This window comes from Primulina eburnea, chromosome 11 (genome assembly GCF_022965805.1).
Source record: "Primulina eburnea isolate SZY01 chromosome 11, ASM2296580v1, whole genome shotgun sequence".
NCBI classification, from domain to species: domain Eukaryota; kingdom Viridiplantae; phylum Streptophyta; class Magnoliopsida; order Lamiales; family Gesneriaceae; genus Primulina; species Primulina eburnea.
In genome coordinates, this window is record NC_133111.1 from 38,027,208 (window position 1) to 38,142,851 (window position 115,644).

Below are 115,644 nucleotides of genomic sequence, written 5' to 3' on the forward strand. Positions count from 1 at the left end.
TTACATAACATACATAATCTACAATTATTGTAGGATCTACCATAATTCAACTAGGTTCAACTACATATCAGTACTGAATCCTAAGTTGCTTCTGAAGCCCGGATCTCCACGCTATCTAGTCCAGCCTCATTCTCTTCACGACCCTGATTCTAGCCCACCTGTTGCCATGCACACATACAAACAAGACAACAGCCGGATAACTCCGGTGAGATATAAATATCCCAGTATAAATCATGTATACATGCAATCATATAAATCATATAAGAGCATATAACAAAAATCATATCCTATATCAACATCATGATATAAATCAATAACAAGAATAAATCATATTCTAAACATGTACCCTAATCAGGAACATAATTCAATATCTAGAATAAATCCTATTCTCGGCATGTACCAATATCAGGAACATAAATCAATATCAAGAATAATTCCTATTCTAAACATGTACCAATATCAGGAACATAATCAATCTCAAGAATAACTTCTATTCTAAACATGGACCAACATCTGGAACATGATCAGTATCAAGAATAATTTCTATTCTAAATATGTACCAATATCAGGAACATAAAAGGACATGAACCATATTCAGGAACATAATCAACATCAATCAATATCAATCAATATAACTGTCACTCAAGCTCGTGACTCTACGTTTTAGACTAGACTCAATCCTAGTCTAGGGATCCCGGTTTCCAGATGTGGTATTCCTATATCGAATTCCGTAAAGGATGGAACCATAATCTCTATTACTCGATATAACCAGTGCCCTGGTATTCCTATATCGAATTCCGTAATAGAAGAATTCCAATACCCTTTACTCGATATAACCAAATATGGTGTTCCTATATCGAATTCCGTAATAGATTCCATTACTCGATATAACCAAACATCCAGAGTCCTAACCTAACCGTCAAGGACTGTAGCTTTATCGCCAATATCCTATCTTGAGACATCGTGCAATGTGCCGTGGCGATACCACCACTATCCGGCACTTCTGTCACAAGATAACTCGTCTAATACATGTCATCTAATATCAAGAGAACAAGTACATCAATCAACTTAATGCAAATATCAATGCAATAAGGTAAAGTATGTGATTTAGGGAAACTCGAGTCAAACCTCCCTCGAGTTGTGCAATCCCAACTCAACATTAATTTATACCTTTATCTTCTCGCTCAGAAGAAGAAGAAGTCCCGACTCTATCTCGGTCCATTCCCAATCTGGTAATAACAGTTGAATATGTATAATATCAATACACAATTCAATTCAATACTTGTTCTGATTAATACTCAAATCAAAACACATAATCTGATTAATGTCAATCAAAATACGGTATCACAATCCAATCTAAATCAATACGGAATCTGATCAATATCAACCAACTGATGTTTCGACGGAATAACAACACTGTCTCGATAACCCCGTCAGTCCAAACATCACAGATATAATACCAGAACTCCTAATCAATATCGATACTAGTCATAATCTCAATAACCATACATATCTGATATGAATTCTCAGTCAAATCGACTCCGAAAATCATAATAATTACTTAACCAGTCTGTTCTTTAATCTGACTTCGATTCTATGATGTCTAACATGACAAGAACATCATATATGAATCCTATTCAATTCTGACAATAGTTTAATTTCAAAACATGTCAAAACGTAGCAAAACTTACGTCCAGTCGTAGCCTACGTTGATAGGAACTCAGTACTGAAGTCGGATTTAAAATCTGATGGACGGATTTCTCGCAAATTGAATTCTAAAATCTCGAACTCCAATTCCTTAAAATCTCTCGGTTCTTCCCTTTGAATTCTGAGGCAATTTTGCATGTGTGTGTATATATATATATATATATATATATATATATATATATATATATATATATATATATATATATATATATATATATATATACCTCCGTGACATGCAAGACGGCAAGTGGCAATCCAGCAATTCGCATGCCGCGCGCATATGCGCGCTTCATCTCGCGCATATGCGCGAGACCTACTGTAGTGCTCGCGCATATGCGCGCCCTTTCTCGCGCATATGCGCCGGTCGTCTCTTTTGAGATGTTCGGCCGAACATCTCTAGAGGCCGAACATCTCTAGATGTTCGGTTGAACATCTTGGATTAGAATGTAACGATGCCCAACTTCTTAATTCAAGTTTGTATAACCTCAATCATGTCAATTGATCAATAAATCATTCCAGATTAATCTTAAATTACGGTCATTATACCCAAAATCATTTCAGATTACGGTAATCAAATTCTCGGGCCTTACAGTATTTAATTTATTAAGCTCAAAAGTTGAGTTTATTAAATATTAAATTAAATATAATGGGAAGTATGTTTAATGGGCTTGTAGGAGTACAAATCCAACATACTAAATAATTAAAGTTCTTAATGTACTTTGATTAATTAATTAAACTAGTTGGACTAGATCAATTAATTAATCAAGCTCATTAATGTTAATTATGATAATTAGGTCATGTAATTTATTTTTTTTAAATGTTTGACCTAAAATCATATCCTCCAAATATTATCAGGGATTCGAGATTGGATAATATATTGCATGTATTTTAGAATCTTCAATTAACTTAATTAATGAGATTAATTAAGTAAATTAAGAATTATAAATATAATAATAAGATTTTGAATCTTATCTTTACAAAAAGGCATGCATCGAGAATGGCCAAGATATGGGATGCAATTTTGGAATATTTAATTAACTTAATTAATGAGATTAATTAAGTAAATTAAATATTAGAAAAAGATAAGAAGGATTTGATCCTTATTAACGTAAGGTGCATCCGAAAGATTTGAAGAATTTTTTTTTGGGTTTTGGCTCTTCCCAATTCAAAAACTCTCGAAAATCTCTTCTCAAAATCAAGGAAAAATTCGGCTTATGATGTTGAGTCAATTTCTTTTTCGTGCTCCATCTCTATGTTAAAAGTTCTTCTAAATTTCTAGTGCAATTTAGAAGAGGAACAAATAATCTAGGCGTGGACCTGATTAGAAGAAAGGAGTCCTTGAAGAAAGTTCGTAGGGATTCATCAAGAGCTAATCTGTTTATACCGGATTAGTTGGAGCCACGTGATTAATTCACTAAGGTATAATTTTCTAAACATCCTATGTATGTTTTTGTTAAAATCATACGAGCGCTCAAACATATATATTTTGATTGTCAAAATAAAATAAATTTTTAAAACTTCCGCTGCGTTTGGGCGTGTAGAAAACCGGATCCAACAAATATTAGCCAAGAAATATCTCTACCTAATAAGAGGTATTAGAAATCAACAAGAATAATATCTCTCAACATATACAATTATTATACTCTAACAATATCTCTCCGAATAACTGCACTATTTGCAATCAATGAGAATTGAACACGTGATGTTGGCATGCCGATTCAAATCCAGTTTAAATAAATGAAAAGGCCTAAAATTTATAAAAATAATATCTATCGTCATTTTTCCATTCGGTTTTATTTAGAAATATATATATATATATATATATATATATATATATATATATATATATATATATTATATATATATATATATATATATATATATATATATATATATATATAAAATTAAATTCGTCGGTTCTATTCGGTTTTATTTAGAATTTTTATCCAAACTTTAAACCTAACTAATTTTTTCGGTTTGGTTAATTTTAAAACCAATCCAAACTCTGGTCAATTAAAAACAATTCTAAATAGATGTAAAATTGTCTTAGTAATTGTCGTTGCAACGGATTTTTTCCAAGAGATTTCTTCCCGAGTGGAAAAAGAGAAGACCAGAAAGATTACATCACTTTAAATCTCTATAAATTCTCGTGACATTTATTTTGCGTCTTTTTCATATTTGAACTACAATTTGTGAATGTAATCAAGTATCACATAATTGGTTGACAATGAATCATTTTTCAAAAAATTTAATCACCCTCAATCTTACATGATTAATAAAGTTTCAATAACAAATGACGCCCAAAAACTAATTTTTTTTTGTATTTAAATCAACCCAAAATTGGTGGACTAATTGCTAAGTTATTTTTCATTAAAAAAAATGAATTTTATAAATAAGTAGCTTCTCTATAAATTCAAGATGCTCTTTTAGTTAATTCTTGCACATTGCACTCGTGAAGATCATAAGGTTGTATTTAGATTGATATATTTGATCGAAGTTAATAATTTCAAATTCATAATAACAAATTCGTTTGTGTAAATCAACTTGACAATGGATTTAAAATTCCTACATTATTTTTCAGGTCATTGTGATAGATTTCAAATTCATCTCAATACAGAGTCATTTCAAATATTTTTTTCAAACACTCTCTCGAATCCAAATCTTTCCATCTAAACACAACAAGAACCAATGCAACCTAAATATCATACAAAGGAAAGCTCTAATGTAACGTGTAGCAATGATGTCTTGTAAAGTTTATCCTAGAAAGCCAAATAGATGAATATTAAAATTAAGAACAGGAAAGATGGGCACTGATAGAATTAGAATTGTTTCAAAAAAAATAAATAAATAAATAAATAGAATTAGAATTAATATATTTATATTAAAGTAAGAACAATTGGGAGGTATGATTGCTAAAGATATTCATCCTCATCTTCTTCTGCATGTGTGTGATCAGAATTCAGAATCCAGCTTCCATCATGTCTCCATTCTTTCATCACAATATACAAATATGGACTACCTTTATTTTATGTCCCTAACCTTAATTAATATATTAAATTTTTTCTATTTGTCGTTTTTTTTAATCACGTGAAAACGTATAACCACTACATTTCGGTACAAACTGAATAAATCTTCGAAATAACGTAATAATCTCTGAACCACATTAATCAAATAAACCACACTGAACAAATTCTGTGTGACAAGTTCCCCCAATATTTCTATTTATCTTTATTATCATTATCAGATGACATTTATCTGGTGCTTTTAACATCTTTGAATCATGGTGATTTATACTATAAAATATCGGGATCCAATTGTGGAGATCTATAATTTCTAAAAAAGAAATATACACAAATCGTGATTACATACTTTTACATGTTCGTGTAGATGATGATTCTAGATCCCGTAGAAAATAGAATGACACTGTTATATTCATTGAAATATATCTTATAAAGTAAATTTATATTTGTCAGTCGAACAACAAAACATGGCAAGCTAGCCTACGTTGGATAAAGATCGTTCGGCCCATTCCAAAATCATTTACTGAAACTAACCACAGAATTGCATTATGTGAACGAATTCAGGCACCATCTCGTGCAAAGTATTACAATAAATTTAGTTAAAAAAATATATATTATCATTATCTTTCAATTCATGGCATATGACTTCTCTGAACAAGTCAGCTCGACTACATATGAAAATTTAAAAAACTCACTCTGATATAAAAAAAAAAAATAGCAGCTACAAATACTTCGAAATCTCGAATGTAGATTAATCGGAACTCAAAATTCAAAACAATATAATTGAAAAAAATCTAGAGAAGTGGTTAGTTGTTGAAGAATTAACTTTGGCACGAGTGCAAAGTTGATTTTTTTTTTTTTTTAAACGAGAATTTTTTGAAAAAACATAAACATTGAGCAGGAACTATTAGTTTTCAATGAGCAAAAGGATGGTACAAAATTATAAAGAGGAAACAAATCACATAGCAGAATAAAAGAGTCTACATTAATTGCCATTCAGTTATATAGATAGCTGAAGTCAGTCCAACATGACATCATCACTAACATTATATAGAATTCAAAACACCCCGTCATTATATACAGATCACTCGGAGAGAGAACACACCATCACTTATTGGTCAACGAAATTTCCATTGGAATGTTCACATTCCCAGACAGAGAACACAAGGCCTAATTTGCAACAAAATGGTACCTCATATCGACGTAGCTCTCGACATCCCACAGGAAGGAACCGAAGGTCACGGCCTCAAGAACGAGTCTTTTCAGACCACCGAGGCTAATCTTGATTTGTTCATCTTTGGAAGAATCAATGGTTCCTTCAGGAGTGATAACTATCTCAGGTCTACCGAACAATGCTTCAGTGTGTTTTTCTATGATGTTAATAGCTTCCTTAGATCTAATGGTTGCGTATCTCTGAAGTGTCTCCCCATCAAACGACATGACATAAGTTCTTAATCTTGATGGCTTTACTCCAGTGAAGTTTCCTGCGCCAATGCTACCGGCCCATGATGAAACTTCCGGGTGAGGTTGAACATTTCCGGAAGACTTTTCACTGCTTTCAGTACCAGGTCTCGGCTCGTCAGCTATGACCTGTTGGATATTGGTCCCTTCATCTTCAATACCCTGCGGTAGGATTTTCATCGTTTTCTCCAGCTGAAATCTCTGGTCTAGCCGTTTTAGAAAATATCCATACATGACTGATGCAGCATAAACCTGGCCAACTCTTAGTTTGCTTATTTCAGCCATTGAGTTGGAACCACTGAGTCGATTTCCAAGAATTAGAGCTAAATGATTTTGAATCATCTCATAAGCTTCAGGGGAGTGGAGATGCTGCACCTTCTCCTCTTGACTGGTCAAGGGGTTTGGTGGGGATGGTGTTATACCAGGAACCAAAGGTACGTTAGCATCCATAAATTTCTGTACCACCAACGCATATAATATCTCCTCCAAGGCCTTTTTCCTTTCATTGGATTTGACCTCTGCAATTCTCCTGAAATTAGGGATTCCATCACATGGTTTAAAATTATTGACCCATCATAAGCGTTCAACCAGAATTGATTATCAATTAGCATTGATCTGCTCCCATGACCGACAATTTGGAAGCTTAAAATTCCAAAAGGCAAGTTTAAGTAGTTTAATTACTTCAAAAGCATTCTTCGCGTCATTTCAATGCCGCAAATACTAACCTGTACAAAACTAGTTCAGTACCAGATGCAGATGACCCTTCCTTCTCTTTCTCAGCATCACGGTCAGACTGAAGCTGTTCAAGCTGTTGTTCCACTGCAGCAGGGACAAGGTGTGGATGACTTATTAAAATCTGAGACAGAAACTGACCAATTGGTGACTCAAGTTGAAGTGGAGCGATCGGAGCAGCAGAACTATCATAATTCGATTGCATAGACGCTCTGACAGCATTGCGCTTCCTGCTAAAACCCAATTTTCTTATTCCAAAGTTTGAAATAGAAATTGATAGCCCTTGCTGCAACACACCAAGAAAATATGCTTTTAATTGTAATGGACAACAATAAGATGAAAAACAACAAAAAAGATGATGTTAAAGCTTGAAAATATTTCAGATTGTATATCTTAAAGACAGAGGGTATGTTTGCCTGCATTGCCCTCCAGGCTTCCTTCTTCATCCATGAAATAAAACCAAACATTACACCATCATTTTCATCTATTTCACCCACGGCAAATTTTGGTATTACTTTCTACATCTCCCAAACATTATTTTGTCAATATCAATTTGATTCTAACCACCATTTTTATATTATGACATAACATTTATCAGGAAAAAAAAAATTTTGCTCAGAAAACAAAGTCAAATATACATCATTGCCTTCATAAAAATTTTCAAAAAATAGTTTTTAGAGACATCAATTACAAACCAAGCTAGCCTTGCCTTTTTGGCCCAGAAAACGAGAAAAAGAGATATCCGAGTAAAATCCAGTCTTCCACAAGTCAACCTTCGACTTCGTAGACGATATAATAATTAAAAAAATCCAAACATGACGCATCATGAGCGATTAAGGAATCCTAAACATCACTGTGTGGCACTCCTTTTGTAAAAAAAAAAGTACTTTTTAACATTAGATTTCAAAATAAAACTATACTCTTGACAGAATAAAAATCTGCAAAATTCCCACAAAACAGGTATTTCAACAATCCAAGCGATCAATGATAGCTAGCTAAACAATCAAAACACCAAATTAAGAAGACAAATTAATCCCAAAACACGAGCTTTAAAAAAATGCTATTTGATTCAACATATTTCATCGATCATAAACACCATTTACTTCCTTGATAGAGCCCAACCCACACAAACAAAAAATCGTTACCTGGATCGAAGCGTTGGAAAATGGAGATTTGAACCCAACCCGCGTAATACCCGTGCGAGTAGACCCAGATCGAGCAGCCCAGTCGGGCGGCAAATGGGAAACATTAGTGAAAGAAGACTGAAAAGCCGCCACGGTTTCCATCGTCAATCAACACCGCTTCCCTTCACTGCGGCGAAAAAAGGATACTAATAAAAACCCTCCAAAAGATCAACAAAGATCCGCATAAAATAAACGAAAATGCAAAAAATTAAAAACAGAATCAAATATTATCTGTGTCACCTTACCGAATTAATGACGAATCGGGGAAGTTAGGGTTTGGATTCGCACAGTTAATTCGAGAATTGATTGGAAAATCAATAACGCTTCTTTATAATTTTGTTGAGCTGAAACAGAGTCGGCAATTGTATTCGGATATTATTATGAATTATATTTATAGACGTCTCAATTGCAAAAAAACCCCGTTTTTCACTTAATTTACGGATATCGGTCTCACGGATCGTATTTTACGAGATATATTTTTTATTTAGGTCATCCATTAAAAATATTAATTTTTATGCTAAGAGTATTACTTTTTTTTATTGATTTGAAAACGAGTACGTTTTTTGTAGGAATTAAAAGTTATAGTTTAATAAAAAAGTATCATAATTTTTGTGTTAAAATATACTCAATATAATTTATTTTTAAAATATTTATAAATATATAATTATAGATTATAATTTTTCTATCAATAAATATCTCATATACACAGTTAAAATATTTTTATTTTGTAGATAAAAATAAAATATTTTAATGATATTTAAATTAAAGTACCAATCAATCGAAAAAATCACAAGAATGATTATAAACGTCTAAATTAAATAAAAGTAGGTGTCTTGTGATACGGTCTCACGAATCTTTATCTGTGAGACGGTTCAACCTTACCGATATTCACAATAAAAAGTAATACTCTTAGCATAAAAAGTAATACTTTTTCATTGATAATCCAAATAAAATATCTGTCAAAAAATATGACCCGTGAGACCGTCTCACACGAGTTTTTACCATTAAATAGAACAACTTCTGGCCATCAGAATCACACAAATCGGAGTATCAATTAAGCTTTTTCATGAGCTGATATTATATCAGTGCTCTGATGTTCACGCTCGACCGACTATTTTTCTTCTCTTTTTCAGTAGAATTTTGATCTTGTTATTTCTACGTCTTCTTATTTGAATATTTTTCCAAATTCACAACGGATAAATATCAGATTTCCGAAAGTATAAAATGATAATCATGCATGTTTTGGTAATCCAGAAACAACTCCTCCGAAATCTCCGATTACAAATATTTATTTTATTATTATTTTCAATATATTAAATATTTTTAGATTTATATATGATTGATTTTTTGAATCTTTAAAAATGTAAGTGAATTAATAGTAGAGTCTTATAATTATATTTTGCTGATTCATTTTACTTATCTCGTCAAAGTCATTTAATTAATCTAAAATTTTTTAAACATATTTATTCTATTTTATTAAAGTTAAGGACATGATAGTAATCACTTAGGAATATACTAACTTTTTCTTTCAACTTTACTCTTATATTATATTAATATTATTTTTTTGTTTTGTTTTTTTTTTTAAATTTCAACACACATTTTTTTTTTATTTTTTTATTTCAACAATTCAAATATAAATTTAGTCTCTCCATAATTTGTCAAATTTAACTTTAGTTCATCAATAATGATAAAAAAAAATGTACACACGCATCGCGTATGCCGAATAACTAGTTAAAATAAGATATCTCTCTGACATAAAAAAAAATTAACCTTTTGTCTTTTCGAAATAAAGTAAAAATAATTTTTAAAATTAGAAATAATATATTTTGTTCAAATCACAGAAATTATAGAATTTTGTTTTCAGAATAAATGAATTATTATTTATTAAATTAAAAGCATTGAGATCTCCATGTGGTGGAGATTGTCGACCTTTCCTAGTTAGAGAGTGGCGAACAATGAGGCTGCGTGGCTATTTTTAATTGGTCATTGACTTTGTGGCCTAGAAAATCTTGACCAAGTCACCACCTTGTTTTTTATCCACCAAAATACCATTTTTTCGATTAATTTTATAATAATAATAATAACCGACTTTAAGCAATCATCCACAACATTTAAATATAGAGTAGATCTCTTGCGAGACGATCTTACGAATATTTATTTGTGAGACATGTCAACCATATTGATATCCTCAATAAAAAATAATATTTTTAATGGAAAACCTAAATAAGAGATTTGTCTCACAAAATACGACCCGTGAGTCTGTCTTATACAAGTTTTTGCCGTAAATCTACACCTTGTGTTGGATTTGAATAGAAGGATTTGATTTGAAAGAAACGATTTCAAGTATATTTGAATATTAACTGATCACGACTTTGTTTGATACAAAATCGTATTATATTTAGCATAAATAAAAGAACAAAAGAATATGTGTAAGCAATTGTTACCACCCAAGAAAACAACAAAGTATGATTATCTTACTTTAAAAAAGAATCTGTTTGGAATTTGAAATGATTGCTTTTAAATTCTTTGGGTTGTTCGGATAAAAAAAAATAAATGAATTTTTAAGTATTTTCAATAGTAATTTTGATTGATTTTAAATATAATAAAGATAGATATCGATCGAGATCCATTTTTAACCCATTTAATCAAAAATATTCTTCCAAATCAGATTATTTCATCGAAATACGTATTTGGACGAAGGTATTTGGATTTTAGAGAAGATTTCGAATCTCAAATTTCAAACGATTAAGTTGCAGCGTACTAGTATTTTGAAATTCAGGTAAAAATGAATTGAATCGAAAAAAAGATTTCGAAGAGTCAAATAAATGAATATATGAATTTGAAGTCAAAATCCCCAAAATTCTTTAACCTAAACGGCTAAACGCAACATCGTAAGCCCTTGATGCAATATTAGGCTCCAAGATATCTGTAATCTTTCGATAGAATTAGCTTTAATTAAATAACAAAGGTGTCTTAGACGAATATATTATCTAACACCATTCAATAATTCATCATGAGTATTAAATTCATCGCTTCTATAATATCGTGGACGAAATAATAGATATGTCTAAACATCATATATTGAGTTGCAATATTTGTCATTGTTTGTCAGAGCAATCGAAATGTAACAATTGATCTGCTGTATTATTTAAAATATTTGAGTTGAATCATTATCATTAGTTGTAGTTTTTGGTAAAACGACATATGCTCGGTCTTACAATTGGATTAAAGTTAGAGTAGGCCAATTATGAGATGATCTCATGAATCTTTATATGTGAGATGGGTCAACCATACCGATATTCACAATAAAAAGTAATACTCTTATCATAAAAAATAATACTTTTTCATGTGAGACCCAAATAAAAGATATGTCTCACAAAATACGACATCTGAGACTGTCTCACACAAGTTTTTGTCTTAAAGTCAAGGTCATGAGTTTGATTATCATTGATTGCAATGAGTGTAATTATTTGAAGAGGGGTTGTTGGTGTGCGATAATTGTCCTTTCTTCTTAGAGCAATCGAAACGTGATGTTTGAACTATTGTACATGTAATTATAATGAAGAATTGCAATAAACGTAATATAAAATAATAAAAAAAAATACGAACTATTAATTTTGCTTACTTAGATTAGATTAATGATAAAATGATAAAATTCCACATTTCTTCTATGTGCATGGTATTAGACTTAGGGTGTCTCGTGGGCAAATGACCAAAGGCTGATTCCACGTCAAACCACTCATTTACGTTGAAGATGAAGTTGGACTTTTTTCCTTCACCATTTCATTATATCATTATTATGAATGAATTTAATAATTTAATCTAACAGTTTTCTAATTCTAAAAGAGTTGAATGATACTGTTGTTTAAATATATAGTTTATGATAGGCGACAAACAACCAATCACTCCGGTTATAATTTTTCTGGCTGACGCAAAATGCCATGGGGATCTTTCTTGAAAGTTGGCATTAATTTAAAATCTTTTTCTTGATAGCAGATCCTAGCTAGTTCCGAGAGCAGGAACACATTGCTTTCGACCTTGAGCATATACGTTCCGAGGGACGAATGGTTCGGTCACTTGAAGACGTCTGATTTTCTTGCTCATGGGCTGAAATCCATTTGCTGAAAGTAGGCAGCTAAGTGTGCTTTCATCTCATCCACAAGCTGCTGCATCCACACTTCCGTGACACCATGAATATACATCGACGCTTTCTTCTGTGCTTTACAAGGATTGGGTTTTCCCCCATCAGCCAGAGCTTCATGCCAGGTTTTTGAATTTTGACATGACACGATCACTTAATTGCATTTTACCAGCAGAGGAATGGCAGTGGAGGCTATTACTTCGTTTATTACTCGAACACTATCCATATGCGGTCGATGAACTGGAAACCTGGTCAGCCATAGAAACATTGGGTTGAGAATTACTGCAACTTGTACTACGAATCAGACGAGGCTACTGAAAAAGACACCGAGTTACAATCATGGTGGAAGGCGGTGAGGGAAGAGGGACACTGAGACAAGAAGAACGTTCCCCGGTGGCCTAAAATGGCAACTCGAAAGGAGCTTATAGACTCACGCACCATCATCATATGGTTGGCATCTGCCCTTCACGCGGCAACGAATTTCGGGCAAGACCAGGGACGGATCCAGGAATAAAAGTTGGGGGGCTTGAACTCAATATGATAAGTTATATATTATTAAAAAAAATTTACATTATATCGTTCAACGAAGTGGTGCTCTACGAGATTTTAAAACATAAAATTCATCAATAATAGATTTTACATCAATATGTTTAGCTAAATCTCGTTAAATATAAAGTGTCAAACAATCGGCAAGAAAGTCATCCTCCATTTTATTGCGAAGTGCCGTCTTCACATGTTTCATCGCTGAAAAAGCCCGCTCAGTAGTGGCAGTAAACACAAGTAATGTCAAAACAAGATGAATCAATCTAATCAACATAACATAAACACTTGACCGTCCACTCTCGGTCAATTGCTGACACAACTCAACAAGTGTAGAAACCTTTAAATTCGACATCACATCAAGTTTATAATGTATCAATTCATACTCCAAAGCAACAATTTCTTGAGTTGTGAAATCTCCAGGATAAAACTTCTTCGCAAGCTTGCAAATATCTTCACTGTTAAATGAGTCAAATGAATTTTTAGGATCTAAAGTTGTACTAAGAGAAAGAAGTTCCACCGATGACTCATTGAACCGAGTATTTAACTCCATCAAAATGAAATCTATTGCTGCATTAAAAACATCAAAGTGGTAATGATGTTCTATTGATGTTCCATTTTGAAATAGTTCAAGTTATAATCCTAAACAAGAATAAAATAATTATTAAACAAATAAACAAGTAATAGTCATCAACAACTCAACAACAAACAATCAAGAAACCACAAATCACGCACAGAGAAGATATAAAAAACAAAATAAAAAATTTATAGCCGATTCTTACCTGGATTGTTGTCTTGCCGATGAGCAATTCGATTTCTTCGGGAGTCTGCAATTCTATTCTGTCGCTAAAGGGCTTGGGACTTGGGAGAGAAATTTTGTAGAATTGAGGTGGGGCGGATCAGAGGATATGGGATGAATTTGGTCTCATCCTTGTAAATGGACGGGACTTGATTGGACTAAGACACTGATGTACGACGGTTTTTGAAACAACCGTCGCTATTAGCAACGGTTTTTCATAAAACAGTCGCTAATAGCGACTGTTTGAATTAAAATCGTCGCCGATCCACATCGGCGACGGTTTTACTAAAACCGTCGCAAATATTAGCAACGGTTGTTGAAAAACCGTCGCTAAAAAAAAGGTGGGCTGTGCACAGCCCAGTACAGTCCTAGAATAAATCCGTCTCTGGCCAAGACCTTATGCCAGCTACTGTGGGGGTAAGTGCCCTTAAATAATTGTAATAAGCTATTTTTTTTTAATTAAAACGATGTTCATTATTGAACATGTTTTGCAAGAAAATGTTACTGTCATGAATATCTTAGCAAAATCCCTAGTTTATTCGATGTAACCATAATTTTAGTATATATAAGAGTTATATACAAGAACATTAAAATTATGGATAATAAACTTAAATTAAGTCTCTGATGAATTAATTAAAGTATGGATCTTTAATTAAAGTGTCACTAATGCGGGCCATTAACATTATGAATGTGAGCATCTTATCCGGATCATCGATGTTAGGACATATAGATGAAGACATTTATATATAATGTGATCATATACGACTTGGACCGATTTAATTATTCATTTCATAATAAACTCCGTTGTTATATTAAATCCTAAAGATATCATAAATGGAAAATCTTAATCCTGAAGTGATTATAAACTCATGTTCATTTCAATATGATTCTTAATTTACCTGTTTAAAGTTTGCGAGTGTGCATTCTTAATACTTGCATTGTAGATTTATATTTGAAATAAATAGCTGTGAATATGAATTCACAGACATGGAATTCATTGATTCTTGCGAGAAGTAGAAAGACGATTCCTTCATTTGTTAATTCTGGAACTGAGTGTTGGGCCCAACTAATTTATAATTAAGTTATAAATTGAACCAGTCACTAGTGAATTAATGGTAAATGAGGATAATAAGTAATTGAAAAGGAAAAAGAAAAATTCCTACCTTGAGTTACGAATTGTTTATGGAAGATTAATCCATATGTAATGATTATATCAATGGACTACTCAATTTTGTAAAGTAAGATATTTCACAATGAAGAAGAGTACAATTCTATATTTTCAGTAGAGTAATTATGGAACTAATAAATTAGATAAATTAATTAAATAATTTAATTATTTATCCAATTTATTGGAGTGTCTAATTATGTGTTCATGATCCTCGATACGTCTTTCCAAGTTAATGACGAGCTAAAAGTGCAATTTAGAAATCATATGTGAATATGAAGAAAAAATTGTTTACATAACTTCAAATGATTGGAGATAAATATAATTAATTATAAGATATTAATTATATTAAATCATAATTATGAGATAATCATAGATTTGGATTAGTATGGTAATACTCAAAATTTGTTGATAATATTTTTAATTTATTGTGAATAAAATTTAGATATTATTTAATATATAAAAATAATTTAGAATGAGATTCTAATTTATTTTGATAAGATCCTAAAAAATCTTATGATTTTTAAAAGGAGTTTTAAAAGATTTAAGATAATACAGTTCTAACAAAATCAAATCTTTTGGTCTTATTCTAGATATAGTGGCCGATTTTTTGGAATCCCAATTAGATTATGATTCGGAATATTGGTTTGAATAATTATAAATAGGATCTTAGACGGTCTTTTGAAGATGCAACTTTTTCTCTAGTTTTTAATGATTTGAAAATATATTAGAAAATAAAAATAAAAATTTTGATTTCTAGTATTTGCATTTTTGAGTGTCTACACAATGTCGTCGATAGAAAGCATCGTATGAAAGGCTGTAGTGTCTACGCATCTCAGATTCACAAAAAAGAAAGAGCAGAAAGAGAGGATTAACTACAAGAGGTTAGTTTTCTGGTAAATAATTTTGTTTAAATTATCATTAGTTTATATTCATATGATCGAGTATAATTTATGAAATTATGTAATCGTTTTCACAGTGTTTCGGTTTGATCGAAAATGAATTTTTATAGTAAAAAATAAAGTCCCGCGTACTATGAGCTGTGCTCCAATCCTGACAAGGCATTCCTGAGAACAGTTACTGTTATGCTGCGTTTGGTTGCTGTGATAAGGTGGGCTTAATTTTTTTAAGCCACCTTATCTCTCGTATGGTATGCGTGATTATTTAACCAAGTCAATACCTCTTATGAATGATTAGGTTATATTAGATGGGTTAAAATAATACCTTCTCACCCACTAAGATTATTTATCCAACTCTTAATCCTTCCTATTTTTTCAATTTTACCCTTCTCTTATATCCAAACTCACCACCACTTCCCGTCACGACCGCCGCCGGCCGACAACCGCCGACGCCGCCGCCGGCAGCCGCCCAGAACCAGCCGACGCCGCCGACCGATAACTTCCGGCCGGCCGGCAGCCGTCGACGCTGCTGACTGCCGGCGGCACCGACGTTGCCGGAAAGTCGTCGTCGTAGGAACGCCGCCGGAGTGGAAGAAGAAAAGAAAAGAAGAAAGGGCAATTTTGTCATTTCATCAAAAAATTCAAAATTATCCTACACTTAAAAATCTTACCAAACATAACACCATATATTACATTTCTACGACAATCATTTTTTATCATTTACTTACTAATCACGGCGGCACCACCATCTTCTTCACCGATCAAACACTTCAGCGGTCAGCCAGCCCACGACCTCCATCCAATCCCATATCCCATCCAACTACCTATAAAATCTTGCCGGTCTTTGTTCAGCATGTAAACTCCAATCCAGCGGGACGATGTGCACATGCCCGATCTTCAAATTTCTTCTCCACCGATCATGTTGTTAAATGTTATTTTTGATTGTCTCAATTTTTAGTTACCTTGATAAACAAATTTAAATAATTGAAAATTTAGGTGATAACGTGATAACTGAATGAAAACTTTGTTTGATATATCTTTTGATTGCTGAACATGTTATATTATGAAAATATACAAAAGATATTATTTGATTAACATATTCATGATGTAAAATTTGAAAAAATAATGTCTATCATGTATATGAAAAGTGTTTCTAGAAAAGAGTGTTCATTCAATTTGCAGATTGTCGAGTATGATTGTTGGGTCAATCATGAATGAGTCGGAGCAGTATTTGATAGATGATCTCAAGAAAAATTCTCGTGCATCAAACCACTGACATTGTGTTGATTGATCTGGTTGACTATGTAGGCTGTAAAAAAAGAACGACAGATCTTAAAAGATAATACTGTATTCGCTAGGAATAGAGCCGGTGGAAGGAAAAAAGTGAATATGATCTCTAACGATATTAGATTCTCGGACTCATGAGCATAACAGTTCGACCTATTAGCACTCAAATAATTGTATTATGCGTTGCCACGAATATAAAAGATAAAATTGTGTTTTGATTAACAACTATATCTTTTTGCTTAGTAATAAGTGATTGATCCTAAAAATTGATATCAGAGTTCCATTAGTTCAAGTGTCCCATGGGTTTGAGTAAGAATTTATCGTTCTTATAATATTAAAAAAAATATAATTTTATTTTATTTTTCAAATATAAATTAAATATTTTTATGGTAAAGCTATGAAACAATTTTAGATGAATTAGTTAGTTTGGCAATTCGGAGAAATTTATGAAGACTCGTAAGCATAAATTTCAGTTAAAATCATTTCATACCATGGGTTTGAGTAAGAATTTAGTAACAAAACAATTGTAGCTTAGTTAGTTTGCTGAAATTGGGAGCAGCGTTGCTATTATTTTCTTGAATACTAAAGGGGTGTATTCAACGTGGGAAATTTATTGATTTTTAATGACTTTTGTAGATTTTAAAAATCTAGAGGTATTCAATCAAGACTTTTGCATACTCTATAGAAGTCTCGTGGTCTTCAAAATAGACTTTCATGGAGTTTTAAAAAGTCAAGTGGTATTCAACATTGACTTTTATAAACTCTATAAAAGTCTACATGTATTCAAATTTTCCATGGACTTTTAATAACTCCAGGGAATTCATTGACATACAAACATTAAAGCCTAAGGTACAACTACAAATTGTAAAAATTGTATTTGGTTCACCCCAAAGATTTGAATGGATTTTTAAAACTTCTAACTCTCTCTCTCTGTCGCTTCACATCACATATCTTCATATCTTCTCTCCTCTCATCTATTTCTATTACTCTCTCAAATTTTCGAAGTGTGTCTCTATATATATTTTCATCTTTCTTTTTCAAATTTTTCATTTTTTGGCTGATTGTTCATTTAATAATTTTTTATTTTAATAACACGGGGAAATTTTGAATTATAGAATTGATTTTGTGATTTTTAATTTATGATTTATACAAATTAATGTAATATTCAATAATAATAAAAGATGATAAAAAAAAATGTTGTTTAATTTTTAATAATTGAATAGTTGCGTAACAACAATGATTTTTTAAATTCATTTTCGTATTTTTAATTAATATGTAAGCTCTGATATTTTTATACAAAATTATATTCACACAATAATAAATAATATTATTTTTACATTTATATTATCAATTTAAAAATAAGATTACATGTTAATCAATTGATGTATTTTAAAAAATTTACAAACATGCATATAAACTCACATATATATACATGTAAGGATTAAACGATTTAACTTTTAAATAAGTAAATTTATTTATTAATATAAATATTAAAAATAATTTCAAATTGAATATATTATATATGTCAATTAATTATTGGTTCAAAGAAATTAATAAAAAACCACATGTTATAGTTAATTACAAAATTTATAAAATTTTATAAAAAAAAATCTATAAAAATCTATAAAAATCTTGCAAAAAAGTCTACATAAATCCACATAAATCTGTTTATAAATATATAAGATTCCATAAAAGTCAATAAAAATTTATCAAATCCATAAAAGTCTATCATTTAAAAAAATCATTAAAAATCATCAAAACTCTGAATTGAATACACCCCACTAAATGTTATTATATCAAATTTCGATTAAAATCACTTCAAGCGCGAAGTTTTAAGAAAGAATTTGTCGTATTCATGAAGATAAATAAAGAATTTGTCGTATTCATGAAGATAAATAAATCCAATTAATCAAGCCAAATACAATCAATCAATCATAAAAAAAAGTAATATCTTGAGTGTATTTTCTAATACAATTTAATGATTGATAAATGTGAGGTATTGACAAACAATTTGGAATAGAATGATTTTAATCATATTTGTATATTCAAATTTAAATTGTCCGATAGACGATTCATAAATAGGGGATAAAATTTCATTTTCATAGAAAAGCCAAGCCAGAACAAGGTAGGCTGAGCTAGAGTCCGAGAAATTATACCTAAAAACCATATCCAACCCCCCTTCAAAGAAAAGGAATTGCAAAACAAAATACAGCGGAAGAAGCCACTCAATGGCCGCATGTCCTCCCAAGCATCCACACTCAAATCAAAATATAACACCAATACTCCTAATCAAAATTTGTATTTGTTGGCTTTTTTCATCATTCACATGCTTTCTCCCAATCGTCCACCACATCGCCAGATTGGTCGTCGCTCACCCCTTCTTGCAGTGTTGGAGGGTTCATACAAATAACCTCTGGTTTAGATTCAGTAGCTGAAGGGCTTTCTGGCTGTTTCGACATATGCTCAAGCTTAACTGAATCATTAGATGATTTCGAGGTGCTTCCCGAATCTAGAACACTCCATCTGTTGCTAGAAACCATGCCGGGAGCTTCTTTCCCTTTCGATGAAGGCAACATGGAATCAGCAATATTTGCAGACCACTCCTCAGCACCCCAAGAACTCTCCTTCCAGTCAGGTTCCTGCAGTACTGCCTTCTTCCATGGGTTCCCTTTCAGCACAGTGACGGTACCATCCTTGGCTGCTGCGGCAGATCCCCATGCGTTCGTGGTGGAAGTGATTGGAGTAGCACTGCCGTTTTGAGGAACAACAATAGCACCATAATACACAGACCCCTGATCCAGTCTCCTCATAGCAGTCGCAGCTCGGGCAGGATCACCAAATACGGCCAAGGCATTCTTATCATTCAGCCAGACTAATTCACATTCCCCTCCGAACCTTAGAACCAGGGCACTAATATCTGCTTCCCTGGGCAAATCAAATAAAGCAACAACAAGCCTGGGATCCATGTCCACCAGAGAGTCAAAAACGGGGGGTTGAATTAGGTTGCTAAGATTGGAACCTTTAACACCGAGTATGCGAGCTGGGGCTTTAGACCTGGGCGTTACATGAACGACAACAAATCTTTTTGGCTCCCAACCAGCAGCATTCACAGATAGCTTCCACCTTTCTGCAATCAGTCTCACAGCATCTCTCTTCTCCTTTGACATTATGCAGAACACATGAACTTTAAGTGCATTGAGCCCCCCTCTACCCCTTCCAAGGACAAGATATTTGCACCTCTCTTCCACAGATAAGACCCATTTAGAGTCACGCCTGAGAAGGTCTGAAAGCACTTCAGACACTGATGCGTTCTCGCCAAAGTGAAGTGCAGTCAAGTTGGAAGAATTAGCATCAAAAGCATCAGCGAGAACCTTTTTGCGCTCCATTTTTGCACATTCATCATCACACATAAGCTTCCTCTGACCAAGTGGAATTCTCTCGCCATTGCCTGCGGCAGGTTGGAGAGGAGCTGTCAACTTCTGGATTGTAGAAGCTTCAAGAACAGTATCAACATTGTATCCAGAACTGCTGCCCCCAGTATCACATGGAACTGCTGCGGTGATTCGGCCACAAGAACAAGTAATTGTAATAGAAAACTCGCATGTCACGTCAGGACATGCAGTTGAAGGGTGACAAAGGGCAGTACAAGTATGCCTGCAATCTCTCCTTGGCGCACCACATGTCTGCCCACAAGATACTCGCAAACCAGTAGTTGATCCAGTGGAAGAATCACATGGCGATGGATGACAAGTCCTAGAGCACGCATGTAAGCCACATTGTCTGGTCTTTCCACATAACTTGTTGCACCTAATATCCTTTGATCCACAAGGAATGTTCCGGAGAACCACATGCCCGCCAACACACTCCTTTGCGACAGGAACTGAGCAAGGTGGGCAATCCCCAAAATGGCAGCTATGTGAAGAAGGATGACCACAGGGCTGAGGAACTGAGCAAGGGTACTGACATGAAGGGAGAGGCGTACCACATGGGAGAGGAGGAGGAATTGAAGTTCTGCCGCAAGCACAAGACAAGTCAGTAAAAATAGTCTCCAGGCAGGGAGGGCAATGACCACTGTGACAGAGTGACATGCACGAATGCTGCCCACACCTTAGCTTCTTCTCACATGGCATGGAGCACAAATGAGGATCCCAATCAACCATGGGAGTGCTGTTAGAATTAGAAAGAGGACAACACCGCTCGCTGCACCGGTGCCTTCCACAGTTTTTCTTCAGGCCACAAGGTTTATCGCATGTATAACTGTCAATCCCTGAAACAGTCTTGTAGCACTCCACAGTCCGAGAAGTTGAACCACAACGACACTTTTGGGTAACAAGTACAGGACATGGCGGACAAGCCCCACGATGGCATGTATCCTGACAGTGATGTAATCCACAGGGGAGAATCTTTCCACAAATCTGGGAACAAGTAGGGATAGGATCCAGACAACTCTCCCTATCCTCTTTTAAGCCTGTCTTACCACAGCAGCATGCCTTTATTCTATCAGGCAGCAACTCACATTCCCCACATAATCCTGGATGGCAAGTTTCGATGCAACCATGATTGCCACAATTAAGTGTCTTCTCACAAGTAAAACCACAAGAGAATACACCATCTTCAACCTTGACTTCTCCCTTAACAATCATATCTCCACAGCGAACAGTCTCAATGTTTTTCTTACAAAAACAAGATGCATTAACAAGAACCTGGCAAGGATCACAAGGACCCACATGACATACCCCTTCACAATAATGCCGCCCGCAATCAAGAAGCTTGCCACATGTTTGTCCACAGGTGAGAACAGACTTCCGATCAGAGCATCTTGTTGTAATCACTTTCTTCCCACAAGGACACCTACGTGGTGGAGCAAAGGCCTTGCAAGGGGGACAAGGACCAGGATGGCATTGTAAAACACAAACATGAGGACAAAGATCCTCTTTACTCACGCCAATATCAGGACCATCCTTTTCCAATAATTTTCCACATTGCTCGCCACAAGAATGCGGGGTCAAATATAAATCTGAAGGGGGGTCTGGTCTCTTCCCGCAAAAGCAGACATACCGAATGTCCTTAGACGACACGAGCTGAACAGATTGACATCCAGGACAACGCCAATTCAAACCCTGATTCTTTTCAGCCAGTAAATCTACAGAAGTAGGTGCTCTAGCCCATTTTTTAATACAATTCAGGTGAAAAATTGAGTAGCAGCTGGAGCAGGACCATATTGCGGCAGACCTTCTAACCATGTCATAACAAATCATGCATTCGACAGATCCCTTCAAAAGCTTCTCCTGAATTTCCTGCAAGAGTTGAGGAATGTTCATGTCCTTCACCACCTTAGCCTTCTCTTTGCCACTATCCATCCCCCGATCCTTCTCCTTCTCTTTGTGTTGATTAATAAACCGATCACCGTTTCCTCTTGGCCCGAAATGGTTCCTATTCCGGTTGGGGACAACAGGTCGAACCAACCTATGGACTGAACCCACACCGTTCCCATTTCCATCATCGGTCTGGGTTGAAGTCTCAACTGTAGCTAATGGACTTACTGTTGTGGTGGTGGCTGCGGAACCTCGCAGGACCCACTCACGACGGTTATTCTGGAAATGATTGTTTCTAGGTCGTCGATAACTGTTTTCCCTCCCGCTCGTTTGATCAGAAAAGCTCATAACTCGATCCAGAGATCCGAAATCGTGATCTGCTGTCTCCGTACTAGTGTCTGAGAGAAACAAATTAACACGAGGTTCAGCAAACAAAAAACAAAAATCAGCATGGAAATCATCAATCCCAACCAAACATAGTACAGAATGAAAACAGAAACCCTAAATTTTCTAATATACGGACACCACGCCGAATAATTCTCAGAAATCGTCCAAAAATCAGCAATAGCAGTAAAAAAAAGGGGAAAAAAAAGACAAACAAGATAGAAATGGTAGAGACCTGAAGAGCGCCCAAGAAACTGAAATCGATCCTGAATCTCCAGAAATTATACACCGATTTATGAAAATCTGAATTTGTGGGTAGAGGGTTGTGAGAGGATCAGGGGATGAGATATTTAAACAACAGGGGAAACGTGCCGCCCAAACAATGGCAGCAAAGAGGGAAAGAGAGAGGAAGACGGTGTGCGACCTGAGGCCCTAACAGAATTCAACACACTTTTACATATTTTATATATACAAGTTATTCTAACACGTAAAATAAAATTTAAAAAATAATAAAAAGATTAAATTGATATTTGTATTATTGAAATAAAAAAAATAATAAATAAAATATGTTAAATTTTTTTTAAAAAAATCATAATTATAATATAAATATCATAAAAGTGTAAAATTGAAAAAAAAAATTGATGTCTTTTTCTTAAGTGTTATTGTCTTATCTTTAATTTTAATAAAATAGAATAAATATTTTTTACAATATCTTGAATTCTAAAAATGATAAAAAATAATAATATAATCTCTTTTATTTTTTCTAAAACATACACCTTTCATATTTTTCACTTTTGATAATGTTTTAAAACTAGAACTGATTATTGAAATGATTGAAAATTATCAGCTATACTAAATATATATACTGAATTATAAATTATATAAAACAAATGAATAACATCTATTGAAACGATATTTCAGCCATTTATGAACAATGTGTTTGGCAATTAGGATTTGAGAGGATTTCGTGGGATTTGGAATTAGATTTGAAAATTCAAATATTTGAAATTCCATTTGGTGTTTGGTTTAAAATTTAAAAATGGTATTTACAAATCCATTTTTTGTTTGGAGAAAAAAAGATTCGAATTTGAAATTTTAAAATTTTACTAAACTACCCTTAGAAATCATATAACATAAATAACTAAAAAAAGTTTAAAAATTAATAATTCTTCTCTATTATTTGTATTTGTAAATTCAAAAATTAATTATTATTTATTAATCACAGTGCACATAAAATAATAATTAAAAAATCATCAAACAACTTCAAACTTTAACATGAAATTATTTATTAAACATAAAAAGAGGCTTTGGTAATTACTATAATTTTTATTATATTAATCACTAAATAACACAAGAAACTTGTAAAACTTAAACAAAATCTTTCAACTTCTAAATAAAGTTAAAAGGAAAAAAAAGTTTAACCATTTAGAAACTTTGGATGGAGAATGATGTGTTGGATAAAAAAATAATTTTATGTTTTTATAATCCAAATCCCACCAAATCTTATCAAATTTGATGGGATTTGGATATACTTGTAGAAATCCCATGAAATCCTAAGCAAATCCGAATCTTTTTTTGTTTTTTTAACATCTTGCCAAACAGTAAAAATAGGATTTTGAAATCCAAATCACATGAAATCCTCCCAAATCCTGATTGCCAAACACACTCGAATTGATGATGGTGATTGGAATTTCCCCATACAGCAATAGCTCTGTGAACATAAGAAGAACATTCATCATTCTCCGTCTCCAAGATTTTTATTGTTGCTCTTGGTACGAAGAAAGAATCCTTATTTTTTTGATTGGGGAGCGATTAATTGTAATCGAGTCTCGAACCCGATACCTCATCTTTGGTAGGGGAATAAAGAAGCCTTTTTTGTTTCAAAACAGATGAATAAACCTAACTGCATTTACATAGATGCACGTGTATTCCACATGTAGGATGAATATTTAACAGAGAACCAAACCAAAATCAATAAAGTCCAGATATAAACAATCACCGCAGCAAATCATACCGGTCGGTATCAACGACATACAATAGTCTACAGCAAGAGAAAAAGTCAGCTTTGCCATCAGAAATAAAAAAATAAAAATTATTTGTAATCAGATAGAACTTCCTATAACAAAATCAAATTTAGTTCTTAAACATATATGAACTTCTACTTCGATTGAAAACTATACCTCAAAATCGTGGCGACAGACCAACTACTCTGAATCTGATTGATACAACATATGATTGATCCTTAATAATACATTGCAAAACAAATGATAAAAGGTGATGGAAAATAAATATTAAACATCAAATATTTGTCAGTTTACTTTGAACTTGTCGATGGATGTGTATTAGGTATTCAACGTAAGAAAGCGAGCCCAGATTCTTGTCTTCCACCATGTATGAGAAAAACATCATTCCTGCACATCAATAAAAAATATGCACTTTTTAACTTGTAAGATCCGGAACAGGTTTTAGTTCATACACTTGTCTTATGGGAGTTAGAGATCATGAGAAAGGGAAGTAGTGGCAGTTAGTATGCAATTAGCCAGTGGTACAGTAAGAATTTGACTCAAACTCTATCTATTGACGAAGTCCGATAGCTAATTGAGTCTAGTTCATGCACATATAAGTTAAAGCTCGAGCACTTATCGAGCTTATTCAAAGTTGGAGTTCAAGTAATTTTTGTGATATTTTTAGACTGCTATCATAACCTTAGTTATTTAATCAACTACATATTTGACAGCTAAGTTTACAAAAATCTGACAGCACTTTAGCCATTTTTGTCTATTTCTCAAGTATCTAAAAAAGTGTATGACTACCGATCTAGTTCGATCGCTCAATTTGCAAATCGAACTCTTCTACAACAAACGCTACTCTTGCTTGACTTGTGTTTAGACTGGGACTTGGACCTAACTCAACCCCACAACTTCCAAGGACTTAATCCAGATAATGTCATTGTCACGCCCCGGGACCGGGGTTAGTCGACACCGGCGTTATCTCGCAATCACATAATTGCAAAATAACAAGCCTCGTAGTAGATCAAAATAACCAGTCTTTTTCATAGCCAATGATCGTCTTTACAATGCGATAGAAATAAAATGCGGAAGCGTAAATACATAATACTGAAATCGTAAATACATAATACTGAAATCATAAGACTGAATAATCAACCGATCACGAAATAGACTGCTCTTCACCATCCCCAAAAGTATTCTTGCTCCTCATCCTCAATTTGCTTCTCATTCTTATCTGGGAGGGGAGGTAAGGGGTGAGTATTTTGGGGGGAATACTCAGTAAATGGGGGCCAATCGTGCACGAAACATATCGAGGTTATACATATAAACGAATTATCACAATGTCAATATTTAGCATGTCGAAATAAAAGAAAACGGATACAGCACTGAAATCATCTCATTTTCTATGGTTTTTTAACTGATCAGTCCCCTATATGTTACTCCTCTAAGGGGCGAGGCCAAAGGAACGGTTATTATAACCCACCGCATCAGGGCCTAAACAAAGATTTCAAAGTTCGGAATTTCCTTTACCATTTCTAAGTCGAATCATTACAGTGCTTAACAAATACTCAACATGCTTTCAATAAACGAAAAATTCCAAGAAGCAGAACGAATATATATGTTGATATAATTTTCAGAATCATAGCTATTTTCGAAATATAATATGCCAATCGAAATAGTAGCAAAAACCCACTTACTGTATTTCGGTTGCTCAAAGAAACGTAAACACGAACGGCGAGATTGCGGCAGAGCTTCTAGAGGGCGAAGAGCTTCGAGACTACAGCGTTGCTAGAGAGGATTTCGAGAGTGGATGCCAATTCGAATGAGGAGCCCTCCTTTATATAGGCACAAGAAAACCTTCTACAAGGTAGACTCCAGTCGCTCCCTGAATGACGCCGCGTTGATGGCTCCCTGAATGACGCCGCGTTGATGGCTCCATGAATGACGCCGATGGCTTGATTTCGGCTGGAGTGATTTCGGCTGGTGCATGGAGTGATTTCAGCTGGTGCATGGTCTTCACATTCTCCCCTCCTTAATGTAAGTTTCGTCCTCGAAACTTGGATCCTCTTGTCCTTCGAAAAGGTAAGGGTAATGGTTTCTCATTTTCTCTTCGAGTTCCCAAGTGGCTTCTCTTTCGGTGTGATTGGACCATTGTACTTTGACGTATGGGATCGTTCGTCGTCTTAGCACTTGGTCCTTGGCATCCACAATTCTGATCGGGACTTCCTTATAAGTAAGGCCTTCATTCAAGTCTCCCTCGATTAAGAGTGGTTCAGCTTCGAGGATGTGGCTTGGATCCGAAACATATCTTCTTAGTTGTGATACATGGAAAACATTATGGATTCTAGACATACTCGGTGGGAGTGCCAATTTGTATGCAAGTGTCCCCACTTCCCTAGAATTTCAAAAGGTCCAACATATCTAGGGTTCAGTTTCCCGGGTTTGTTGAATCGAACCACACCTTTCATTGGTGATACTTTCAAGTATGCTTTGTCTCCCGCTATGAATTCCACTGGTCTTCTTTTCAAGTCAGCCCAACTTTTCTGTCGATCTTGGGCAACTTTGAGTCTCTCCTTGATTATAGCGATTTTATCCACTGTTTCTTGGATCAATTCGGGTCCAGTGATGGCCTTTTCTCCTACTTCATCCCAATATAGTGGTGACCGACATTTTCGCCCATACAGAGCTTCATACGGCGCCATTCCGATGCTGCTGTGAAAACTGTTATTGTAAGCAAACTCAATCAAAGGCAAATGTTCACTCCAATTACTGCTAAAGTCTAGGGCACATGCTCTCAGCATGTCTTCCAAAGTTTGAATTGTCCTCTCTGTTTGACCATCGGTCTGAGGGTGATAGGCCGTACTGAGAGTGACCTTAGTTCCCATGGCTTGCTGAAAGCTCTTCCAAAAACGAGATACAAACCTCGGGTCTCTGTCTGACAATATGCTGACTGGGACTCCATGTAATCGTACGATATTATTCATGTACAACGTGGCTAGCTTGTCCAAATTATAGTTCATGCGGACTGGTAAGAAGTGCGCAGATTTGGTGAGTCTGTCTACGATTACCCAGATGCCATCATGGCTTTGTCTAGACTTTGGTAGCCCAACCACAAAGTCCATGGAGATGTGTTCCCATTTCCATTCTGGAATTTCTAGAGGTTGAAGAAGTCCCCCAGGCCTTTGGTGCTCAGCTTTGACCTGTTGGCACACAAGACATTTGGAAACAAATATCGCAACATCCTTTTTCATTCCACTCCACCAGAAATTCTTCTTTAAGTCTCGGTACATCTTGGTACTGCCAGGATGAACTGAGAAATTCGACTTATGTGCTTCTGACATTACTTCTTTTCGAAGGTTATCCACGTCTGGTACGCACAATCGTCCTTTCATCCAAAGGACTCCTTTGTCGTCGATCTGAGTATCTTGAGACTTTGCTTCCTTAGCTTGTTCCTTAAGTTTTACTAGAACTGGGTCTCGATCCTGGTTCAACTTGACGATTTCTCGCAGACATGGTTGAGCGGAGAGTGCAGCTAAGGTAACCTTACCCATATTCCTCCGACTCAAAGCATCAGCTACTTTGTTTGCCTTGCCTGGATGGTAGCTTATAGTCAAGTCATAATCCTTCAACAGCTCAATCCATCGTCTTTGCCTCATATTCAATTCCTTTTGGGTGAACAAGTATTTGAGGCTCTGGTGGTCTGTGAAGATTTCGCACTTGGAGCCATAGAGATAATGTCTCCATATCTTCAAAGTAAAGACGACTGCTGCCAGTTCGAGGTCATGAGTGGGATAATTTCGTTCATGCGGCTTCAACTGCCTTGATGCATAGGCAATCACTCTTCCTTCTTGCATGAGTACACATCCCAACCCTTCCTTCGATGCGTCACTGTAGATGGTGAAATCCTTATCTTCCGTGGGCAAGACTAACACTGGTGTAGACGCGAGCTTTTCTTTCAATGTCTGAAAACTTTTCTCGCAGTTGTCATCCCAAATGAATTTAGAATTCTTTTGAGTAAGCCTTGTTAATGGTATGGCTATGGAAGAGAATCCTTCAACGAATTTCCTGTAATAGCCTGCCAATCCAAGAAAACTCCTAATGTCTGTGGCGTTTCTCGGTTTCGGCCAATCTAGAATTGACTCCACTTTCTTTGGATCTACTGATACTCCTGCTTCCGATATCACATGCCCTAAAAAGGACACACTGTTTAGCCAGAATTCGCATTTCTTGAACTTGGCATAGAGTTCTTTCTCCCTTAAAGTTTGTAGGGTGAGGCGGAGATGCTCTTCGTGATCTTCTTTGCTAGGAGAGTAGACAAGGATGTCGTCGATGAATACCACTATGAACCGGTCCAGGAACGGCTTGAATACTCTGTTCATTAGGTCCATAAAGGCTGCTGGTGCGTTCGTCAGACCAAAAGGCATCACTGTGAATTCGTAGTGTCCATACCTTGTCCGAAAGGCCGTCTTTGGGATGTCTTCAGCTCTGACCTTCAATTGGTGGTAGCCCGTTCTCAAATCCAATTTGGAAAACACTGTGGCTCCCTTAAGCTGATCAAACAGGTCATCTATCCTTGGAAGAGGGTACTTGTTCTTGATAGTGATCTTATTCAATTCCCTATAGTCAATGCACAGTCTCATGCTCCCATCTTTCTTCTTGACAAAAAGTACTGGAGCTCCCCATGGAGACGCACTTGGTCGAATCTGCTTTTTGTCTAGCAATTCTTGAAGTTGCTCTTTTAGCTCCTTAAGTTCAGCTGGTGCCATTCGGTATGGTGCCTTGGAGATGGGTGCTGCTTCGGGCACTAAGTTGATTTCAAACTCAATTTCACGATCCGGGATTGTCCCTGGTAGTTCTTCCGGAAAGACGTCTGGGAATTCTCGTACGATAGGGATATCCACTGGTTTAAGTTCAATCTCTTCCTCCACTACGTTAATCATTGCTAGATAGATCTCTGCTCCGGATTTCACGGCTTTCCATGCTTGGGATGCGGAAAGGAGTGACTTCCGTTCCTTGGATTTGCCATGATACACGACCTCTCTTTGGTCCGGGGTTCGGAGTCTGACACTCTTTCCCTTGCAATCGACCATCGCGTTATTTCTTGCTAACCAATCCATTCCTAAGATGACGTCAAACTCCACCATGTTTAGTTGTATCAATTCTGCCTGGAATAGTTGCTCATTGATACAAATTTTACACTTTCGGTGCACTCTATGTGTTTCGACTGTCTTACTAGTAGGAGTCGCTACTCTAAATGGTTCAACTAGTAATTCAGGTGTAAGCCCTAGTTTCTTAGTGAATCTTTTAGATATGAATGAATGAGTAGCACCACTGTCAAACAACACATAAGCTGGCATTTCATTGACAAAAATAGTACCTGCCACGACATCATTTGCATCATCTGCTTCTTCTTGGGTTATTGCAAACACACGAGCGTTGGGCTTATTTTCCCTTGGCTTGTTGGGGTTAGCGTCAGCATTAGGCTTGGTGCCTCTCTTCAATGGCTCGGGACAATTAGCGATTCGATGCCCTAATTTCCCACAATTGAAACATGCTCCTGTCTGTCTATGGCATTCTCTAGAATGACGGTTATTACATTTGGGACACATCTTTGGTTCTTGGTAAGTTGAGTGGGACGAGGTACCCTTGAATGACCCGTTGGACTGATTTGGTCTCTTGCATGGTGGCTTCCCTTGAGATGGCTGTCCAGTAAGAGGCCGTTTATTCCTGTTCTCGTCCTCACGACGCTTGATGTCTGTCTCAGCTCTTATTGCTGCTCCCATTAAATCAGCAAAGCTTGTAGGTTGATAAACTGCTAAGGATGACTGAATACGGCTGCTCAATCCCTTTCTGTATCTGTGCATTTTCAGAACTCCATCTGCCATGATTGTCGGGGCATAAGTTCCAAGGTCATTGAATCGGGAGGTGTAATCTACCACTGACATGTCTGGAGTTTGCGAGAAGTTCTCAAACTCGCTCAATTTCTGTAGTCTGACTTCTGTTGGGAAATACTGTTTGAGAAAGACATCTCTGAATTGTTGCCAAGTGATTGCTCCGGCGGCTGTCAGGGTAGGTGAGACTGTTTCCCACCACTTGCTCGCCTTATCTTCCAGGAATGGTGTTATTACATCTACTTTGAGTGCCTCGGGTATCTCTAATAATCGCAGCTGGGTTTCCACACTTTTCAACCAGTTCTGGCTACTTTCAGGGTCGGCGTCTCCCTTGAACACTGGGCAACGGTTCTTACGAAGGGACTCGTAATGGTACTTGATTCCATTCTGTGCCGGTGGTGGTTGAGGCTGCTGATTACCGTTACTATTGGGGTTTCCCAAGCCCTGGATAGTTGTTGCCACTATGGTGGCTATAGCCATCAAATCTACTTGGCTCAGGCCCATTCTGGGAGGTGGTGGCGGTGGATTTCCGTCAGGATTCGGATTCTCATTATTGTCATTGTGGTTGTTGGCGTATCGTGGGTTGCGATTGGCTCGTGGAGGTCTTCCGGCCATTTCCTACAAGCGTACAAGTTTCTAAGATATTTATTGCACAATTTGATAGAATGCATTGAATAATTTGTGCGAAAATAAATTGATGCCAACAAGTAATCGAAATAACAACTTTTATTGATTTCTCAAATAAACATAAACAACTGAATGAGAATTTATTGGAATGGAAAATGGCGACAACGGAAATAAACTAAAAAAGGTTTCACTAAAATATCCTAATCTGATATCTCTCCATTCTCCACAGCTACGTCAGGTGGGGCTTCTTCCTCCTCAGAATCCTCCTCCGGCATCTCCGGGTCTAAAAACTCTGCCAGCTGCATCTGTAGACTTTGATTCTCCGATTCTAATTCAGCAATCTGTTCCTTATGAGTCAGAATCTTCCCTATTGCGTTGTCCAACTCATTATTTGCACGCGCGCAGTTGGCTTGATCCTTCTGGATGAGTGCCTTCTCCCTTGCCTTCCTTTCGTCTATCTCCCTTGATAGCCTTTGGTTATTTTCTGATAATTGCATGACCACCTTCCACGACTCTTCCATTCTCTCCTTATCTCTTACCCGTGCGTGACGAGCTTCAGCCAATTCTACGGTACGTCGGTCTAATTCGTCCATAGTTCGTTTGGTTTGGCCCCTCGTCAGTTGTAAGGACTCTCGCAGTTCGCCGTTATCTTCATTAACGAGTTGGAACATCTCATATACCTGATCGATCCTCTTTTCTGCTGCCAATAGCTTGGCAGTCAGATCCTCCACTTGCTTCCTCCTCTGCAGATTGCTAGCTCTCAGCCTCCTAACCGTCCTATCGTGGTGTGCTGGAGCCAACTCATCTAAACGTAGAAGGGACTGGGCGCGCGGGCGAGGTCGGGGACTGTCTAGTTGGAACGTCTCTCTATGAGTAATCGAAGCTACACTCTTACGGGCAGTCAAACGTGTGCGAGCCATTTCCTGGAAAAAGAAGAGAAATGCTCAGAATATCAACAATAGGCCAGAATAAAAATGTCAGAGTCGTATAGAGTCAAGTAACGGAAAATAAAGAAAACTTTTCGAAAATTTCCAAAAATGGAAAGTTTCGAGATAGACATATGGATTCGAAGCATATGTCGAGAGGATTCCAGAACAGTTGACGGAATCGAATTCGGAGTTTCCTACGAAAAGTTATAGGAGTTACGAAACTTTCCTAAAACGGCAAAATCGAGGTTTCGGAGGCCTAAACGAAGGAATTTCGCGATTTTTCACTGGGGCTCCCGATAGGGTGGGGAGTCTTGATCGTTGGGCCGTTTCGGAGGGGATAGCATTGGCCGATTTATAAAATTCCACCGAAAATTTTTTTGAACATTTTCTTTCCCCAACCGGATTATGAACCTGGCGGCTCTGATACCACTTAAATGTCACGCCCCGGGACCGGGGTTAGTCGACACCGGCGTTATCTCGCAATCACATAATTGCAAAATAACAAGCCTCGTAGTAGATCAAAATAACCAGTCTTTTTCATAGCCAATGATCGTCTTTACAATGCGATAGAAATAAAATGCGGAAGCGTAAATACATAATACTGAAATCGTAAATACATAATACTGAAATCATAAGACTGAATAATCAACCGATCACGAAATAGACTGCTCTTCACCATCCCCAAAAGTATTCTTGCTCCTCATCCTCAATTTGCTTCTCATTCTTATCTGGGAGGGGAGGTAAGGGGTGAGTATTTTGGGGGGAATACTCAGTAAATGGGGGCCAATCGTGCACGAAACATATCGAGGTTATACATATAAACGAATTATCACAATGTCAATATTTAGCATGTCGAAATAAAAGAAAACGGATACAGCACTGAAATCATCTCATTTTCTATGGTTTTTTAACTGATCAGTCCCCTATATGTTACTCCTCTAAGGGGCGAGGCCAAAGGAACGGTTATTATAACCCACCGCATCAGGGCCTAAACAAAGATTTCAAAGTTCGGAATTTCCTTTACCATTTCTAAGTCGAATCATTACAGTGCTTAACAAATACTCAACATGCTTTCAATAAACGAAAAATTCCAAGAAGCAGAACGAATATATATGTTGATATAATTTTCAGAATCATAGCTATTTTCGAAATATAATATGCCAATCGAAATAGTAGCAAAAACCCACTTACTGTATTTCGGTTGCTCAAAGAAACGTAAACACGAACGGCGAGATTGCGGCAGAGCTTCTAGAGGGCGAAGAGCTTCGAGACTACAGCGTTGCTAGAGAGGATTTCGAGAGTGGATGCCAATTCGAATGAGGAGCCCTCCTTTATATAGGCACAAGAAAACCTTCTACAAGGTAGACTCCAGTCGCTCCCTGAATGACGCCGCGTTGATGGCTCCCTGAATGACGCCGCGTTGATGGCTCCATGAATGACGCCGATGGCTTGATTTCGGCTGGAGTGATTTCGGCTGGTGCATGGAGTGATTTCAGCTGGTGCATGGTCTTCACAGTCATACATCTAACACACCCCTCATGTCTAAGAAAAAAAACTCGTGTAAAGTTTACATTAACGGGTTGAGATGGGCTTGAGCTCTAATAATATGTTAATATTGAGATTTAAACCTATCACAACCCCAAAAGCTATCTTAAGAGAAAAATATTGTTCAAGTCCACATATACAACTTTCAAAGACTTAATCCAGCACATGTGAGACATCTAACTACTTGGGGTCATGTGTACCCTTAGGTGTAGGGAGTGGGGTATGGCAAGTAAGAAGTCTGATTTGTTGACGGTGGAAAATGACAAGTCACTAACCCGATGGATCACCTTTTCTGCACAACTTCAAGCTGCAAGAAAGTAAAATTGTGAATGAGAAGCAAACCAAATAATATTATTTCCTATAAGCAACAGTAAAGACTTATTCTAACCGCAAGTATGAACATCGCTGACGCCTTATTTCGTTTAATATAGCATTAACCTTCTTTGACAGTGGATTGTCAAGCTGCTGCAACACAAACTAGAAGAAAGGAAGATCTAATCAGCCAAATTTAGGATATGGAAGAATACTGATGCATCATTTTGCTCCGTATTCAACACAGATGGACAATAATCTACCGTTCTACGGGTGTAAGAATGAAACAAGTGGATGATCTCCATCACCATGGAAGTTGATAAATGGAAGAATTATGTTCAGGTCATACTATTGTGACAAAATTTTACTCGAGGGGAAATCCTGAAATTAGACATCTTGATCGGCAAAGTAACCAAAATGCATGTTTCCAAAGTGCAAATATCAAAAAGATTAGTTTAACATCTTGTGTGCACCAACATTGGTGCTCATTCCAAATGTTCTGTACCTCTTCTACACCAATTCAATGTTCTCCACGTGTCTGAAACACTGATTGGGTGTTCAAACATCTAGCCAATGCAGCAAAAAATGGACTAATGCAAAACACTAGGAAAATAGCCAGTGTACAAGTCAACAATACCTGATTAGAAATGTCTTCAATAGATGAGATGCCAAACAACTTTTGCAAAACATTTGGCTGAACGGAGTTGCCAACATATATTAAACACACTTCACCGTTCTCCAGAAGATATACTCCCTCATCACAGATATGCTCGCTGGAGAGTGGAACAGAGGTGGGAATAACGACATTATCTGGCTCCTGACCATTTGGAAATAATAGGTAAAGGGATCAGGGGCACACCTTGAAACCAATAATGACACCGTAAAATCTTGAACTTCCTACCTTCTCATCAAGGTCATGAAGGACTATCATCCTGGGGTACACCAACGGGACTACCAAAGGAGCAGCTAAAGGAGAAACATAACTAATCCAAAAGGACCTGTCATCAATTCTTCCATCAGGGCGTAATCCGCTGCTTTTGAGTAAAGCTGAAAAACAGAAAGCAACCAAATCATCAAAGCATTCTGCATATGATAAGAGAAAGAATCCAATGACTTGAAGATTACAGCATCATAAAAATCAAATGAGATCATACTGATTAGGTGGAAAGAGTCCAAGTAATTTTATTTTTCACCCAATGTATAGAGTTGTCAGCAAATAATCGATAAACTTAGGATAAGTGCAGATATGCACAGAGGTTCACTATCACTAACCAAGGCAGCATTCACTTTATGCACACTTACTAGCATAGTCCCATGATAAATTTAAAAGGTATTTATTTAAAACAAAAATAAGTTACATTCAAAGAATAACATGTTGGAATGTTTAAGATTTAATTAATGGAAATTAAACAAAAGAAAATAAAGGAAAAATTCAATCGGTTGTTCCATGAGCTAGGGGAGGCGCCTAGAAAGGACACTGAGAATGCAATATCCAGGACGGTGGGGAGGCGCATAGGGTTGTGGAAGATGTGCCTCTCTGTGCCTGGAAATTTTCCAGGGCCGTGAAGCTGCCTAGGCCACCGTAAAGTGGGGCCTAGGCGCCTAGCGGTGCTGGTTGACAAAAAGTTACGAGTTTTTATGATGTTTTGCATCCAAATGGTATCCCTTAATTATTTTCATCTGACTTTTGAATGAAATGACACTTCATTGATGAAGCATGTCCCTACATATTGATATCTATGTATACACGATCAAGGATCAACATTTAACACTTTTTTGCATCAGATTTTTCTGAACATCATTGCCCTGTCTACCTTCTCTTTCTTTCTACTAAAAAGATAGTATACTTCATTCTCTGGTTATTATTCTTGCAAATTACTGTATTGTATTTGCAAGAGGAGTTGTCGTATCTTGGGGAATGATTGTCATAAACCGAAGCACCAAGGCAGGGTAAATTATTCTTAAAGAGATAGTGTTCAATATTTGCCTCAACTCTCAATGGCTGCATATTTATTCGCCATTTTTGAGAGTTTACGTACCACACAAATAACATAACAAAGGTAGTAGACACACATTGTTCATCCATTTCAAAAACCTGGGATTTATTGTATTCCCATGTTCTTCTATTAGCAGGAAACTTACCCAGAACAAATAGAGGCAACAGTTTGAATGCTTCGGGTAAAACGAGTTGTCCATAAGAAAATACTGTTGCACAGAACTTGCGATAAGAGTATAAAATGTTGATGCAAACATTTGTAGCTTGATCTCTGACTTGTGCAAGAGGTGCCGAAGGAATTTCATTAGCCGCTGTCAGATGAAAAAAATCAGGGCAGCAGCATCAGTGCGATATAGAAGAAAGGGCAAAAATTTATGCTATGTAATGTCTATGCACCAGAAAATGAATGAAACGAGCTAATGAGGGATAATTTACAATGGAAAAACTCATGCCAAATCATCATGTTCCAGATGCATTCAAGTAACGGAGACCACACTACCTGAAACACTCATAATCCTCAACAGAACACAAATTCACTGAAGTCCAAAAAATCTTACTAGCAAGCTACCTTGCTTCAACATGCAAGTGAAACATGTGTCGAAGTCAGCAGAGCGAAACAGGTTACTCAGCATATTGGTGCAAGGCAGAGACAAAGTCGAAACTCGGATTCTTCTTTGGCCATACACAGTGGAGTAAAGAAGAGCACACTAGGCAACACAAACATACAAAGTGATCAGATGATACACTTCTCTCTCTCTCTCTCTCTCTCTCACACACACACACACACACAAAGAGAGAGAATCAGCATAACAAATCTCGTTATCCATATGATAATAGATTCATCACAAATCAGGAAAATTAGGTGAGCAGTCCAAACCGAAATAATTAGGGCAGGGCAGAAAATTGAAGTTAAACCCGAAAAACACACTCTGAGCCTTCCTGCAACTTATCGTCGTGCTTTAGCGATACCATTATCGTTTTGTCACAGTCAATCTGCTAAAAATGAAGCTTGGTGAGGAAACCATTCTGTTCCAAGCAACAAAATACAGAAAAAGCGAATGTCCAACAGTAACAAAGTATTCTTTTTCTGTAATAGAGCAAATGTACCAAGAAAGGAACTTGAGAATAAAGAACGGATAAGAACATCATGCAAATGATGTGTTTAAAAGATTAAAAGCGGAGAACAAATGTAGAAAACAGTGCGCATTTGCAAATATTGTACACTTAAAAGGTTGTAAACAATTTTTTTGAAGCAATATGACAGAGAGCATTCATCAAATGACTAATACTATAAATGACATAAACAATAGAAAGAAGTAGAAAGACGAAACCCACATGATCTCACTCATTTATTTCTATCATTTCAAGATCAATGGATCCACATGCTTAGTAAAGTGGAATTCAAAGAACTGGACCCAATAAGTGAAGGTCATTTTCCTCAAGATTGTTCTAAAAACCTTCTTTTGCAGCTTCAAACAGAACCTATATATCCCATGCTTTAATAAATTTCCAGACATAAATGTGTCAACAACCTATATTACTAAACAAGTTCAGCCTTCAGGATGCTGTACTACTTTTAAATCTAAACTAAAGGACTTCTTCACCGACTATAGAAGAAAAATATTTATGATTACTTTGATTTTGAAGAAAATTAATTCTTCAATTAAACAAATAAAATAATGCAAGAAACTTACAGTAGACCTGGGAATATATGAATGTTTCTTAATAGCAAGAATCAAGGAAAAGCCAAATGTAAACTTGAAAGGATAAATGAATTTTATTGTTGAGATACTGGACTTCTATAATGTTATTCAAAAAAACAATTAGTGATATATAATCAATGCAGCAACTATTTGAGTTAATCTCTAGAAGGACTAGCTATTTTCAGTCAAAAGTTAGCGGTGAGAATAAAAATGTGCTATTGCTAAAACCCTGGCACATAATGTTAATCAACATCAGGATCAGAATTTATTAGAACATTTCAGCAACAGAGAAAGAGAGACATACAGCAGGTAAATCGATGTCTGTTGGTAGGCGCTTGCAGTAATTTCCATAATATTCTTGAACTTGAATACCCTATGTAGAAAATAGAACTTTCAGTCATCTGCTAAAGATTAGCCATTCTCCAAAGAAATTAAGTTATATCCTCATAATTGACAACCTCACCCGGCTGCATCTGACACGCATTACTGCCTCAAAGCCTTGGGGCCTTTTGACATTCCACAGAAGGTCATTATACAGCTTTGCCAGATCAGAAAGAGCAGAGAAAGGATAATAATAGTACACCTGGAGACAAAATTGAGTCAGTAAAATTTACAAACCAGAAATTATGCAACTCAGACATCCAAGCAACATATCTAAATGACTTAGAGAGGAATAAACTTCAAACCTGTCAATGATGATACAGGTATAAGACCCTCAAATAAATAATGGTTGCTCATGAAAATATATAGTATAAAAAGTCTTTGTTTCCTTACCTGACCTCCGGTAGTCCTTGAAACCACAGAAAGGGAGGCGATATCTACATAGGTTTGTGATGTAATGAACAAGTCAACACAGACCTGAAAGTATTTCGAAATTGAAGATAGCAAGAAACGAATTTCAATTGAACCTAATGTTAAATTTCAAAATGCTTAAACAAAGCAAACATCATTGATTATTGGGACAAAATATTAAAATGCACCTGATGCTCAGCAAATTCAATTGCCATAGTTTTCATGATTTTATCCATTGGTTGGAGTAATTTGTGAGCTTCCTGGAATTAAAAAACGAATGCAATTAGTAGAAGTAGAACAATTGATATTAGGAGTACCGAAATGTCAATTATTATCCTCCGTTAAAGAGATGGAGAAACAATGTCGAACAACAAACCAAGGCTTGAGGAATTGACAATGAAGTTACTCTCAACTCTAAACACAAGAAGCTGAAATTCACACAATGGATGATCAAAACCATTTATGCATCAATTACAATATGCATTTGAAGAAAAATAATGACATCTATCTACAGTATCAAAGAGTTATGGAGCACTGCAGTCTATGGTTCAGATCCTTACAAAATATTTTTAGACAGTGTTGAATTAAGAGGTCCAACCTTTGCTTTGTCTTTCTGTCAGAAGCAAGAAATTAATTTAAGGGGTCCTTCTCAAAGAACAAAAAAGCTAAAATCCTTTTCTAACACGAGATGCATGATTCCAAAGTTAGCGGACAGAAACTTGAAATCGAATCAAATAACTATACGCCATTAGGATAAAATGAAATTAAAACTTATTAGCATTGAATCAGAATTTTATTATTCATTGTTTTAAAGAATGGACCATTGAATTTGTTATGATGTTTTTTTACATGGGATATAGAGAAAATGGGCTTCTTTCATTAGTACCCAAAAAGAAGGTGAACCGAAAATAGCACTACAATAATACATTCAGACTCAATGGCTGTGATAAAATAACTACTGCCATGAAGGGGAAATGAAAGGCGGTGGAAAAAAAGGCCAACAAACAGAGATCATCAAGACTGTTAAAGCTTCCGCAAGAAATTCTAAAGTCATGTTTTCATCCGTCGGTAGAAAAAGGTCACCACAAATGCAGCAAAGTATACACACACCAACAAACGAATAAATAAATCGAACACGAGACACAAGCATGTGGTGTCATAGACATCTTATTTTTGGAAAGCATACCTTCTCCCCAGTTGCTACATTAGTTCTGCCTTCAGCTTCTCTAGACGAAAGGGAACCAATGCCAATTGACGGCAAGACTGTAACATCAATATTATCAACACAATAGCAATATAATTAGTATTCGGGGTAGTCATACTTAAATGTCAAACGGTAAAACCTGAAAATTTACATCAAATTATGGGTCCGATGTATCAAATTATGAAGCATGTCAAAATGCAAAAACCGAACCAAGGACTGTAAAATTTAAAATTCCCAAGAAAATAAAAACATGACAAATTGCTAAAATTTCATGCTTGAGAAAAATAGATGAAGTACAATAAATGCACAAAAAAGAAAATTTCTCAAGTAGAAGACTCATATTCTAGCATCATATGGCATGGAAATAGGAGGAGAATTACTAAGTTCTTGTGTATACATGTATATAATTATTACCAGTGTTCTAAAAAGTGCGAAAAAACAAGGATTAAGCTCAAAGTATGAAAAAAAGCTTCGCTTTGGGAAAAATCGTGAAAGTACCGTCAACCAAACCACCAGAAAAGGCGCAAAAAAGCATGAAAAAGAGTGAAAAAACAAAAAATTGCAATTTTTTAAATAAAAGTTTAATCTAATTTTTGTTCTTCTATAAAATTTAACTTTTAAATAATAAATATTTGGTAGTATACAATTTAAAGAAACTCCTAAAGGCATCGAAATAAAACCTGCCCCTAACCCTTACTTTCTTAGTCATTGAGAGACAACACTTGACTCAACGGCAAACGACCGAAGTTTTCCTCTTCAAATTTATGATTTTGAGAATTTTACATTGTTGAGAACTTGAAATTTTATGCATTTACTTTTAAGTTGTATATTTATGTGTTATTTAATCTACTGATTGACTTAATTTAATTAAAATTAGTAAAAACTAAAAACCTAGCTTCATGCTTAATCACGTACTAAACCTGCTTGTTTGTAAAGTTTGAAGCTTGATTGTGACGCTTCATGCCTTTTAGAACCTAGCTTATTAAGAAACAATATTAGGCTTGCCTGATTGGAAAACAAGAAGTTTGCCGCCAGTAGTTTTCACAGCCAGGAAAGCAGCCTGTATGCAAGAACAGTACAATGCATAAATATTCTATACTGTTAAATATCATGCACAAGGTCATCAACCAATAAAAACAATCATGAGCTATTTCTTCACATTAAGTAAAAAATATCTCCTATAGATTTATTAAAAACGAAACATGACCAAACAACTACAACTCATAAGTGTTCAATGTCTTATTTCGATTCTTCCATCTAGTGGACTTCAATCACAAATATGCTCCACCAGGAATAAGTTCCAATTTGTCTTGCCATATCTTCCCCAGAAATCCTTTGGTATAAATAAAATTTTACGGTAGCCCACTTTGTTGGATTTTGTACAAGTATGTCCGCTACAAGGTGAAGTATATGCTTCAAGCTCGGATAAAAAACTAAAACTTGAATAATAATCTTATCTTGGATGCAATCACTCGTCATTAAATGCATATTTATTCAAACTCCCATGCGGACCAATTTCACTGCTGCTCCACCCACTTCCGATAGTTTCATGAGCTTCTTCACTTTTGTTCACCCAAAAAATTCAACACAAACAACAGTGTAACTCAACATAGGCTTGAAAGGCTGAACAACACTCCATGTTTTTCTTGGTCATGAGAAGGTCACTCTCTACCACCGACTGACACTACATTTTGCTCATCTCATTATATAACAATTCTTCCGCACTACAGATTGTTGCTTCATGCTATATGCGTTGAATAGTAAGGTGAATTGGAGGGCTCAAAAAACAGGGTGATGAGAATAATGAGCTAGTGAGAAAATTAAAATGGGATTTATAATGGTGCAAATGGGCAAGTTGCTTCAGCTCGCCAACAACGCTACTTGAGTTTTCAATTTATGAATTGGTATATTATTGAAGGGTCAAACTGAAATTTAACTACTTCATTTATGAATTTCATAATAATAGAAATACATGTCCTACCAAGACAGAATTTGTAACTTGCTATCGTCTTGCTTAAAGGGTGTTGACTTGAAAACTGACTAGACTCACACTAGTGTTAAGTTGGCTGCTTTTTTGTTAACCCTCGACTCCCCTTTTGTTGCAACCAAAATATTTAAAGGCCTAAATGTCTTCAGGAAAAAGGAACCAAGTCTAAAAGAAAAACCGAAAAAGACAAAACCAGAGAAGCCAAAAACTCAAATCTAATGATATCAAAGGGAAATAAATAAGTTCTACATGACAAACAAGAGACAAAGCTGGACCACAAACTCCCAACTTAACTATATCACCAGTCATGGGGCCAACAAAGGATCTAGACTTGTTTAGTGATGCGTAGCTATGTCGAGCAAAGGCCAAAGAACTTATAATTGCCCGCATCCAACAGAAAGGCTGGAGGCGGGATTGCACACAGAGGTGGTAAATACTAGTTACTCGATTTACAAGTGAAAGCAATGTGGAACTGACACAAAAAGGCAATAAATAAGGCAGGTGCTAGGCTGAAAATCCCCCAGAACTGTTGGCCTCATTTTATTGCTCGACTCACACATGTTCCGATTTTCATTTTTTTGTCGAGGTAAACTTAATTCATATTTAGGATGAAAGAAGTAAAGAAATGAAAAAATTTGAAAAATAAGAGGTTGCTTTTCTTTGGCTAGAGGCCCAGTGATTCAAAGCTGCTGCCATGGTTAAGGTGTTAGATCACATGGATGAAGAAAATGTTTTCTAGATTTCACAATGAACCAAAATAAGGCATATTTGGCACTAAAAAAAAGTACATAATTTATGAACTTTCACAATCAACTAAATAGTACAAATTATCGCGATTGACCAAATGTGCACCCTACTAGTTCTTGGATTTATTCACTTTCCAACATTACAAGTCCACGCAGATAAACAGACGCCATTACATACCTTTACTGCAGCACCAAAAGCTGAATCAGCAGTTCTAGTATTCTGAAACATTGTAGGAATGTTATCCAGCAATATCTCTAAATGTTGACGGCACTGCATATAAAAAAAATTTATTTAAATCATTTCAAAAAATTTAAACAGAACCAAAAGCATTAATATCTAGGTCCTAGTTGCTAACAGCCACTAGCATTCAAAAGACATGATCACACAGCAGATGAATATGGAAAAGAAAAAAGGAAAGCGATCAAGGAAAATAGGAATTTAATATCAATAAAACTGCATTCAACACATATAAATGAAGTGAGAAATGATAGCCAACCTCAGCAAGTTGAACAACGACGTCGCTCCCAAGAGGAGTATAGACATCTTGTATGTCAGGGACTATAAGCATTAATGGCTGCAGTTGAATAGGACAAAAATTAGCAAGTGTACAGCATTCATGGTAGCAGCTTATAATGAAGCAAACAAAAGCCATTTTAGCCCCATGTATAAAGTGATAAGACACAACAAGCCTATGGGCCTGGCAATCAGAAGCATTAAAAGTAATTACAAGCATGAAAGGACAAAGTTAAAATATTATAACCACAGTAAAAAGGCATATGATGAATTTGAGAAAAACCAGCATATTCAATCTATGAAAGAAATACTAATTAACTCTGCATCCACCTGCTGCAGAGCACGCTTTAGATTGTAAAAATGGATGGTGGAGTCAAACGTAGCAATGCCCACAAGAGTTCGAGGACCATCCTGAAAGGAAAATAACCAGCAAAGCTTCCTATATGAAAATCAAATAATGACTGAGCACGGGATCCATGGTCATCAGATTAGAATCCTAAACAATGCATTTATGGTGCTATATCTCTGATTCACATAATTCTTACAGAGTTTTCCTAAAAAAATTTAAGGCAAAATTGGTAAATATTATTTACTGAAAGAAAGGAATTTCTATGATACGTTCAGAGGAAACATTATGAGAAGTGCACAAGAGGCAGTTTAACACGTCATTAATCCTGAGATACGAAATCAGATATTTTCCTGAAATTGCAACCATGGTTAAGTTTATATAAGCTTTACCGTGCTATTCGCCTTTAATGAAAAGATTAATGCAGGGAACATAGAACAAGATTGATGTGCAGTGCTCAAGGAAAGTTTACTGCATAAAATATCCAAACTTGAACTCACGGGAAGATCAATTAGAACTTGGGTGATTGCACTGCAAGCTGCTGCAGTTGCACCAGTTTGTATGGCGTTCATGGAGACATCAATAAGGAAGAAAAATACTGCGGGCATAGGATCTCGCACCTGAAATCAGATACATATACATGGAATGATCACATTACAAGGAACAATATAATATTTTATGCATCTAATACATTGATTCCCAAAGTTAGGTGGAGCATTTGGCATATATATTCACAATACGAAATTCTAAAGCATCTTTTCTAAGAACAATATTTTATCATGGAAGCACTTATGATATTTTAATAACCTTCTAAGGTTTCCTACTAAATGGATTTTCCCCATCATGACACTATTAAATCCAACGGCTCCAATCTCCGACAACTCTAGAAATTAGAGCCACTTGATGAGCCTAGTTTCAGGAAGCTCCTGAAGAGCTTAGTCTCAATATCAGATTGGCTTCTTGATCCCAGTGTCCGATGATAAGTTCATAATTTTTATATTTTTTTTATTTAACTCATAGTAATTTGGCGAATTTTAATAGTTAATGGATATTTATACCACCTAATCTGTTATTTTAGTTGAATATAGGTGAAATCGAAGAAGTGGAGTCGAGAGGTCGGAAAAAAGAGAAGTATCTGTATGGATTTGGTACTACGGCGTCACTAGTCGGTGTCTCGCGTCATTTAAAGGAGTAAAAACGTGCAGATTTCTTTCTTTTCCTCAAGATGAATCATATATAGGTGTTGTGTGAGGGGTTATGGAAAGGCTAGAGAAGCAAGTGAATTGGAGAGAGGAGCAGCTGAGACAAGTTTCATATTTTTTATATGCTTCCAGCCCAAGAATTTAGGACCATAAAAATGCACGGCAGCCCAAGAATGTAAAACAATAGAAGCAGCCCATTTTCAAGGAGTGAAAAAGAGAATTTAAAACAACCAGCCGATTCTGATATGGGGTGTGGAGCGAAAACCTCAGATATAAAGGAACGAAGCAGCAGCTGTGGGGCCAATGCTCCTGATTAACGTTTAATGATCAAACAAACAAGATTCGTTAATGTAACCAGCGAAAACGATTAAAAAATTTCCTTTTGTGCCAATAGAAATTTCGTCATTACCTCCCCATAAGTAGGACATCTCAAAAATTTCCAAACAATACAAACAACATTTATATACTCGAAATAAAGTCATAACTTCAAATCACAAACCTGTAGCCGCACTGGCTAGGACTAACACACACAGCGCCGACAAGGCTCAATCACACAACTATCAAAGCAAAACATAGTAAAAATAACATGACAACTACACAGGGGATTTCCTGGCAAAAGTATGACTCAATGATATAATATCTTGGAACTCTCAATCAACAAACCAACTATTGGGCACCGCTACTTGACGCTTCACCAGACACGTCAAAGCCTCCTGGATAAGCTGCTATGGCATCAAAACAACCACAGTATAAAAGAAAAGAAGGGTCAGACCCCATTACGACGAACCAGTAAAATTATGACAAATATAACTGACATGAAATAAAATCGAGTAAAATGCAATGCAATGCGTGCCGGTAACAACAAAATAACGGATACCAAAACGAAGTCCAAATGAAACGCATCAGCAAAAGGAACAGTGGTCACCCGTGCCAGGAATGCAGCAACAAAACATCAAGCCACTCATCCATGCACGTAACATCGAGGGTCCGGTAGCGACCCGGTCGGTCCTCGTGCAGTCATCAGGAGTGTGCTAATCCTATTACTCGTTTCATCGATTAGATGTCAAGAGTGATCTAATCATATCACTCGCTTCATAGATGACTCAACAGCTCAACAGATCAGTAATGATAGCAATCGACGGAGTCAAGGCTCGAAATGTTATGCACTAATAGTATCAACTCAAATAAATGCATGAATGCAATCATGCTATTCACAGAAGCATCTAAAACACGCCACAACTCATTACAAAATACTTAACGTCATTCCACGTCATTATAGACGTCATAATAATACAGTTCATGCGTACCTCAACTGATATTTAATTAACCACCGAAATATCTTAAGGATTTCTCGAAAAATCCGATCTTATGGCAAATAAAGTATTTCATATCAAGTTCCATTTATTTTTTTTCCAATATTTGACACTCTAGCCTAAAATTCCAAAAATCATAATTTAGACTTTAATATTTCTAAAATTAAAAGGCGAAAATTCTATAGCATCTAAACATCTAATTATTGAACACTAAAATTCGAAAACTCATTTATAAAATTCTGAATTTTCGAAATTATGTCCAAATAAACTCTGAAATTTTGTTAATACCTCTAATTAGCTCCGATATAGCACATACAATCAATAATACACTATATATTAATTGTTGAAACTCAAATAAATAAATATACCCAAAATTCGAAACCCTGAAATCTGAATTATACCTCTGAAAGTTTCGAATCTTGTTCTAAGCTTCGAATTCAAGCTTCAAACACCCTAAATCAAGGTTTCCTCCTGATTTTCCAGCGAAAATAGGCGACAGTCTCCGACACATTTACGCGAGGCGCGAGTTTTCCTAGCAAAAGTGGTATCATGGACAGCTCTCGTCACGGGCTTTCCGAATATGTATTTACTTTAATTTTTGGGCAAGCGGAGCGGCCACAATCGATGGAAGAAGTTTCGAAATTGAAGAAGGAAGAAATATGCAGTTTTCGGTTTCGGTTCGGGAAGATGAAGAGATTCACGATTCTTTTTTTTTTTTACTTAATTATAAAATTTGGACCGGGCTTGGTAAATTTGTTTGGGCTTGGGGGAATGGGCTCTCACATGTTGGTATCAGAGCATAACTGAGAAATGCTCGAATTAGAGTATACGCACTTGAGTCTAGACAAATAAAATGATTGCGTATGTGTTTGACTATTTGCTTTTGTTTGAACTATATGCTATGATTATTTGAATTTTTCTGAACTAGCATTACTAGTCGATTGGATTTTAAACTTAGTTTAATAACTACCTACTAGACTAAGTTTCAGCTTTCCTTTAGTTATTTTGTGCTAATCACATTATTTTGTCTTGGTATGAAATCATTGTGTCTTATAGAATGCACCTGGAGGAAAAAGCAAAAACGGGCTTGATATGTGGAAGAAGAGGTGAACCAAGAAGTAGAACAGTTGACTCAGAAAGTTGGTGGGATGCAGATGATCATATCTCAATTCCAAGAATTATGTCCTCCTATATTCTTTGGCAATGAAAATGGCGAAAAAGCAGCGGGATGGTTGAAAAGTATAAACCATCTTTTCAATTTGCTCGAATATTCTCAAAATGTCAGACTGAAGCAGAGTCAGAATTGAGTCTAGGGCAGATCAGCCTAGCTAGGGCAGAACCGCGAAGACTCTAGACTTACGGTGTATCGATGAGCTTAGATGTAGATCGACGTCTATTGTAGACATTCGATACAGCATACCAAAGTCTAAATTAGATTGGGATCCCTAGGTTAGAAATAAGATAAGATAAGATCAGATCCAGAGTCATTGATTCATGTAGTCAGATTAGATACATGTTTAGATGTTTGTTTATGCTTTTATATATGTTTTATATGATTGCATGTATACATTGTTTATACTGGGATATTTATATCTCACCGGAGTTATCCGGCTGTTGTCTTGTCTGTATGTGTGCGTGGCAACAGGTGGGACGGGTTTAGGGTCACAGAGGTGAAGAAAGATCGAGTTAGAGTGGAGACTACTGACTTGGACTAGAGATAGGGTTTAAACACTTGATAGTTAGTTGTTGAACCTGAGATGTGTATGATTGTATATTTTATCAGATTTATACTTTTATACTGATATGTACAGGAGTTTGATTCCATTACCTTCCGCATTTTAAAAAAAAATTTAGACACTGTTTATTATAATTGATTAATTAGTCCCAATCATGATTAAGAAGATGATTAGCGTCCGGGTCCCCACAACATGTGGTATCAGAGCGATAGATCCTTTAGATTGAGATAGAAGAGGCTAGTGAGCGGGGTAGAATGTGTTTTCTTTCCTGCTTTTGAATGCTAGCATGTCTTACTGCTTTAATACATGTTACTTGCTTATCTGATTTGATATAGTATGTTTTAATAAGACTGGATCAGCACCGATTCTAGATCAGCAGTAAGATGATCAGAGGAGGATTGAAACAGAATTGTGGTATTTGTTACTAACTTATTTGGTTATCAGATATGCCTCCGAGACGAGTACCAGAACAGGGAAGTACATCAAATCCTCCAATGGATGTCACCCCGACTCCAATGGAAACATTACTGAAATGATTTCAGTCATTTTATCCGCCAACCTTGAAAGGAACAGAGAACGCTGTGGAATGCGAGAGTTGGCTTGATGATATAGAAATGTTGTTTGAATCCTTGGAGTATACCGATGAGAGGAGAGTGAAATTGATTGGACACCAGTTACACGATGTTGCAAAGGACTGGTGGATTACGAGAAAGAGAGCCATGAAGCATAGAGGTACGACTATTACCTGGAATATATTCAGAACCGAATTTTATCAACGATTCTTTCCAGTGTCAAACCGAAAGGACAAGGGGGCGGAATTTGCCAATCTAAAGCAAGGACAGATGAACATAGAAGAATACGTGTCCAAATTCTTCACCTTGTTGAAATTTGCTCCACATGTGGCTGACAGCGAGGAAGCTACTGCCGACCAGTTCATCAATGACCTGAACCCCGATATTTTCACATTGGTGAACACAGGGCGACCGAATAATTTTACTGACGCCCTGAATAGAGCTAAGGGAGCAGAAGCCGGTCTGATGAGACAGAAAGGGGCTTCATTTGTGCCTCCAGCACCAAGACCACAGCAACCACCTCCCCGATTTGAGGGTGGTAGCAGCAGTGGAGGGAAGAAAGAATTTTTGAAAGCCAAGGGAAAGCAATTCAAGAAATCTGGCAGCAGTTCTTCCAGCTCCAGTGGTTCCAGACAGAGCTAGAGTTACACTGGAGTTTATTGCAAGACTTGCGGAGGAAGACATGCAACTGAGCAATGCCAGGGAATGACTGGTAGTTGCAACATCTGTAAACAGCCGGGACACTTTGCTAAAGTGTGTCCACAGAGAGGTTCTCAAAGATCTCAAGGAGCCGAGTCATCGGGATCAGCAGCACAGACTGAGAGACGATCAGCTGCTGTTCACACATTTCAGCCAGCGCCAGCTCAGTAACAGCAGAGGCCAGGAGGTAGCCAGACTGTTAGCCAGCCTCCTAGACAGCAGGTCAGGGTATTCGCTTTGACAGAGGAGCAGGCCCAGGAAGCACCAGATGACGTTGTGGCAGGTAACTGTTCTTTATGTGGTTACCCTGCTTATGTATTCATTTATACCGGTGCTTCACATACATTTATTTCTGAACGATTTGCATTAAGTCATGCATTGCCTGGAGAGTCTTTAGCTACTGTAGTGTCTGTCTCTTCGCCTTTGGGGACAGATTTGATATCCGTAAACTCTGTTAAGCATTGTGTATTACAGTATGACGGGCATGAGATTGAATTAGATTGCATCATACTTGGGTTGTCCGATTTCGATTGTATTATTGGTATTGATATGCTAACCAAGTACAGAGCGACAGTTGATTGTTTCCACAAGATAGTGAGATTCAGACCAGATATGGCTGAAGAGTGGAAATTTTACGGTAAGGGTTCTAGATCGAGAATTCCTTTAATATCCGTATTATCTATGACTCGATTGTTACAGAAAGGAGCAGAAAGATTCCTTGTATATTCAGTAGATTTACTGAAGTCGAGTCCAGCATTGGCAGACCTGCCAGTGGTACGTGAGTTTGCTGACGTCTTCCCAGATAAGATCCCGGGATTACCTCCAGTTAGAGAGATAGACTTCAGCATTGAATTGATGCCGGGTACAGTGCCGATTTCCAGAGCACCGTACAGAATGGCACCAGTTGAATTGAAAGAATTAAAGGATCAGCTGGAAGACTTACTGGCCAAGGGGTACATCAGACCGAGTGTTTCTCCTTGGGGTGCTCCAGTACTGTTTGTAAGGAAGAAAGACGGTTCGATGAGACTCTGCATCGACTATCGGCAACTGAACAAGGCAACGATAAAGAATAAATATCCTTTGCCTCGTATTGATGATTTATTCGATCAGTTGCAGGGTTCTTCAGTATATTCCAAGATCGATTTGAGATCTGGATATCATCAGCTGAGAGTCAGAGATTCTGATATCTCAAAGACAGCATTCAGAACCAGGTATGGACACTATGAATTTATTGTCATGCCATTTGGTTTGACGAATGCTCCAGCTGTATTTATGGGATTGATGAACCGTATTTTCCAGAAATATCTCGATGATTTTGTGATTATTTTCATCGACGATATTTTGATTTATTCAAAGAATATGAGTGAGCATGCTGAGCATTTAAGAACTGTGTTGCGAATTTTAAGGGCTGAGAAGTTATATGCTAAACTGTCAAAATGTGAGTTTTGGTTAAGACAAGTAGTATTTCTGGGTCATATTATATCCGGAGATGGGATATCAGTGGAACCCAGTAAAGTGGAAGCCGTTATTTCTTGGCCAAGACCGACGTCCGTGCCCGAAATTCGCAGTTTCATGGGTTTAGCAGGATATTACCGTCGTTTTATTAAAGATTTCTCAAGTATTGCTAAACCAATTACTCAGCTGACTCAGAAGAATGCTTCATTTGTTTGGTCTGAAGAATGTGAGACCAGTTTTCTGGAGTTAAAAGAAGAGGTTGACCAGTGCCCCATTGTTGACTATTCCATCCGGTACTGGTGATTTTGTGGTTTATTGCGACGCTTCTCACAGAGGGTTGGGATGTGTGTTGATGCAACGATGGCATGTTATCGCTTATGCCTCAAGACAGCTTAAACCACATGAGACCCGTTACCCAATTCATGACCTAGAATTGGCAGCCATTGTCTTTGCATTAAAGATATGGCGACATTATCTTTACGGGGAGAAGTTTGAGATATATTCTGATCATAAGAGTTTAAAATATATGTTTTCACAATCTGAATTGAATATGAGACAACGAAGATGGCTTGATTTGCTTAAAGATTTTAATTGCGAAATCAAATACTATCCAGGAAAGTCTAATGCAGCAGTTGATGCACTAAGTCGAAAGGTATGTTCCTTATCCTTGTCGACGATTGGTGTTTCAAATTTGATAGAAGACTGTTGTTTGTCTGGATTAGCATTTGAAACAGATTATAGACCGTTGAGACTCTATACAGTGCAAGTAGAACCTGAATTGATTATGAAGATTAAGGCAGCCCAGAAGGTTTATCAGAATGTACAGAAATCAGTAGCGATGGTCAGAACAGGGCATCGATCGGAGTACCAGGTACGGGATAACGTCTTGTATGTGAATAATCGTCTGGTTGTGCCGAATGTTTCAGATTTGAGATGACAGATATTGTCAGAAGCGCACAACAGTCGATTCAGTATTCATCCTGGTGGCAGAAAGATGTATAATGATTTGAAAAGACAGTTCTGGTGGAAACAAATGAAGACTGACATTGCCGAATTTGTCTCCAAATGTCTGAATTGCCAGCATGTGAAAGCAGAAAGAAAGAAACCAGGAGGTTTATTACATAGTTTGTCCATTCCTGAATGGAAATAGGATCACATTTCCATGGATTTTGTGACGCAGTTACCGCGTTCCTCCCGAGGTTGTGATGCGATTTGGGTCGTGATTGACAGATTAACCAAATCCGCATGTTTTATTCCGTACAAGATGACGTACAGATTTGACCAAATGGCAGAGATCTATGTCAAGGAAGTGGTCAGATTGCATGGAGTGCCGAAGTCAATTGTATCAGATCGTGATCCTCGATTTACTTCGCACTTCTGGCAGAGTTTACAGCAGGCTCTCGGTACGAAGTTACACCTGAGTACCGCATATCATCCACAGACCGACGGACAGTCAGAGCGGACTATCCAGACATTGGAAGATATGCTGAGAGCAGTAGTGCTTGATTTCAACACTAATTGGCAAGATGCATTGCCGCTTTGTGAATTTTCGTACAACAATAGCTATCAGACGAGTATTGAGATGGCACCATTTGAAGCGTTGTACGGAAAAAATGTCGATCCCCTCTCTATTGGGATGATATCTCTGAAGTTCCTGAAATTGGACCAGATATGATCAGAGATATGATAGAAAAAATGAAGCTAATTCGAAAGAAAATGAAGGCAGCACAAGACAGACAGGCCAAATATGCCAATGTTCGACGTAGACCGTTGGTATTTGAAGCAGGAGACCGAGTATTTTTGAAAATTTCACCTTTCAAAGGAGTTGTCAGATTTGGCAAGAAAGGGAAATTGTCTCCACGATACATTGGGCCTTATGAGATTCTCGAGAAGATAGGAGATTGTGCCTATCGACTCGTTTTACCGCCTTCATTATCCGGGATACATGATGTTTTTCATGTATCGTTATTAAGGAAATACCTTCCGGATGCTTCACATGCTATTCAACCAGACGAGGCCGAACTGGATGAGACATTGAGCTATGTTGAAAAACCGATTCAGATTATTGATCGTAAAGAAAAACAGCTCAGAACGAAGTCTATTCCACTTGTAAAAGTTCAATGGACTCGTCATGGCACTGAAGAAGCAACCTGGGAAACTGAATCAGATATGAGACAAGAGTTCCCAGAGATATTTTGCTAATGTAAATTTCTTATACAGTTTTTGTATATATACTCCTTTGGAATACGAGTGATTACCTGTGATTTCGGGGACGAAATCGTATCTTAGGGGGGGAGAAATGTAATGCCCAAGATTTTGACATTATTAATCTAAGATTATTGAGTTTAAACTGATGTGATAATAGTCGGGCCATTCCGAGATCAGATTGAACAAATCATATAAATTACACAACTTGTGGACAGAGAGTCTGGCGCCCGAGCGGTAGTTTTTGACCGCCCGAGCGCCAGTGTTCAATAGAAGTATGCTACGGGCAGAAGATGTGGCGCCCGGGCGGTAGTTTTTGACCGCCCGAGCGCCAATGATTAAGGGTGAGGACAGAACCTCCCGCGCCCGGGCGGTAAGTTTTAACCGCCCGAGCGCCGAGCAAGCGCCCGGGCGGTAAAGATCAACCGCCCGAGCGCCGCCTGAAAGTGGTGGAAATGATGACACGTATCTTTACATGCAATCGATATATATATAACGTCTTGCCTTCAGAAATAGGGGAAAACAAAGAAAAGGAACGAGGAATTCTCCAGAAAATCCTTACGCCGTTATATTTCAATCCGTCCGTCCAAATTTAAATCCGAGTACGGCACCGTGTTCCTAGCAACGACAGCTACAACAGGACGTAAGTTTTGTTGCGTTTTGTTAAGATTTGAAATTATGTTATGTCCAGAATCAGATACGATTCATATATAGTGTTTTTGACATAGTAGACATCATAGAATCGAAGTCAGATTAAGAAACAGATTGAGTATGGAATTGTTATGAATTTCAGAGTTAAATTGACTGAGATGTGATGTCAGATTTGCACTGTAGTTGATTATAAGTTATTGGAATTAGTATATACTGGTATGGTATCACCGGTATCGCAAGATTGTACTGTTGTACCGTCAGAATTTGATAAGACAGAGATGTCTTGATTTGAATAGAATATTGATACAGTATATTGATATTGTCATTGCCAGATTGAGTATTGACAGGCATTGAATCCGAGACTTCGATAGAGTCAGACTGATATAAAGACACGTATAAATAAATGTTGATTCGGGATTGCACAACTCGAGTTAGGTCTGACTTGAGTTTCCCTAAATCACATACTTTATTTTATTGCATTGATATTTGCAGATTATCAGATTGATATGTTAATCTATTGACTTAGAGCAGAGTCAGAATTGAGTCTAGGGCAGATCAGCCTAGCTAGGGCAGAACCGCGAAGACTCTAGACTTACGGTGTATCGATGAGCTTAGATGTAGATCGACGTCTATTGTAGACATTCGATACAGCATACCAAAGTCTAAATTAGATTGGGATCCCTAGGTTAGAAATAAGATAATATAAGATCAGATCACGAGTCATTGATTCATGTAGTCAGATTAGATACATGTTTTGATGTTTGTTTATGCTTTTATATATGTTTTATATGATTGCATGTATACATTGTTTATACTGGGATATTTATATCTCACCGGAGTTATCCGGCTGTTGTCTTGTCTGTATGTGTGCATGGCAACAGGTGGGACAGGTTCAGGATCACAGAGGTGAAGAAAGATCGAGTTAGAGTGGAGACTACGGACTTGGACTAGAGATAGGGTTTAAACACTTGATAGTTAGTTGTTGAACCTGAGATGTGTATGATTGTATATTTTATCAGATTTATACTTTTATACTGATATGTATAGGAGTTTGATTCCATTACCTTCCGCATTTTAAAAAAAAAATTTAGACCATGTTTATTATAATTGATTAATTAGTCTCAATCATGATTAAGAAGATGATTAGCGTCCGGGTCCCCAGTTATGAGGCATGTGAACGTTTCAAAGATTTGTTGAGGAGATGTCCACACCATGGCTTACCTATCTCGATTCAGGCACAAACTTTCTATAATGGTTTATCTTATGCTAGTCGTTCAACAATTGATTCAGCTGCAGAAGGACTATCATGATAAAAACACCGGAAGAGACGTATGAATTGTTGGAAGATTTAGCATCGCACATTTACCAATAGCAATCAGATAGAAATGTGTCGAATAAACCAGCTGGAGTCCATCAAATCGATAATTTCACTGATATTGCTGCACAGTTGGAAGCTCTGAACAATAAAAAAGACAGCATGAGTGTGACAGCAATGCAGTTTCAGACTATCACTTGTGATCTGTGTGAGGGAAATCATATTAGCACTGAATGTCAAGTTGGGATTCCTTTTCAGCCAGCTGAGAAAGCAAATTATGTTGAAAATAGGCCACAGAACAATATCTACTCGAACACCTATAATCTGGGATAAAAGAATCACCCAAACTTTTCATGGTCTACCAAGAATCAGAATCAGCAGAATGTTATGAGATCACCACCTGGATTTGCACAGCAAGACAAGAAGCCGAGTTTGGAGGAGTCGGTGACTAATTTCATATCAGCAAAACTAGATTCAAAATCAAGATGCTTTGATTAGAAATTTAGAGACTCAGTTGGGACAATTGGCTGGCTTGTATGATGGTTGCAAGAACTCAATGAACTTTGCCAAGTGATACTGAAAAGAATTCGAAGGAGCAAGTGAAGGCTGTGATACTCAGGAATGGAAAAGACATTGGTTTGGAGATGGAAAGCAACGAGGACACTGAAAACGACAAAGGTAAGTCTACTATCATTACACCTAGCACACCACCCAAGCAAGTAATTATCCCTCTCCCATTTCCTGCAGGTTTGAAAAAGTAAAGATAGATGCTAATTTTGCCAAGTTTCTTGAAATTTTTTCAGAAATTACATATTAATATTCCATTTGCTGATTTCAAAGTGAAGAACAAGTTTTAGTTCAATCACAATTACAAGCTTACATCTTTCAAATCTACATTCATTCAAGATTTCTGAGCACACTTAAGATATCAAACTTCAAAATGCTCGTGGCACACGCATATCAAAACATATCAGATCTTTCAAGGATCACTTTGTGTTATCCCGACCTACTCAAGCCATTCAAGCTAACCGTTGGATTATATTGTCTTTTCTGGTGAACCATCTTAATCATCCAGAATTTGTTTAAGTGAATACTAAGAGTTTAAACTTAACTATTGATAAGTCCTAGTTGAAGTGGGTGGTTACAAAGAGTTGTATGAATATTTATTAAGTGGAAGATGGGGTGACGAAGGTGTATTTATCTCCGAACATCCATAAAATAATTATCTTTTTACATTATGCAAAATTCACTACTTTTTCATATCTAGACGTTTCTTGTTAACTGCAAATTGTATTATATATACTTTGTCATTAGTCAAGCCGCACCGTTTCCGCAATTATCATTTTTCAGTGGTCCAACTAAGCTAACCATTCTAGAATATCTCTTAACAGATTTAAAACTATCAAGGATAGCATAAAGTTTAGGAATTTTTTAAAAAGGTTTGTTCACGACCCCCTCTAATCCAATCCCAACAATTTATCTGGAGAATCTTTGAATTATTCTAGAACCTGTTTGATGGCACTTTGAGACGAAATTTTGGTTACGAACTTAAGAAATGATCTGGGCGATCTTTGGGTCGTTAGAGCATTTCGATCCAACCATGTTATATATTATCTCTAGTGTCTTATTCTAAGCATAATTTAAAAAGAACGGTTTATGCATTGCATATTTTTAGGTCTCATTCGACTTTTTTTTTAAACTCATTATACCTACCCACATGAGCTTTATTTATTTATTTATTTTTCTCATCTTAAAAGGAGTGTAATTTGATGAATGTATATTGCTATATCTTGTTGAGCTTATTAAAAAAATATATTGAAGAATGAAATGAAAAAAATATGAGGAAATGTTTTATGGTAAAAAATCCAAATTGGCCAAGGCTTTAATAAAAGAAAGAAATAGCCTTGTGGAAAAAAGATTTGAAGAACAAAGGCTAGAGGAAAGAAAAAGAGCTCATATGTTTGCAAGTATTCATTATGCTATCTTCTTTGTGACACCCAAGCAATTACAACTGAAAAAGACCTTGATCTAAATTTTGTGAAATCATAGTTTCTGATCAAAAAAATGTTAGAAGAGAAGTGCTTGAAAAATAAATAGACTTATGGGGTGCTTAGGGATGATCTTGATGTTTATTGGCTTGCGCTGTTTTTTTTTTTTTTTGATAATTAAATTGATAATATTATTAAAAAGATAGATTGTTTCTTTTACATGAAGTGGACTAGTGGTCCACTGTTTGATGCTTGAGATTGACAACAGCACACACACATGTTCCGATTTTGTCATATGTTGCCCGATTTAGGAGAAAACATGTATCTCCAACTTTGACAATAATTCTTGTTTGCGTGTGAGCCATATTTCTGAGCAATAATTAGTTTATAAACTAACTCATTCCATATTAAAAAAATGAACTTATCTATTTTTTTTTAAACTTGTTCGAGGACGATCAAGTACTAAGTTGAGAGGTAAGAGTTGTTCCTTTTCCCTAATTTAAGCCTAGATTCCAAATTAGAAGTTTTCCCTTCTTCATACCCCCCCCCCCCCCCTCCTATTATATCTCTTGAAAATACTAATCAAGGTCGTGTGTCACAAACCATGTATTCTCTAGAAGCAACAAACTCAACGGTCCCTCTGCAAAGCTCAGGCCTTTCATCAGCATCTCTGCGCCTTCCATCTGGACCTAAGTTGCACAAATAGTCACAAGGAGTTTCATCCGTAAAGCCTGCAATAGGAAGGTAAGAAGTGCTCCCCAATAAATACGGTGTTGATGTGTCCACAGAAGTTGAAATAGAGATTCACATTTATGAAACCTAGGACAAAAATACAATATTAAACCACCACATAGAATCCCACAAAAGAGAGCTGAGTCTGTCACCCAACGTCTAAAAATCAGAGTATATGAATTGTACAAACTACAAATCACATGACTAGCTTGTTACAACAGGACTTTAAACAAAAGGGTGGTTCTTACCACAGAAGTTGCAAATGAAATGTCTGCCTTGATCAACAAACTTCATGAAAGGATTAATGTAACCTTTGCAACGAGAACATCGAATAGGACCAGTTTCACCAAAATCGACAATCTAGCACACATGATGGAGTTCACATGAAATTGTTCAGCTTATAGGTCAAGTAAATGGGACCAACAAACTAAGAGGGATAGTTTTTTCTTATATACATGAAATCAAATGACTAAGTAATAACCATCAGCCAATTTAGTGCAAGAAGGCTAACAAGCGGACAAAATAAACCCGTTACAGTTGCTTCCTCCTTACTCAGTTGAATGACCATATCCTTTCAGTAAGTTCACAAAATCGTGTTCCATTTCATAAAATAACATTATTTTTTCAAGAGTACCTATACTCCCTCCTTACTCATTTGAATGACCATATCCTTTCAGGAAGTCCACAAAATCGTGTTCTGTTCATAAAATAACAGTTTTTTTCCAAGAGTACTGTCACGACCAGCGCACCACCAGCAAATGCCGAGCCCAACCCAACTTCTTCAAAAGATATTGTTTATCAAAGACACACTCATGGGAAGTACAAGGTGGTAGATTTCTAGATTTATCTTGTTTTTAAATTCCTTACATAAGAGCTTATCTCAATTAGTTAGGAAGATATCATTTGGATTAGATAGGGTTTTTTTATCTTAATTAGTTAGGAAGATATCATGTACGAAGATATCATTGAATTAGATAGGGATTCTTATCTTTTAGTTTGGATTGTCAAAACCTTGTAAACATATCTATCAGAAGTGAGGAAATAAAGGATCGAATTGTGTTGCTTCTACCAAAGTCGGAGATCGTCAGGTTCTCTCTTGAGCCTCAATCCCCAATTATCAAAATAGCGAGACATGGGCGAAAATCTCAGAAACATGCTCACAATCTTGCGAGTGGTGAATTCTCCATAAATCGCCCCATAACTAGATCCATTACCCGAGAACATAACAAGTACCCTCACCTAAAGATACTTGGTGGAACTCACACTAACAGCTAACCATTACTTTGTAGGTTAAAATTAGCATGCACATAAATGTTGCTTTTCAACCCTCGTCTAAACTTAACAATTCAAATAAAGGTATCAACTGTGAACAATGACTCATCTTCCTATAAAAATACTTTTCTAATTAATTTGTGAAGACCTTCTACAAATTCCCGCTGTTCACTCACATGCCCTAAATAGATTAATCATTCATATTCCATATGGTTTTCAGTTTCAAATTGTCTTCAAAACGACCACAAGGTGAAACCAAAATGTCAATTCAAGCGTGTACATTGTAAAATAGACTAAATTGCTACTTTACCTCAATAAAACATTCAACTATGAGTTTGACTAATGATGTTCTTTGAATAATAAACAAAAACAAGGCAGGGGCAGGTAAAAATTGAATAGCCGAGCCCATACATCGAGTATGTCTTGCTTTATACTTCCACACACGAATTGGAGTTGTGTAATCCACCTTTACTGAATGGAAAATTCACTTGTTCGAATTTGAGGTACTCACCCATCTGCTGCATTTTGGATGGGTTCTTGTTCATCTGTTATAGACAAACGGTTTTTCCAAGAATCACCTCGGATCAGGTTCCAGTTATTTTGGATTCGGAAAAGATTAAGTGGGGACCATCGCGTTTTAGATTTGAGAACGTGTGTTTGAGGCACAAGAGCTTTAAACCATCAGTCTTGTCATGGTGGAATAATGCAGAATTTCAAGGATGAGAGGGTTATAAATTTATGAGAAAACTCAAGGCTCTGAAATGAGACATTCGAAAATGGAATGAAGAGATTTTTGGGCTAGTGGAAGTAAAATTAAAAGAGTCTAGAGAGAAAATCAGAAGGCTGGATGAATTAGAGAGTGAAGGGCGGCGATCTGAAGAAGTATCAAATGAAAGAAAGGAAGCAAAATAGTTATAAGAAATGGTGTGTCAAAAGAATCAGATTAATAACCAAAAAAGTAAGGTTAAATGGATTAAAAAAAGAATCATAATACAAAGTTTTTTCACTCGCTTTTGAACCAACGGGGGAGTAAGGCCACCATTAACATATTGGAAAGAGATTATGGATCGGTTCTTTAAGGAGTTATATAGCAAATCAGACACGAGGGGCTGGAGTACTGAAGGAGTGGAGGGGTGCCCCATTGATAGATAATTGAGTCGAGACATAGAAAAACCTTTCTCAGAAGAGGAGGTCAAGAAGGCATTGTTTGATTGTGGTGGATGTAAGACTCCGGGATCGGACGATTTTACCTTGGCGTTTCGTCAAGAATGTCGGGATATTGTTAAAGGAGATTTAATGAAGCTTCTCAATGAGTTTTTTGAAAGCGGAATCATAAATGGTGTTACCAATGAAATGTACCTATTATTTATCCGAAAGAAAAAATGATTCGATCAAGGTTAAGGACTTCAAACCGATCAGCCTTACGACAGCTTTAAGATAATAGCTAAAGTTTTAACTGCAAGGATTAAGAACATGTTGTCAGACACAATATCATAATCTCAGAATGTTTTTGTTGAGGGAAGACAGATGCTCGAGTGTTGTCTTATTATGAATGAAATATTGGAAGAGGGAAGGAGGAACAAAAAAATGGTGGGTATTGAAGGTTGACTTCGAAAAAGCATAGGACAATGTAGATTGGGATTTTTTGGATTTTGTATTAAGGAAGAAGGGATTTGGAGAGAGATGGAAAAGGTAAATCAAAGGATGTGTATCGAATGTATCTTTTTCTATTATGATTAATGGGAGGCCAGAGGGTAAATTTAATGCACATAAAAGGCTTAGGCAAGGTACTCCTTTGACTCCTTTTTTGGTTGGTTGATAAAGCTAAGGACATGGATTTAATCAGAGGGATCTAGTTTAGTAAAGACAGGATAGAGATATCTCATATTCAGTTTGCGGACGATACAAAGAGGATCATATCAGATTTTTGGTGGAAGTTGTAAGATCTTTTGCAACATGTGTGGGTTAAAAATCAATTGGGGAAAAAGTGCTTTGTTGGGCATCCAATGTGAGAAGAAGAAGTTGAACAGTTAGCTCAGCAAATTGGATGTGGTAAGGAGAAGTGGCCGATTAAGTATTTGAGAGTGCTTTTAAGAAGAAATCCATTACAAGTCTGGTTCTGGGAACCCATTCTGACTAGGATGTCGAAAACGTTGGCAAGTTGAAAGAGAGCATTTCTGTCAAGACGGGAAGGTTAACGTTGATTGCATCGGTTTTAAACGCACTCCCGATTTATACATGTCTTCTTTTAGGGTACCTAAGGGAATAACGGATGCGATGGAGAAAATTTGAAAGAAAGTCCTTTGGGATGGAGCTGATGGTGATCCACAGTCATTTGGTTGCCTGAGAACATGTGTGCAAACCTAAAGATAGGGAGGATTGGGTATTGGGAATATTGTTTTGAGAAACAAGGCTATGTTGAGGAAATGGTGGTGGAGGTTTTATGTCGAAGATGGGACGTTGTGGAAGAAAATTATAGTGAGTAAATATAGGTTACAAGAGAAGGTTTAGATGCGGGTTTAGCAAGAAATGTGACATTCAGATGCCCATAGAAGTTTATTTCCGATCTTACCCGACTTTTCAACAACTAATGAGGATAAAGGTTATAGAAAGTAACAACGCTAGGTTTTGAGAAGACAAATGATGAGGGGATTCTTCCTTTAAAGATCTTTAGTTACCCGTCTTTATTTCAGCATTCTGTTATTTTGCTTACTTTGACAATTCGTCGTTTTTCCCAATCATGGGATTTGCATTTTTGAAGGGTTCTGAGGAATGAGGAGTTATTAGAGTTGACTGAGTTATAGGTGAGATAGATAGGATAAGGTTGATTGAAGGGGTAGATGATATACGAGTGTGGATGGGGATTCTTCTGGTCTTTTCTCAGTTAAATACTTCTTTACTTCATTCTTTCCCGAAAGTAGCTTTCCCGCTTTTCTTATTTCTATGTTATTTAGAAGGTTCCAGTTCCAACAAAGATCTAGGTATTCTCGTGGATAGCGATTCTAGGTAAGTTCTCAACCTTGGAGATGATGCAAAAAAAGTGGCCCTCATGTCCTATGTGCCCAAATTGGTATGTGTTGTGTCGGAAGCACAGGGAAACAAAGGTTCATATGCTCATTCATTGTGCATTCATGAACGGTTTGTGGATTAGAGCTTTGAAAGAATTGGACTTGGTTTGGGTGGTGCCGAAGTCAACGAAAGATTTATTCGCTATGGATTTGACGGCTACTTGGCAACAAGGGAAGAATTTTTTGGCAAGTAGTGGTTCATGGCATATGTTGGTCGATGTCATTAGAGAGAAATCGAAGAATTTTTGAAAATACGGAATAAAACAGTGTCGAGTGCTGGGATAAAATCAAGATCAAAAATTGCTACGTGGATTGGTGCTAATGAAGAATTTCAGAATGTGTCAATCTCATATTTATTGAGATATTATGCTTTTGTATATTATTTATAGGACAACAATCTTATGTAGTTTTTGGTGACAGTGAATCACTAGTTCACTTATTGTAATTAACATCTTTTAACTTATTAATAAAATATAGTTTTTTATTTTTAAAAAAAACCTGGAATCCATGTAAAATTTAACTAAGGATCTGGTGCTGTTATGATAGCTAACTTCTTTGTATGACGGAGAAGCTAAGGAATCCTAAAATTTATGATAACAGAAGTACAGAACCTGATGAAACAAAACAAAAAAAATAACAATAATTTTTGCATTACTTGGATGGGCTCCTCAGATGGATGTAGAAGAGCTAAAGGCTGAACCAACAAAGCCAACTGCATACCAGAAGTTGACAATAGGTCTGCGGTACATGGAATCTAATAAAACAAACAAAAGCTCCATCAGTGGACAAAGTTGTAACTAAATGGCCAAACTAAAGGCATAAAAACAGAAAATTATAATACAAAGAAGACACTAGTAAAAGGGGTTCAGAATTTTTAAAAAAATTATACGATACACTTCACCTGATTTATAGTGCACCTAATGTAGCGAGGACTGCAATTCCCAGCATCTTTGACAACATAATCACTAGTTGCAGGCTTGACAAAACATAGAGAATCAGGTGAAAAGCATATGATAAAAATGTGATGACATAAATGAATATTTTACTCATTTGATGGTTTGAGCATAATGTCTACCTGAAACACAAATTGCAAGAAGTTTCTATAAACAAAACTAAGAATTTCAAACGAAATAAATAAAACTAGTACTTCAATTTTCTGATAGATGACTAGCATAATTACCGGAGGAGGATTTGCCTGATTATTCTGACGGGTCTCATGCAGAATCACAGCAGTTGGAGTAAGGTGAGGAATTTGGTTGGGGTCAATTCTTGATTGTGGTGTTTGACTCAAAGCCATGGTTTGATTTGAAAGTGGAGGTGGGCCAGGTGCCATTCCAAACATCAGCTGTTGTTGCATAACGCCAGGAATGGGAGGAGGTCGAACCACCTACTACATGAACTCTACAATTAGTAACTAGAGTGTAATCAAAATTGTGTTATCTAACAGCTCACTTCAAAAAAATAAAGTGACCTTGTAAAGTTGCATCCCTAGACAGCTTTAAAAACAAGGAGAAATGCTTCATTTAATGTGTATGTATTATTAGTTCCATTTGGCTTAGGATCAATTGGTCGCCAAAAATTCATCCAAAAGGATCAAAAATCTGTCAAAAGCGTAGTCATTTATATGCAACACTAATTGTAAGCTCTGACCACAAATCCGATGTTCTTTCGACTGTGAATCTGATAACCGAAACCAGAAAATCCTAAACCAATATATAAGTAATTTCACAGGAAAAGTGAAACAATTTACTGGAATTGTATCTTTTAGCAAGTATGTTAACACTTGAAGCTTGTAATGAAGAAGAGATACATGAACCTTTACTCTACCCACGAGAACTATACCAAAACACAGAAGTGTGTTGTGAACAATATCTATAAATACTGCTGAATCAAGAAAATGATACAATGCAATAATATATGCAAGCACGCCACAAACAAATTAAGGATCCTCAAACATGTTGAGTTGTTCAGCAGGTCCACCTACCTGAGAAATTGAAATCAGAAGAAAATTTTTCAAAGGTTCATAAAATTAAACTTGAATGAGAACTGTTTAATTTCTTCTACATTCAATACAAGAGAGACGTCAAATTTGATATTCAGAAGAAAATCTAGAAAGCTCTGCCACTTCCCTGATCATGTATACAGTATAATCCTTACTGTTTCACTTCTTTTAACCCCTTGGACACAAAAACTCTAATGTCACCTCCTCAATTCACTTTTTCCATTCCCTTCATTTCAGTTATCTAGTTCTCTTCCGTTTCTTGTTTAATCCCGAGTTTGACATCCACCGTCCATCCAAAACCAATTAAGATCCATAAAAATTGCACTAATGATAAGGATAAGGGTGTTGTAAATTGATATGGCATGGAAAGGGTATCACACTGTGGTAAGGAAAATCTGCCATATGGATAAAATGGTTGCAATGTGCAAAAACATGAGCAGAATCACAACATGGTAGTGAGAAAAGAAACAGGGATATTCAAGTATTTCCGAAAAAAAGGTGGTGCATACGTCGAATTGAACCGACTTAAACTCAGCCTAGAGCTCAATTTTACTTGTTAACAAGATTTAGACTAAAGAGCTCATAATCTTTGTTGTTTATCATTATGTGGTTTTTATGTACTACAAAAAATTATTCGAAGCATCAACAAATTAAGGTTACATTTGAACAAGTGCTTTATCAAATCTCTTCCTTTGTTTGTTTAGCAGAGGCTGGTGAGTCATTAAAGCTCCCACCGGCGTGGTTGTTCGGGAGCAGCTAGGTTTTTCAGGTTTCTCTCCTGGCGTGCTTAAAAATTGCATAGTCCATTAGCACAAGCCACCAATCCACGCCTTCAAATTGAATGTGGATGGAGTGCTTAAGGGAATTCAGATGACCTTGCTATTGGAGGGATGGTTCATGATTCATCAGGAAAATTCCTTGTGACATTTAGCGAATTTATTGGAGAGGGTACTAATTTAAAAGAGGAACTCACAGCTTTGTGGAAGGGAATTTTTTGTCGAGACTTTAATTCTATCCTCTTTGGATTGAGACTGACTCCCAAGTTGCTATCAACGTCATTAAATCTTCGAAGACTAACTGGGAATTGTTACCTCCATTTGATCGTTTTTTATTCTCACCCCTGCTTTATCACATACATCTATCGAAAAGGAAACCAAGTTGCTGATGAACTTGCTCAGGAAGCGCATCTGCACATAGTGCTAAATTTTTTTATGTACAAAATATTCCTAGGCACCTTTTGTGTTGTATAAAGTTAGATAGGACTAGTTTCTCATGTTTAAGAGCTCCTTATGGATTTGGCTAGTTTTATTTTGGAGGAGGTTATTGGTCTAGCCCCCTTCTCCCCTCTCTTTTTGATATGTAAACCAGTAGGAGTCTATCAAACCACCCCTGCCATGACCACGGCGGTGTTTTCTTACAAAAAACTAAATTTTAAAATAAATTTATTTTCAAATTTTTATTTTATATTTTAAATAACATGTACAAATATTGTCATGAATATAATTATTAAACTGAACTTCCAAGCCAAAGTCCTAGTTAGAGCTCACAAACATGATCATTAACTAAGACTCGCCAGTAGAGCTCATGAATCCAAACTAAGCTCAAGCTCAAACTTTTTTATCTTGAGCTTTAACTCCTTTACATTTCTAGACAAGGCAACATGATAAAGACCTGTTTCAACTAGAGATTTTTTCTTATCTAGAACTAAATAGGTTCTGCTTCCATCATGTTTAAAGATCTCATCAACAAATCAAAGTCAACCTACGTTTCCAACCCCAAAAATATATCATCCAAATTACATCCCATGGGTTGTAATTAACATTTGAAAACGTCTACAAGAAAGAAAGATATCACCCACTGGACTAACATCATATGAACAAAAAAAAATATATACCTATAAAAGTGTGGATGATGGGCAAAGTTTTTTGATTGTGATTTTACTACATTGCCCAAAAACATTGCATTGTTTGTATTAATTGCATGGGCATTGGTGGAAAAAATATATAAAATTTAGGGACAAATTTGGGATAATGGATTTGTAATGTATTGATTATGTATTTAATTGAGGTATTTATTTTTTTGAACTCATTAAATACATGATGATCATAGTGTTTTTATTTTTTTAATAGAAATTGTAAAATAAGAAATTTTGAAAATAATATTACATAAAATTGAATCGATATTCGATAATAAAAAATACATTAGAAAAATAATATTTTTTCATACATAATTCTTACAAAAAATATTAAAAAGAATATATATTTAACTATTATACTTATAAAAGTATAAAATGAATAACAAAATTTTCCTTGTAAATTTTCTACTATTCTCATAAATTTTTTGTTAGATTAATTACATGAAAATTTTCTACACAATCATTAAATACATAAGGATTATAATAGTGTTTTTTATTTTTTAATAAAAAATTACAATATAAGAAACTTTGAAAATAATGTTACATAAAAATTGAATAGATATTTGATAATAAAAATACATTAGAGAAATAACATTTTCTTGATACATAATTCTTAGAAAAAATATTAAAATAATAGATTTTTTTTAATTTAAAAAAATCATTAAAAATATTAAAAGAATATATATTTAACTATTATACTTATAAAAGTGTAAAAATAATAACAAAGTTTTTCATTGTAAATTTTCTACCATTCCCTTAAATTGTGTGTTGTTAGATTAATTGCATGTAAATTTTCTACATAATTTATGGGAAATCTATGCATAAAAAATGAATACATGTTTGATAATAAAAATTTATTTTTTTTATCTATAAACCTATGTTAGTGTAGATAATTGGCAATTTTTTCAATTATCAAAAGATAAAAATGACATCCTCATCAATACAAATCCAAAAATTCAATAAAGATATATTTGTAAATTTCTAATTGTTGCAAGTGTAAAAAGGAAATATCAAATTTTTTTATTTATTCCACCTAATATATAATTAATTAGTAGCCTAATTATTCCACATCATATATAATTAATAGTCTAATAATTGCTAATGAATTATCACTACAATATACATTGATTGTAATAATTTATATCACTTCAAGAATAAAATGTAATTCTTAAATTAATTTTCTCAAATAATCCATCTTTATACTAAGTTTAAATATTTTATCCTTTTAATTTTCTTTCTACATGTTATTTTATTATTTTAATGCAATTTTGTAATTATATTTTAGTGTAGTTTCTAATTAAGTAATAAATTATAGTATCACATGAAGATATAAGAAAAAAATAATTATATATGCAATAGTACAATAACATGATAACTATATAATAATATGAAATTTAATACTAATATATTTTATTATTTTTTAACTAAGAATTGAAAGTAAAGAATTTAATAAATTATTTAGTAGAATTTATATCAATAATTATGAATTTTAATATACTAATAATATCATAAAATACGAATCTGATAGAAAAATTAAGATAGTTAGCTATGATAAGAAATTTAAATATTTTAGTCGCACTTAAAATATATATATATATATATATATATATATATAAATATATAAAAGACAAAGTCTTTTAGTGGAATCCTTCTTACAGAGAAAGAAGGAGTGACGTATGAGTGTTTAAATCCATAAAATTCCCGTGTCTTTACATTCACAAGTTTTTACATTTCAAACTATATTTTGTTGTTTAGATTGTCAACTGGTTGAAAATATCATTAGAAATATTGAACCGTCTTCCACACTTTTCACGTGGTTCATATTTATAACCGTTTGAGAAAATCGTTCAATCTTGTAAAAATGATTGAAAACAAATTTTAAAAGCAAATATTTTATAAAGAGTTTATTCACCCCATCTGAATTCTTTCCTGATCCCAAAAATATACAATCACTAAACACATATAAATACATACATACATACATATATATATATATATATATATATATATATATATAATTCGTAATTGATGGCTTAATGAAAAATATAAATTATATACTTTTAAAAAAATTATTCATTAACTAATGTATATTAGAATTAATTTATCTATGATATATAATTCTAAAGCAAAATGTAAAAAGTTACGTAGGAGGTTAAATAATATTTAAATTGAGTATTATAGGTTATATTTTATTATCAATATTATTATTTCATTAGTTTTGATAATATTTTGATGAGTTAGTCATAAATATTTTTAATTGATAATTATTTGTCCTTAGTGTGCTTCACTTATATAAATTATGATTTATGCATTTATAAAATCCATAATCTGGTTGATTTTTAGGTTATCATACCTTATACGTGGTGCTTAGATATATATATTTTCAAAATTTGTTTCAGTTCAATTCATTCTATATATTATGCTAATTATAATTTATTATATAACATAAAATTAACGACTTGAATTTCAATTTGAGAAACAATTTTGTAAAGTATATAAGTTCTTAATTAATTTATTCGTCTAATATGACAAAAGACTAAATCAATATAAATAAAAAATGATTCAAATTGTTTTTAAAAAAAATCAAATTTTCATTTTTCTTAAATAATTAATATTTACGTGCATCGCACGTGCTTCTTGCTAGTATCTAAAAATATATACAATCAACAAAACTAAATGATGAGGAAATAAATTCACACTGTCACACATAATACATCTATTGGCGCCTAGCAGGTTTCCCTGACAAGCAATTATTTAGTTATCATTTGCTCTATATGACCTCTACAATCGACTAGCCGGAACCATAGCAAAAGTAAGAACTTTGAACCAGTAACAAACAACGCATTCTATAGATTCAATTAAAGGGGAATATAATGAACTGTGGAATTCAAAGTTCACCTGCTGTGTTTGCGATGGCAAAGTTTGCATCACATAAGGAGATCCCGAAGCTTGGAGCATTCCTTGAACAGGTGCTGAAAATGGTGACGAACCCGGTGATGTTCGCACGTTTAGTGGAGCTGAAAAAGGTGGTGGTGGTCGGCCCATAGCAGATGTTGCACCAGCAGGTGGAATGCCATAGCTGGGACGCATTTGTGGAGGTTGAGGAGATGGTCCAGAGGGCAGTATTGTCGGTGACTGCGGAAATACAACTTCTGGCCTTGGCATACTGCTACTCGTGACAGGAGGGAATCGGGGTCCACCTGTAATCTGTGACCTGGTGATGTGAATCTGGCCGGGCATGGCGTTCAACGGATTGGAAGAGTGTTCACGGAAACATTGCATGGACTCATGAACAATCGAGGAGAGCTTGCAAGCAAGATTTCATGTCTTGAAGAGTTCGTGATACATGGAAATGAGATTGGAGGAAGGCAGAACGCTTCGCGCCCGAGCGGTAAAACATTACCGCCCGAGCGCCAAAGCGTCGGTGCAAGAAGTGAACTCCAGAACCATCCGCGCCCGAGCAGTAAAACATTACCGCCCGAGCGCGAACAGTCCAGAAGACCCCGCGCCCGAGCGGTAGAATCTCGCGCCCGAGCGCGCCCTGTTCCGAGAAAAATATTTGTTTCCTATTTTAGAGTTCTATTTGTTTAGGTAACTAGATTTATTATATCTTTTTGATTTGTAGTCAATAGATGGACGAATTATTGATTGATTAAAACAATTGATTATTATTCATCTTTTATGATATTTTATCATTGAGAATTCTCTCAACACAAGCTTAAGTTTCGTTATAACGTTTGCGTTGTATCAAATCAAACTTATCAAAAGATTTATCTTTTGTGGCGTTTGTCAATCGAATATCACGAGGGTTGCCAAGGACGGGTTCTTTGGAGGTTCTCTTGAACGCGATTGCTTCTACCGTTGATTAGTTGTTGCTAGACCGCGTGATCTAGAGGCGATTATCACACCTATCAATTACTTGTTTCAAAGATCGGGAAAAATCAAAGATCTCGTGGGCGGGATCGCGTCATTTGGTATCAGAGCTCAAGGTTTTTGATTCAAGTAAGCGTATCCATTCAATTCTTCGTAGAATTTTCAATACCGATTTTCGTGTAGCGATTTCTACGGATTTGTTGAATCAAAAAAAAAAAAAAAAATTTCGCGGTTACTATTCATTGCCGACACTATTCATCGCCGGAAGTACTATTCATAGCGGCGTGTTCATCGCGGCGGAAATACTGTTCACAAAAAATTTGTGATTACTGTTCATTCGCCGGATTTACTATTCACGCCGTATTTACTGTTCATCGGAAATTACTTTTCATCCCCGGATTCGCGAATACTGTTCATCGCGAGTACTGTTCATCCGAAATTACTGTTCATGTCGAGAGTACTGTTCACGGTACTGTTCACCGAAAAAAAATAAAAATATTTGGGTGTTTGTTGGAATTTTAGCGCTTTTATTTCAGCGTTAAGTTTGTCCTTGTCATTTAGTCGCATTTTAGTCAATTTCCAAAATTGCTTATTCTTGTGTGGTCTAAGTGAGTCGAATTTCAATCGTCTCAGGATTGATCTCATAAGTTTGATACGTGGAAGCCACGATACTTAAGCGTCCCTTGAGAATTCTCACTTGAGTGAAAATATTTGAGTGGAGTGAATTTTCATTGGAGTGATTTGTGGGGTTTTGTGGTGAGGGAAAAAGACGAGTGCGAGTGAATTTTCATTAGAGTGACTAGTGAGGATTTGTGGTGAGGAAACTTTATTTTTTTATTGTTTTATACTAACCTTTTCTTGCAGGTATAATGGTTGACGATCGTCAATTTCAAAGCTTGTTAAGGGGGTTGGGTGAAATGTGGGAGAAGGAGTTTAAGCCTTTACATGAAAGGTTGGATAGGCTTGAGTGTAGTGCTAATGAGAAGAGACGAGGTAGTAGATTTGGTGGGGATAGAGTATTGCATTTGGATCGTTATGATGATAGGAGATTTGATGAGGATAAGGGGTATAGAAGCCGAGAAGGGTATAGACTGAGTGGCACGAAGATGACCATTCCATTTTTCAGTGGGGAAGCCGATCCAAAGGCGTACCTTGAGTGGGAAGAGAGAATGGAGTGTGTATTTGAGAGTCGGGATGATTATACTGAAGCAATGAAGGTAAGACGAGCTTGCAGTGAGTTTACCGACTATGCTACGACTTGGTGGGATAAGTTAGTATTGCGTAGGAGACGTTGTGGGGATGACCCTATAGTTACGTGGGATGAAATGAAAAGGGTGATGAGGAAGCAGTTTGTTCCAAATCACAATAATAGGAGAGGTGGTGGAAGTGACTCGTAGAAGGAGTTTTTGGCATCCGCACGGAGGTCGAGTGAAGAGAAAATCATTGTTAGGCCAAAGAAGGAGTCGAGGCGTCAAGCTAGCAAACATGAATATCAAGTCGAGTGTGGAGTTGAAGTGAGTATTGATGTTGAACCTAAAGTGGAGATTGAGAGAATTGAGGAGGTTGGTAGGCCACTGATTTCTGATTTGGGCATAACATTTTGTGGTATTGAGGGTGAATCCTTAGATGGTGAATTTGCTTCTAACGTGTGTGCTAAAGAAGAGAAAGAAGAAAGTAGTAATAATTTGTTGCACGCATGTTATGATTCATCATGTACCTTTCTTGATCAATATAGGTCAATTGTAACTACTGATGATCAACTGCAATTTAATTGTGAGAGTGAAAAAGAATTTAAAATGGCCGAAAGAATGAGTGATCAAAAGAGTGAGATGGCCATAGAAAAAAAAAGAAAAAGAAAATGCAAAAGAGGCCAATAAAAAAGAAAAGAAAAATGAATTTAAGGCCCAAAAGAGTGAGTATGAGTGTGATTTAATCTTGTATAAATCTCTCCAAATACCTTTGTACGAAGATGAGATTTATATATCTAGTGATGATATAGCCGGTTCAATCCCGAGCAATATTAATTCTTTCTTGCAGGACTTTGGCGCCCTCGAGATGAGGAGGCAAGTGAGTGGCGAGGATGGATGGGTTCAATGGGTTGATCCACATATCAATCGAGGAGAGGTAAAAATAGTTGTTAATGCAACAACTATGATGTATGAGCTATTTCCCCCTATTAATTATGTGAGTTCTAGTTTTTATGGGTTTGATATTAGTGAGGAAGCTCATGCTTTAAGTTTCGATATTATTGATTGTGATTCTTCACAAATTGTCAAAGTGATATGTATTGAGAATGGTGAAATATTGCATGGATCAAGTTTAAATGTTAGTGATTATGATTTTTCAAAAGTTGTCAAATTGGTGAGTCTTTGTTATGACAATGGGTTGTATGCATTATGCTCAAATCTTTGTGATGTGTTAAATGTTTACATGGGTAGTACATCTAGTGTGTCCTATTTACATGATTCATATTTGCTTGATGATGGCATTGGAAAGAGCATAAATGAATATAAGGATTTTTATGTGCATGATGAATACAATTTTAAAGAGAATAAATTCTTCATTCTATTTTCGTTGCATGAGTTACTTGCTAAGGGGGCATATTGTGGTGGTTTAATTGCTGATAAAATGCATGAATTTCTATGTTGGATACATATGAAGAGGTATGTCGAATGGTGTGGTGACGAGGGTCTTGCATGTATGAAGATAGCAACTAGGCTACGGTTTTGTGACATGCATGACTTAATTCTTATTCCTAGTGAACTATGGTTGTGTACTTGTGTGAAAATTTTTGTGTTGTTGACTAGGTCTAAGAAAGGGAGGAACTTAATTTTTGTGATACTTAATGGTATTTTATCATTTAGTGTCATTTATTATTTGGTGTATGTTGAAGTTGATGAGTTCATAGGAAAGACAACTGTGATGTTGGTATTTCCCGTTCTGATAGAGCGAACAAACGATAGCACCTACAAACATGATTTTAAAGGTAAGCATATTGATGATATACTCCTTGTTATTACTAACTTGCTTCGTTTTTGTGTAGGTGGGCAAGATTTGAGGACAAATCTTTTTGAAGAAAGGGAGTATGATGTGAATCTGGCCGGGCATGGCGTTCAACGGATTGGAAGGGTGTTCACGGAAACATTGCATGGACTCATGAACAATCGAGGAGAGCTTGCAAGCAAGATTTCATGTCTTGAAGATTTCGTGATACATGGAAATGAGATTGGAGGAAGGCAGAACGATTCGCGCCCGAGCGGTAAAACATTACCGCCCGAGCGCCAAAGCGTCGGTGCAAGAAGTGAACTCCAGAACCATCCGCGCCCGAGCGGTAAAACATTACCGCCCGAGCGCGAACAGTCCAGAAGACCCCGCGCCCGAGTGGTAGAATCTCGCGCCCGAGCGCGCCCTGTTCCGAGAAAAATATTTGTTTCCTATTTTAGAGTTCTATTTGTTTAGGTAACTAGATTTATTATACCTTTTTTATTTGTAGTCAATAGATGGACGAATTATTGATTGATTAAAACAATTGATTATTATTCATCTTTTATGATATTTTATCATTGAGAATTCTCTCAACACGAGCTTAAGTTTCGTTATAACTTTTGCGCTGTATCAAATCAAACTTATCAAAAGATTTATCTTTTGTGGCGTTTGTCAATCGAATATCACGAGGGTTGCCAAGGACGGGTTCTTTGGAGGTTCTCTTGAACGCGATTGCTTCTATCGTTGATTAGTTGTTGCTAGACCGCGTGATCTAGAGGCGATTATCACACCTATCAATTACTTGTTTCAAAGATCGGGAAAAATCAAAAATCTCGTGGGCGGGATCGCGTCACCTGGTGTAAATGTAGGTGGTACATTACCAAGTGAACCAGAAATGCTTGTGCGGGGCAGAGGAGCAGGGCCTGATGTCAGAGGGGAGGAAGGAAAAGGTCCTTGCCGAGGACCAATCCCAGAAGAAGAGGAAATGGCAGGTCCACCGATAGAAGACGGTAATGCCCCAGGAGGGGAAGGTCTTGATGCAAAGGGAGGAGGCTGAGCTACAGGTGGTCGGCCACTGGGTCTAGCGGACACCATATTTGAAGGCAATGTATTTTGACGAGGACCGTTCGGAGGGGAAGGGACTCTAGGAATCACACCTGATGGGGGTATTGCTGGTCGGCTTCCAGTAAAAGGCGGGGTGGGGTCTGTTGGCGAAATGGTGTGTTGTGAGGAGGTCTAGATATGCCACCACCCATATTACTTGAACGCTGTTGATTTAGATTATTGATTTGTAAATTTTGCATGTCACTAGCCAGTACATTGGGATCCACGTTTGGGCGGAAATTGCCCTGCGAAGGTCCCCCAGAGGTTGCCATGAGTTCTGAGAGTGATCAGAATCCTTAGCATTCAAAAGCCAGTCTCTTTAACAAACCACCATATTTAATCTCACCCCCAATCCCCTCTAAACTACAAAGTAAACAAAAAATGCGTCGAGAACCAATCTAAAACTGAAATTGAGAATTTCACACAAAAACTGAATAATTAACAATACATAAAACCTGGCACATAAGAAAAACCCAGGCTAAACCCAACAATCCAAACAAAGGAACGTCAATTTTGTGCGTTAACGACAGCGGTATAGAATCAATTCTCCACCACAGAACTTTTGCACCTCCGGCCGGCGATAAAGGGCTACATTTGATTTATCTCCATGGATCGAAGCTGAGTGAAAAAGATAACTATTAAAATTATATTAATTGCTTTATCTTGATATTATTTTTCTGTAATGTATTTTAATAGTAAATTTTATTATTACATTAAATTATTTAATAATACGTTTATTTATTTAAACTAATAAAAATCAATTTCATTATTCTAATTAATGTTTTAATGAATATTTTTTGCTAATTAATGTTTTAATGAATATTTTTTGGAATAAATTAGTTTTTGTTAATAAAATGAAGTAAGGTGGTTCACAACCATGCGGGACATATTGTTTATTATTTTTGGCATGAACATCGACAGATCTAATATGGTTGTTTTTATGCATAATTAGTCGCGATACAGGAGGCCTCATATTAGTGCAAGAACGAGGATTAATGATTTAACAAATTTCTATCGATTCATTATTGGCGGTGCAAGGAGTCAATTGTCCGGACGATGTTACAAAAATTAGATACTCACTGAGTCACTTTCGAGAAGCTAAGTTGTTTCACATTTGTAGATCGACAAATGTGGTTGCATATAATGTTACTCGTTTTGTTTTTCCTTCCCACTCTCATATCATATGGGAACACGGAAATTTTTCCTTTTTGTTGGAGAATCTTACAACAAAAAGCCTTGCTTTTGATCAATAAAATTACATGATTCTCCTGTGAAAATAATAATGATAGGGAATATTCATTTTAGTGTGGAGTTTAGAGTTGATGGGATAGAAATTAGTTTTATATTTAATGTGAAAAATACATTATTTTGAAGTTAATATTACATTAAAAAAGAGTAATGAGTTTGAGATAGACTCGATGTAATAATACAATTGTATGTCGACAATTCTATTTTAAAATTTTCTAATTTTTAAATACAAATATAAAATAAAAAAGCATACTTTTAATTTTCAAACTATAGTATTATTTATATTTTATCACAAGCCTGCAACATAAAATTGCAGCATATAAAATTTTGATTTATCAGTTTTTTAAAATTTGGGATAAAATGTATCAAGATTTGATATTAAAAGATGATTTCTCTGTTATTTTATATTTTTGTAAAATATATAATTTATCACCTAGTGATTTATAACATAACTTTTGTGACATAAACTTTGTTAAATTTTTTTAATGTAGATACACAGCATGAAAATAAATATGTATATTTTAATTTTTATTTTGTGAGTTTATCAACTATAAATTTGATACATAACTATAATAAAAAATTCATAAATAAAAAGATAAAATATAAATTTTATTAGTTTCCATATCTCTTTCATAAAATCTAATGATTGAATAAAAAATTAATCAAAAAATTTATATATTTCTTAAGTTACAATAAAAAGAGTTAAAAGATATAGTAGGTTTTTTGTGATATGGTCTCAACTCTGCTCATATTTACAATAAATAGTGTTTTTTCATAGATGACCCAAATAAAATATATGTCTCACAAAATTGACTTATTAGACCGTTTCACATGAATTTTCTTGAAAGATATATTCTCGAACACTGAAAATAAAAATTTAAATTTTTGCACCAAGTAAATATGATTTTTTACTTTTTAACACTATCAAATATTCAAATAATGGATGATTGCAAAATTTTAGCTTCTCCATATGTTTCAAAGAATCAGAATCAAGAATCTCATTCTCTAGTTACCCTCTTATACCTTTTTCTCGGGAGTGGGTCTCATGTGATACCGTCTCACGGATCTTAATCTGTGAGACGGATCAACCCTATGGATATTCACAATAAAATGTAATATTCTTAGCATAAAAAGTAATATTTTTTTATGGATAACCCAAATAAGAGATTCGTCTCACAAATTAGACCCGTGAGACGGTCTCACACAAATTTTTGCCTTTTCCCGGATGCAAGTGCTTTAGATTTATCTTGATAATAATGTTTATTATTTATTATATTTATGTCTATGTATGTGTACACACAATTCCTCACAAGTTTATTTTTCTAAAAAAAAATTCCTTACAAGTTTCTATATATATGAATTCCTGTATCTTGCTTAAATCAAAAGTCGATCATCATAATTTTTCTTTACAGCTTTTGTATCATATATTGAATATGAAATATAAGTGTCACATCATTGATGAACACAAAAGATACATACGATTGATGGACAATATAAGAAAACTGTATATATAGTTATCTTGTAAATTATCGTTTTATGTTGTTTTCTAAGATCATTTCTTACACTGAAACCGATTAATTGACATTCTTAGACATATTTTTTCCTTCATATTTATACCATACTGATAACAATTATTTTATATTATCAAATTAGAGTTATTAAGATGATAATTTAACCTATATAAAATCTTAAGTTTATTTTATATTAATTGTATTGATTTTGTAACGAGTTTGCTCTTTCCTAAAACACCCATTTTGTCAAAAAATAAATAAATTATATTTATATTTAAATTATTAAAATATTATTTACGCCATATATTCGTATGATATGTGCGTGCAAAATGACTTCATTCTCATCGTCATCAGTTATGTTGTTAATTGTTATCACTTGGTACATTTTTTTAACAAGTGTTTTGGTTTTCAAAATAATTGATTTTTTTTTTTAAATATTATAAAATAAAAATCAATTATCAAATTTTATGAAGGAAAAACTTATCTTAATATAATTATGGTTAAAATAAAGGTTATTACGTAAATAATCATGAGTAAGTCTCTTGTGAGACGGTCTTACGAATCTTTATCTGTGAGACATGTCAACTTTATCGATAATCATAATAAAAAGTAATATTTTTTCATGAATGACCCAAATAAGAGATCTGTCTCGCAAATATGACTTGTAAAACTGTCTCACACGAATTTTTGCTTCAATTATTTAATAAATAATCAAATTAGGTTATTTCGTAAATAAATTAAAGTTTAAACTTTATTTATTCAATAAATATTTAAAATAATTAATTGTTTTTCATTATAGAAGTTATTTTCTATTGATAGAACGCGAAGGAAGGACCAATTCCAATTTCCCTTTTGAAACGCAGCCATTTCCGACCAATTCCAATTTCCTCGGACCTTCATGTCTCCTTTTTCATCGATTTCATTTCCATTCTTTCTTCTCTCCAAAATCGCAAACCAACTACCACGAATCGTTTCAGGAAAAGTTTCGAAAAATGGGCTTCCCTGAAAAGTCGTCAACGCAGTCTTTGATCCCAGGTTTCCTTTACTCTTTTTCGATTACATCGAAGAGATACGTGAATTTGGAACAGAATCTGGTGCCGTCCGGTTTCAGATATTCGTCCGGACCGTCTATTCCGACGCCGTCAATGGCTGGGATCAAGCAGAACTTTGTGATCCCGGCGCCGAAGGAGAGCAGGATAGAGTTGTTCTCGCCGGCGTATTACGCAGCTTGCACAGTCGGAGGGATCTTGAGCTGCGGCCTTACTCACATGGCTGTCACCCCTCTTGATCTTGTCAAGTGCAATATGCAGGTTATGGCATATCCATCCATAAATATATACATACACATATAATATACGTGTGTGTGTCTGATTCGAGCGTCCCCGCATCATTATGATTTTTCTAGAAATTTTGATGTTTTTATATATAACAATATTTTTTTGAAAAAGAATGATTTTTTTTTCTTCCTAAATTTTTTGACCTTCAGTTTCATCACAACGTGGAATTCCTGCGTTCCTGGCTGCTCAACTGTTCTTTCATGCTTAAGTTCAGAAAATGAGTTCTATTTATTTGAACTTTTTATAGAAACTATCAAGTAATCATTATTTGATATGATCGGGTCTCGATTTAGAGGTTTTTTTTTTTTTTTTTTTTTTATGTTTTAATGTAATCTGACAGGGTATAACTAGATCTTTTTTTTATCTGTTCATTTGCTGGAACATTACATGTTATCTAGGAAGCAATAGGGGGGGAATTTAAAAAAGAGAAAAGTATTATTATCATCATCAAATAGATTATGAGGGTGATTGTTTAAACTTCTTCAAACATTTAAATGTGATATCTGGGTTGTACTATTTAGGGTTCTGGCCTTTCTGTTTTAAAATAAGATGCTCCATCTCAATTTGAAGATTATATCTTTTTGCATTGTTGAATACAAGCCAATATTTTTGAATTAGGACAGCACAATGATCTAAATGACAATGTTCTGATTTAGGATTCAATAGATCATATTGTTATATGTTATAATGGGACGTGCATAGTTTTCTTTGGTATGGGAACTTATAATCTATAACTTTTTTTGGGAAAAAAAGGTTTGGAGCCTACTTTCATGCATAGATTCCTCTCTCGTGATTCAAAAGATTATCTTTTCTTATATGTTGAAATGTCTTCTTTTGCTCCTCAGATTGATCCTACCAAGTACAAAAGCATTTCCTCTGGTTTTGGAATTCTACTGAAGGAGCAAGGAATCAGAGGTTTTTTCAAGGGTTGGGCACCAACCCTGCTCGGGTATAGTGCCCAGGGAGCATGCAAGTTTGGTTTCTACGAATTTTTCAAGAAGTATTACTCAGATATAGCTGGTCCTGAATACGCTGCCAAGTACAAGACCTTGATCTACCTTGCGGGATCTGCATCTGCTGAAGTAATTGCTGATGTTGCTCTCTGTCCTTTCGAGGCAGTAAAAGTTCGAGTTCAAACTCAACCCGGGTTCGCTAGAGGTTTGTCTGACGGATTCCCGAAGTTTATCAGAGCTGAAGGAGCTTCAGGGTATGGCTGAGACTCAATCTTTTTTCATCCTAGTTTTCCTCTATTATTGTTGGACGAGTTTGAAGGCATAAACACTCGCCTTAGAAAGTATTCTCTTAAACGGGGGATTTTCAACTAAGGAAGAAGCAGAAGCAGCTTTGTGTTTGGAATACAGGGAAAAGAAGCCCTTTATTTCGTAAAAATAATTTGTAACAAAAGCCTAAAAACTACATTTAAAGGCTTCCAGATTTTGAATGTTTAATCGCAACCAAACACAAGTTTTTCAAGAAAGTCATCTTCTTGATACAGTTTTTCCATCCAAAGATACTCTACTAGCTGATATTACGATGAATGGTTATCTTTTCTGCAGGCTCTACAAAGGGATAGTACCACTTTGGGGACGACAGATTCCATGTAAGCCCACCTTATTAGAGTTCTTGAGGAAAAATAACTTGTTAGCCCGAGTAATTTGATTTGATTGAATAATGATCATACTCGATCAATATTGTAGATACAATGATGAAATTTTCGACGTTTGAGAATATTGTGGAGGCCATTTACAAATATTCCATTCCGACTCCGAAGGATCAGTGCAGCAAAAGCCAGCAACTGGGCATTAGTTTCGCTGGTGGGTACCTGGCCGGTGTACTGTGTGCCGTTGTTTCACACCCTGCTGATAATCTAGTGTCTTTCCTCAACAATGCCAAAGGAGCAACAGTGGGCGATGTAAGTATCGATGACAATTTAAAAATTGTGTGTTATCGACAGCTCGTCTCATTGTAGTGTTTTTCTTGTCTCCCAGGCCGTGAATAAGCTTGGTTTATGGGGTCTATGCACTCGTGGCCTCCCTTTACGTATTGTCATGGTTGGCACTCTCACTGGAGCACAATGGGGCATTTACGATGCATTCAAAGTTTTTGTTGGGCTGTAAGTTTGTGCTACCATTGATGTTACATCTTTTACAACACTAATTGGTATCAGCATATGTGTTGAAAGGTGGAGCTTCACCAAATGTAACAGAAGATTAGCTCTGATATATTTCTTTGCTAAATTTTTCACCGCCTTATGTTCTTGCAGGCCTACTACTGGCGGTGGAAGTCCTGCTCCTGCACACAAGTGAGATGAAATCAACAAAATGCTTTCTTCACTGGAGTTGCAGATGGGTTGAGATGAAGCGTCTATTCGAATCTTTTAGGAAATTTTGCAGATATGGTTGATTCATTTTGATTGTTATAATAATCGAAACGAGCTAGCTCGAATCGAACTTCAACATTTTCATATTGTGGTGACCACGAAAGTGCGAATCCTTGTGGTCAATAAAACAATACATACTTCTTTCATCATAGACAAATCTTTGTCTACTTCCAGGATATAGGTTTTAAGTTTGAACACAAGTACACAGACATGTCACCCATTATGACTCCTAAAACAAAGGCTGTATTGCTTTAAAAAAAATACTAAGCTATCAGATCTGTTGGAACAGATTTCGTGGTGCACCAAAAAACTGGGAGTTTTTTACTAGAAAAATACAAAAAGAAACAAAATAATTTAAATATTGTCAATAGAATGAGTTCCTCTGCATATATAACATATTTAAAGGGCTTTGCATAGCATACTTATACTGTCTAGGAGAAGGCCATGTTCCGCCAAAAACTGAATCGGTACTTTTGTTCAGCCGTGTGGTACCCCAAACTGCTTCCACTCCAGGATGCTATGTGGCTGCTAATAATCCACTTGGAGCGGGTTTGCACAGAGTTTGGCTTAGTTTTCTTCTCAAGAATGTTTCGAGAAAGGCTTTGCAGGTCCATTCATGGACGAACGCGCATGTGAGGTCTTGTCAAGCTCAAATTACTTTTTTCAAGTCTAGACAAAAAGTCTATGCTCGATGGGGGTATAAAGTATCAAAGATCACTCTCGCAAACACATGCCGCACTTCCGTCAAACTTCCTAATGCTAGTTCTTCATAATCGATCTTACGACCACGTTTTGACGCAAATCCTTTTTCCCTCCCACCTTTGACGCATTCAAAAATCTTGCACACCCTTAGATACAATGCCAGCGGGAAGAATACCTGTTGATAAAAGAAATGGTAAGAGGAATTTCATCAATTTCCAGAATGCTCAAAAGTGAAAAAACGAGTCAAAGAAAACAAGCGTTGGATAAATGAAAGGTGAACAGACCTACGTGATCAACTAAATAGTCCAGCGTCATGTGGTTGGTTTTCCAGGACATAGTTTCCAAGTCACATCATATGTGAATGGGTTTAAATGAGAAGTTGGAAACAGACCATAATTTAGCATTTTGCTATAATTATCTTGATTGCGAAAATTGGAATTAGTTTTTTTCCATATGCAACACATCACTTCCATAATTCAATATTGAACAGAATACCATGAACCATAAAAAAATCGTGAAAAGAAGAATTAGAGACTTCCGCTGCTGTTCAAACAAACAAACAAACAAAAATGCAATGAGCTTAGGAGGGGCCAAAGGCATATAAAAATGCTTACAAGATCCGAAAACGGAGATTTGGGATATTTAGCCATAGCCTGGGAAACAAAGTACTCATCGGTCATATTGGTCAGAGCACATCTTACAGAACCCACGAAGCCCAAAACGTCATCTAGTAGTTCCTCCGACTCGAGGTATCTAGGTTCCAGTAGTTCACGAAAGCTAATATCATGTTGTTTAGAGATACGTCTTGCTATACTTACAGCTTCCAATAAATCTCCACCATTGTGGACAGCAAGGCTAAATGCAGCTATCACCAGAGGATCTCTAGGCTGATCCGACAAAGCTTTATGAAATGCCAAGAGAGCAAACCTGACGAACTCATTATTTAAACAAGTTGAAGCAACTCAAATTTTCTTATTAAGTACAGAACTAGAAATCTTCTATATTCTTACCATAAGCTATTATGACATGGCCTGTCAGGTGCCAGAAGTTTATCAAGGTTGGAGAATAAAGACTGCAAAGTAAAAAATTTGTGAGTTGCATTTTCAAACTCATTGTACAAACAATATACACGCATATAGGCACATATGATTCTATAAGAACACAACCAACCTATACGAACATTCTCACCACCTCATGTTGGAATGAAACCATAGAAAACATCAGAATATAAGTGACTCGTCATTTTTAGATAATGAAGGCATTGAAACAATTACCAAAAGCATGTTATACCGCTTGTCACGTCTCCGGAAACCATGGTTTACAAAATATGATGCCTGCAAAATAAGGCTCCATACTCATGATTTGGATGACAGAAATTTGCAGACTGAATATGGGAAAAAATCAATATGAAGCTACTCCAACAATAGCTTTCCAAGACCCAGCACTTTTGATGTATACATAATACCTGAATAGGTAATATTATTTCTAAAAGACCAACTTTCCACAATAGTCTCAACGAGGCTTCTGCAGAGCCATATGCCATCATGTAATTGACTTCCATCAGAAGCCTTCCCTGTGTGCATGATTAACCAAAGAAATCTCAAGTATCACCATACAACACAGAGCAGTTAAAAAGGGAATATAAAAGAAGGAGAAAAGCCTTCTCAGTAGTCAATACCCTATCCAGCCGTAGAATTGAAGAAGATAATTTTTTTACAGCGAGAGCCGTCTCTCTTGAAAGTCGAAAACCCAATCTTGCAGCAATTCGAACAGCACGAAGAATACGAGCTGCAGAGATGACACAGACCTTTTAATGCCAATAAAAAGGAAGAGAATAGTTAACTTAAAACTAACAAAAATTACTTTTAATAAACATTGTTTTGACAATTTAAAACTTGTAACATAAAAACACGAAAGTATTTGGACAAATACCATAAGTACTTTATTTTAGACTTCGTAGTCAGTACTTACCACAATCCTCAGTCAAGGACAGAATGGCAGGTTTAATAGTTTGTACCTTCAATAAAGGTATGCATGTAAATAAGTAGTACAAAGTAACAGATTCGAGTAACTTAAAAGTTTACAATAGCTTAGAGATACATGCACACTTTAGCTTTCCTAATATCATTTACTCCGCCCGTGTAGTCGTACACCAACCTTTCATAAGGGTCAAACATCAGTCTGGATCAAGAAGAAACGAGATTCAGCAACTTTGAAATACAAGGATTTAAGTAATTCAAGCCAAAAATTCCTATGCAATTCCTTTCCATACCCTCCGACATATAACAAGTGAATAAATGAATAAACAAAATAGAAGAGATTTCAACAACATAAAAGCAGAAGTCATATTGAAGAAGCTATGAAACTAATAAAGCTGATTTAGCAACCCATTTATTGTAAAATCTCGCTGAAGGCAGTTTCTCCAGCGATTATAATCTTTCTCATCACAACCAACAGGTTTCTCAAGATCAAAGCTCAAGTCTCTCCCAAACCTTGTTGCACGGGTGCTAAAGCTTGAAACCTGATTCATAACCCAAAAAGATGAAATGAAAGAAGGAATTATATTATACCACTTGTGGTATCGGTAAGTAGCTATATTAATCCCTCTGTATTGAGGGTTGCACTTGAAAGTCAGATAATCCAGCAGTCCAACTCAATCATCTCAGCAATGCTAAACTAAGTGGAGGCTAGAAAAAGTTGAATATCTTTGTCATGGCATTGGAAATCATGGAGAAAAATTGAAACAAATAATACAGCTGATTCAAGCACTAGAATTAGTGAATATAAATGTGGCAGGTCCAAACATGATGAGTGCAAGACAAGTAATACAGCTACAAATCTATATATTTAAAAACTTCAACGAAGTAGACAAACCTCCACAACAGTATCGTCAACGTGCACATGACAAATTGGAAAACGTTTTCCAATCATCTCACATCGAGAAAATGTTCTCATTACCTGCAAATTAAGAATGCATCTTCCTTAGATAGTTAATTACAGAAAGTGCAGAAATGCAACTCTTGTACCATTTTTTGCCCAAGCAGACAAGCACTGTTTTCTAGGAATCTCCTTTTGACATGGTGGTGCCTCAGTGAGTGACAAAATTTTAATACCACGACAATTTGTAAAACAGGTTCTGTCATACATTATTAAAAAACAATCTTATAACATTTTCCGGACACCAACCTGTGTCAGAAAACTCCATAGCATAAAAGAATGATCACATCGAACTAAAATAATACAATATAAGGCAGACCTCTTTTAGTTCTGCAGAGGTTATTATATCAAAATCCTTCGGTATCCGTTGCAATATAAGGTCCCTCACACAGCCCCCCACAAGGTAAACTTCAAACCCTAGAAAACAGAGAGGGAAAATAATAAATTCAACTTAACATGAACAAGTAACATACACGGAAGTGCCAGCAAGTTGAACTCCATATATAGGACAACAGATATTCCGTACTTTACATTAATAAACCAACAGAAACTGGAAGAAAACCACAGAAAAAAACAGCAGAGAAGAAAATACAAAATAAAAGTTTTACTAATGTCTGACCAACAAGTTTGGTGCTTCATAAATATCAACTGGTGTCTGCATGGCTCAAGAATATATTCCTAGAAATGGGTGATGACGGGATTCGTACCCTTGATATGCAAGAGGTAGGCTCGTCTAGTCTAGTAAATATTAATGCCAATAAATAAATAAAAAGAGAAACTTCGCTGGTTTCCATTTATCATAACTGCATCACCATGGGACACTATTTCAGTTACTCCATGAGTTATACACCAACAAAAAATATAAAATAAATCAACTAAAAATGAATTGTCATTTAGAATTATTGGAAGGTACGTCAAGGACCTTTTCTTCTGAGACCATTTAGAACAACTCTCGTAGGCCTTGAAATTTTTGAAGTACTAATTCCAAGGTCTTTGGACTTAAACTTTTTCCACTGTATCGCCTCCTGATGCACATGACCACCACTCTGGCTATCAATCACTAAAAAGTTCAAAAGCAGAAAAAAAATAAAAAAATTTAGGAACAGCAACAATGGCCATACTGAATCATATAACTGATGATAAAACAAATATCAAACTTAATAAACAATTACGAATCAAATGATATCAGGAACATTAAGGTTGATTTCTCACCACCTTTTTCACTCTCTGTTTCATCGAATGCTTCAATTGTCGCCGTATATCCCACCCTTACCTTAAAGAAAGTAAAATCAACCGCAAAAAATAATTTACAAAATCTTAAAACTGAAATTTCAAAAAAAAAAAAAACACTTAGAAAATTGGCGCCACATTTTCGCAAGATGAAGGAGATGGTAGCATACCTGGAGAAAACATTGGCGGAGAGGCAAGCGGAGAGGATAATACGGGAGACGAGAAAATCCTAAGCCAGCTGAAATGGCCATTAAAGTGGCATCCAATCCCAATTTGGGGTTTATGATTTTAGAAAATTAAAAATTATTTAGGGTTTATATTCAATAAACGCATATCCGATCGCGCTTACTGCTGCTATTGAATTATCCAATTTCAGAATTAAATATTCAATGGGTTTATATAAATATATATAAACCTTAAAAAATTGAATTTGATTGATTATTATAAGGCCAAAAATTGTGTGATACGATCTTACGGATCGTATTTTGTGATACAGATCTTTTGTTTGAGTCATCCATGAAAAATATTAATTTTTATGTTTTTTTTTGTGAATATCGGTAAGGTTGACTAGTATCACATATAAAAATTTGTGAAAACGTCTCACAAAAGACCTACTTTTATTATAATAAACTAATAAATTTAATGAATTTAGAACATTTGTTTGACATGAACTTTAAGATTCTTTTAGTTTGGGTCAGAGACCATTTTTCAAATTTTGAGTTTTAACTTGTTCTTATTGGGTACTTGAAATAAAGTTTTGAGTTTAAATCAAATATTTTATGTAATTCCCTTTTTATTTGAAGTTCAAATTATTTTAAAATTTATTTTCTATAAGAACAAAGATTATTTTGATAAATAGGAAACTTGATTTTGTTGTCAGGAGAAGTCCAGTTGTTACATCCCTCTAAAATACAAGCATTTTTGGGAGCCTAGATATAAGACTTGTTATAAATTATAAATATGGATTTTTATTTATAAATATGTTTGAAGATATGGAGGAATTATTTGTCTCAAAGACGTGAATTTCCGATTTATTGTGGTACGATGGATTTGTTGTCAAGTTTATCAATGACTTAGGTGATGGTTGTAGTGTAATAAACATCAAAGTGTGTTAGGTCTGTTAAGTCAGTCCATTCTGTTATATAAAATAGATGAGATGTGTTGATGAAATATGATTATTTATTTAGTTAATTTATTAACTTCTCTTTGAATATACGTTTCAATACGATACAAATTTACAACACACACAAATCAGAACTATTTCTCTTACACGTGAAGGATCAAATGTTCTTGAAATAATTGGTAGAGATGAACAGGGAAGAGATTGAATAAAAAATAATAAAATTTAATGATTGATGAATATTTAATTGTGATCATCATATATTTGTTTAGATTTTTTCAAATTATAATTTATAAACTCTTAATTTCTTATTTAATGTTATTAAATATTGTCTTGAAATATCAATTCATGTTTTTTCCTTTTGTTTTTTAGTTTTTAAAAATATATATATGTGTCGGTCTACCCGCGGCCCAGAATAGGTTGGGTGGGTTGGAAAATTCTCAACCTCCCTACTAACGGCCCCGTCCTGTCCCGTCTACTAAACATTAGGGCCATGAAGAACCACAAACCTTTCTCGATGGAGGAACCAATAGCGGCGGTGGTGTGAAGTTGCTGCTCTCAATTTTCATCTGCTATCATATGCCATTGCCTACATAGTGCGAACCGTGTGGCTCATGTACTCGCCCGTTAATCTTCAAAGACTCTAAGATTTTAATTATTCTGAAGCGATACTTTTGTTCCTTCAAAAATTTGTAATCAATGACTTGGTGCAGTATTAATGATAATGAAAAAAATTTTTAAAAATGAAGAATTCCAAAATTATTTTATAACTAGTATTTGAAATAAGATATCTTTTTAAATAGTATTTTGCATAGCCAACAGTTATGGGAGTGAGTGAATCAAATTCCAGGCATGCAACGTCTCCGTTGTGAAAAAAGAAGTTAGATTAAACTTTGTGGGAAAGCAGGGTAATGTATTAAAAAAATACACGTATTTATGGATTCAGATATAAATAACAGATAAAAATAACGTGTTGCAGTTACACAAGAAATGCAGTATACTACTACTCACTGTACAGAAAACAAACAAAATTTCAGAAGACAACGCTGAATCTCCTTATGGAGATGAGACGATCTCCAAGAAGTCGAAAATCTTCACTCCAGCTTAATTCTGTCACCCTCCAACGGAGGTTTCGTGGGCTCAGCAGGAAAGTATTTTATGCCTACAAGGTCACCAACACTGCTGATAACCTGATACAAATTCAAAGAGAAGTTAGTTTTAACGGTGCTTCTTCATGGAAAAAAAAAAGAATTATATATGTATTGGTCTTTCGTCAACGCTATTCTCGTTTTTAGTCCTCTGCAGATAGTCCGGCCAACAATCTGGCATTTGGGCTGTTGCATTGTTGACAATAATTTGATAAGACCCTGACCTCTAAAGCGTTAACAAGGTCTTCCTTTGAATGAGCAGCAGAAATGCAAATGCGTGCACGGGCCAACAATAAAGGAGTCGCAGGAAAAGCAACTGTGACCACAGCCACCTGCATAGCATAATCACAAATTCAAGCAAACTTGAGTGAAATAGTGTGAAACAACAAAAAAAAAAAACAAAATTACGCTGGATGATGGACTGTTATTCAACTGAAAATAAACAACACGTGGGAGGGAGAGGAGAGCTTAGAAAGCTTACATTCCGTTTGAGGCACTCTCGTGAAAAAGCAGGAATTTTTGCCGGGTTATAAAGCATTATGGGCATCACGGGGGAATCATTATCCCCGAGAACTTCAAAACCCATTTTCTGCAATTCTGACCTGAAAAAGTTGCTGTTCTCACGGATATTTGCCAGTTTCCGAGCCCCTGCAAAAACAAAATGCACCAGGTCTAAGAAAAACACTTGAAAGAACATGATAGATGCCAATGACATGACACGGCATGGTTTTACAACCTAGCCAGTAAACCAAATTTCACCTCTGCTAGAACCATCTTCTCCAAGAATAACTTTAATGGAAGAAATAATTTGCTGTGCAGCTGGTGGTGATATTGATGTTGCATAAAGATGAGCAGGGCACGTGTATTTCAAGTAATCAATAAGTTCCTGAAGAAGTGTGATCATATGTTATAGTGAACCATAGTGAAAAAGTGAAGCAATATCATAGTTCTCTATGATATTATTCCAAACATATAAGAAAGGATTAGTAATTCACTCTGACAAAATCTTATCAAGCTTCTAAAAGATCTATGTAGGCAAAAGCACATTATAGTGATACATGAATTTATTTCTCTAGAGTGAACCCTACAAGGCAATTAATAGATCAATTGAAAATGAGATCTAGTTTTGACTTTTTGCTTGTACGCATTGTTCTTTTAAAAAGTAGAAAATATGAGTAATTGCTAGCAACAATGGATCAATATGAGCAGGGTGTTCGCACATAATTTAGGTGAAAGTTGTTTGTCTTTAAATTAATCCTATTTGCAGAATACAGTCAGACTAAAATTCTGTGCCACATTTTCTGTTGCCTTACTAGCGTCCATAACCCAATTTTTTTCCTCCATACACACTCCTTCCAAAGTCATGTAAGTAAAAAAGGTCATTTGTGCAAATTAAATATAAATCATGCATAAAAATAGAAACTTCCAAGTAAAATAAAATGAATAAAAGTTTTCCTAATATTAATTCACACAATTTATCAGTGTGATATTCCTTTTGCCTGTTGATAAAGGCATATTTACAACCACATACCAAAACAGTACTCGTGATACAAACCTTAGATCCCGCTATATAACCACCACATGACCCAAATGATTTTGTGAAAGTTCCCATCATAATGTCCACATCGGCCGTATCAACTCCCAATAGTTCACAGACACCCCTCCCAGTTTTCCCAACAGCACCAATGCTGTGAGCCTCATCCAGATAAACATATGCCTGTCGTGAAAGGAAAAATTAGTCGGCACAAGACAGGAAATACTGAAAAACATAAAACTTAGTTGCATAAGTTGGCACTTCGCATCATAACTCATATCTTCAAAGTCCCTTTCTTTCTTTTCTATTCTTCTTTTTTGGAAAGAAAATAGGAACAAACCTGACAAGTTATACAAGGTCAGATTTTTCATAAATAGGCTAATTCAAAACCATATGCCTGCCAAACAACTATCAATCATCAGGACTAGCGTATGCAAAATTTATTTATCACTTCCATGCAAGTTACAAAATATAAAAGAAGAATAAGATAAGAAAGAATATGGGAGATAATATATAGCATGGAATCTACCTTGTACTTCTTACATGTGGAAACAATTTCGGGGAGCTTGCACAGTTCCCCTTCCATGCTGTAGATTCCCTCCACCACAACAATTATCTTTTTCCAAGGTCTGTGTGTTCTGGGCTGTCCCTCTGCAATTTGTTCCCTCAAAACCTTCTCCAAATGAGATGGAGCTACAGAAAAAAATAACATTAAACTGTTTAAGATAACTGTTTCATCATTTATCATGATATTTAGCTCCACAAGAGAAGAAAATTTTAGCTAACTGTTATGCTGAAAGACTCGAACAGTTGCCCCAGATCCCCGAGCGCCGTTAACTATAGAGTTATGGTTCAATGAATCACTGATGATCAAACCTCCCTGCAAACAACTGATACTCAGAACAACACACGATTGAAAAGGAACAAAGTCAATATCAGTCACGTCAACTGCCGATACCTTCCCAATTAAAACAGGAAGAATGGCAGAATTTGTCACATAACCCATGCCAAAAACTATGGCAGCTGGCTTTCCTACGAAATTTGCTACACAATCCTCCAATTCAATATGCAATTTGGTTGTACCTGGTTACAAAGTTTCTCAAATCTAGAGTCAAACTTTGCAGCAGGACATGTCCAAGAAAAGGGGATAGGTATCACCAACAAACACATTTACCTCCATCAGCCCGGGTACTACAGGTGCTCGGGAAAAAAAAATTCAAGGACTCAATTACCCGAGGTGTGCAGTATTCATCTGCTGCAGCAAACCCCAGATAGTTATACGAACCCAAGTTGAGGCACCTAGTAACTCTTGTAGTTCGCCTACATTGAATACCATTAAGTGAGGGTGATATTTCCAATTACAGAGGCTCTAAAGTTGAGAAACGTTGTTTCTGAAATAGAAATGGCATATGCTTTAGTCTGATGCAAACAGCATGCACGGTCATTCAAAACCCGAAGCTAAAGTGTTGGGATTCAAAGGACCTATTATTTACTTTCCCCAGAATTAACGCCGACTAATCATGTCATCAAAATATCAGGAAAATATAAATTCACAAAATACCACGTCTGATTTTAATGATTTTAATGACGCAGACACTTACTGCAGAGTTTTGTTATTGTCCTTGGAGACACGCTCCACCACATCAAACCAAGCATCAGGAGGACTTGATATTGGTCTGTTAAAGCAATCCTGCATCAATTATCATGTGAGCCTCATATTTTTTATTGGAAAAGAAGAGGAATTTCACAACTCCCAAAATGATTAATCTTGTTGTTTGGTCATACTTGAGTTGAGAAAGATGGAACTATGTTCTTGATCATCAGTCTGACTCTGCAAATTTTTATAACTTTTGCTAGCCCTTGCTATAGCTCTTTGCTATTTTCCCAAAGAAAACAATCTAAGTACTAGAGGGGTAAGGATTAAAATACGTTTCCGTTCTACCGCTTTCATTTTTACAGCAGGCTCTTTCATCAACACGAATTGGAGGCTTGGAGCGCCATAAAACAATTTTAAGATAAAGGAGAGAATAACCAGTCCTTAATTTGCTACTGCTAAAATAGAGATGAAACACACGAGAGAAAGTATCACTGGCAATTCAGGAACCCCGCCAATAAAAAAAACACGATTTAAACACAGATCAGAACAAACCTAACCGAAATAGAGCTAAATATTCCAACTATAAAGGAAAACAAACTTCAGATAAAGAAGCTAAAATTTCGAAAAACAAACCTGAATCCGTAAATACAGCCGCCGAATGTAGAAATCCTCAAGCCCCAAACATATTGGAGCATAACCCTTCCATAACAACGAAAAAAATGATTTCATAATACAACTCAACGACTAGCATACACGTTCGTAAGAAAGCAGGTTACCTGAAGGCTGCTGTGAGACAATCGATCGACAATCTTCCGAAAAAAATCGCGGAACTGTCCGAAAGCGAAGAGGAGGCCGTAGCTAAAATAGGTGGTCAAAGCGGTGACGTACGGGATGGTGATCATCTTCGAATCGACGGCGGCGATCGGGGATGGAAGCCTCCTCCGCTGAGATCCGCAGGGAGAGAGAAACGATGATGAGAGAGAGAGTGGTCCGAGAGGGGAATGGGTCTCAAGATTTACCAGTCACGTCTATGTTCCACTTGTACACAATCTGCGCTGGACTGTAGGATACCTAATTAAATGGATTTGTTGGATATGAAAATTCCATCTTGTTTAATATTTTTAATCAAAATGGATTTAAAAAAAATACCCATTGCATAAAATATATACTTTTATACATTGTCGACCGTAAAAAACCAAAAATTTGTGTAAGACGGTCTCACGAGTCGTATTTTGTTAGACAGATATCTTATTTGGGTCATCTATGAAAAAATATTAATTTTTATATTAAGAATATTACTTTTATTTTGAATATCGATAGAGTTGACTCGTCTCACAGATAAAGATTCGTGAGATCGTCTCACACCGTCAAAATTTGAAAATCAGATTTATTAAATTTCGATATTTTCGATTCGATACTCAAGTTTTTGAATTAAGGTAAAATTTGGGATGAAATTATGAAAGATAATTTTATTGATTATGAAATGACATTACATAAGGGATTTTCGATAATTGTGGAATGATCTAATGTCAAGAATAACGCGATTTTGTATCAAAATTAAGAGAGACACAACATCTATAAATAAGGCTCCAAACCAAAATCACACCACAACTTTCGAAGTTTTCAAGCACAACATATACGTATTTTCGAGCAAAGTAGCGACATAGAGTAGGCGAAGCGTTGCAAAGTTTTTTTCAAGTTCGAGTTTCAATTAGCAATCTATTATAAGAAAAATATGAAAATGGACTTACGTTTCAAATTAAAAATATATATATATGTTAATTTGATCAAGCATGTATCTTCTTCTATGTCTTGTCTGATATTTTTTCCCGTGACTGGTATGATTCAAGATTGATAAGGAAAAAGAATTAAGAAATATGTTATGATATGACTCTTATAAAATGAGTATAAAACCATTATATGGTCCCCAAGACTCTTGATATAAAATCATTATATGGTATTGTTCTTTAGATGAATATTAATTAGAGATTTGTTAGTAAGTCATGAGAAATAAGATGAAATATCAGTGTTATATGATAATATTTTGTATACGATATGTTCCGTCATGGTTTGTTATTCTTTTTCATTTATGGTAATTTTCGAATTACTTATAAGTTATTGTAAGGTTCAAATGCGATAACGTAATCCAAATGTAAGCAAATCTAGGAAAAAAATACCTAATTAAATTATTTTAATTGCATTAATTAAATTTTGTAGTCATGTTTACATGTTTAAAATATGATTTTCTATTAGAATGTATAGATCATTGATTTTCTATTAATTAAATTTTGTAGTCATGTTTACATGTTTAAATTTGACTCCTTCAAATTTTTAACAGATCGGGCCTCGAGTCAACTCATTGTCATCCATAATCGAGATATTAGATAAAATTGACTTTAAGAGCAAAACATATAACCTAAGAAAACTATTTAAGTGTGTTACAAATTAATTTAACATATGCAAGTTTAAATGTTTAAGTAATAAACAATTGTCAAGAAACACAAAAAACTACTAGTATAAGTTGGGGTGGTTTCAGTTAGGGTAATTTGGGTCCTAATCCGACCCAACCTGAATCAATCAGGCAGGAAAAAAAAGTAGTCTAGGTAATTTTTTGTGTCGGTTAGAACCCAAACCCGATATGTTGGATTGGGTACTGCGTAGTTCGGGCACTCGGTTTATTTTAAAATTTTATTTTTGATTTTAATGTATAGATAATTTTATGAATTTAATAAAATAAAAATGTGTATTTTTAGTTATATGTTAGTTGATGATGATAATATCCTAATATTTTTTTTATTTTTATTTTTAGTTAGTATATATTTTAATTAAGTAGAAATTATAAATTTAATATGATACATCTTTATTTAAAAATGGATAGTACCCAACCCGAACACGAAATAACTGGGTGCTTTATTATTTCAGGTTCCAGTTTGGGTATAAAAATATAAACTCGAAACCCAAATAAACCGGGTCAGTGCCCACCCTTACGTATTAAGTAAAAAAATCATATTCATTTAATGGAAATTTCATAGATTTAGATATACTTTTTAAACATTTGTATAAAAAAAAATCCACACAATCAAATTTGAATATAATGGAAATTTCATAAAATTCTACGAGAATAAAGGTATTTACAATGTCTGTGATATTTAATTACCGATTTGTAACGTCGTTGCCTTTAAAAATTGCACTTTTGAAATTAATATTGCGGTTAATTTTATTGTATTGTATTTTGTTCCATTTAAAAAATAATAATAACGCTGTAGAGAAGTATTTTTAGGGAATTTTTTATATATTTTATTGTATTATATTCAGATGATGTGAAATAATCTCAAACCTACTCTATTTATTTCTTTTCTATATTAAATAAAGATAAGAATCAAAGAAATAAACTTCATACATTGAAAATTTAATTCCAAAAATTCTTACGTTAAAATGATCAATTTTATAATGTTATATATCAAATAGTAAGAAAAATGTAAAATCAAGGAAAAAACTTGTGTAGACGGTCTCACGGGTCGTAATTGTGAGACAGATCTCTTATTTGGGTCACCCATGAAAAATTATTACTTTTTATGCTAAGAGTAATACTTTTTTATTGTGAATATGGGTAGGTTCTCACAAATTATGATCCGTGAGACGATTTCACACGAGACTCACTCTAAAATCAAGGTCATTGAAAAGCTATTATAAATTCGTTTTGTTTAATTATTATTTAAATGGATTACATAGTAATTATTATTAAATAAATAAAGTAGATATCTTGTGAGATGATCTCACATATTTTTAGTAATAAGACTTGTTGATTTGATCCATAATTATCATGAAAATAATACTTTTGGCACAAAAAGTTATATTTTTTCATGAATTAAGTTAGATTAGATATCTGTTTCACACAATTGATACGTGAAACGACCTCACGAAATTTTTTGTAAGATAATTAATCCCTTCCAAATATTATATATCTATTGAAATAATATAAATTAAGTACTTATGACTAATATTTTTAAGTTTAAAATTAAACCTTTAAATGTTTGCATCCTATAAGTTGTAAAAGAAAAACCCTCAACTCTATTACACGATCTTGTGTGCACAACAAACACAACCAGACATACCACGCCTCCGCCACTTCAAGTTCCATGAAAGAGGAGGAAAAAACCCAGATTCTGTGTGTGTTTCATCTCCTTGTCCGATCAAACTTGTATCTGGCGCGATTTTTTGGCAGAAATTATAGTAAGAACCATGTAGAAGACGACGCTGAAATAAGAAAGCGTGGTCGCCGCCGCGCCTCTGTTGCAAAACGGAGGAAAGTGGTCGCACAATGGTAGCCAGCCCGCTTCACTGACTCCGTATTTCCCAACGAAACCGATCGCCGTGGCCGCCGCGCACCCGGCCATCAATAAAACAGTGATAATCTGTCAAAAAATTTACACCAAATTTAACCGGTTAGTGCTAGCTAGTGGGATCTTTGTGGGTTATTTTCGCAAGATAACTAGTTGTTTACTCACCAGATCGTGAACAAACATGGCAAAGTAATTCGTCGGATTTATCTCTGTGTAGCCGAAGAAGAAAGCAAGAAAGAGAGAGACAACGGAGAAGGCGCACGCTATGATATTCGCGTACGCAAAGAACCTGAAAATAATCAACCAAAATACCATTAAAAATATTCTGTAAATCGAAAATCCCAAAAACGTAAAATTTCGGGGGCAAACAAAAAAGATTCCCTTAAACAAGATCTTACTTGAAAGCGGAAGAGTAGCTGTAACTGGCACTGACCCAGATACCGTAAACCAAAGCATTTTGCTTGTTTGTGAGCATCATCCATGCAGCGGCCAAGGACGCTGCAAAAGACAGAATTCTGAGGGTAATCTGTGTCAAAAAGAAGATTTTGTGGGTTTTCAGAGGTGCGCTAACAACTCCTGCCATTACTTATGACGGTTTCCTGAATTTTTCGTGGTTTGGGAGCAAGAAATTGGGAAGCGGGCGATACAGGAACTGATAATGGCGGATGGTTTGAGGTATTTATATCGGCAAGAGGGTTGAATATTGTTCAAGATAGAGAAAAAAGGGCGGTTTTGGAATCGCTGGCAGAACCAGCAAGATAGTAGAGGGATTAATGGAGAGATTTACTCATAATTTAGAACAGTTCCCATAAAAAGAATAGGATTTATTTCTGTTTGGTGAATATAATTTGGAAAGACAAAAACTCGTGTGAGACGATCTCATGGATTGTATTTGTGAGACGGATATCTTATTTGGGTCACCCATGAAAAAATATTACTTTTTATGCTAAGAGTATTACTTTTTATTGTGAATATGGATAGGGTTGACCCGTCTCACAGATTATGATCCGTGAGACGGTCTCACATAAGACTCACTCATTTGGAAATATGACTTTATTTTGTTCGGAAACATTGAATGTCAACTAATTAGATTTTAATTTGAATAATTCGGGTTGAAATCGAATATTTTATTTCAACTTTTACGTGTTTAAAGAAGCTGATTATCAAGCAAACTAATTAAATTAAATTATACATATTTTATCAAGTTTAAAAGTATAATTGACAAAAATTAAATAATAAGTTATTCAAAGTTATTTTGAATTTAAATGAAATTTATATCATTTGTTAAGTTTAAAAGTATTATAAGCGATAATTATTTATACTATAATTAAGTTACTCAAATTTCTTTTGAATTTGAGTGTTAGCATAATAATTTTGGAAAAAGGTATAAGATATATACTGATAAATATTATTTCGAAAATAAGAATAATATCAATAGTCATAGATTAAGCAAGCGTAATTGAGATATAAAGCTTTTTTTTTTTTAATGACACCGTTATTTTTGGTGCGCATTAAATAAACCTTGAACTAAACAGATAAATTGTATTGAGCAAACTTTGTTTAACCAAGTTATCCTCTGTTTCGAATTCAACCGATCAAAATATATGGAGTATAATATAATCCGTTAATCGTGATTTATTACACAGCAATGATTCATTTTATAATACTTAGTTTCCCATACGAAAAATATATATTTACTCTTCAATTACAAATGCTGGATATATCCTTATAAAATATGCAATTTGTTATGTATAACTAAGTTAAGTTACTAACTATCACAAATATAAATAATCATCCTTGTGAAAAAGATTATGATACCCCATTAATCCGACTCGACCCGAGTTATAGTATGCCCAACCTCAGTCATCAGATGCCCGAACCCCCTTTCACTAAGATTATGGCCGGGCCTAAGGCTAATCCAACATGCCCAGAGTACTAAATGCCAACACCTTAAATGGAATTCGAGTTACCTCATCACAGAGAAGAGTCACTCAACCAGACATTGTCCGAGCAGCCGAACTGAAGCTACATCGACAATGGCGGTTTATTCCTTCCTACCCCTGCAGGCAGTGCCTGCAGAGGTACATCCAAGGGTCAGAATTTTTTCTGGCCCAATATTTATTTTTTTTAAAAAAAAATTTCCCCATGAGATTGAATCTCAGCCATTGATCCTGGGTGTGGGCACTGCCCCCACACCCAGTATCGAACTTACCGACAATGGCTGTAAATAAAGTTTTTTCAAATAAAACTCTTGTATAAATTTTTTGCAATAAGGGGAGAATCCTGAGAGAAAAGGGATATACTTTTCAAATTCATAATTTGCCAAATGTAAGATCTGATCATGACGAATTTGGAATTTCTGGGAATTTTCCTTACTAAAGTTCTCTCCATATAGGAGACTTGCCTTCCTAGAGTCCTTGGCATACAAAGTGCTTCACCTTAGCCCTATAATACCAGGTAGTCTCTACAACTTTATATACTCAATCATTGCTTACACAATTAGCACTACTTTATTTTTGCACGATTAAGTTTGCTCATGTACTGACTAAGTACCTGAGCGGCTACGACAGAAAAACTTTCGGTGCCTTCTAACATTTGTTCATCCATGCATGATTCAGCTCCGTCTTTTATGGATCAGAGAGTCTTGCTTGGATCATTCTGTATTAACCAGAAATCAAGAGTAATTTTTTATCATCTGATCAAACGAGCTATATGGATCGACAATGACAACCAACATCTTTCATCATAGCATAACAATTATATTAATACTCCCGTGAAATCACTTCACAAGTTAAAATTTTGAAGCCCTTAGGATTATCCTTGACTTTTGTTAATTCGAAAAATTGACTTTTGTTAACATTCGAAAAATTATTATTACATTTAACGACGCATAGTTGTCCATGACTGAAACCAGATTTCATGAGAAAAAAGGCCTACACGAGATAATGATTATCCTTGGCTTTTGTTAATTGGCATTGCATACGAAACAATAAGTTGAAATTGTCTTCATTACAACTTGAAAATAAGTTTTTGACCAGAAAGGGTTAATGATATTTTTGGAATATGCATTATATGACTCGCATTACTCCCGATGAGAATTTGTCCTTCCAAAACGTGGTTTTCAAGACTCATTATAACCAATCTAATTCCATTGCATAATCCAAATGAATGATCTATGTTCGATAACAACATAATCGGAGTTCCAACCTTCAAATTTAGCCCGTGATTCAAAGCTCCAGAACATTTAATTCCATTTAAGAATTCAGGTGTACGTATTTCGTGCAATAGTTCAACATTTTTATCTGAATGACACACTGAATCTGGACTTAAATACAATCTTCCCACTGAAATGTTTAACGATGTCATGTATTCATTTATGGACTGAACAATATTGAGAGTCGGTGCTAATATAGCTCTCGGTTGGAAGTATGTTGTATCATTTACCATACTACCAAACAACATATATGTACTATCTACAATTGTTGAAATAAGATCTTCGCAATCTTTTAACAACATTTCATTTAGTATATCAATGCTCGCATAGCCATCGTTTGGTTCTTTAATTTTTCCGTCTCTTGTATCTGCAATTCGATCCGAAAATCTTTTAATTTATCACTTTTTCCATCTGAAGCACAATTCTTAAGTCGTATATTCTCAGTCAATTTCAAAACTATGCAGTGTCTCCACAGATACGACGAATTAATAGTGGCATGAACAATATTCCGAATACAATTGTTTTGACTCCAAAAAGGAGATAAAAGATTTGCAAGTCTCATTAAGTTGCGCATGCTTATGTCAAGTGATTCAAAACAAAACATATAAATTGTTGGAGCTTTATCCCATAAGAGAAGTTTGGATTTCACAATAAATTTCGTGAGATGACTTATTTGTTTGATATTGCATGTTGATTCTTCAGTAAGATTAAAAAGAATTGCAAGTGACAATAAGTAGTTCTTACATAGGCAAAAGAAGAGTAAAAATTAAAATAAATGTTAAAAAAGATTGAACTTGTCGAGCAAGAAAAATTGACAAGATAAAAAATGAGAATTTTTTTAAATCTTAAATGTTTATATAAATATTAAAAAAATATATTTATCAAATTTTTAAATAAAACATAAATATAATCAAATGTTCAAATAAATATATAAATGTAATATTTTTTTAAATAAATCAAAATAAGGTCAAATATTGTTAAAATAATATTTTTAAACAAGTTCAAAATCCAATTAATTACATATTTTTAACCAAAAAATAAAATTTTAACTTTTATATACAAAAAATACATTTTTATTTTTTTAAGGATATAAGAAATTAGCCCATTTCTAAAAAAAGTTAAAAAGATAAATTTAAAAAGGTTTGAAAAGTGAACGAGAAAAAATGATTCAAGAAAAATTGACAAGATAAAAAATAGTTTTTTTTTTTAAAAAATATAATATAAAATGAAACTAAAAAATGTAAAAAAAAAAATAAAATAAAAAATTGATCGTGCTGGCGTTTTACTCCCACAGCAGAGGATCCGTTCCCCTAATACCCCGAAGAGGAAACAGTTCTATACAGCCTTTTTCGTATCTGCTTGGGAAAGAGAGACCACTTTCTCGGGACAATTAAAAAATGGGATTACGTGGGCAAAGATTTAAAAAACAAGGAGTCTGACTTTTTTTTTAAAAAAGAAGGAGTTGACTCTTGATTAGTTAATTAAACCTTAATTAAAGTTAACTTCCTAAATTGATTAATTGTTAGTTGTTCTCTCTTTTTCTTCCCATTCCACGCACAAAATCCCCACAAAATTCCCAAAGCTTCCCAAATTTAAAGAACTCATCTACCGCATCTACATCTTCCGTGTATCGATAAATCGAAATTGACCACGGTTGCTCAAGTGTTGTGGCGCTCATTCCTCAGATCCAGATCTAAATCTACTCCTACATATTGTTCCCCCATTTTTCTGTAAATACGTCTGTATTTGAAGAAAAATACAGTAAGTTTGCTCCATTTTCTTTGCCAGTTCATTGTTTTCATCATTTCATGCAGCGATCGACCAAAAATAAGATGAATAATCAGTGTCGTGCATGGATTTTTGTCTAAGCAAAAAAAGAATTCTTCGTGGTCGACCAAAGAGAAATTATTCATGGTCGACCACAATCTTAATGGTCGACCAAGTTCTTGTTTTTTCAGAAATTAAGTTGGTCGACCGTGAGCTTATTTTTTTCAGAAATTAAGTTGGTCGACCAAGTTCTTATTGGTCGACCAATACATAAATTCATGGTCGACCAACTTATTTTTTGGTCGACCATGTGCGTTTTTTTTTTGTTTTTACAATATTTTGCCCATTCTAATTATCATATTTGTTTGTGCACTTTGTAGATATGCCAACAGTTATTGTTGTTCATTTTGATGGGAAATAGGAAGTGATAGAGGGGCTGGTTTATAAATGGAATCCAGGGGCCAATGCAAAGTTTGTTGCTATTCCAGTAGATGATGATATTTGTTATTTTGAAGATTTAAAAAGTGAACTATACAGAGCTGGGAAATTAGAAGACACTTCCAACTTGAGGTTGAGTTATCTATTAGATTTGCCGTGCAACATTCAACCAATTTATATAGAGAACGACCATGATTTGAAAGCATATTTGTATCTTGGTTGTCCGAGAAGTAGGCCAGTACTTCAAGTTGAAATTGAATGTGTTGCTTCTTTTGATTCTCGTGATAATTTGCACGAAAATGCTATTGATGAGAACAATTGCAATATTAACGAACAGAGTCATTTTGATGATTATTTTCACTTGAATATTGTGTCTGTGGATCGTAATAATAGCATTGATTTTTTCGACGAAGCGCATAATGTGGATGCCATGCATGTGGATCGTAGTAACACATTCGACGAAGCGCATAATATGGATGTCATGCTTGTAGATCGTAGTAACACGGACGAGTTACATGATGAAGCACGTGATGACATAATTGAGGGCGAGGCAAATTTGGTTCAAAGCAATGATGCAAATTTGGTTGTGGATGTGGCTCTTGATAATGACACATTTTCATTCACGGATGGTTCGAACTTGTTTGTGGGTCAAGAGTTTCCAAACCGAGAAGCGGTGAAAAAAGAGCTAATTAGAATAAGTTTGGAAGCTTGCTTTGAATTTGAGACAGTAAAAAGTAGCAAAAAGGTGTACGCCGTAAAATGTGTAGTGTCTGATTGTAAGTGGAGAATCTGGACCTCTTTGATTAAGAATGATTCACGTGCATTCTCCGTTCGAACATATTGCAATACACACACATGTGGTTTGACTGGGAGAGGAAAGAGAATCCGTGGAGCGAGTTCTGCTGTTGTTCGAGATATGTTGGTGGATAATTTCCAAGGTCATCCAGTGCCTATTGTACCAAAAGCGGTGATGGCGATGATGCGCAATAGTATGAATGCTGATATATCATACTACAAGGCTTGGAAAGGGAAAGAACTAGCAGACAATATGTTGAAAGGTGATCCTACGCAGAGTTTTACAAAATTGAGCTGTTATTTGCACATGGTTGAGCAGATGAATCCAGGAAGCATAACAGACATATTTGTCGACGAGGAAAATCGATTCAAGTATATGTTTCTTGCTTTTGGTGCATGCGTTAGAGGATATCGAAGTATGCGAAAAGTTGTATCAATTGATGGTACGTGGTTGAAGGGCAAGTATAATGGTGTTTTATTGGTGGCATCGGCACAAGATGGAAATTATCACCAATATCCTTTGGCGTGGGGAGTCGTAGATGTCGAGTGTACTTCTTTGTGGAGTTGGTTTTTAACGAAGTTGTTAGAAGTAGTACCAGACGAGGAAGAATTGGTGATAATTTCTGACAGGCATCAAGGGATCATTAATGCAGTTTCTACTGTATATAGAAATGCGCATCATGGGCATTGTACGTGGCATTTATCCCAAAACATGAAGACAAGATGCAAAAAGAAGGGTACAACCGAAATGTTTTTGCACATTGCAAAAATTTATAAAACTTTCGAGTTTGATATTGCATACAATGAGTTTAGGAATAGATATCCTGAGACAGCGCAATATTTGTACGAGAGAGACTCACTTGACAGATGGACTCGAGCGTATTGTCCGAAGACCCGTTACAATATTATGACGACAAACGGGGTTGAGTCAATCAATGCTAGACTGCTTGAAGAAAGGAAGCTGCCAATCATTGCACTGTTAGATTCCTTGCAGAGACTGGCATCGTCTTGGTTTGCCCGATATCGCCACGCATCAATTGCAAGTAACACTAACTTGACCCCTACGATCGAGGGGATCCTTCGTAGCAGGTTCACATATGCCCAAGGAATGCAAGTTTTTGAATTAGGACGTATGGAGTTTGATGTTAGGAGTCGTGGACATTCGGCCATAGTGGACCTCGAATCAAAAAGATGCACATGTCGAGTTTTTGATATTGATAGAATCCCATGTGCTCATGCCATCGCAGTTAGTTGGTTAGCGAATATTGATTTATATGATATGTGTTCACAGTACTATTCTACAATGTCATGGTGCATGGCTTACTCAGAGACTGTGTATCCCGTTCCGGAAGAAAATGAATGGCCACACAACATTAATTTTCCATTGGTGTTGCCTCCTTTACTAGAGAAGAGAGTTGGCAGAAGAAAACAAAACAGATTTCCTTCAATTGGTTAATTCAGCAAGAGATAGCTTGAGGGTCGACCATTATTTTTCGTTGGTCGACCATTATTTTTATTTGGTCGACCATCAAGCTATCGGTAGGGTGATGGTCAACCCTTAGCTTTGTTAGGTCGACCATCAATTGCATTGTCGACCATTAGCTTGATGGTCGACCATTAGTTTTCTTTTGGTCGACCATCAATCTCATGGTCGACCATTAGCTGGACGGTGAGTTTTGTTTTTTTTCAATATATATTAATAATTGTCCAAAACATGTAATATAATTGTGATCGTGACAAAAAATACTGAGATTGTGATGAATTGATGAATTGATTCGTATGTAAATTAAAATATATAACATAATCTTGAATTTACGATTTTTAATTTTTTATAAAAATAAAAAAAATAGCATGATTCACATTTAAATTGAAACATATAACATAATCCTTTTTTTAGATCGTGACAAAATACTGAGATTGTGATGAATTGATTCGTATGTAAATTAAAATATATAACATAATCTTGAATTTACGATTTTTAATTTTTTATAAAAATAAAAAAAAATAGCATGATTCACATTTAAATTGAAACGTATAACATAATCCTGTTTTTTAGATCGTGACAAAATACTGAGATTGTGATGAATTGATTCGTATGTAAATTAAAATATATAACATAATCTTGAATTTACGATTTTTAATTTTTTTAAAAATAAAAAAAATAGCATTATTCACATTAAATTGAAACGTATAACATAATCCTGTTTTTTAGATCGTGACAAAATACTGAGATTGTGATGAATTGATTCGTATGTAAATTAAAATATATAACATAATATTGAATTTACGATTTTTAATTTTTTTAAAAATAAAAAAAAATAGCATGATTCACATTAAATTGAAACGTATAACATAATCTTGTTTTTTAGATCGTGACAAAATACTGAGATTGTGAGGAATTGATTCGTATGTAAATTAAAATATATAACATAATCTTGAATTTACGATTTTTAATTTTTTTTTTTAAAAAAATAGCATGATTCACATTTAAATTGAAACGTATAACATAATCCTGTTTTTAAGATCGTGACAAAATACTGAGATTGTGATGAATTGATTCGTATGTAAATTAAAATATATAACATAATCTTGAATTTACGATTTTTAATTTTTTATAAAAATAAAAAAAATAGCATGATTCACATTTAAATTGAAACGTATAACATAATCCTGTTTTTTAGATCGTGACAAAATACTGAGATTGTGATGAATTGATTCGTATGTAAATTAAAATATATAACATAATCTTGAATTTACGATTTTAATTTTTTATAAAAATAAAAAAAATAGCATGATTCACATTTAAATTGAAACGTATAACATAATCCTGTTTTTTAGATCGTGACAAAATACTGATATTGTGATGAATTGATACCCTAAAACCCTAAAAACCCTAAACCCTTGAAACCCTAAACCTAAACCCTAAACTAGATAACAATGGTCGACCAAAATAACAGTGGTGGTCGACCAACACAATATTATGGTCGACCATAAAAGGCAAAGGTCGACCAAAATAACAGTGGTGGTCGACCAACACAATACAATGGTCGACCATAAAAGGTAAACCAAAAGGTAAAGGTCGATGGTCGACCAAAATAACTCGTTTATGGTCGACTAACATAATTTGTTAGTCGAACCATACAATTTTTGGTCGACCATGTGCGTTTGTGGTCGACCAACAAAATAACACAAAAAATTACATAAGAAAACGATGTTTCAATAATGACATAAAATTGTCAGATAAGTCACAATAATCACCAATCATTCAGGAACATATTACAAGCTAAAAAGTATCTAAACTCAGAAACTAATCTATCATCTAAAGTTAGTACTACTTGCGCACTCCTGGACAAAGAGTATCCGACAACCGCTAATACAAACGCTCCTGAATCTTCGCTGTGAAAAAAAAACGAGATGTTAATATTTATTGTTAACATTAAAAAAAAGAATAATGAAGTTATATTTTAAATAGAAAGTTGACAACGTACTGTATAATCTTTGCACGGAATTCATCATGTAGTTTTATATTCCATGGCCTCTCGGGGTGTGGGTTGTTCCCAACAATGGATAGCAGACGAGCAGCGTTTATAAGTATAGGCTCTATGTCTTCATTCACATCTTTGAATTTGGGATCGTGCCTTCGCTGCAAGTCATATATAATGCACTTATTCACCCTTGTCACGAGTTTTAGCAAAAACCAGCGCCCATCTGTGTAGACAGGGATGAGAATTCTTCGCGCCTTTTCCCACGAGAGACACGGCCATTCAGGATCACTACCTTTGACTTTGCTAACAATCGGTGCCAGATTTATGTTGAAATCGATATCTTTAGCGTCGGCCAAAACTGATATCGCAGAGTAGAAATCTCTGTCCATCAACGAATCATCTGCCGACATCACTTCAGGATGTCGGATCTGCATCTCAAGCAATCCACGGAGAGCTTCGCCGATGTGCTGAGTTCAACATAACAAAAGGTTTTCAAAGTTTTAAAAGAAGTTCTCTACAAATTTAAACTTTATAAAAGATTTATTTAAAAGCTTACAAGGAAAGTGACACGCGAGTTTGCGATACCCATGAGCCCGTAGAACGACCTCTCATATTCGGCATAAAAACCTCGAATCCTACTGGGCGAACGGTCGAGAATCAAGGCCCTAACTCGCGCAATCGAGTTGTTTACCTTCAGTGTCACGGTCTCCGCAAGTGGCCTCACACCGGCATCTATAAAATGATCAATTGTAACAACTTAAATGCAAATATGAACAATAAACAAGGTATAGTTTAATAACCTCTCGACGTGGTCGCCTCGCCTCCTGACATACACACATCTGGAGTCACTTGAATATCTGAAAACATTAAATATATTGTTTAATATACTATAAATAAATATAAATATAAAAAATGTGCATTACCTCACCTCCTGCGGACTCCTCTGGAATGGCTTCAAGGTTAGGCTCAAATATTTGTTGGGTTTGGCTACCACTGCCAATTTCCCAATCCAAATTATCAGCCACACCTAACAGCGTACATTCAACAAATTAAAATAATAACAACTTTAATGCAAATATGAATAGACAAGGTTTACTATAATAACCTCTAGACGTGGTCGCCTCACCACCTGACTTACGCGGAACCGGAGTCACTTGAATATCTAAAAATAAAGACTTTGTTGTTTAATATACTATACATAAATATCAAATCAAAAAAGTGCATTAACTCACCTTCTGAGGACTCCTCTATAATCACCGGAAGGTTAGGCTCAAACATCTGTAGTGTTTGGCTAGTACTCGCAATTTCTCTAGCCAGATTATCATCCACACCTAAAAGCGCACATTAAACAAGTTAAAATAATTATGAGAATTGTAATAAATCATTATACTGCATAAACATAAATATAATAAATAAAATTAACTCACCAAAATCTGCCTCAGATACTTTCCTCTTCCGCCCTCTGGTATAGACTATGCTATAATCTCTGTCCTCCTGCACTGGCGTGTTAGACCTCATCTCAACAAAACCAGCTCTAATCTGTTCAGTCAAACTAGATTTCAAATCAGCTAGAGCTTGATTTACATTCCTCATAAACACTCTGGTATCAATAAATTCTGCTGCAATCTTCACATGCAAGGACCTAACGGAATCCTCCAACGCAGTCAATCGCCGCTTGAAATGATGCTCCAAGGGTGATGGGCGGCGGGAGGGATTGAGTCCAAAGTGGACTCTAGGACCCGTACGCATAGGAGAACTGGTCCTAGAGCTGGATCTATCGAGATCACCACGATGGATGCCGGAAACGTCAGGAGATGCATGTACAGGAGGAGTGTGCTGGACAGAGGGAGGTGAATGTCCAAAATGCATGGGCTGGTCAGAGGGAGGTGAATGTGCAGAATGCGTGGGCTGGACTGAGGGAGACTCCACAGGGTGCTCGCTACATATGACTGTCCGACCCTGTCTCCAGAGCTCGAGTACCCGAGTGATCACCGCATCAGGCGCAGAATCAACAAAATGCCCGGTGGTATAGTACGGTGCAACTAGCTCCTCAGGAGTAGGAGTCAAAAATCCCAGACAATCCTACATATAATTAATAAAAGAGCAAATTAATTAAAAATAATGTCCACGGTTATTTTACCAAATCAATTCATATTACTTACATCTATAGCACAATCACCGAAGGCTGCAGCGATTTCAACACCAGTTGGGGCACGGTTTGTCGCCCACGTCTTAGTCACCCACTGAAACATCCTGGGCAACATCAAACCGTCCACATATCTTCTCCTTGCTAACTTCTGTGCCACGCTCGGATAACACTCATAAGCGAAGATCTGTAAAAAAAATTTCAAACAGTGTTACTGGTACAAATAGAGATAACAAATCCACTATATCATTCAAAAAAATAAATACCTGCAGAGGGAGAACAAAACCACCGACAAGGAAGCTGCCCTCAACTTCTGTCCGGCCCTGTGCCTCGGCGAGGTAATTATATCGTCCTAAAAGATCCTTCTTCAGACATCGGACCGCATCCCGATAGGCTATTCTACCCCAGGGATAACGGTTGAACCTATCCAAATCATCTACAAGGCTCAAGTATTTAGGATCGATCTTCGTCGTCTTTTTCCTCGTCGCCTCACCGAATACGGCACAACAAAAGTATAGACTAGCCATCTTTATCTTCTCCATGTCTAGACCAGTCTCGTTATGCTCTTGGACCATAATCTTTCCCTCCAAATCACCCAAAACAATATCAGCCTTACCGGGAAAGTGCGTGGTGGCAAATACACCTCTACCTGGTAAATCTTCGGGCTCTATAGCGCAATCGAGACCCGTTATTAAACAATACTCTAACAAAGAAAATCTAACAGGCCTTTTGCGCACCACCATCCACAAATCAATCACTAATATTATCAAGTATCTGGTTACTCATTAAGTACCATAGAATTTGGCTTGAAATTTTAAAATCTCTATAATACCGAACTAAATTACCAAAAGGCGAATGCTCGAAAAAATGGGTTCTCTCCTCGTTGTTCAAATAAAAATGAATCTTCTCAGAAATCTCGTTATATCTCGATTGGATTGTCAACTTACATCGGAAAATGGCATCCCTGCCTAATTTTCTCGGTAAATATACCTGTGACCAAAAAACAATATTAGTAAGGTTAGGACAAATTTTGTGGTCGACCATAAAACCACATTTGGTCGACCATGTTTTATGGTCGACTTCGTCTTATGGTCGACCATAAAACGTAATCGGCCAAATAAAACATGGTCGACCATAAACTCGTTGTTTTATGGTCGACCACAAACAACGTACCATTTGTATGGTCGACCATGGTGGAAAACCATGGTCGATTACGCGCACACACACGCAGCAAGCATACTAAAAAATACGACTAAAATTCAGAAGAAACAAATCGAAATAAACGCGAAAATTACCACATTTTCGTCTGTCATTCCTTCCGTTGAGATTTTGAAGACTCGACGGAGACGTTTTTCAGGGAACGGAGGGTTTAGGGTTCGAAATGGAATAGGAGGGGGTGGGGTCTCTGCTGAAGTAAAGTGAGAGAACGAAGAAGAGGTAATGCATTTTAAACTTAACAAAACAGACATATTTACGTAAATTAACATCTCAATCTTTTTTTTAAATAAGTGACAGATGACTCGCTTTTCCCTAAATTTCCCCACTTTCTCTCTGCCCATAAAATCCCGTAATTGTAGCCAGAGGATTATCGAAGCTTAAAAATGGTGGATTTTGCTAGAGTGCAGAAGGAATTGCAAGAGTGCAATCGAGATTTTGAGGTGTCTGGCATAAACGTTATTCCAAAGAATGAAGTTAATCTTGCCCACTTGCTCGGTACAATCCCTGGTCCTCTTGGCACCCCTTACGAAGGCGGAACTTTCAAGATCGATATCGTTTTGACTGGTAATCATTGGTTTACATTCATGTTATTTTTCTAATGGGCTTAGATGCTCGTGCAATTTGGTTTTCGAAGACGATTTTGTCGTGCTTTTCCTTTTTAGCTTAATTTTGGCGCTTTCTTTTTTAGTTTAAATTTCGTGCTTTCTGGTCTTGTCGCAAATTATTCTTCAAAAAGAAAAAGAAAATTGACAAGGTTATTTAGTTAATGTTCGTTCATGTGTTCGTTATTTCTGTGAACTTGTTAGATTCTTGAAGTTTTTACTGCGGGGTTATTATCGTGGGTTTCTGTTTTGGGGTACAAAATCAAATTTTGCTGAGTGGTGCAACGATTGGTGGGGGATTGATTCGTTTATAATTGTGTATGTGCGTGTAAGGTTGGATGAGTTATTTAATTATTTTTACGTATAATATTGGATTTGTTTTTGTAAAATCCTTCTGTTCTTGAGTAACAGAATGAGCTACTTCTGGTTTTGTGTATCGATGAAGTTGGATTCTACTTTCTGTGATAAAATCTTGCGTTTCATCTTTGGGGATTATGACATTGTAAATCGTAATTGGAATTTATGGTTCAAGAATTTAGTAATACTTGATGAGTGGATTTACCTTTACCCTTATCTTTTTGCACAATGCTCGATCATGTGTCATTTAACCATATACAGATTAATTCATGAACATAAACATAAATTTTAAGGTTTAATGAACTAAAACTTTCTGAATTTGGATGAATTTTAAATAATCCAGAAAGGACTAAACATAATAGCTTCTAATAGTTTATTACAAGGCCTGGAGTGCAATGTCCTCTCTTTATCACAATGATACATACCACTAACGTTTCCAAAATTTAAATTTCTCATACTGTCAACAAATTTAATGTACATAATGTGAAACCACTTTCGTCAACGTTTTCATACTTGTCATTAACCTAGTAGAAAACATAGAACTGGAAAAGCAACCAAACTTATTATGATACGTCGAAAGTCGACTTTAGAAAACATATTAATAGGAAATATTTCAGTGAAAGCACCACAAAAATGACTAGATGTTACAACTTTTACAATGTTCCCATGGAGTTTATACTTATATATGGTCAATGAGTTAGTGTTGCAACGTAGTACCAAAAATTTAAAAATCCATACTTCAACTATCTGTGCGTATGGTTAGGAACCCATGCAGCACAGCATATGGCAACAGGTTCCTTCAAACTTAATTTAGGAACCAAATCTTACACATGTGGCACCTTGTGTCCTCTTTATATCTGGAATTTTTTTAACTTATAAACACCTATTACCTATGGGCTTTCTATGGCTTAACTTGTTCATACTTCATGCAAATCTTGTCATAGAAACAATTAATTTAAATAAATGTGTGGGATTCTCCGAAATTGAAAATAAACATAGCTGAACTCGAATTTTGGACATAATTTCTTGCTTGGTAGCACACCTTTTTTTCTTTTGTTCTTGTTGTTTGTGCTTCATATTATTTTGACACGTATCAATTCAAATATCACCAGGATGTAAAGCTTAGAATGCTTAATCTTGTGTTCATCTTCCAAAATGAGCGCCTGAATCTGAAAGTGATAGTTGGATGGCTCTGTTAATCTTCTGTTCATCATCTTGCTAATTTCAACTAACCTTATCCTGGAGAGAGTTTTATGGCTGATATTAACTCTTCCAGTCTCCTTTTCTGCATTACATGAACTAGAGGATAAGTCAGTTGTGGCTATTGTATGAGTTTGAGCTGTCATTGTGTTATTTTACATTTGTGAAATCCTATTATGTGGAATACTGGTGTGATGGGTGATAATAATAGAGGTAGATGATTTACTCACATTATTTGGAAATACATAGCTACTTTATTTACACATGGTTTTACATTACTAGCAAGGCCCATTGAGCCTAGTTGACACCCAAAGTCATCTTCTGGTGTCATTACATCACCTGACAAGATTACTAGACTCACCTCTCACCACTGATTTTTCAGAAATAAATATAAAATGTCATTTTGCTAGTCGGAGTTTGGTGGACAGTATCTGGATACAGCTAATATGATTCCCAGATGGTTGAAGATTGTTAGAGCTTTTAAATTAGGGAGATGTCTTTTTTTGTGCGATAGTTTCTGAAAGGGATAGCATAGCAGATATCTCAAGTATTATTTGATTGGCGCACAATTGAGCAAGAGCCTGTTTTGTACATGAAAGGCTCAAGTGGTTCTCTGTACTCTGAGAAATGCCTAAGAAAAATAGATTTAAGTGTATGCATGATAATCTCATCTGGAGACTCAAGTTACAATTTGTGTGAAATAAATTTTATGACTGCAAGTTACAAATCACACTTCTGAATGAAATCACATTATTTTGCACGATTAGATGGATGTTGGTGTTAGATGGGCTCTTATATGCAGATAAGTTTATGCAGTAACGTGCTGATTTTTGGTCATACAAACCTTTCTCTGTATTATTACTTTCTGATCCTTCTATGCTTGATCCTAGAAAAGAGGTTTGCTTATGATTGCTTATACAGTTAATATTTGTTTATAAAAAGTGGTTAAGGAGTATTGAAGGAGCCGACTGCGGACTGCCAACAAAAACCAATGTTTTATAAGGTCTTTCAGATTTCGGACTTTTGAAAAAGATGGAAATGGGTAAATTGCTGCAAGCTAAAGAACTTATTATGTTTTTCATGCCTTTTTTTGTCAGTGAATAGCAATGAAACTTTGATACTAATTTTTCTTTACAATGTAGGGATTTGATTATTATTACAAGTGGGCATTAGTTGGTAATATAGTATCAATAGCTATTTAGCTTGAATATCATGTGTTCACGTTTTCCTTCCTTGCAGATGGATACCCATTCGAGCCTCCCAAGATGAAGTTTATCACCAAAGTATGGTACGTTGAAAATTTTTGTTCTGATGACTTTGCCGCCTCTTCATGGTTCATATGAAACTCCTGTAGTCTTCCTTCATTTCTTTCTGATACATTGCTTTTAAGGCACTGGCGAGTTTTGTGTCGAACAATGGGAGCTAAGTTACTGGATTTTATGGGACGTTTATGAAACTGCTGAAACATTTGTAATTGTACTTGGACGTTGCTAGGGAAGGGATTATCATCTTAACACTCAATTGTTTGTGTTATTTTCATATTTTTCACAGAGACCTTTTACAACAATATTTTACAAGTTTGCCTTTTCATTTTAAATTAGGGGTGATAGAAAACAGGGCAGCCCATCTTACAAGCTAATGTCTCATCATTTTTTTTTTATGTTGCTCTTAATATATGGTCCATCTTCTGTTGGCGTTGACTTTTTTTCCCTTCATTACTGTGAGTCTGTGACAAAATTTCTTTTTCCACAGGTTTCGAGATATTATTTACATTTTTAGTATTTCTGTATCTCCTTTTCCAATCAAAGGCATCCTAATATAAGCAGTCAAAGTGGTGCAATATGCCTGGATATCCTAAAAGATCAATGGAGCCCAGCCCTGACTTTGAAAACAGCACTTCTTTCTATACATGCATTACTCTCTACTCCTGAACCTGACGATCCTCAAGATGCCGTGGTAGCACGACAGGTGTTTTTCTCTGCATAATTTTTCTTACCCTCTCCATTCTTAACTTTTTCCCACGATTCGTTGTCTTCAATGTTATCAACCAGTCGTTGATTAGTTATTTTTATACATATTCTTTAGTATCTTAAAGAATATCGAACTTTTTTGTGCACCTCTCGCTACTGGACTGAAGCATTTGCCATGACATCGTCTCTTGATGTTGAGGAGAAGGTTAGCCGCATTCAATCAATTTGGATGTTCTCACTTTTTTTAATCATGCTATAAATATTCAAGAAGCTTGAAGAAAAACCATGTGTAACGATGCACAGGCCTAATTTCTCTGCCGATAATCCCAGATTATTATTTTCATTAATTTCTACAGGTGAAAAAACTTGTGGAGATGGGGTTCCCTGAAACATTGGTACGGAGTGCTTTGGAGAGCGTTGGCGGTGATGAAAATTTGGCACTTGAAAAGCTTTGTTCTGGTTAACATTATCGTTTTGATGGTTAGTTTGGACAATGAAAACTGATAATGCCAGCCGAGAGTCTGTCTATATAATATAAATGACACATTACCTCCATGCAATACTGTTTGCTTAGTTATCATCATATTAGCTTTCACTGGTTAACATGTTTTCGTGGGGTTGAACCATTCTAAATTGAGCGCTAATATCTCATATTTTCTTCCATCTAGACTCAACGGTTGGTCAATGTTACATCGAAAGAAAAATTCCAAAATTAATACTTTTTTAATCTCGAAGAGAATATTATAGAACATTATAAATTTTAAAAATAAAGTAAATTTATCTATAATTCCATATATTTTCTTTGTTATCGACTCTCGAACCCGAGACCTAATCGTAAATATGAGGTACACAACATTTCACTAGTATGGTTAACTTACTGGTTCTTGGCTGGGTCATTGAAATCATTCCACCCCTCAGGCGCAATAATATAAGACATATTTGTGAGTGAAAACACAAAAGTGGAGGAACTAATATTGTTTATTATGATTAGTGATAATATTAATATTAATAATAATAATAATATTATTATATTATTATTATTATTATTAATATTAATGGGTTCCGGGACGAAGATAATATCCTCGTTCCCATACCGAACTATTTTGGGGAATTGATTACATCAAGAAACGGACGGTCAAAATTGCAGGAAATATCAACAACATTCCGAAGTGTACTCGAATTTCATAAAACTCCTGCCATACTCTTCTCAACAAGCGGATGTGTAGGAAACCTTTTCCACGATTTTGCGGATTTGATACTTCCATTGTACATAACTTCTTCTGATTTCAAAAGGGATGTGTTGTTTCTTGCGAGTGATTATCAGTCTTGGTGGCTGTCGAAATGCCACGAAATACTTGAAAAGTTCACTAGATATGAGATTATGTCTATTGACAGACAGAAACAAGAAGTGTATTGCTACAATAAAATGGTTGCTGGCCTGAACTTTCACAAAGTACTCATCATCGAATTAAATAAGACCTGAACCGGTCTTCCAATGAGCAACTTCAGACGACTAATACGAAAAGCGTAATACGAGAAGCGTATTCCTTGGAGAGAACACGGGCTACGGCTAGTCGTGAATACACAACAAGTAAGGCAGAAAACTTGACAGGGCTGAGGCCACGTATCATGATCATAACGAGGAAAATAACACAAGTCTTGATGAACCATGATGAAGTCTCTCGAGCAGCAAGGGAGCTAGGCTTCAAGGTCATTTAGTGGAGCCAGAAATATCGACTAAGCTATCAAGAATTGCACAAGTTGTGAATTCCTGCGATATGCTGATGAGAATACATGGAGCTGGTTTAACAAATATGGTTTCTTGCATGAAAACGCCGTCGTAATTCAAGTGGTTCCATTCAAGGCTATGGATTAAGATATTTTTGGAGACCCTTATGTTGATAAGAAGTTACATTACTTGGAATATAAGATAGCAGTGAAAGAGGGTTCTTTGATAGTTTGATTTTGAAATATTCAATTGAAGATTCAGTTTTGAAAGATCCAGCATCCATTTATTGAAAGGGATGGAGTGAAATGAGTTCCATTTACTTGCATAATCAGAATGTTACCATTGATATTGGCAGGTTCAGAAGTACATCAGTTGAGTCACCCGAGCTTCTAACTCATTGACTAATACATGCTAATAATCTTGTTAAAATGTTTTAACATTTTTTATTGATTACGGGTATTGAGGAAAATTTTTATTCAATTTTCGATATGACGCTGATATGTGCAGTGTTGTGTAATTACAACGAAGCGATAACGATCGTGATAATAAAAATGCGGAATAAAATAATCAGCAAGAGCACAAGAATTTACATTGTTCACCCAAGATAGGCTACGTCCACGGAGCTACTGCAAATCTTTTATAACAAGAGAAATATTACAACAAGTGTATAAAATAATACACTAAATATCTCACACTCCTAACCCGAGAATAACCGAGAAAAAATAATTTATCTAACTCACACATGAGAATACTTAACACTCAAATGCTCTCTCTATTATACTAAGCTTTGAAAGCTCTTGATTTTGGGATAATATAAAATGAAACAAAAGAGTTCTATTTATAGGTGCAAAAACGTGTTTCCAACGCGTCAGAAAACAAAAATTTGTTTCCTTTGTCAACTATTGATGCACGTTTTCTTTGTCAAATTTTGCTTCATTTTCAAAACATGTAGACAGCTCATGTAATATAATAAATGAATTTGATTATGATAACCCATCTAACATTTCTTCCACTTGAAGACTTGATTTCAATAATGACTTCACACCATTAATGCAACAACTCATATCTCCTCATTTATTTTTGCAGTCCGACTAAAGTTGAATACAATTTCATTTTGTCAATTGTTACAATCTTCGTGAGCATATCAGCTAGATTTTTACTTCCAGGAATCTTCTCAAGCATCAAGACACTATTTTCCAGCACCGATATGATGAAATGATATCTTACATGTATATGCTTTGTCCTAGCAAGATAAACATGATTTTTTGCTAAATGAATAGCACTCTGACTGTCACAGTATAATGTGCTATCTTCAAGCTTCTGACCCAATTATTCTATAAAGGATTTCAACCATATCATCTCCTTGTTAGCTTCTGTTACAACAACGTACTCAGCCTCAGTAGTTGAAAGCGCAACTATCTTTTGCAGTTTAGAGACCCAAGCCTAATTTCATAGCACTCCAAAGCCTAATTTCTCTGCCGATAATCCCAGATTATTATTTTCATTAATTTCTACAGGTGAAAAAACTTGTGGAGATGGGGTTCCCTGAAACATTGGTACGGAGTGCTTTGGAAAGCGTTGGCAGTGATGAAAATTTGGCACTTGAGAAGCTTTGTTCTGGTTAACATAATCGTTTTGATGGTTAGTTTGGATAATGAAAACTGATAATGCCAGTCGGGAGTCTGTCTATATGATATAAATGACAGTTTACCTCCATGTAATACTGTTTGTTTAGTTATCATCATATCAGCTTTCACCGGTTAACATGTTTTTGTGGGGGGTGAACCATTCTAAATTGAGCGCTAATATCTCAGATTTTCTACCCATCTAGGCTCAACGGTTGGTCAATGTTACATCGAAAGAAAAATTCCAAAACTAATAATTTTTTAATCTCGAAGAAAATATCATGGAACATGATAAATTTTAAAAATAAAGTAAATTTATCTATCATTTCATACATTTTCTTTGTTATCGACTCTCGAACCCGAGATCTAATCGTAAATTTGAGGTACACAACATTTAACTAGTATGGTTAACTTACTTGTTCCTGGCTGGGTCATTGAAATCATTCCACCTCTCAGGAGCAATAATATCAGACATATTTGTGAGTGAAAACACAAAAATGGAGGAATTAATATTATTTATTATGATTAGTGATAATATTAATATTAATATTAATAATATTATTATATGATTATTATTAATACTAATGGGTTCTGGGACGGAGATAATATCCTCGTACCCGTCCCGAACTATTTTGGGGAATTGATTACATCAAGAAACGGACGGTCAAAATTGCTGGAAATATCAACAA

General features: G+C 35.5%; 9 protein-coding genes, 1 non-coding gene and 1 pseudogene across 14 annotated transcripts; 2 read left to right on the top strand and 9 right to left on the bottom strand.

Annotated features, from left to right (window-relative positions):
* Window positions 1–5,690: 5,690 nt before the first annotated feature.
* On the bottom strand, window positions 5,691–8,495 carry LOC140805800 (UV-B-induced protein At3g17800, chloroplastic-like). Of its 2 annotated transcripts, none has more exons than XM_073162105.1 (4): window positions 8,350–8,495; window positions 8,066–8,231; window positions 6,914–7,206; window positions 5,691–6,717 (listed from the first exon to the last, which is right to left on the bottom strand). In XM_073162105.1, the coding sequence occupies exons 2-4, from the start codon at window positions 8,204–8,206 to the stop codon at window positions 5,898–5,900; spliced, it is 1,254 nt and encodes a 417-aa protein (XP_073018206.1). In that variant the 5' UTR covers window positions 8,207–8,231; window positions 8,350–8,495; the 3' UTR covers window positions 5,691–5,897. The 2 variants fall into 2 exon arrangements, with proteins under 2 accessions (XP_073018206.1, XP_073018207.1); XM_073162106.1 differs by having other exon boundaries at window positions 8,345–8,468.
* Window positions 8,496–19,006: 10,511 nt separating this feature from the next.
* On the bottom strand, window positions 19,007–22,598 carry LOC140805801 (NF-X1-type zinc finger protein NFXL1). The gene has a single exon (XM_073162107.1). It carries the CDS (start codon window positions 22,596–22,598, stop codon window positions 19,254–19,256), a length of 3,345 nt encoding a protein of 1,114 aa, XP_073018208.1. The 3' UTR covers window positions 19,007–19,253.
* Window positions 22,599–24,814: 2,216 nt separating this feature from the next.
* LOC140805802 (protein transport protein SEC24 B-like) lies at window positions 24,815–73,788 on the bottom strand (annotated as a pseudogene).
* LOC140806447 (small nucleolar RNA R71) lies at window positions 54,186–54,287 on the bottom strand. The gene has a single exon (XR_012112521.1). It is a non-coding gene; the product is annotated as a small nucleolar RNA R71 (small nucleolar RNA).
* A 3,114-nt stretch (window positions 73,789–76,902) lies between the features above and the next one.
* On the top strand, window positions 76,903–79,944 carry LOC140805804 (mitochondrial phosphate carrier protein 3, mitochondrial-like). Its single transcript, XM_073162110.1, has 6 exons — window positions 76,903–77,391; window positions 78,264–78,625; window positions 78,975–79,018; window positions 79,116–79,330; window positions 79,407–79,531; window positions 79,682–79,944. The coding sequence occupies exons 1-6, from the start codon at window positions 77,074–77,076 to the stop codon at window positions 79,722–79,724; spliced, it is 1,107 nt and encodes a 368-aa protein (XP_073018211.1). The 5' UTR covers window positions 76,903–77,073; the 3' UTR covers window positions 79,725–79,944.
* Window positions 79,945–80,476: 532 nt separating this feature from the next.
* On the bottom strand, window positions 80,477–85,037 carry LOC140805803 (uncharacterized). 2 transcript variants are annotated; one of them, XM_073162109.1, is made up of 14 exons: window positions 84,838–85,037; window positions 84,653–84,710; window positions 84,360–84,497; window positions 83,757–83,854; window positions 83,375–83,458; window positions 82,888–83,021; window positions 82,609–82,681; window positions 82,472–82,517; window positions 82,179–82,288; window positions 81,966–82,073; window positions 81,775–81,834; window positions 81,511–81,572; window positions 81,115–81,427; window positions 80,477–80,675 (listed from the first exon to the last, which is right to left on the bottom strand). In XM_073162109.1, the coding sequence occupies exons 1-14, from the start codon at window positions 84,916–84,918 to the stop codon at window positions 80,481–80,483; spliced, it is 1,560 nt and encodes a 519-aa protein (XP_073018210.1). In that variant the 5' UTR covers window positions 84,919–85,037; the 3' UTR covers window positions 80,477–80,480. The 2 variants fall into 2 exon arrangements, with proteins under 2 accessions (XP_073018210.1, XP_073018209.1); XM_073162108.1 differs by having other exon boundaries at window positions 84,650–84,710.
* Window positions 85,038–86,720: 1,683 nt separating this feature from the next.
* LOC140805805 (long chain base biosynthesis protein 2d-like) lies at window positions 86,721–91,112 on the bottom strand. Its single transcript, XM_073162111.1, has 12 exons — window positions 90,843–91,112; window positions 90,700–90,765; window positions 90,071–90,159; window positions 89,644–89,789; window positions 89,428–89,552; window positions 89,256–89,349; window positions 88,999–89,162; window positions 88,491–88,652; window positions 87,695–87,821; window positions 87,417–87,583; window positions 87,160–87,267; window positions 86,721–86,977 (listed from the first exon to the last, which is right to left on the bottom strand). The coding sequence occupies exons 1-12, from the start codon at window positions 90,966–90,968 to the stop codon at window positions 86,882–86,884; spliced, it is 1,470 nt and encodes a 489-aa protein (XP_073018212.1). The 5' UTR covers window positions 90,969–91,112; the 3' UTR covers window positions 86,721–86,881.
* A 2,976-nt stretch (window positions 91,113–94,088) lies between these two features.
* LOC140805196 (CASP-like protein 1F1) lies at window positions 94,089–95,104 on the bottom strand. Its single transcript, XM_073161425.1, has 3 exons — window positions 94,808–95,104; window positions 94,575–94,698; window positions 94,089–94,481 (listed from the first exon to the last, which is right to left on the bottom strand). Exons 1-3 carry the CDS (start codon window positions 94,990–94,992, stop codon window positions 94,260–94,262), a joined length of 531 nt encoding a protein of 176 aa, XP_073017526.1. The 5' UTR covers window positions 94,993–95,104; the 3' UTR covers window positions 94,089–94,259.
* Window positions 95,105–98,909: 3,805 nt separating this feature from the next.
* LOC140805807 (ubiquitin-conjugating enzyme E2 27-like) lies at window positions 98,910–112,178 on the top strand. 3 transcript variants are annotated; one of them, XM_073162113.1, is made up of 6 exons: window positions 98,910–98,996; window positions 107,795–108,036; window positions 110,871–110,919; window positions 111,440–111,599; window positions 111,717–111,806; window positions 111,958–112,178. In XM_073162113.1, exons 2-6 carry the CDS (start codon window positions 107,856–107,858, stop codon window positions 112,063–112,065), a joined length of 588 nt encoding a protein of 195 aa, XP_073018214.1. In that variant the 5' UTR covers window positions 98,910–98,996; window positions 107,795–107,855; the 3' UTR covers window positions 112,066–112,178. The 3 variants fall into 3 exon arrangements, with proteins under 3 accessions (XP_073018214.1, XP_073018215.1, XP_073018216.1); XM_073162114.1 differs by having other exon boundaries at window positions 111,458–111,599; XM_073162115.1 differs by lacking the exon at window positions 111,717–111,806.
* On the bottom strand, window positions 103,878–104,935 carry LOC140805606 (uncharacterized). Its single transcript, XM_073161867.1, has 3 exons — window positions 104,665–104,935; window positions 104,112–104,575; window positions 103,878–104,019 (listed from the first exon to the last, which is right to left on the bottom strand). Exons 1-3 carry the CDS (start codon window positions 104,695–104,697, stop codon window positions 103,878–103,880), a joined length of 639 nt encoding a protein of 212 aa, XP_073017968.1. The 5' UTR covers window positions 104,698–104,935.
* Window positions 104,829–107,567, bottom strand: LOC140805607 (uncharacterized). Its single transcript, XM_073161868.1, has 8 exons — window positions 107,550–107,567; window positions 107,100–107,244; window positions 106,521–107,011; window positions 106,271–106,441; window positions 105,536–106,190; window positions 105,341–105,439; window positions 105,032–105,135; window positions 104,829–104,840 (listed from the first exon to the last, which is right to left on the bottom strand). Exons 1-8 carry the CDS (start codon window positions 107,565–107,567, stop codon window positions 104,829–104,831), a joined length of 1,695 nt encoding a protein of 564 aa, XP_073017969.1.
* Window positions 112,179–115,644: the final 3,466 nt, after the last annotated feature.

Excerpts from the sequence above, each read along its gene's own strand:
- LOC140805800 (XM_073162105.1), bottom strand. The coding sequence starts at position 8,206 with ATGGAAACCGTGGCGGCTTTTCAGTCTTCTTTCACTAATGTTTCCCAT. Across the intron at positions 7,207-8,065 it reads TTTCCAACGCTTCGATCCAG|CAAGGGCTATCAATTTCTAT; the intron begins GTAACGATTTTT and ends GGTGTGTTGCAG. Across the intron at positions 6,718-6,913 it reads ACTGAACTAGTTTTGTACAG|GAGAATTGCAGAGGTCAAAT; the intron begins GTTAGTATTTGC and ends CCCTAATTTCAG.
- LOC140805801 (XM_073162107.1), bottom strand. The coding sequence starts at position 22,598 with ATGAGCTTTTCTGATCAAACGAGCGGGAGGGAAAACAGTTATCGACGA.
- LOC140805804 (XM_073162110.1), top strand. The coding sequence starts at position 77,074 with ATGGGCTTCCCTGAAAAGTCGTCAACGCAGTCTTTGATCCCAGGTTTC. Across the intron at positions 77,392-78,263 it reads TTGTCAAGTGCAATATGCAG|ATTGATCCTACCAAGTACAA; the intron begins GTTATGGCATAT and ends TTTGCTCCTCAG. Across the intron at positions 79,019-79,115 it reads TTGGGGACGACAGATTCCAT|ATACAATGATGAAATTTTCG; the intron begins GTAAGCCCACCT and ends TCAATATTGTAG.
- LOC140805803 (XM_073162108.1), bottom strand. The coding sequence starts at position 84,918 with ATGGCCATTTCAGCTGGCTTAGGATTTTCTCGTCTCCCGTATTATCCT. Across the intron at positions 82,074-82,178 it reads CAATTCTACGGCTGGATAGG|GGAAGGCTTCTGATGGAAGT; the intron begins GTATTGACTACT and ends TCATGCACACAG. Across the intron at positions 81,573-81,774 it reads AGCGGTATAACATGCTTTTG|TCTTTATTCTCCAACCTTGA; the intron begins GTAATTGTTTCA and ends TTTACTTTGCAG.
- LOC140805805 (XM_073162111.1), bottom strand. The coding sequence starts at position 90,968 with ATGATCACCATCCCGTACGTCACCGCTTTGACCACCTATTTTAGCTAC. Across the intron at positions 89,163-89,255 it reads TCGAGTCTTTCAGCATAACA|CTCCATCTCATTTGGAGAAG; the intron begins GTTAGCTAAAAT and ends TTTTTTCTGTAG. Across the intron at positions 87,268-87,416 it reads GAGAGTGCCTCAAACGGAAT|GTGGCTGTGGTCACAGTTGC; the intron begins GTAAGCTTTCTA and ends TATGCTATGCAG.
- LOC140805196 (XM_073161425.1), bottom strand. The coding sequence starts at position 94,992 with ATGGCAGGAGTTGTTAGCGCACCTCTGAAAACCCACAAAATCTTCTTT. Across the intron at positions 94,699-94,807 it reads AGCTACTCTTCCGCTTTCAA|GTTCTTTGCGTACGCGAATA; the intron begins GTAAGATCTTGT and ends GATTATTTTCAG. Across the intron at positions 94,482-94,574 it reads CCATGTTTGTTCACGATCTG|ATTATCACTGTTTTATTGAT; the intron begins GTGAGTAAACAA and ends ATTTTTTGACAG.
- LOC140805606 (XM_073161867.1), bottom strand. The coding sequence starts at position 104,697 with ATGGGTATCGCAAACTCGCGTGTCACTTTCCTT. Across the intron at positions 104,576-104,664 it reads ACTCGCGTGTCACTTTCCTT|CACATCGGCGAAGCTCTCCG; the intron begins GTAAGCTTTTAA and ends TGTTGAACTCAG. Across the intron at positions 104,020-104,111 it reads TTCCGTGCAAAGATTATACA|CGAAGATTCAGGAGCGTTTG; the intron begins GTACGTTGTCAA and ends TTTTTTTCACAG.
- LOC140805607 (XM_073161868.1), bottom strand. Across the intron at positions 107,012-107,099 it reads TTTCGAGCATTCGCCTTTTG|TGATTGATTTGTGGATGGTG; the intron begins GTAATTTAGTTC and ends TGATAATATTAG. Across the intron at positions 105,440-105,535 it reads AGTATCTGAGGCAGATTTTG|GTGTGGATGATAATCTGGCT; the intron begins GTGAGTTAATTT and ends GTGCGCTTTTAG.
- LOC140805807 (XM_073162113.1), top strand. The coding sequence starts at position 107,856 with ATGGTGGATTTTGCTAGAGTGCAGAAGGAATTGCAAGAGTGCAATCGA. Across the intron at positions 111,600-111,716 it reads ATGCCGTGGTAGCACGACAG|TATCTTAAAGAATATCGAAC; the intron begins GTGTTTTTCTCT and ends CATATTCTTTAG. Across the intron at positions 111,807-111,957 it reads CTCTTGATGTTGAGGAGAAG|GTGAAAAAACTTGTGGAGAT; the intron begins GTTAGCCGCATT and ends TAATTTCTACAG.